Source organism: Pelodiscus sinensis, chromosome 15 (assembly GCF_049634645.1).
Source record: "Pelodiscus sinensis isolate JC-2024 chromosome 15, ASM4963464v1, whole genome shotgun sequence".
Taxonomy (NCBI): domain Eukaryota; kingdom Metazoa; phylum Chordata; order Testudines; family Trionychidae; genus Pelodiscus; species Pelodiscus sinensis.
The window spans coordinates 36,496,592-36,639,354 of NC_134725.1; the positions used below are offsets into that span (position 1 = coordinate 36,496,592).

Genomic DNA, 142,763 nt, shown 5'->3' on the forward strand with positions numbered 1-142,763 from the left:
CATTGCTCCTTGAGTGGCCCAGTGCCCAAAGAAATGATGCCAGTGGAGAGTGCAACCCAGCCAGAGCAGCCAGGGTGCTCCTTTGACGGTCGCCCACCCCGGCCACCTCCTGTGCTCAGAGCAGCGGGTCATTTCCCTGGCGGTGTTGCTGTCCCAGAAGCACAATTTCATAGAATTATAGAACACTAGGACTGGAAGGGATCTCGAGAGGTCATCCAGTCCAGTCCCCTGCCCTCATGGCAGGATGCAGCACTGTCTAGACTATCCCTGGTAGATGTCTGTCTAACCTGCTCTTAAATATCTCCAGTGATAGAAATTCCACAACCTCCTCGGCAATTTATCCCAGTGTTTAACCACTTTGACAGGTAGGAAGTTTTTCTTAATGTCCAACATAAACCTCCCTTGTGAGAATTTCAGCCATTTGCTTCTTGTCCTATCCTCAGAGGCCAAGGAGAACAATTTTCCCCCTCCTCCTTGTGACACATGAAAACTGCTCTCATGTCCTCTCTCAGTCTTCTCTTTTCCAAACTAAACAAGCCCAGTTCCTTCAGTCTTCCCTCATAGCTCATGTTCTCTAGACCTTTCATCATTCTTGTTGATCTTCTCTGGACTGTATCCAATTTCTCCACTTCTTTCTTGAAAAATGACACCCAGAATTGGACATTTCTGCTCATTCTGAGCTGATCTTGTGAGGAGGGGGCTGGGGCTGGCTCCCCAATAGCTACACCTCAGGCCAGTGTCATGCTGTTATGCAGGCGGCTTGTTCTGCAAAGACAGAGGCCCCAAAAACATTCCTGTCTTTTCCACATTTTGGTTCAGCTGCAAGAATATGCATTTGGCCTACGGAGCAGCGGCTGGTGGGGCTGGAGCACTCGGTGTGCAGCTATGAAATTGTCCAGAGAAGAGCGAGGGAAGCCACCTGTCACGGAAGCTGGGGAAACACTCTTTGCTCCTTCGCACTGCAGGATAGAGCATGCCTTGAATTCATCTCCACAGGGAGTGTCACCAGAACCTTGTAACTGTTCAGCCCTCATCTGCTCCCAAAGGAGCACCAGGGGCAGCTTTACGGCACAGTCACAGGGGTATAACGTCAGTGGCTTCAGCAAAGCTCTCATTGATTGGCACTGGTATGAGTGCTAAGGAACTCTGCCACAAAACCACCCCCGTGGCTCTCATCTGCAGTATCAGCAGGATGCAGAGAGAATCCCACCTGGAACCAGCCTATACAAACCACAGTCTCAGAGAGCGGCTGGAAATCTATTATTTAAGGAAGGAAGAAGACGATGTCACTATAACTGCCGGAGAGGGGGACATAACCCTTTGATCCTGTCTAGTGCCTCATATCTGAGCAACTCAGAGCATTCAAAGCATCTTGTGTAGATGGAAAAACCAAAACATCGTGAAGTAACTTGCCTTGGAGCACTGAGTGAGTCAGAGACAGCACTCAGGAGTCCTGGGTCCCAGCTACCGCTCCACTTCCCTTCCCCCATATTGGAACTTCTTCCAGCAGCCTCATTAATAATGCTTTTATTAAGAACATAAGAACAGCCATACTGGGTCAGACCAAAGGTCCATCTAGCCCAGTGTCCTGTCTGCTGTCAGTGGCCAATGCCAGGTGTCCCAGAGGGAGTGAACAGAACAGGGAATCCTCACGTGATCCTTCCCCTGTCATCCATTCCCCTAGCCTCTGACAAACAGAGGCTAGGGGCACCATTCCTACCCATCCTGGCTAATAGCCATTGATGGACCCACACTCCATGAATTTATCTAGGTTTTTTTTTAACTTGTTAAAGTCCCGGTCTTCACAACTTCCTCTAGCAAGGAGTTCCACAGGCCAACTGTGCACCGTGTGAAGAAAAACTTCCTTTTGTTTGTTTTAAACCTGCTACCTACTAATTTCCTTTGGTGTCCCCTGGTTCTGATGCTATGGGAACAAGTAAATAACTTCTCCTTAGTCACTTTTTCCACACCAGCCATGATTTTATAGATCTCTGTCATATCCCCCCTTAGTCTCCTCTTTTCTAAAATGGCCAAATTCACTAGGAGATTGCGCACCAGGGTTGTTTGCCACTGCCCGATCCAGATTCATGGTCAGCAATGTTTGACTGGGACCACACCTGAGCATTGTAGGCAGGTGGGCCCATGCTGTCCAACCCAGAACCCACCCCCTTATGCCTGCAGCCCACACGTAAGCTCCGTTGTACTCCCAGGTCATGAACCAATTATTGACCAATGGGCAAGGGACAGGTTGGGCCATTCCCCAGCATTTTTCCTTCTCTACGAGCCACAATTAAACTGAAGTATCTCAGGGTATGTCTACACTACCCCGCTAGTTCGAACTAGCGGGGTAATGTATGCATACCGAACTTGCTAATGAAGCCCGGGATTTGAATTTCCCGGGCTTCATTAGCATAAAGCCGGCGCCGCCATTTTTAAAAGCCGGCTAGTGCGAACCCCGTGCCGCGCGGCTACACGCGGCACGGGCTAGATAGTTCGAACTACGTAGCCATTCCGAACTATCTGTACTCCTCGTGGAACAGGAGGCACTGTACAGATAGTTCGGAATGGCTACGTAGTTCGAACTATCTAGCCCGTGCCGCGTGTAGCCGCACGGCATGGGGTTCGCACTAGCCGGCTTTTAAAAATGGCGGCGCCGGCTTTATGCTAATGAAGCCCGGGAAATTCAAATCCCGGGCTTCATTAGCAAGTTCGGTATGCATACATTACCCCGCTAGTTCGAACTAGCGGGGTAGTGTAGACATACCCCCAGGGTTTTCCAGAGGAAAGCTGCTTCACTAAGACGTGCCAGACTGCAAGATCTGGAGAAGAAAGCAACTCTTCCCTGGGACTGGAATGTGCCTCCCTTGACAGGGTGTACAAACACCGCACTGGGGCTGCAGGGGTTAAGCCAGGCTAGCAGGATGAGAAGGCCCCCTCCCCGCAGCCCTGCTTGGCGTGCTCCAGATGTCGGTTGCTTATAAAGGCCCATGGAGCGGCTCCGTCCGGGCTGACCACCAACAAGGAAGGAGGGGCCGCAGGAGCTCCTGAAGGAGAAGCACAGGCGCACCCAGATGCCATTGCCAGTCAGCTGGGAACTGCAGCAGAAGCCCTGGGAGTGGGGGAAAGAGACGGAGCAGATGACGAGGGAGAGACGGGTAGGAAGTAGCCCAAGGGGGGGAGTTGTACCCTGGGTGCACGACATGTTTCAGGCAGATTCCTCACCGAGCCAGTGGTGGGCTATTCCACCACTGACAGGGCCTTGGCCGGGGACCCAGAGGAGAGGGTGGGGCCGAGTCCACCTACCCCCTCCTCACCAATTCCACAAGGGGTTCCAGGCTTCCCTGTCCTATTGACTCTGGCTGCTAGGGCACACTGCCCCATGGGAAGGGAACTGAACTAGTGACTCTAGCTGATAGGCCATGCTGCCTTGTGGGAAGGGAGCAGTACTATTGGCTCCAGCTACTAGGTCATGCTGCCCTGTAGGAAGAGATCTGGAATATTGATTTTGAACATTAAGACACTCGTGGGGTTGAGCAGCCAGTGAGGGGCCTCAGAGGACCAACACCCCCTGCACACTCCCCCTGACCTGGAACAACCCCTCCACAAGGTCAAGTGGATTTGGGTGTCCTTGACTCGTTCCTTGTTCTCTCTGAGGAACAACATGTAATACTCAGAGCAGCGTTGTCATCTTCCCTGTGCTTCACAGACATTCACAGCCTGCTCCTTACCACACCCATCAAGCAAATGTTATGGCCTGCTCTAACAGATGAGCAAATGGAGACAGAAAGTATAAGTCATTGACTTAAAATAAGGGTAGGGAAGTGTTTTTCAGTCAGGACCCACTGACGCACAGTTGGGGACCACACAGAAGCAAAACAGACAAAAACCCTTGTTACTCATTTGCTCCCAGTGCTCCCACGGAGGGGGGCAGGGAACCCTTACTCACTTTAACTTGTCTCAGAGGGGTAGTTGTATTAGTCTGTAACTGTAAAAGCAACAAGCTGTCTTGTGGCACTTTAAAGACTAACAAATATATTAAGTCGTAAACTTTCGTGGGCAAAACCCGCTTCATCATATGGTTTGGGGTAGAAATAACAGAATTTGGGGTATATATAACAGCAAAAGCAGTTACCTGTCAGTTGTAGGACCAGTGTTAATTGAGTCAGGCTATACAAGTCCCATTCATAGCTTTTGATGCATAGATGAGACTATCAAAGGCAGAGAAATTGCCTCTGTAATGCATTAACAGTTAAGATCTTTAGTCTAGCTTAAGGTGATAGTATTGGACTTCAGTTGAAGTATCAATACTATCGCCTTAGGCTTGACTAAAGATCTTAACTGGTTACGACACTACAAAGGCAATTTCCCCACCTTTGATATTCGCAACTCCACACCAAATACTGTGAATGAGACTTAATTAGGTGGACTTAATTAGCTTCATTAGCACTGGTCCCACAATTGCTGTTATCTATACCCCGAATTCTGTAGTTTCCAGTGATGAAGTGGGCTCTACCCAGGAAGGCTCATGACCTAATACACTTGTTAGTCTCTAACATTCCACAGGACTGCTCATTATTTTGCTTCAGTCCCACAGCATTGAGAATTGCCATGGGCTGGATCAAATTAAGCTGGGGGCCTATATCTGGCCAACAGCTTGAAGGTTCCCCACCCCCAACTCAAAGCCACACAAAGCAGCAGGGTCAGAGCCAGGCTTAACACAGCCCACTCCTGGCCTTGTGCTTAAGCCACCCCATCCCTGCTGAAACTGCCAACAAGCAGGCCACTCCTGGCCCAGGTCTGGATGGCATAGGAGCCTGTCCACTAGGAAGTGTGTCTATAGACACCACGCAGCCCTTTGAGACAGATGGCCCACTAGTAAAATCACCAGTGTCCTGCCCACAATCCCCGGTGGAGTTGCAATGGCACTTCTGCTGCAGGTGCATCCCAGGGGACATATTCCAATGCTGAGAAGCACACATGCTTCACCCCCTCCCCCTATGTTAAAATATGGCTGTGGCCCCATTGCATTCTTCACTCTAAGCTACTAAGAACATCAGGGGCCCCAGGCATGATTGTTTGCCTTGGACGTAGCAGAGCTGGGACCTAGATATGGCTACAGCCTAAGTCAGACTGAATCACACAACATTGCCATGGAAAAATGAATGAATAGAGACTGAGCATGCATGACCATGGGATAGGGCAATTGTGCATCTGAGGTATAATAAACAACAATAGATGTTAAGACCCATTACAGTCATCTACTCTGACCCTGCCTAACACAGGCCATAGATTTCACCAGGGGAAATCCTTGCACCCACCTAGGCCAAAGGTAAAGACATACTCCATGCAGGTATTGGCAGGTCACATAGAAACACATGCATCTCTCTCTAGAGGCCCCGGAGAAGCTGCTAGAAATGCAGGCCTACAAATGAGAAACAGTCCTCCCAAATCAATAAAGTGCTGACCTTCTCTGAGCATCAGTGTTTATACTGCTGTCATCATGCATCTTTTATACCAAAGCAAGGATGAAAACAGAGTTTCTGTATACAAAAGCCCCAGGGTAAAAGACTTTCTTGCTGGCCTGATAAAATTCACTGACATCCATAAATATTTCAAGGCAACTAGTTTTCATCTCCCCAGTTCAATAACCATAGCTCTTCATGCTGCAGAAAAGTTGGAGAAGATTAGAAAGAAGTTGTCGTTAAGGTACAGCAAATAATTCTGCTTATATCAGACTGGAAAGAGAATATAGGGATTTCTATGGATTATTTGACCCTATCTAGATGAGAAGCTTGTTAGAGTAAAAAATAATATTGTCAAATAACACTGGCCTATTCCTCCCATTCATCTTGTAATGCTATTACCTTGGAGATCTCTTTGAAATGCATAGCTGATTACCATGTGTATACAAGTTAATACTCCAGTGCCTCACAGCTAGGATATGCATCCAGCAAAAGGGCAGCATATAGACACAGACTTGCATCTTGCATGAGACTTCCCACCCGACAAAATGCAACGGGGTGGATTCCACAGTCTTTGCACACACAGGTCACCCTGAATGACTGAGGATTGAAGATTCATGTGTCCTGGTGCAAGAAGGCTACATGAGATTTGCCCTGAGTGGCTACAATAATCACATTGGTGTTAGTGCTTTCAAAATCACCAATCATCCACTTCTGTTTGGGTGCGATTGTGCTTTAAAAACTCAAAGGCTGCGTCTAGACTGGCATGATTTTGCGCAAATACTTTTAACAGAAAAGTTTTTCCGTTAAAAGTATTTGCGCAAGAGAGTGTCAATAATGGCATGTGCCTTTGTGCAAAAGATTTGCTTTTGCGCAAAAGCATCTGTGCCAGTGTAGACGCTCTCTTGAGCAAGAAAGCTCCGATGGCCATTTTAGCCATAGGGCTTTCTTGCGCAAGAAATTAACGTTGCTGTCTACACTGTCCCTCTTGCACAAGAATACTTGCACAAGAGGGCTTATCCCTGAGCGGAAGCGTCAGAATATTTGAGCAAGAACCACTGATTTTGTACATTACAACGTCAGCGTTCTTGCGCAAATACTCGCGGCCAGTGTAGACAGGCGGCAAAATTTTGCACAAAAGCACCTGCTATTGCGCAAAATCTTGCCAATGCAGACACAGCCAAAGATTCTGGCCACAAATGTACACGAACACACAGTCATCTGTGCAGCCATAAATTTACACAGAGCTTTGCACTAAGACATCCAGACTCCAAACAACCTCCAGTCTAAAGCATATGGCCCAATCATTCACTGGGAACACAAGTCCAGGGGTGTCTCTGGATGCCGCTATTCTCCAGAGGGTGTCCAAAGTGCAAAGCCACCCAAGGACTGTGGTTGGACTCCATGATCCCAGAGGAAGACTGAAATCCTGAGCAGAGATATTCCACCTACAGCAGTGCCATTGTCTCTGCTAAGCAGATGTCGTGCTCTGTCACTCTCCCTCCCCTGCAGATGGATACTGAAACTCCATCCCCGTTGCCTTATAAAGGGATGAAAGTCAGAGGATGCTCTATGTTAAATGGGACGAGAGCAAAGGTGGGATTACCCCTTAGGGAGCTGTGCTGTGAGGAGCCCTTAGGGGCTGGCAGAAACTTATGTCACAATGGGAATCAGGGAGTTGGGAGCAGCTTTGACTCATTCTGGGGCCCCTTCACAGTGTCAGGGGCAGTGTCACCAGCAGCTGACACAATTTTCTACACTCTGGGTCCTAGTGGCATCCCCTCACTGTCTGGCACCTGAGGCGGCTGCCTCAGTTTGCCTCAAGGTAAGGCCAGCCCTGGTCAGGAGAAGCCAGCCCATGGCAGCATGTTGTCCAAAGAGGCTACTCATGTCTCCCCTGCTTTAAATCCACAGGGAGGAGGCTGCCTTTTTGAATCACAAACCTAGATCTAAATGTCTCCATCAAAGCCACTTCCACAATTTCCCTGCTGGGCGGGGGGAGGGATGCCTCCCCAGTTACACACTGTCCCTTCCCTTTTCCCCTCTCTCCCCCTGTCCCCCAGTAGAACCACTGAGGGTGCTCAGAACCCTGTGCTTATCCCCACGGCAGCAGGTCTGTGTCTCACCCTGAAGTCTTTGCAGGAAACAGACTTGTCCCTACAGAAAGGGGCAGCCCCTTCACACTGAGAGAAGCACAGAGTTTGCTCCGTTCTGCTGGAGAACTTTTTTCAAGGACACAAGAAGGCATCCATCAATCAGTGGCTTCAGCAGACTGTGTTCTCAAGACATTACGGTCTCATAAATACAGGCAGCCAGCATAATTAGCACTGAATTAGAACGAGGAGAATTTTAATGGAGGTGTCCCCTGCCTGGAGGGCACAGAAACCCCCCAGCCCACACCAAAAACCATTTATTATTGCAAGGCACAGAATAGGGGGTGTGGGGAAGGCTCTGTGATCTGCATCTCAGTGCTAAGGATACCTGCCACTCTCATATCTGGCTAATTTCAGAATCTGTCTAAAACTTGGTATAGCCAGAAAGTATGCAGTATGCAACTTTGGTGCATTCTACTACCACCACCTGCTAGGAAAAGGAAACAAGCCTTTCTACTAAGCCATTTAGATCTTCTAACTCCCTCCGTCAGATAAACGGAGTCTCCTTGTGGCATCAGCATTGAGATATCCACCTGCCCTAGAACCACAGAGTAAAATCCCCCAGGGATGGACTCAACCTCTCACTTTTTAGCTTGGAATGGATTCTATGAACTTTGCAGGATAGATCTGGCTCCCAGCTTCCTGCAGACTCTGTGTGCATGCTGCATGTGCCGGGACACTTTTGGTAATAGTATTAGGAGGCTTGCACCTGGCTCCTCAATGGACCGTCCTCGTTGCAGCATATGAATCTCCTGTTGCGTGGGAGAAGGGTGAGGTCCACTGATGTGTCCTCCCCCAGATTCTGGTGAGCAATTCAGAAAATAGGTGTTAAATGCACACAAGCTATAAAATCTCTTGAATGAAAAATGTTTGGGCTGGCCAGTGCCACCCACCCCCTGCCCTCTGTCTTTCTCTCTCTCAGATACACCATTCTCTGGAGTGAACAATTTTTCATAATCATGGTTGGACGGATATCATTCCATCCATCCACCGCCAAATGCAGCCACTTCTGGGATGGACCAAGCAGCACTATCCAACAGGAGAAGAGCCTATCCAAATGAAACTGCAATAGCTCTTAGGAGGCAAAATTTAATTTCCCACATTATGGAATCCTGTTCATTTGTTTTTAGTAATGGTGCCCAAACCATTGAGTTTATCCATAAGCCTATGGAATTATTGTTGGAAAGAGACTCTTCTTTTGGCCGCAGTGGAACAGGGTTTGAATTTCTTTGCTGGGAATTAGAGAGAAAGGAAAGCCATGAATGAAAAAGGAACCATTGCATTTTATTTATATTTATTTAACAGCTCCTTTTGTACCAATCTCAGCCAACCTGTAATTTACAATAATACATCACATTTTACCGTAAGTAAAACTCTTTGCACCTAGAGTGCAAACCTACAACGAGAAATCACTCACTCCTTCCACAAATTACTCCAGAATGGCACTCTTTTGAGCCTCGCTGTCAAAGGATTTCTGAGCATACACCAAGGAGGTTTTAGCTCAGTAGGCTGGAAGTGAGGCAATGAGTCTAGTGATGGGGGCACAGAGCAGACAGCATTCCATCTGGATACGTCAATTCCAATGCCAATGCCTCTCTGTGTTGGTCCAACAGGCCAGGTTTCCTGGCTGTGGCCAAGAAATACACGGCACTGCTCAAGGAGAGTGGAGGAGAAGTTGGCTTTAAGCCAGCTTTGTGCTCTGTGTCTTAGGCCTTTTGTGTCCATCTCATCTAAATTACAGCAGTCAGAGAGACAGTCAGTTTCTTCCTCTATCCTTGGGGGGATTTTGCCTGGAATTCTGTGTTCAGTTCTGGGCTCCACCTTTCAAGAAAATTATAGCTTGGTGAAAGGTCAAGAACTGGATCACGTGGCTAAGAGATGACTGGAGAGGGAAATGGGTTACATGATCAGATTCTACAATATTCCCAAGCGGCAAACCCCAATGAAGAGGAGGAGTTAATGTCATAATGGAACATTTAGGTGACGACGAGGGAAAGCTTCCCACCACTGAGATGTATTAGGTTGGAGTCTCCCAAAGGACACCTCATTTCTTAGATTGTTTAAAACAATGCCAGGCACAACTCTTGGAAGTCTGTAAGGTGACCTGCCAGGTCTTTTCCATTTCTAATACCTATGAGACAGGAAAGCTAGACAAAGTACAAGGGGCAGGAAATAAAACAGGGGGCTCAGAGGACCAGCATTAATGCGTTATTTAGAGAAAAAAGCAACTCCAGGGAGCAGGGTCAGAATCTGAGTAGAAAATAGTCTCAGAGGAAAATGGAAATGAAGGAGGGGAATTCTGCACAGCCTCAGAAGAGGACAGAAGTGGAAGCAAAAGCCTGATGCAAAAGACAGGAAATGATTTGCGTCCCAATCCAATTTCCTTTGAAGTCAAAGGGAGTTTTCCCTTTGCAACAGGGAATGACTGGAAGCCCTGTATTAGACATCAGGGGGAGAAAGCCACCCTCCCCTACTATGATGCACTATGTGGGTGCTAGTCACTCCCTCTTTTGAGAGAGTGAATGGTGCATAAGCCTTCACACGGGGCAATTTCACCAGAAAATCTAAACTCCCCGAGGAGGTGGTAGCAGTTCCAGACTGTGTTAGCCAGAGCTTTCACAAGGATGATCCAACATGCAGGGGGATCAGACGGTTACATCAAATGGGCTACTCAAGCCGTGCTCTGTACACTCCTCTGAATAATCACAGCACTCTGATACAATATTGTTCCTTCACCACGGTCTGGGATCCAAATGCTCTTTCTCTGAGGAAGTGGGAGGTGAAAGAGTCCAGCTCGGGTAGTTACCTTCACAGGACAGCCAGAACTTGCATTTGGCACCAGGGTGCATGTGTACCTGTTTCACACCCCTAGACACCAATACAAGTAAGCTCTGAATGTCCCACATTGGAAGAACCCTGCTCCCTTTAGACACACCATTTAGAAGCAATTAGGAAGCGTGGGATTTCTGTGACATCATAAGAGGGGTGCCATATTCAGAAGGGAGCACTTTCCAAAGCAGTAAGGAAAGGCAGCACTTGAATGTGAGCTGCCAGGACACAAATGAATGCAGATTCCACAGGGCCATCTAAGAGGTCTATGCCAGCTGCTCTGATTTACTGTTTGTCAGTCAGTGGCAGTGCTCCATGCCAAGAGATACGTGCACCCTTCCCTGACCCAGTTATCCATCAGAGAGCAGCTCGCTTTCAGAGCGGCAGTCCCCCATCACTCACGAATTATAGATATGCTCAGCAGAGTCACAGGGAAATCATTGCTGGTTTGCTGCTTGGGCCTCAGAAATTGAAAAACCAAAAGGAGACTGGCTTGTTTGCTTTAAGTCATGGATTTTTCCTCTTTGCTGAAGTGAGAGCATGTTTATTTTGAGTTCCTCATCCCACTTGAAACTCCCAGTGCTGCAGAGGAAGAAATGACCATATATTTCCATGTCTCTGGTACTAAAAGGGAGTAAATTCAGGCTTTTGATGAAAGAAGAACTCCAAGCAGCCTGGCTTAGTGTAAGGGAAGGAGCAGATTGGACTTGAATAAAGGCTGATGTCCCTCTTTAGAGCCAAAATTTAGGGATTTTTTTTAATTCAAACAGAGATGGATTTACAGATTCTAATGAGTGAAATTCATCTCTGTGGGTTTTAAATGGTGCCTAGGTATATTGGGGTGCATCTACACAGCACCCTAAACTCCAAATAAGATACGTAATTTGAGCTACACAAATTGCATATCTTATCTCAAATCTATTTCGAAATAGGCTATTTTGAAATTTGGCGCGTCTATACAGCACCAGATTTTGAAATAACGTGCTCTTTCGAGCCATCCCTGATCCCTCGTGCAACAAGGTTTACCGGGATGGAGAAACAACACTCCTGTTATTTCGAAATATCAGGCAGCTTGTGAAGATGCGGGGTAGCTATTGCAGGATACCAAAATAGCTGTGCAGTATAGACGTACCCTTGTTGACCCTCTCAACAGGGTGAAAATTTCACTCTGGATTCACAGAAACAGTTAATTCCTTTTTAATGTATCAAATCCAATTAAGCCATCATGTGTTTAATTTAATCATTTCCTCAGTACTGGGAACTCAAACACAACAACCCTTACGCATAGAAACTAGGAAGTGAAAGTGCCTGCAAACAAAAATTTCCCTCTCCAAGGAGCAGAAAATGATAGGGAATAAATGAACACATAGTATAAATGGGGCAAATGTAAGTGGGCACCTCTCAGATCATTTCTCAAGTCAAGGAATTGTTAGAAACAGGGGCGAGGAAAGGACTGCAATCCAATGGCAAGAGTGTACATAATTGCATCTTTTTCTGTTAGATGAAATGAGAACATTTTAAGTGTGTGTGTATCTGTGTGTCATAGGCTCTGCACTGGCTGGCATTTAGAAAGATTCTCCTTTGACCAGTGGCAGGGCCCTATGAGATGAGGTCAAAGTGGGGGGGATGAACAGAAGCAAAGGGAAAGGAAGAAAAGGATATATTAGTGTTTGGATGCATCCCTTCTCAGCAGAGGAGCGGGAGGACAGGAAGAGAAATGCGGGACACGTTACGACTATTTAGACACCGAGATTTACAGTGCTGTGCAAATCCCTTTGCCTTTTGCTCCCATATTGCACCTCAATTCAATTAAATTTAATTGAATTGATTTCTTGGAAGAAGATGCAGCCAAGCAGAGAGTTTATTTACAGCAGAGTATTTCAAACAGCTGCCCTCATAAAAACCAGCAAAGAGAACATGAACGTGATCTAGACAGTGCGTGGTGCAGCGAAAGAACGGCCTAGTTTGTGTTAGAATTGATACCACTTGTTTGCCTTCCACGCCTAGGATTTACCTTCCCGGGCCCCAGGGCATATCCACCAGCCCTTACTAATGCCAGCCCATGCTCCCTGGCATTATTGTGCACTGCTGATTTGCTGCAAGCCCAAACGCTTCTGCCTGGTACATAACTGAGCCCTGCCCAGCTATAAGTGTCTGGCACTGCAAGCTTTGGTCCTTGCCCAGAACTGGGGCCTAGGGAGCTGCATCGCCAGGGTGATGCGAAACGCCCTTCCTGCTGGTGCCGGGAGTCAGGCTGAATTTAACTGGTAGAGAGCAGGGGTCTCTGTATCTCCAGGAAAGACACATGGGCATGGGCACAGCCGGGGCAGGCGTTCCCTCCTCTGCCCTCTCCACCCCAGTGTTCATCACCTCTCACCCGGAGGGGCTGCCTGTGAGGGAACCAGGGGATCCCACCACTGCCACTGGCAGCTCAGTGGGGCTAGAGCAGATTCTGGCCATTTGCTCTGCATGGCTGCTGGCACATCCCTCTGGTGCCATGCGCTGCCCCCATCTGAAGCACCCCTGCAGTCAACGGGAGCTATGGGGGCCTGTGCCTGTGGGCAGCAGCACACAGAGAACCCCTACCCCCCTCACTCCCTGCCTAGGAGCTGCTTCCAAAAGGAGGTGTCCCAGATAAGTGCCACGCCCTAGCCCCTCCAGCCCCTAAGCCCTTAGGCAGGTGGGGTAAAGGGAGTTTGGGTGGGAGAGAGGTGTGGACCCTGGTCATCCCCAGAATTTCGGCAAACATTACACCCCTGCCAGGCCAGCACACAGCAATGAGAGGGCACAAGCCCGTTGGTCCTTCCAGGCCCTGTCCTGCAGGTGCTGAGAGTAACCCATCGTGCAAAGCTCCTTCTTCCACCTTTGGTTCTATTGCAGCTGAGGATCTCAGCACCAGGCAGACTGAAGCCAAGCTCTGCTCTTGACCCTGCTCCCAGGGCAGACAAAGCAGAGCTCCCACGCCCCTGGCACGACTGAGTCCCACAGGGGAATTCATGAAAATGGCCCGATGCCTAGGAGCAATAAACCAGCGCAGCCCCGGAAAGCCTATAATCCACAGCAATGCTTTCTGCTGCTTGTCAGATGGGAAGCCAGTGTATTTTCTGTCCCTGCCTTATTTCTAGCCTACACTGGAAAAGTCCTTCCTACTAAACAATAAGGAGACAGTGGCCTTAAAGCAGAACACCACCCTGCATTCCAGACGGTCTGAAAACCCCTGTTGTTTGGCAGCTAATCGTGGATTTTGATTTCACAGCCCTGAGTTTCAAACACAGAGAGGTCAGGCTCGCTGTAGAGAAAGCAGCAGCGCATTCTGGGCTTTCATCTCTGCCGGACTGACAGGCTAGACGTGCAGGACTCCGGATTCCAAAGCACGCGGTAGAGGCGGGAATTGTGCGCTGTTTGTTATGCCTGCACAGGCGTTGTACGGAGAGGTGTCTCATTTCCACCCTTTTGCCCCTCACATCAGCTCTCCTCAGTTATGGTTTCTTGCTATAATCAAACACAGATCAGACGCTGCAGATGTTTGTGTTCTTGGACTCACTTCCATTCTGCCAAAGCAAGACAGAAGAGCCATGCCGTGCAAGGCTGCTTGAGACCGTGGGATTCCATCCCTCGCTCTGCCACAGACTTTGCTGAATGATAGTGGGCAAGTCATGGCACCTCTCTGTGCCTCAGTTTCCCCCCTGTAAGCTCCTTGGTGAATGATGCCAGAAAAGGTAAATTATTACTTGTTAGTTGTGACAGACCCAGACCAGTTGGCTACAGTAGCTTAATAGAAAGCAAACGTACAGGCCAGTGGATACATGGTTTTATGTTTCATGCATCACCATGCATGCAGGGGACTGGACTTGATGACCTCTCAAGGTTCCTTCTATTATTGTTATTTCTTTTGCACAATATTCAGTCAACCTGTGGAACTACTTGCCAGAGGATTTTGTGAAGACCAAAATTATGACATGGATCAAAAAAGAACTGGAGGATAGATCCATCAATGACTATTAGCCAGCATGGGCAAGGATAGCGTCCCTAGTCTCTGTTTGTCAGGAGTTTGGAATGGGTAACAGGGGAGGTATCACTTGATAGTCCCCTGTTCTGTTCATTCCCTCTGGGACACCTGGTATTGGCCACTGTTGGCAGACAGGATACTGGGCTAGATGGACCTTTGGTCTGACCCAATATGGCCGCTCCTATAGTCTGATGTAGTTCATTGGCAATATTGTTTCTACACATCAGTGATCAAACACGCACACTCACACCTGTGTGGGTGAAGAACTGGATTTGCACTCCTCAGACCTACCCATTATACTTTCAGGGGAAATCCTCATGGGAGACTGCACATTCAAAACCAGGTCCATACAATTGAGGGCCCTTTGAAAACAGCATACAGAATGAAAGACTGGTGCTCTTCTTCCCTACTGTCAAATAAATCAGACTGTGAACTGAGAACAGCTATGTGTGCAGCTTGTCCAGGTAGATTCCAATACGTGTTATCCAGGGACACACCAGCATTTGCTTACAGAGTGAGCTATGCTGTGCATCAGAATGACAGCATCCTGCTGCTTTCAGATTTTATACTGAACACTGTCTGGGCAGAGGAAGTAATTTTATTGTATGGCTGTCCAGCACTTGCCACAGCCCAGCCTGACAGGGGCCGCTCCATGCTCCAGCAGACAAACAAATCCTAATTCCATAAGGTTTCCTATGGTTTGATTGAGATGGTGCTAAACATGCTGGATACTGCAAGAAGCCTACCACTTCAGGGTTCCCCACATTGTGTCATTCGGGATTTCTGTCTCCCACTTCTGTCCCCATTTTTCAGATAAAATGCGTGGTTGCTGTCCCCGTGCCTAGTCACAAGCAGCACCCAGGAGGAGGAAATGAACCAATCATATCATAACCCACTTCTGAAGCCAGTTTTCTTCTTTGAGGAATACCTGCTGCAACACCTACCAGCTTAGAAATACCAGCTGCAAACTTGACGGAAGTTGATCAAAGAGGAGCTCTCTGAAAGCAGCCAGTTGGCGGCTGCTGTTGTATCATTTCAGAGTGCAATGCCAAACATGCTGTCATAAAAAGGCCTAAAGAGGGTTCCATGGTAGAATGCTACTCCAACTGGTCCAACATGAAGGAAGACAAGCACCGAGAACCAGCCGTCATCCTATAAACAAAGGTCTACTTACAAACAGGCTCCCTAGTGCAGGTGTTAAGCCACTTAAGAGACATGGAAAAGGTTTCCTGCAGCAATTGCCCATGCTAGAGAAAAATGGGGAAAATCAACTTTTAGAAACGAAGTGAGAAGCAGATGTGCCGGCAACATTGAGGCAAAACAAGGCTTTTAGAAACCAAATGTGAGCATGGTGCAGATTAGACATTAAAATGAACTCTCTTAATTCCATGCCCTATGCAAATCTTTGCCAGCTGTCAGCTCTGTAATTGTTGGAGACTAGGTGCAAGAACTAAACAAGAACAGAAATGCAGTAAGTACATTTATTACGAGTTTTATAGTCTGGGACTTTAGCAAGCATTCCTGGCCTTTATTCAGACATCCAATGCCAGCAAGACCCTCTTCAATGCATCATGCACAAGCAAAGGAAACACAAGACAGAATGTTACATTATTATTCCCAATATTCAAGGAATCTTAGGTTAGCCATAGTTACTGCATTTCTGCATGATCCCACCTTCCTCACTCTCCCAACTGGCTGAGTGGGTCTCAAAGAGGTCACATTATTCCAAAACAGACCATGAGCCAGAAGGCTAGCACTCAGCATCTCCTAGCACTTCCATAGCAGGCTGTCTGCCAAGGAAACAAAATCCCTGTTTGAGGAAAGCATTCTCTCAATCTGCAACACAGCTAGGACGCTAGTCCACACAGCAAAATGCCATGCACATAACTCATTTCAGGAACCACGCCACATGGAGGGCTAAACAGTATTCTTAGCACTGCAACATGGTGAAGATTCACATGGCTGAGCACCTTGTTAGCTGGGAATGGTGCAGAGCACCCAGTGTTTTTAGCCTATCTGCGAGACCATAGTAAACAGCTGCTGCACTGGGAGGAGAATATAGTAACAGTTCTTCAAAGAAACTCCCAGAGACACATGCACAAACAGTGTGGTGAAAAGATGCACAGAACAAGTTTGCTAGGAAGGAACAAGTGATGATCATAAGACTCCATCAGAGAGATTGGATTCCCTTCCTCTCCCCTACCCCCAAGGAGACAGCAGCATGCAGGGTCATCCTTGAGTGTCAGTGAGCCAGGGCAGATCCCCATCTCCCTCAGAGCAGGCTGAAGGAGGAATGTAACTCAACCGATCCATAACATCATCCTACTGTGAACTGTTAGGTCAGCAGGCAAGGCCTGTGAAGAGGACAGAACCATCCTGGCATGGCACCTAGCCATGCTGCCATCCCAGGAACAAGGGGTATGTCTACACTACCCTCCTAGTTCGAACTAGGAGGGTAATGTATGCATACCGCACTTGCTAATGAAGCCCGGGATTTGAATTTCCCGGGCTTCATTAGCATAAGCGGGGAGCCGCCATTTTTAAATCCCCGCTGCTTCGAACCCCGTGCAGCGCGGCTACATGGGGCTCGAACTAGGTAGTTCGGACTAGGATGCCTATTCCGAACTACCGGTACACCTCGTTTCACGAGGAGTAACGGTAGTTCGGAATAGGAACCTAGTCCGAACTACCTAGTTCGAGCCCCGTGTAGCCGCGCTGCACGGGGTTCGAAGCAGCGGGGATTTAAAAATGGCGGCTCCCCGCTTATGCTAATGAAGCCCGGGAAATTCAAATCCCGGGCTTCATTAGCAAGTGCGGTATGCATACATTACCCCGCTAGTTCGAACTAGCGGGGTAGTGTAGACATACCCAAGGAGAGTAAAGGGCTGCAAGCATGAGGCAATGCACTCAGAAGCTTCCACTCCCTATGTAGTGCTTGTGAAATCTGTCCCAGGTCCCTCAGAGCTAGATGTGGCTGCTAGGGAACCAGTGGAATAGCCTTGTGGGGTGGCTGCTCTCACTGGCCTGAGGTCTGATCTCCATTTAAACAGGACCAACTGTTGAGGTGTGTTGCAACTCATCAGGACCAGTGTAAACAGGTTGTAAAACTGTGTAGCAGAGAAGATAAATCCAGGTGAATATTCCAGCTTTCCAAACTTGAACACCTTCCAGGACCTCTTTTCCCTTTCGAAATTGAAACAGACTGAAAAGTAAAACTGGACTGGATGGATCAAGGTAACATGAGAGCTGATTGGAGGTCATCATACAAACACAATGCTAATCAAACTTTGCCACTGGACAGACTGGACAGTCACTATGCTATGACAAAGGATACATGGATGCAGAACAGACAGAAGAAATGGTAACACACATAAACCTGAAGGGGAAGATTTTAATCTGCTTGGGCACTCAATCATGAATTTAAAAGTAACCATTCTTCTACAGTGGAATTTCACCAGCCAATTACAGAGACAGTCTGCAGAACTGGAATTCATTTACAGATTTGACACTGTTACCCTGGGCTTGAACAAAGACATTAATTGGTTGGCACATTACAAAGCCAATTTCTCCTGCCTTTAATATTTGTGTTTCCACATAAAAAAACATATATGGGACACATCCAGCCCACTTACTTAGCCACATTAACACAGGTCCGACAGTTAACAGGTACTTTTTCTGCTGTTATATATGTATCTTGGTTTCTGTTATTTCCACTCCAATTCATCTGAGGAAGTGAGTTTTACTCACAATAGCTCATGGTTCTTTATATTTTTGTCTCTATGGTGCCACAGGACTGCTCATTGTTTTTAAAGTTACAAACTAACAGAGGGCTAAGAGGGTTTTTTTTACCATTCTGGTGCAACTTTCATCAGAAAAAGCCCATCCTTGCTGGCCCAGCCTCTGCATTCCCAAGACTGCCACTGACTTCATCAAGCTGTGGGGTCATGGCAGAAGGGCAGTCAGTTTTGTGGAGTTTGTATACACAGGACAGGATCCTCACCTTGTACAGATCAGCATCCTTCCATTGACACTGCAGAGCCTCCCCATGCTGCTGGGTTACAGTATATCTGGGTATATGGGATCCCTTATCCACGAGATAACTTTTTCCAAACATCATCAGTGTTTCCTCCACCCACCTCAGCACGAGCAGCACTTATTAGGCTTTAAGTGCCTGAGTGTCCATTTCACCTCCCTGGGATTTTGGCTTTTAAATACCGTGTTTATGGAAGCTTTCCATAGTCAAGCAGCACCCTTGTGGGGCAGGATTAACAAGAGCATTGGCAAGCAGAGACAGGTGACCAAAATATTGAGGAGTCAAGATTCTGAAATGCCAGCGCTTGGGAAAAAAAAGGAATAAGTCCCCATGTATCACACTCAAAACCAACAATAAGCAAGGCCCTGGTGGCTGCTGATTAAAGGGGCTGCAAAACAATTGATAGCGCTCGCTGACACCATGTCTATGATAGTGCAGTGGAGATACACACCAAGAGGGGCTGGGAAAGGTCTTGTTTGCATGGTGTATTGGGGTGGGAAGAGCAGGTAGGGTGTTTACAGGCAGAATGGAGGAATGCACAGGAGCCAAGGGAGGACAGGAGACAGGAAAGTTAGTGGAGTGTAGTGGGCAAGGATTGTTCCAATTTATTATCTGTTGAGGCCTGCAGGATGTTAATAACTGTAGCAACCCCATACTGGGGCTGGGCCAGACCGGGGAGCACGGTGTTTATCCCTATGCTGGGCAGATAGGAGCCATGAAGCTGGCAGTTTCCCATTTCACCATGAAGCCACTTGGTGATGCAGGACACAGCCCAGCCAGAACAGTGACCAGCAGCCAGCTGGCAACTGTTTGGTATGGATAGCTCAGTGGTTTGAGCATGGGCCTGCTAAACCCAGGGTTGTGAGTTTAATCCTTACTGAAGCCATTTGGGGCAAAAATTTGTCAGGGATAGTACTTGGTCCTGCTGTGAAGGCAGGGGACTGGACTCAATGACCTTTCAAGGTCCCTTCCAGTTGTAGGAGATAGGCAATCTCCATTAATTTTTATTCTTTTAATTTAATTTATGGTAGCTGTCCGGGAAGCTTCTCAGGGTGAAGTACTGCAGCAGAGAGCCGTGGGAACCCAGGTGACAGAGCATTGCCCCTCCTCCTGCAGCTGGGCACTCCAGCTAGCCAATGACTCCTTGCTGGAGCACCACACGAGGGAACACCGGCTTATTTTCACCTGTGGGTGCTAGGAGCAACACCCAAAGCCTTTCATCTCCCCCTTATTTTTAATTTAGAGACCCAGTCTGCTGAGCCTATGAATTTGGGACTGACCTTGGACTGTGTGTTTGCTTATTTCCTTTTCTTAGAATAACAGGGAGAGAACCAGGATTGGGGAGTCTGTGTCTCTCCACAGCATCCTTGCTCATTTCTAATTCTCACGGTTGCTATGGGGACGAAGGCTCATACTTCCAACGGCACCATTTCTTTCTATTTTTTTGGTGCTCCAAAAGCCTTTCAGACCCAGCTAGCACCTGCAGACCCCACCTCATTATGCAGCTGTCTTTGTGCTGCCAAACCTAAAAGTTTCCATCATGTCAACTCATCTCTCTCTGTTGCTGGGCCCCCCCGGGTGCCAGAGCACCAGGGATCCAGACCTCCGTGCTACAGGCTCTGTGTGGAAATCTACAACAAGTAGGTCAGAATTTCCAAGTGTGGAGAGGGGGGAAAAAACTCTTTGAAACTGACAGAAGCTTCCCAGCTGGGAAGGACGGGAACAGTTCCTGCTGAATCGGAGAAACAGCCCCTCTGAAACAAAGAAGGTCCCATTCTCAGAATGCCAAAAACCTCCCACAAATTAATAAAATACAAAGCACAGCCTCTGATATTAACCAGAACTAGGAATTACCCACCCTGAGGAGGGATCAGAGTAGGAGGCAGACTGAATCTGCATTAGAGATGGCTCCTTCAGCTCAGTTGTAGGAGCTTTCTGCTCCCATCACCTGGAGATTGGCCAGTATAGACTGAATCTAACTGGTCTGATTCTGATCTCGTACTGGGCTAAAATCAGAAGCATCTCCCTGAAACTCCAAGAAGCTCTACTGGTACACATGCTGTGCAAGTGACAGCTGCCCTAGGCCATACAAAAGCGGTGTTTGGTCCCCCTCCCTGCCTCCGGCTGAAACTGTGTCTGTGCCAAGGACCAAATTAAACCCTGAAGCAAGTAGAGTCAGCTGCATTGTTGTTTGTATTCATGGGGAAAACTGTCAGCCAACATCTGTAGAGCCACCACCTTGTTCTCCTAGGACTCTCTAGTGTTGTGACACCTGCAACATCCTGACAGTTGTCAGTGCATTGGCTGAAGCTAATGCTTCTTGAACAAATATGCCCACTGTACTCAGATCTCATCCTCTCTGCTCTCTGTTCCTTCTTCGCCCTCAGTATGAGCCTGCTCCTGCATGCGCTCTGGGGCAGGGGCTCTTTGATTGGTTTGCACAGCACCTCGCACAGTGAATCTCCAAACCTTGAAGGGCGCCTTTAGCCACTACTGTAATCCCGCAGTGTACCACCCATTTCTTGGTATCCAGAGGAGCCCATCTGCTATACAGGAGACGGTCTCTGCCAAAACAGGCTGGCAGCTCCATGGGTGACAGCCTGCTAATCTTTTTCACCAGCAGCACCAAAACCTCTTTCCTCCATATTAATTCTGTCATGAGCTATCTCTTAACCATGGTCTTCTGATCCATGGGTCTCAGGTGGAATCGTTGTGAATGAATCTCAAGCACTCTGCATTAACAACTAAACCTTCCTAGCTCAGTCAAACTACCACAGTCAGCAATGGAGAGAAAATAAGAGCTTGTAAACCTCTACCTCTACATATCTGTTCATCCCACCAGGTGCAGAAGCAGATTAATTTAGTAGGTGCAGTGGGTGTTCAGCTTTTTGCAGGATCAGACCCCTTGCCAAGGAGATGGGTGAAGGCAATTGCTTCACTTTTATTGACATGCAAATCACCAGCACTAATGGTGGTAACTTACAGGGTTCATATATTTTCAAACAGCCTGGCAGGGAGACACATCAGGGAGGCATATGTGGCAGTCAGTCCAGAATGTCTAGTTATTATACGGTCAGCAACTCTGTGTTCATTTCAAGGGCAGCCCGGAGCCAAACATAGAGGGAAAGTCACTTGGTCGTTTATTCTCTTAAGGCTCATTAGATGCCGTGGCCTCAGTGACCTCGTTTTGTGAGCCACACGAAAGTGATGACAAACGCCCTCGTGGAATGCAGGACAAAAACATTTTGTCATTTTGAGTCAAACCCAGACCTTGTTGGAGAGCCACATAACCATGTCTGAGAAAAAGCCACTTTCTCATCCTGCCAAACTAGCAGAGCTGGGAACCTTTCTGGGCAAAGTGAGTTCTGAATCTGTAACATTTTTCCACTTCAAAACCAGCCTGTTGCTGCATGGAAACAAGGTCTCTCACACTGAAATTGCAGGGGTGGTTCTCCCTACCATGTGGACCCATATTAAAAACACGAAAGCTGCAAAGCTTCATCCTCCTAGGCTTTGAATCAAATTTTCATACTCCTTTGGCAGTATGGGATTGTGAGCTCCCTGATGCCAAGCATGAACAGAGCACCCACACTGCCTTGTAGTTTGAGCTGTACCATGCCAACCCTGCAGAATGCCAGGCCTACGGCCCGAGTCACAGCAGGAATCAAGCACTGACCAGCTGCACTATCAGCATAATCCAGGTTCTACATGCTTTTTGACCAGAGTCTGACCGATTTGTGGGTGAACAGAAGAGGAACTTGGGTTCAAACTTGAGTCAGTTTAATGTGCAATGTAAACCTTTCCTTTGTATCTTACTGTCTTTTGGGCACTTGCCAAACTAGCAGCAGCCTGCAGCCAACTGGCAAACTGGGATGACAGCAAGCCCAGGAAGTAAAGGGAATTTCTTCCTCCCCATATGGACTGTCTGTTCCATTTTCTCAAGCTCCACTGAACTGGATTTGTCCTTACACCAGCAATGGGCTGCATGAGTGACCCTCCATCTAAGTGGGACACAAAAAAATTGTAACCAAGAGAGTCTCGCAGGATAGGGCAATTGTGCTAACTGCGCTTGTGTACCTAGAATTTGTGGAGAGTGCTGACTGAATCATTGTAGCACTTTAATTTAATGCAGAGGGAGCTCTCAACTCTCACATTCAATCTTGTGTGCAATCAGCACATACCTCACTTCACATGTCTTGCTTTAAACGTGTATCACTTTAGTAATACTAGTTGGGGAAAAAAACCTACATGGACAGAAACTAGCAGATGTTGGCAACCCTGTGCATGGGCAACAGTAAACAAAATGTCTTGTAAGTCACACATAGAACCCCATTGGGCTGCAGGTTGCCCACCATTTCCTGAGACTGATATTATAGGGCAGTTTTGTCACTCAGACGTGTTAGGGACTCGCTATATGAAACAAGCCCAGTTTCCTGAAGTTGAAATTGGAAACCACTGAAGATTCTGTGCATGCTTGCTATGATTACACAGCATGGCTTTTGAAGTTTCCTTTTTGTTCATTTATTCCCAGTGTTACAATCCAATCTGCTACAGAACCTTGCTTTGGGCATTTATTAAGAGAGCCAACAAAGACCTCTGTTTCAGTCTCATCCTCATCAGAGCTTTGTTCCCTAGCCACATGTGCATGGATGTGTTTCGCTTTTGTATTTCTTTGGCATTTGTATTGAGAACAACACACAATAGCAAAATTGTTGCTTCCGTTGCATGCCAGGCATGCACTTTTGGTACTAGATGTCTTTGCATTGTATTGTGATTGTCTCCATGTACCACCCCCAGATTTGGCCTCTGCCTTTTATTTACCTTTGTCCTGTCTTGCATACCAAGGTGCTTCACATGTTTCACTGCTTGCTAACGCTTTTATCTGGGAAGTGCCATTTTCACTAGCCTACCAAAGCTTTTTGAGGTCCATTTTCACAAGAACCTTCTTCTGACCTGGTCATCAGCTACACCCCACAGATAATCTGATTTCTTCTTAGTCTGTTTTCTGACCATTCAAAATCATAAGACTTAGATCTGACATGCAGCTCTCTAGTTTTGCAGTCAGCAGTGTCTGAGGTGGCTAGATTCTTGCTGAGAAAATGTGCTTTTTCACCAAATGATATTCTTACATGGATCATCATATTCTGGACAGTTCTGAATGACTTTGCCTGCCAGTTTGCAATTTCTTCACCCCAGCACTGGGATGTATCACAGCCCTTCAAAGGCCTTGATTTCACCCTCTCCAACACTGAGAAATTTGGGGGCATTATTTCCTCCAGTTTTGCAAAGATCGAATTTTCCTTAATACAACGTAATAAATGTATGATACCTAGGAGAGCATGTATGAGATGGCTGCTTTAGTTCCTGACACAGCAGGGGATATGACGATGAATACCATCACAAAATTGATTCTTGTGGCAATCCTATACCAGCTTTTACTTAACAGATACACTTCCAACATAACAATAAAGACAGCCTGTCAGGAAGAGAATTCAAATATGTCCGTTACAAACAGCAGCATCAAGGCAACTTTCAAGCAAATCCAGGCAACTGTCAAGCAATTCTAAGAGTCTCCAAAGCTTTTCTGGTGTTTCTCTCAGCCTTAAACTCTGTTTTTCATGCTGACTGCATCTAAATGCAGAAATATAGACCAAGTCCAGAAGAAAAAAAAATTGCAATATTCTTTACAGGAAGAAAAAAGCAGAATGAATTACTGCCATCTAATGGTTGGAAAGAGCGTTTTCTCCTTTGGATAAACGACAATGATTCTGAGGTAGGGATGAGGAAATAAAATGTTCTGCCATTTAAAACTGTTGCTGACTAATAATATGATCAAGCCTTTACAATTCAGCTAATTGGATATGGTCTTAATACATCTAGCCTATGCATCTGTAATTGTGTAGCTGTCCTGACATGCCTAACAGAGCATTTCTAGGGCAGGGGCACCATGGGAGTCAATGGTGAAATTCAAACCATTCTGAACATTCACACCTGCTTTTGGCTACTTCCTGTCTATAGAGCCTGACTAAAGAGCACTGCAAAGGAAAGTAACCTGTGGGCTGCATAAATGTACAAACATACAGCCCTAGACAATGGAATGTAACATTACAGTAAATGAACTAGCATGTGCATGTATCTATCATGACCCTCTGAATCAATAGTTCAAGTGTCTTAGGCCCTATATTGCTAATGATGATCCTCCTTTAGCTCAAGTCATCATGGCCTGTGCTTCTGGAATTCTTTCATTGCTACCCCTTGTAAAGGTGGAATAATGACAGTATGCAACAGTCCTTAAGCTGTCATGATATGTCATTATACTTGGCATTTATACAGCACTTTATAAACATGGACTCATTAACCCTCACACCACTTCTGAGAGATAGGCTGGTATTTTCATCCATGTTTTACACATATAGCAACTGAGTCACAAAGAATCACTTTTCAAAGGCCAGTGAAGAAGATAACATCAAAGCCACAAATAGATCCCAAGCATGCTTGGCTATGGGTGTTCTGCTCGCATTCCACCTGATCAAATCTAACTGGCTCACCACTGACAGAATATAAATGTGCTTCCTAGCATTTACTTTGGGGCTGTTTGGATTAAAAAACAAAACCACCTGTGTCCTGAGATGCAGTTGTTTTCTATTCCTCAGTAATTCGTTCCCCAGTTAGGTTTGGGTACAGGGGCATCAAGGGCAATGCATTAGGTTTTTGAGGGGTCCGTGAAACATTTTGGCCAAGAATCTATAATACAAAGGCTGTTTTATTGTTCCAAAACATGTTCCTCCACATTTTGTCATGGAGGACACTGACATGTTCACAATTAATAGACTACATGGTAATTTCCTGCTGTAGGGATTGCCTTGGGCTCAGTTTGATGCTAAGCAGTCTCTGAGTTGAGGTGCTGCCACCCTGCCATTAGAGATGCAGGTCTGAATGAGCAGATCAAGCTGCTTTTGTCAATCCCAATAAAACAAAACACACACACACAGCGACATCCCAGTTCAGAGAATAAGGTTACTGCATTTTGTATGTATGATCTAAAATGAACCACAAAGAACTGGGGAGATTCTTCATCCTCCATCCGTGTAATGGCAACACCAGGGAGAGGTCTCTGTCTCCCTTCCCTGGAATCATTCAGGTGATAGCAGCAATCTATCTCTATGCTGCAGCTGCCCAAGCCCAGCCCTATGGAGCAGTGGAGAGCAGCCCAGAATCCAGGTCAGTGTGTGATCTCCTGCTAAGAGCAAAATTTCCTATTAATAACATTTTTACGTAAGTGTCCACCATTTGCTTGGTAATATTTAGGACACAGAAGGCAGCACTGTCGCTCTTCACTCCCCCCACCCCCAACAGCCCCACAAGCTTATTGCCCAAGGAGAAAACACAGCAGTGAATGTCCCTGAAAAAGATTGTGTCTTGGACCATTACTGGGAAAGAGAGTCACAATCCCATCATTTTAGTGGGAGGCAGAAAAGTATGAGTATTGGTAGGGGGCATGGGGAGGGAAGCAAGCTCTGAGGAGAGATTTAAAGTAGAGAGGGGGAGCTCCAAGTACAATAACGTAGAAAGGCTGGATTTATGCTTCAGGACTGACAGAGAATACAGGGCAAAATTATCTTCCTGATTCTGACACTGTAAAAAGTCACACTGTGCCTAAGTTCCCCATGTATAATAAGGGTCAAACAACTCTTCTCTATTGCACCAGGTTTGTTTTGAAGGCAAATGTTTTAATGTTTAAAACTTAAAAAACAACAGATAGACTGGTAGCACTTTAAAGACTAACAGAACATGTAGATGGTATGGTGAGGCAATGTTAATGTTTGTGAGGCAACTAAGTGCTAGTGAGATTGGGAAGGAGAGATCTCCAGTCATAAAGGGCATCAAGGAAAAATGCAAGTGAGACAAGGAAGGATCCAAATGAGAATTGCAGCCTGCTCATTGCCAGCAATTCAAGAATTTTCCTCTGCTTTGATAGGATACTTTGTTCTTATAAAGACCATTATAAAATTATAAGAAAAAAGTGAAGCAGGTGAGCATAATTAACCTCATTTCACAGCTCAGAGTCCAACAGTTATGTAATGTGTTTCTGTTGCATAGATGAGAATAGTGAGTGACCTAGCTTAGTACTTCTTGACTCTTCACTAGTGTTGTATCATAGCCCTCTCTCTCTGCTAGAGTTATAGCAGCAATGGGCTATGTGCATTCTGAGTGCAGAGGACTTGTAGATTCTAAGGCCAAAAGGGATTATTGACCCTTTTGTCTGACTGCCTGGGTAACCCAAACCAAAAACCTGCCTCACAATAATTCCTTGAGCCAATTGTCCCAGTCTTAATTTAAGAGTGTCCAGTGATGAAAAAACCACCATTCACCCTTGGCAAGTTGCTCCATTAGCCTTCATTGCTAACACTTTGTACCTTCTTTCAGCCTTCCTTCAGAGGTCATGTTCTCTAGACCTTTAATCATTCTCGTTGCTCTTCCCTGGACCCTCTCCAATTTCTCCACATTTTCCTTGAAATGCGGTGTCCAGAACTGGACATAATACTCCAACTGAGGCCTAACCAGCGCAGAGTAGAGCGGAAGAATGACTTCTTGTGTCTTGCTCACAACACTCCTGCTAATGCCTCCCAGAATCATGTTTGCTTTTTTTGCAACAGCATCACACTGCTGACTCATTCCGCTTGTGGTCCACTGTAACCCCGAGATCACTTTCTTCCTAGACAATCGCTTCCCATTCTGTATGTGTGAAACTGATTGTTCTTTCCTAAGTGCAGCACTTTGCATTTCTCTTTATTAAACTCAGACCATTTCTCCAATTTGTCCAGATCATTTTGAATGATGACCCTATTCGACAAAGCAATTGCAACCCCCCCCCCCCCAGCTGAAGAGGCCTTGGGCAACAGAAGCTGAGCTCCATCCCACACAGCTCCCAGCACACCCCTGGCACCCCATGGAGAAGATACAGGAATCACCAGGAAAAGAGAAGGACCCAGGTGCTCATCTCCCCCCAGCTTCCCAGCCACAGCGGGACAGGGACCCCGACCCCGACCCCGACCCCGACCCCACCCCCACCCCCACCCCCACCCCCACACCCACTGCCCGCTCTCCAGCTGAGGGCTGGCTGACCCGAGCTTTTAAGCAGAGAAGCGCCCGCCCAGCCTGACCGAGAACTCTGCTCATTGGCTGGTAGCTCTGGGAGTGACGTGACAGTCCCCCTCTCGCTGCTGTCCACGAGCCTCTCCGGCACCGGAGACGTGGAGCTGAACGGGAAACACCGCCGGAAGAGAGGCGGGGCGAAAGGAGAGGGATAGGCCCGATGGCCAATGAGAAAGGGAGGCTGGGGCGGAGCAGCCAATGAGGGTGAGTGGGGGCGGGACGGAACGCCGCTGAGATCAGCCCGGCTGGAGACCCGACAGTAACCGGCGTCTGGGCGGGAGGGGCCGCCAGGTCAGCTGAGCTCTGGGGGCCGCGGGCGGGGCACTCTGAGGGGGGGGGGGGTGTCCCGAGGCTGGCTGGGGGGGGCTCGGGATGGAGCCGGGGGGGGTGTCCCGAGGCTGGCTGGGGGGGGCTCGGGATGGAGCTGGGGGGGGGTGTCCCGAGGCTGGCTGGGGGGGGCTCGGGATGGAGCTGGGGGGGGGTGTCCCGAGGCTGGCTGGGGGGGGCTCGGGATGGAGACGGGGGGGTGTCCCGAGGCTGGCTGGGGGGGGCTCGGGATGGAGCCGGGGGGGGTGGTCCCGAGGCTGGCTGGGGGGGGCTCGGGATGGAGACGGGGGGGGTGTCCCGAGGCTGGCTGGGGGGGGCTCGGGATGGAGACGGGGGGGGTGTCCCGAGGCTGGCTGGGGGGGGCTCGGGATGAAGCCGGGGGGGGTGTCCCGAGGCTGGCTGGGGGGGGCTCGGGATGTTGCCGGGGGAGGTGTCCCGAGGCTGGCTGGGGGGGGCTCGGGATGGAGCTGGGGGGGGGTGTCCCGAGGCTGGCTGGGGGGGGCTCGGGATGAAGCCGGGGGGGGTGTCCCGAGGCTGGCTGGGGGGGGCTCGGGATGAAGCCGGGGGGGGTGTCCCGAGGCTGGCTGGGGGGGCTCGGGATGGAGCCGGGGGGGGGTGTCCCGAGGCTGGCTGGGGGGGGCTCGGGATGTTGCCGGGGGAGGTGTCCCGAGGCTGGCTGGGGGGGGCTCGGGATGAAGCCGGGGGGGGTGTCCCGAGGCTGGCTGGGGGGGGCTCGGGATGGAGCTGGGGGGGGGTGTCCCGAGGCTGGCTGGGGGGGGCTCGGGATGGAGCCGGGGGGGGTGTCCCGAGGCTGGCTGGGGGGGCTCGGGATGGAGACGGGGGGGGTGTCCCGAGGCTGGCTGGGGGGGGCTCGGGATGGAGCCGGGGGGAGGTTGTCCCGAGGCAGGCTAGGAGGGGCCCTGGCATCGCCCAGCTGTGCTGGAGCCATGGGGCAGGGGCTGGTTGTTGGGGCTAAGGCAGAGTCACTGGGAGCTTTGCTGCCCCAGGTGCTGCTCCCCCCCTGCCCACTCGTGCTGGGGACCCGCAGGCAGCCCCTTCCCATGTGCTCTGGGTGTGGACGGGGGGCATTGACCTGGGCACTGCCCCCAGTGCAGCACAGACTCTGCCCCCAGGAGCTTCCAGACAAGAGAGACCAAGGGTGGGATGTGAATCAGCAACACCAGGGCAGGCTGGGGATTTGGCCCAGATAACCCAGCCAGCTCGTGGCAGAGGTGGGAAGAGGTCCCAGACCCATGCCTTAGCTGCTGCATCATGCTGACACAGTTACAAGCCTCCCTGCTAAAGTGCTGTCTGTTCCCAGGTGTGACCCAGGAGAAAGGAGATGCTCCTTGTGTCCATCCCTGAGGCCAGATGAATCTCTTGTCGATGGCAGTGGTGGCGGATCCTGAGCTGAAATGGATGAGTCTATGGCTCCGGGTCCGATGGGCAGCAGTGCTCGTGGTCCTGGTGGGCTCTCTGTTGGTGCTGTTGCTCCCACTGGCTGCAGTAGAAGAACAGTGTCAGGCAGTGCTCAAAGGACTTTCCTTCCTGAAAAATAAATTGGGAACAAGCTATGTAGGGATTACAAGGTACACAGGGCAAACAACTGGACTCAGCGTGACTTCAGGTGGATTAGAGTTGCTGGTGCTGAAACCCAAAGCCTCTCCAGGTGAGAAATGGGCTGTCTGGGAGACTAGGGAAATGTTGTGGGAGCCATGTTGCAGACACAAGTTAGAGAATGACTGTACAATACTCTGCATTTTTACAGCACACTTTTATTCAAGGATCTTCAAGCATTCTGTAAACATTTGGAACCTGCGCCAGACCTCTGCAAGTTAGAGAAGTTGTCCCCATTTTACGTAAGGATTAAACTAAGATCAGACACGTCAATAACAAAGCTGTAAATAAAAGCTAAAAATCCTGATGCAAAGTCCCTAGCTGGATTGATTTGAGCTATGAAAGGAGTGCCTGGTGGTATTCTAATAGCACTGTTTGTCCTTTGAGAGGTTCTTTCCAGATGTTCTTCTGTTCCCAGTAATGTTTCATGACAATCATGTCAGGATCTTGCACACAATGTATTGAACTGATGGAAAGCAGCCTGGATTTTTGGAGCATTTTTCCAAAATTCTGAGATTGATGCATTCAAGAAAGAAGTTAGCACAAATTGTACAACTACATTATTGACTTCTTTAGTCAGAATTTGGTTGTGGTTTTAAAAAATATTCAGAAGAACCACTGCACTTATAGCACTTTAATTTTGGCTACTTCAGAGTGCACTAGGAAGATATTAAATGCTTTATAATAAAAAAAAACAGTGGAAATGTTGCTGCAGACTGATCCCATTATATGCCTTGCATAATTGGCTATATGCATTTTCTAAAGTATCAGCTGTCGGCCATTTCTGAAAACTGGACACTAGGCTAAGTGGACCAGTCATCTTATTGGAATAGCAATACCTGTGCTTGCTTGCTTGCTGTGCTAAGCAGGAAGCCTTCTCCAGAAGCAAGCTGTGTGGGCAAAGCTGGTCCTGATCTACATATACCCTTCTCTTTAAACTAAGGTCGGGGTACTCTGGCAAGGCTTTGCTGGTACCACTGTAGGGCTATGTCTACACTGGCATGATTTTCGGAAATGCTTTTAACGGAAAAGTTTTCTGTTAAAAGCATTTTCGGAAAAGCGCATCTAGCTTGGCAGGACGCTTTTCCGCAAAAGCATTTTTTGGGGAAAAGCGTCCGTGGCCAATCTAGACGCATTTTTCCGCAAAAAAGCCCCGATCGCCATTTTCGCAATCGGGGCTTTTTTGCGGAAAACAAATCTCTGCTGTCTACACTGGCCCTTTTGCACAAAAGTTTTTCAGAAAAAGACTTTTGCCCGAACGGGAGCAGCATAGTATTTCCGCAAAAGCACTGACAATCTTACATGAGATCACCAGTGCTTTTGCAGAAATTCAAGCGGCCAGTGTAGACAGCTGGCAAGTTTTTCCAGAAAAGCGGCTGCTTTTCTGGAAAAAGTGGCCAGTCTAGACACAGCCTAGACACTGGCCAGTCTAGACACAGAGTGTGAATGGAGTTCATACCAGCAGAAGTATTTCTGACAGTATAGCTTGTAGGGATGTAATGGTGTAGTTGATTAACAGATTATAAAAAGGTTATAAGTTAATGTTCTAGACCAGTGTTTCCCAATTTTATGGGGCCACAGAATCCCTAGGATTGCCTTAAAAAAAAAAAAAAAAAAAAAAAGCCCCTGCCTTGTTTCATCAAGAAAAAAAAAGCTCCTCCGCCGCATTTTGTCGAACAAAAAAAGATCAGCCACCACAATTACCACCGCGGCTCTGTCTCTTTAGGAGGGGGCAGGGTATGCTGGCTTTTTGCAGAACCTTTGCTTTCCACGAAGCACCAATTGGAAAACACTGCTCTAGACTACACACATTTTTCCCTCCACCCCTTGCCAGTAAACTTTTTAGCAGGCTGGCCAGCAACCCAGCTCAGTCCCGGCTTGCACTTGGTCCTGGACCTACCCTCGCTGTGGCTCTGCATTTAAAGTGTATTAGGAGCCAGGTGAGCAGGCAGCCCATCTCAGTTCCAGCTCATGCCAGGTCTGGGAGCTCAAACCTCTCCATCCCCATGACAGGGGCTGCCTGGGGACAATAGAATAGTTGACTAACCCATAAAAATTAAATGAGGTTAATCGACTATTCAGTTAACTGATATTTAACATCCCTATTTGTTTGTTCCAGCATACTTGACTCCGAGTGAAAGAAATGATTCCTGCTACTGTGCTGTTTGCTAGTATAACAGCATCTACACTAGAGGCTTTGCTGGCACAACTGTGTTGCCCTGACCAACATAGTTGTGCCAGCAAAAGTTTGTAGGGTGGACCTTGCCTGAGCTTCTGGTATTTGCAACCCAGAGTAAAGGCTAGAACAAATTCTTAATATCACTCCAGGCTTGATTAATATCATTTTAATATTAATTAAAGGAATTCTCTTAGGGCTTTCTGTAGTGCCCATTACTGTAGTGTCTAAGTACTGTTGTTGTGCATTTCAGAAGTCAAATTAGAAGCCAAAGCAGCTTTGAACCAAGCCCTTGAAATGAAGCGTCAGGGAAAGCGTGAGAAAGCCCATAAACTCTTCATGCATGCTCTCAAGATGGATCCAGATTACGTTGATGCTCTGAATGAGTTTGGCATATTTTCTGAAGAGGAAAAAGACATCATTCAAGCAGACTACTTGTACTCCAAAGCATTGACTATTTCTCCTTGTAATGAAAAAGCTCTGATCAATCGGGACAGAACTCTGCCTCTGGTTGAAGAGATAGACCAGAGATACTTTAGCATCATTGACAGCAAAGTTAAAAAAGTGATGTCAATCCCCAAAGGCAATTCAGCCCTGCGGCGAGTGATGGAAGAGTCCTATTACCACCACATTTATCACACTGTTGCCATTGAAGGGAACACATTAACACTTTCTGAAATACGGCACATCATTGAGACCAGATATGCTGTTCCTGGGAAGAGTCTAGTGGAGCAGAATGAAGTCATCGGTATGCATGCTGCAATGAAATATGTGAATACCACGCTGGTATCCAGAATAGGCACTGTAACTATCAGTGACATTTTGGAGATACACAGGAGAGTCCTGGGCTATGTAGACCCAGTGGAAGCTGGGAGGTTTAGGACTACCCAGGTGTTTGTCGGACATCATATCCCACCCCATCCTCAAGATGTTGAAAAACAGATGCAGGAGTTCGTACAGTGGATCAACTCGGAAGATGCCATGAGCTTACACCCTGTGGAATTTGCTGCCTTAGCCCATTATAAACTGGTATATATACACCCATTTGTTGATGGCAATGGAAGGACCTCCCGCTTGCTAATGAATCTCATACTAATGCAGGCAGGCTATCCACCCATCACAATCCGTAAGGAACAAAGGGCAGAGTATTATCATGTATTAGAAGCAGCCAATGAAGGAGATGTAAGACCTTTCATACGCTTCATTGCAAAATGTACTGAGACCACTTTAGATATGCTGCTTATTGCCACAACGGAATATTCGGTGGGTTTACCTGAGGCTGATGGCAGCACTACTAGATACAAGCAAACTATTCCAGTCAAAACGTGAATGGTATGGTGACCCAATGACAAAATGAATGAGGGCTACTCAATATTCCTGTTGAGAAACAGCTCCATAAGAAAAGAAAATCACTCTTAACATTTCATTTATTTTATTTAAAGTTTAATAAATTAATATACTTTATTCATTATCTTTATGCCAAGCTAAACTGTGAAGTGTTGGTGTTTAATGTGCACTATGTCCAGCTTGTGTTACTGAAGGGGAAAGGAGAGAGAAATACAAAGTGAGGCCAATTTAGAAGTATCATCCAAGCCATAGTTATACCTAACTGAATTTCTACAATCCTAGATGGGATGGCTTTCTAAAGCCAACACCTTGTAATTGCCTTGATGCCAAGTCTGTCTTCATTTGTATCTCAAAGGGCAGGCATGAGCATCCTTTCTAAACATCACAAGCTGGGGGGTAGTATTTTGTTTTGCTACCATTGCCTTATTTCACTTTCCAACAAAACCCTTTCTAGTCAGTGTTGTAGCACTTTATTTAGAAGCCTTTTAGAGGGATTATTTTACAATTGTTCAAAAGCTCCAAGTATCCTTTCCTCCTTCATCCCACTGCTATGTGCCATATTGTTCATGTGCAATGAGTAGATTACTTACCAAAACATGTAAAATTAGGGGGTTACTTTTCTTTTTAAAAATTTGTGCAGCCACACTTTCAATGGTTAGTGTTCAGTTCCTTTTCTTTGGTTATGCAGCAATCAAGAAATTTATTTTAAAGTTAGTGTGAGATTGTCCAGGGGAAACTGAACAGACCCTGTCTAAATTTGTCAACTACATTGCAACTTGATTTCTTACACTGTGCATAAAACCCCTCTACTGCCTTCTGCAATTTAGTTAGGACTAGGGGTGTTAAAATGTGTTTTATTAAAGGACAACAGCCTACCTAATGCTGCAAGCAAAAGTTGCAATGCAATAAAAGCGCCTCTTGCAGGGAACACTCCAGTTATGTTTGAAAATAGGTAGCTTGGGTAAAGCAATGGAAAGTAGGATGCAAGCTCCAACCCCATCATTTCAACAGAGAAAATAACAGGTGTGTATACTAGATACTCTATATCCAGCTAGGGCATTTTGAAATGGTGCAAGAGGCTACTAGTCCTGACTGATGGCTTTAACAACGTCTAAATTTCCTGACTGCTATTGCAGGTGAGCTATCAAAGTCATCTCAACAGTATGGAGCGAGCCTCTTTCTGATGCTCTAATTTTCCAAGTACTCAGAAGCACATCAGACAGTTTTCTGCGCTTAGGCTCCAGTAAATCCTAATACTATAGTCTAGTTGTTTGCATAAATGCTTAAGTTGCAGTAATGAAACAATGTCTTAATATACTGCCATGCTCTCTCTGTTGCTTTGGTCAGGTCTACACTATGCAAGAAAGTCAACCTAAAATACACCACTCCATCTACAAGAATAGTGTAGCTTGATTCGATGTACCTTAAATCCAATTTCTTCAGTCTCATCCCTGTGGGAGGTTGAGGGGAAAGATTCTCCCATCCAGTTTCCCTTAATCCTTGTGATGGGAGCACCATCAGTAGTCAATTTAGCAAGTCCTTACTAGACCTGCTAAACTGAACTCCAGAAGAGTAATCACTGGAGTGTCACTGTTGGGGTAAGTGTAGACCTGGCCTTTCATTAAAAAAAAAAAAAGGAGGGGGGGGCCTTTGAAGTTGAGAGAGGACGCACTGTAACAAACTGGAAATATAACAGCCCAATATATCTTAAGTGGATTACCTACAGTAACGTCCTGAGTTTGAGAATTCAATAAGATCTTTCTACTGCTCATTGATATGGATTGGCTATATACGATACTTTTCTGAAGTCACAAGAAGCAGCTTGTAATGTTATGCTGCCCCACCCTCTGACAAATATCACTTAAGGCCTGACACATACCCCATGTAGTAAGTTTCATAATAAAACCAGGAAGGCAATCAAGTATCAAGATATGGTGTTGCCTGTTAGTGTACACTGGTCCATGTTCATGTCATGAATCTTGACTCAATGTACTAGACATTGCTGACTGGGACAAACAACAGGAACTTTTTTAAAAGCATGCTTATTTTTATAGAACAAGATGAGTATATGGATCCTGCACTTTAGCTATTTGTGAAAAATGTTATTTTAGTAACAGATTAATAAAGTATTTTACTATGTAAATCTTTGTTTTGGGATATATCACTTAGGTGTCATTACCTGTTGTTGCATCTTTTTTTCCACAAACGCAGATAGGGATTACTAAACTTAGTTACAGCAAGAATTTCTGGCCAGACTCTGGCTTTTTTTAAATTTAAATTAAATGTAACTAAGTGTAGCTATAATGCGTTGCACTCAAACATTTTTAATTTGCTTCTAGATTCAGAGGTCACATGATGAAAAGTGTATTGTTCCAAGCCTAGGATACATGGATGTTTGCTTCTAGAGCAGTGTGCCTTACCCTTTTTGATACCAGGAACTCTTGCTGTCTTCCTAAACTAGGGAAATCTGGACTGGTATTGGTCCACAAATCAGCTGTTGAGACACACTGTTCTAAAGCACTGAATACAACTCAGGAGATTATACGGAAAACATTATTGTAACACACAAGTTATGATTGACAACTTCTGTTGCAGTTAGTTTTAGGCTACTGAGGTAAATAATTTGATTTAACTTTAAGAAAGCTTAGCACAACTAAAAAAGTACTGAAAATACTGTTTGCTTATAAGAGTGCTACTGTCATGAAACTGACCTCAGCACCTTCTCCCCTATACTCATGTATGTTCTGACATTTGAAACTCCTTCTAGTTTCAGTTGGATAATAGTATTGGTCATTTTCTCTTACAGTAACTTTATACATGACACTGCATGTAACTCAGCTTCTTATTGATCAATGAAGTGGTTTAGAAATTTGTTAAATGAACAGTTCTTGTGAGAAAAGCTAGGTGGTATTGTCACATTGCTACCTTACCATCAGACACCATCAATACATTTTAAAGCAAAGGCACTTAATTTTGGAAGCCCTGAGGGCCACAATGAAACTCTCAGCACATGCCAAAGGCTGCAATTTAAGTGTGGTTTCACATGTATGTAAATATATGCAACTAGCATCTTTCACACTGACGGGCATGAATGCAAAGATTAAGGCAAGACTACACAATATGCAGACCCATTTAAGTCAGTTCCACTGATATTAATAAAATGTAATATTTACCCAATTTCCACCCATATAACAGCACTTTTAGGCTATGTCTACACTGCAGGCTTTTGCTAGCAGAGAGTATGCTAATAAAGTGCTCATTAGCATTTGTCGCACTGTCATTTGCATATTCTCTGCCAATGCTTTTTGCGCAAAAACAAGCAGTGTAGACAGGTCCATTTTGCGCAAAAAACCCTTTTGCACAAGATCCTTATGCCTCAAAAAAGGAGGTATAAGGATCTTGCGCAGAACAGACCCATCTACACTGCTTGTTTTTGCGCAAAAACCTCTTGTGCAAAAAGCCTTGGCAGAGAAGAAGTTACTCACCCTGTGAAGTAACGATTGTTCTTGGAGATGTGCCCCATGGGTGCTCCACTCCTGGTGTTGGGCCCTGTCCCGGCGCCGCAAATCGGACAGCTATCAGAGCCATGATCCAACGGACCGCATGTGTGGCTGCCTCTGGCGGCATTCGCACCTTTAATCTAAGCCCCACTTAGTTCCTCTCACCCGCTATCTGAAATGAGAAAATTCCAGAGCAGGGAGGAGGGCAGGTCGTGGAGCACCCACAGGGCACATCTCGAAGAACAATTGTTACTTCACAGGATGAGTAACTACTACTACTACTACTTCTTCAAGTGGCCCCGTGGGTGCTCCACTCCTGGTGACTTTGGAGCAGTACCCAAATATTTGAGGGCTCCAGAATTAAGGTGTTTGGGTATGAGAGTGTACTGCCGTAGTCACCGAGAAGTAAACAGCAAATTGATTTACTACAGCATGGTGCTTCATAAAGGTAGTATGGGAGGACCACGTTGCTGCCCAGCAAATGTCCCAAAATGGGACACCTCTTACAAAGGCTGTAGTAGTAGCTATTGCTCTGGTGGAATGAGACCTAGGTGGGCACAAAACAGGTTTGTTACGTAAAGAGTAGCAGGTGGTGATGCATGAAACTATCAGTCTTGCAACACGCTGGGACGTTAGGGGATGCCCCTTGGATCAATCTGCTAATGACACTATGAGACGGTCCAATTTTCTAAACTGTTGCGTTCTTTCAATGTAAAAAGCTAGTGCCCTCCTTACGTCCAGCATGTGTAATACTGCATCTTGTCATGAAGCATGAGGCTTGAGATAGAAGCATGGAAGAACAACCATTTCATTGATGTGAAATTCCGAACAGATTTTCGGGATAAACGCCGGATGAGACCTCAGCGTTACCAATTCTTTAGTGAACACTGTATAGGGTGGTGAAGACATGAATGCTGCTAAGGGTTCAAAGGGTGGATGAGTCAAAACCAGGTGAATCCAGAACCAGGTCCAGGTCTCACAAAGGGGGTGGCAGCCGCCGTGGTGGGTTGAAGTTTGAGAGTCCTTTCAGGAACCTTTGTGGTGGGGTGAGCAAACAAGGAGACCCCTCCTCCAGATGGTGAAACGCACTAATCGCCACTAAGCCTCCTTGTGAGTGCACTATCACAAGGCCTGTGTCGTGGAGATGTAGAATATAATCAAGTGTCTGGGATACATTAGTCGTTTGGGGATCCAGATCATTATTGTCATACTAAGCTTTAAATCTGGTCCATTTGGCTAGATATGTTGCTCGTGTGGAATCTTTCCTGCTATGTATTCATACTTGTTTGACTCTGTGTGAGCATGAGTGTTCGGCAGTGTTGAACCAACTAACATCCATGTCGTGAGGTGCAAGGTTTCAGATGACACAGGGAGCTGTTGTCTTGAGTCAATGGGTCCAGAAGAAGAGAAAGGGTGTACGGTGCTCTCAACAGACATCTGATGGAGCACTGAATATCAGAGCTGTCGCGCCCACGCCAGGGCTATAAAGATTACTCGAGCCTTCTCTATGCTGATCTTTTCTAGGATCTTGGGTACTAAGATGATCGGGGGAAACGTGTATAGCAATGATGTTCCCCAGTGACAGAGAAAGGTGTCTCCCAGAAAGTGACGTCCTATTCCCACCCTGGAACAATAGTTGGGGCACTTGGCGTTGAGTGCAGTCGTGAACAGGTCTATCGTAGGAAATCCCCAGCGGGTAAATATACGATGCAGAATGTCTGTGCGAATTTCCCATTCGTGATCGTTGTCGACACCGGTAAATAAGAGGCTGTCAATAGGGTGTTGTTGCAGATACACCAATTCCACAAATGCATTGTTTCCATACAGAGAGATCGGGATCGGGCATCTCCCTGTCTGTTAATGTAGTACATGGTGTCAATGTTGTCCGTGAGGATTCTGGTTGTCGTGTTTCTTATATGGGACTGAAAGTGTTGGCATGTGTGTCGCACTACTCTTAGCTCGAGTACATTGATATGTAACAGCATCTCCTGCATGGACCAGCGACCTTGGACTGTCAGGTTGCCCATATGCGCTTCCCAGTTGGTAAGAGACGCATCCATCATTAGTTGTTTTGACAGTTGCGAGTGATGGAAGGGAATGCCCGCCATAAGGGTGCGTGGCTTGGTCCACCACTGCAGAGCTTGCCACACGTGTGGAGGTACCACTACCATTTTGTGGACGCTGTGTTTTACCAACATATAAACTGTGGCCAACCAATGTTGGAGGCAATGAAAATGCAACCTTGCGTTTTGAACTACAGTGGTTGAAGCAGCCATGTGTCCCATGAGTTGTAAACAAACACGAATGTGAATGGTTGGAGCATGCGTCAGCGTGTGTACAAGATCTTGGATCGCCCCGAAATGTTCGGTTGGTAAGTAGGCGTGTGCTGTCTTTGAATCGAGTCTTGCCCCTATAAATATCAGGTCCTGTATCGGCTCTGGTGAAGACTTTTGCACATTTATGAGGAGACCCAGAGACTCAAAGATCTGGGAAGCTGTTGTTACCATTTGTCATGCCTCTGTGTATGTTTGGCCTCTGATGAGGCAATCGTCCAAATAGGGAAAAATTGACTCCGAATCTGCGCAGGTGGGCAGCCATCACTGCTAAGGTTTTGGTGAAGACCCTGGGTGCACATGCCAAGCTGAAAGGCAGTACCTTGTACTGAAAATGAACTTCCCCTAATTGGAAACGAAGAAAACGCCTGTGTGCCACATGGATTGTGATGTGGAAGTAGGCATCCTACAGGTCGAGGACTGCAAACCAATCTCCCTTGTTCAACAATGGAATGATAGTATTTAAAGTCACCATCTTGAAGCAATGTTTCCAGAGGTAGCGATTTAACTTGCGTAGGTCCAAAATGGGTCTCCAGCCTCCTGTCTTTTTTCGGATGAGGAAGCATCGGGAATAAAATCCTTTTCCCCAAAACTGCCTTGGCATCCAATGGTGAGTAGGCGCTGAACTACTTGTGTCAACAGATGCTTGTGAGAGGGGTCCCTGAAAAGGGCTGGGGTGGATGGAGTAGTTGGAGGAATGGCAAGAAAGGGGATGGAGAGACCAGATAGTACTACTTCTAGTACCCATCTGTCCAAGGTGATCTTGGACCAAGGTAGGTAGTATGGCTTCAGTCGATGGTGAAAGGACTGGATAGAGTTGTGCTGAACATTGAATGTGGGAGTCATGTTTGCATCCTCGACGGGGAAGTCAAATTTGTTGCTTTGTTGAAGGCTGATTGGACAAACGGTTTTGCTGAGGACTCTTGCATTGAGGACACTGCCGGAAGCGCTGGTTACCTGGGCATGTGGTGGTTGTTTATTAAACATGTAGTCATACCTTCTTTGGTAGGTATAATAGCGCTTGCGCCTATAAGGAGGTGTGTACATTCCTAATGTACATAGCGTGGTATAGGAGTCCTTCCCAGAATGAAGAACCTTATCAGTGTTGGCAGCAAACAGTTTGTGTTTGTCAAAAGGTAGGTCTTCAACCTTAATTTGCAGCTCTCGCGGGGTTCCTACAGAGGATAACCAGGAAGACCGTCTCATGGCCATGGATGGCCATCTGCAATGTGGTATTACAGGAGACATAGCCCTCTTGCACTATGACCTTCAATAAAGGTTTCTTGGTATCCGGGCAGGTGTTGCAACAACTCAGCGAATTTTGAATAGCTGTCAAAATTGTGGTTTGAGAGATGGGCCAAGTAGTTTGCAATACGTAATAACAACGAAGCAGAAGAGTAAACTTTTCTACCGAAGACGTCTAATTTCTTATTGTCTTTATCTTGTAATTTATTTTGATATTGAGGCACTTTAGCTCTGTGCTACACAGCGTCAACTACCAGTGAGTTAGGCTGGGGATGATTGAAGAGAAAATCCAAACCTTTGGCGGGCACAAAGTATTTTCAATCAACCTTTTTACTTGTTGGAGCGACCGATGTTGGGGCCTGCCATATTTCATCCACCACTTCCATAATTGCCTCTTCAATAGAGGGGGCAATTTTTGCTCGCTATTGCCGCCGTAGGTTTTTAAAAAGACTGTGTTAATTGGAACATCTGCTAATTGTATGTATCGTGTCTTTGCCACTCTTTTGAACAGGTCCTGGAATTGTTTCAGGTCATCCAGTGGAGGAGTCACCCAGGATCATTGCCTCATCCAGAGAAGAAGAGGAGCAATCAGTTGGGGAAATGCCCTTTTGAGGATCTTCTGTTTCGGACAATTGTCCCTCTTCTGCTTCTGACTGTTCGTGTTCCACGTTGGACTTTTCGATGGAAGAGGCGAATTCAGCTGCTGTGAATTCTCAGGTAAGTATTGCACGCTGGGCGAGCGACAGCTGGAGGATCACCCCCTGTAGGACAGTGAAACGTGATCCCAATGGGAATGGTCTTAGGCAGCCCTATGGTAGTGCCCATAATATCTCAGAGCGTGCTAGAGTATCGGGAAGACCGTGCCCTGCGGATATAGCAGACTCTCCGCAGTGATGATCTAGGTGATCTGTGAGTTGGTGATCGTCTGGGTGAACGAGAATGAGATGGAGAGCGTCGTGTTTCTATGTAGACGGTATCCCTATAGGTGGGTCGCCTATGTGCTTAATAAGTAGGAGAAGTACTGTAATCCTGCTACCGTTGGTGCCTTGGTGGTGAAGGAGACAATCCTGGAGAAAAGGTAGGAGAGGGAGACAATGCCTTAACAGGTCTGAGGAGAATGATTGAAGATGGAAGACAGGGAGCTCCGTCCACGACCAGGGGCGGATGAGAGGAACTGAGCGGGGCTGGACCACGCGCAACAGATCAAAGGCACGAATGCCGCCAGAGGCAACCAAACATGCGTGGTCCGGCGGATCACGGCTCTGATAGCTCTCTGATTCGCGGTGCCAGGATGGGGCGACACCAGGAGCGGAGCACCCATGGGGGCCACTCGAAGAAGAATATGCAAATTACAGCGCAGCAAATGCTACTGAATGCTTCATTAGCATACTCTCTGCTGGCAAAAGCCTGCAGTGTAGACGTAGCCTTACTGTGAAATGACAGTCCATGAATTTAATTACTAAAACACAAATCAACAGAAGACCATTTACTGAATCACCATTGTGGAGTATGTTCCCGGGGAGGCCATGTTCAAAAGGATCCCATTCACAAGCTGCATGATGAGCCCCATATAAACCCAAACCGCACCACAGGCCGCATGTAGTCCATGGGCTGCATGTTGAGTAGCCCTGTTTTAGAGGCAGGTGTCTGAGAGTCTATCTGCAAGTTAGTTTGTTCAAGAACTCCTCTTAAATGGTAATAGTTAGGACCACCCAATTTAGTATGCAGCTTCCTCTTACCTTAACTTAAGGGTCAGGGTTTGGTTGTGGCAGAAAAATAGGATGTGCCTTTGGAAGTCAATTGTTTTTTCCCCTAACATGGAAAAGGAGAGAGCTGACGGGAAGGACGCAGTACTACACTATCACGGCTGGAGGCAGTGAGCATGGGGGACAGCTATGCTGCAGAGTGACCATTGGGGCAGCCGCACCAGAAAGGGAGCAACTAGCTGGGGATGGGGCTCACCCTCTTGCTAGTCACCAGCCCAGGTAAATGACCTCTCTTTCCTAAACTCCTTCTGCTTCTTCCCCTCCCTGAAGTACCACTGGGGCTGGGCAGCATAGCCCTCTCCCAACTGGGTCTCAGCATGGCCATGCCAGCAAGCCAGCACAACTCCCCCCTCCCATCCTGGGTCCAGAATGTAAAAAAAGCATTAAAAATATTAACTGTGCAACCAAGCTAATTTCCATCAGTTACACAGTTAAAGGGGCCCCACAGACTCCCAGCTAAACAGAAACAGATAATCATTAGCTCATAGGTTAACCTCTTGCATCCCTAGCCTGGATCTGGGGAGCACTGCTGAAGCTAGACTCTGCGCTGCTACCACCATCCACCCCCAGGAGGCTGCCGGGTCCCGCAGCGTGGCCACGCCAGTGATGATCTATATGGTCCTCCCCATCCCACCCCCAGCTGGACCCAGACAACACCAAGTAAGTTTTCTAGTATTTAAATAAAAGCAACGGTATTTTTTAAAAAAAACCTTTGAGAATTTTTAGTTTAATAAAGCAGTAACTTGCACTTCACATTGTGTACAAAACAAAATTCAAGAAACTGAAGCCATATAGAAACAAACTGTCAAGACATGAAATCGTCATTTAGCAAACAAAATGTAAAATGGTCCACAGTAGCATTTACAGCTTTTACATGAAACAAAATTACCAGGGCTAATATTGTTGATTCAGCTTAAAAATAAGAGTCTGAATGCCATTTACAAATACACAATATAAAAACAGACCATCTTGAGTGGAACATCAACTGAATATATTTTTATATAATTCCCTCCCCTCCCTTAATACTAAAATAGGCCATTGTGGTGAAGTTACTAGCATCTGCCATATGAACTTTTCAGCAAGGAGGTGTATGGGACAATGACTTTGGAAATAAGTCAGTGTGCGTAAGATGTACTGTATGTTACCACAGAGGCTGCCTGCCTACTATCACCAACTGAACCCATGTGAGACCAGTGTGTCTCTACGATCACAGCATTAAGCTGTCATTCAATTGTCTCATTCTTTAAAAAAGTAAAAACAAAAACCAAAAAACCTCTATAAAACTTCATCTTGTAGCCAATCTGCAAAGTGAAGGTTACCCCCTCGCATTACCCTCAATATGAGGGATCATTTAAAGCCATTTTAGCAAAACAAAAAAACATACCCCTTTGCTCTCAGAGAAAAATAAATGACTAGATTTGTACAGCCCCATTCTGAATCTTGGTGAATGCAACAGTCCAGAGAAGTATTTACACAGGAGTGTGACTGGCTGTTTCTCTTGCTAGCATAAGTAAGGACACAACATGGCTTCCAAAAAGGCATTTCTCATTTTATTCTTGCTCACTTTTCCAGTAACAACCTGGCAAAATCTGCATTCGACATCTTTTTAGGCTCCTCCGTGGATTCAGATGAAGTTGCTGGTGAATTCTGGACCATCCCATTCTCAGTCTTTGTCACAAGATTGCTCTGGCGCTGTAATGCACGAGGCACCATTGCCAGCTGAGTTCTGCCCTTTCCCCGTCTAAAAACACAAAAACATGTTTAAGAATATCAAGGAGTACATTTGTTTGAATCAGAAGAGGAAAAAGACAAAGGTTTGTTCACCACAAGGAACATCCAGTTAGCTACTGTTCCTTTCTCAATTGTTTTACTAAACAGGCAATGCAATGTTGACGGTGCTTTCATTTTGTTGCCCTTCAAAGAGTGAATTATAGTGCTGGCAAAGGCACGATGCCTGACAGCTTGGGAGACAGAAGTCTCCTATTTATCCATTGAACAGTTACACAGCAGTAGCACAGCCTCTCTTTACTAGGCTACATCTAGACTGCAAGCCTCTTTAGAAAAAGAGCATCTAGACTGCAAGCAGTACTTTCGAAAAAGCAAGCCGCTTTTTCGAAAGAAAGCATCCAGGCAGTCTGGACGCTCTCTTTCGAAAAAGCCCTGTTTGCATTCAAGAACGCCTTTTTTCGAAAGAGTACTTTCAAAAAAAGGCATTCTTCCTCGTGAAATGAGGTTTTCCGCCGTCGAAAGAAAAGCCACGTTCTTTCGATTTAATTTCGAAAGAACATGGCTGTAGTCTAGACGCAGGTGATGTTTTTTCGAAAAGAGGCTACTTTTTTCAAAAAAAAAAAACCAAGTCTGGACACAGCCCTAGTGTGCCTGGAATCCTTCTCTGTAAAAACACCTTTCAGACATGAAAGGAGAGCTTGGTCTTTCTACCTATTTCATATTTGGTTGATTATCAAGATCATTCAGGCCAGTTCTGTGCTCAGACATGCCCAGCAGAAATTATCAATGAACAGCTATTGACAATACAGTAAACTTCCGATAATCCGGCACCTTTAGGACCCAGGGGGTGCCGGATTATCAGGTTTGCTGGACTATCGGAAGGGGGGCTATGAGGGGTCTGGGGTGGGGGGGAGGATGCCACCCCCAGACCCCTCATAGCCCCCCCTTCCGATAGTCTGGCTCTGCCCCAAGCATCCTTGATTCAGCCGCTGCTGGTCAGTTTCAGAAGCGGCTGAATCAGGGACACTGGCAGCAGAGCAGCTGGAGTGCTGCCGGGTTGGTCCGGTAGCACCGACCCTTGGCATGGGCGCTCCTTGGCGACTCCTTGGCGCTACTGGACCAACCCAGCAGCACCCCAGCTGCTCTGCCCCAGGTGTCCCCGAGTCAGACGCTGCTGATACTGATCCGCGGCTGACTCCAGGAAGCCCAACCCGAGGCAGAGCTGCTCTGCCCTGGGCTTCCTGGAGTCAGCCACTGGTCTGTTTCAGCACTGGCTGAATCAGGACGCCTGGGGCAGAGCAGCTGGAGTGCTGCCAGGTTGATCCCGTAGCGCTGCCCCTTGGGGCTGCGGGACCAACCCAGCAGCACCCCAGCTGCTCTGCCCCAGGCGTCCCCAAGTCAGCCGCTGCTGAAACTGATCAGGGGCTGATTCCAGGAAGCCGGGGCAGAGCAGCTCTGCCTCGGGCTTCCTGGAGTCAGCCGCTGGTCAGTTTTAGCAGCAGCTGAATCGGGGACAGCTGGGGTGCTGCCAGGTTGGGTCCCGCAGCCCCGAGGGGCAGCGCTCCGGGATCAACCTGGCAGCACTCCAGCTGCTCTGCCCCTGGCTTCCTCGATTCAGCCGCTGGTCAATTTTAGCAGCGGCTGAATTGGGGAAGCTGGGGGCAGAGCAGCTCCAATTGTCTGGCTGCCCGGAGCACTTCCGGGTTCCTGATGGTGCTGGACCATCAGGAGTGCCGGACCATCAGAGTTTTACTGTACTAGCTGTCTAGCAGTGGGAAAGGGTCTACATCACATTGCCACACCTGTGAGTTCACTACTCCCTAAATCAGTGTTTCCCAATTGGTGCTCCGGGGAACCCTGGGGTTCCGCGGAGCAAAACTAGGGGTTCCGCGAGGAGCCGGAGCTCCCCTGCCCCCTCTGAAAAAGAGAGAGAGCGAGCCGGCTAGCCAGCAGAAGCATGGGCGGCGAGTTGTGTGGGCTCGTGGTGCCCATGCTCCAGCAATATTTGGAGCTGGAGCGGGTCCCAACCCCCTCTCCGTGCATCCTCCCACCCCAGCCCCAGAGCGTCTCTCCCCTGTCCCGGACCCGTCCCTGCTATGTGCAACCTTCACTGAGCTCCCCCTTGCTGGCTGCTGCTGCTGCCCTCTGCAGCGTGCTAAAACCAGTGGGTGGGGAGACGCCCAGACGTGACATAACATCACGGCCTGGGATTTTAAACCTGCCGGGCGCTGTATTGCATCGCATGGCTGAGTTGCGGGTTCGCAGTCCGGGGACAGAGCACAGACTCCGGCCCCGCAAAGTGGAATGCAGAAGGTACGGTAGAGGGAGAAGAAAAGGGAGAGGGAGGGAAGGGAAGGGGATTGTGCAGAGGGAAAGGGGAAGGGCTGGGAGAGAAAGGTGCTTGTGCAGAGGCGGAGGGGAAGCGGAAGGCACCAAAGGGACAGAGTAGAGGAGAGACAAATGCCACGGGGCCAAGTGCAGACAATGAGGAAAAAGGCAGGAGGGGAGGTGTCAGTGGGAGAGGGACAGGGTGATGCTGGGAGGGGACAGGGTAAGAGCATTAGGGGCTAGATAGGTATGGGGAGGTGCTGGGAGAAGGCTTGAAAGAAGGGATGGGCATGAGGAAGGCAGGGATGGAGTAAGTCATGTGTGAGGACACAGGGGCATGAAGGGAATGCGGGCAGAGGGTGGTGAGGGGGTGGGCATCAGGGAAAAAGGGGGCAGGGGAAGTGAGGGAAGGGGGAGGCACCAAGAGGGTGCAGGGGTAAGGGAAGGTGCAGGTGCCAAGGGATTCTGGGGGTGAAGCAGAAGGGCAGATACCTGCAGGGGAGGGACCACCATCAGAGGAGAGATGCAGGGCAGGTGTGTAGAGGGAGGGGTAGCTCACCTGATCAAAGTGGGGCTACTGGAGGAGTGGGCACAGGGAGGAGAGAAGGGCTGGTGGAGGGGGGGCAGGTCACAGGAGGGCTGAGGACAGTGAGATGGGCAGGAGTCAGGACAGCAGAGGAGGGTGAGGAGTTGGGGGGCAGCAGGCACCAGGGGAGCTGATGGAGCAAGGGGAGGAGACAGGGCAGCAGAGGGAAAAAGTAGAGGTTTAAATATTTATTAATAACTTGGGTGCCACAGTGGCACATCCAAACAAGCCACATGAACTCAGTACTGGTGCACAACACAAAATTCATTCTGCTCATGTGAGGAAACTCTTAGGCTATGTCTACACTGGTTGTTTCTTGCGCAAGAACATCTTGGGCAAGAGTTCTTGTGCAAGAACACATCCACTCTTCCATGTGCGAGCTGTGCTTTTGCACAAGAGCATCTATGGCAGTGTGGACATTCTCTTGCCCAAGGAAGTGCTGATGGCCATTTTAGTCATAGGGCTTTCTTGCTCAAGAAATTTATGTTGCCTGTCTACACTGGTCTCTTGTGCAAGAATAGTTACACAAAAGGGCTTATTCTTCAGCGGGAGCATCGTAGTTCTTGTGGAAGAAGCCCTGATTTCATACATTAGAATGTCAGTTTACTTGCGCAAGAACACACGGCCAGTGTAGACAGGCAGCAAATTTTTGTGCAAGAGCGGCCGCTTTGGCACAAGATCATGCCAGTGTAGACACAGCCAACAGGAGAGAGGAAGGGAGGAAGGCAGAGGTAGGGAATCAGCACTGGCTCAGCATGTCTGCATGGTTTGGGGGAAGGTGCAGGGTAATTGAGCTCAGCTGGGTTGCAGAGTAGGGAGGTCCGGGGAGCTGGGCTGGGCTGTGGGGTAGGGGATGTGTGTGTGTGTGTATAACTCAGAGCTCAGTTTGGCTGCAGGAGGAGGGAGGTGCCGGAAACTGGGACTAGACTCAAGGGGAGTGAGGGGCAGAGAATCGGCTCTTGGCTCAGCAGTTTTGCGGGGCTTGGAGGAAGTGCAGGGAAACAGGGCTCAGCTGTGCTGTGGGGGAGGCATGCAGGTAACCAGTGCAGGGCTCAGCTGGGCTGAGGTGGATGGGGGAGGGCATACAGAACAGATGGGGGAGGGCAGCTCAGCTGGGCTGTGAGGGGCTGCAGGGAACTGGTGCTGCACTCCCTTGGATTGTGGGGGATGGTTTTGGGGGAGTTACAGGGAACCAGCAGGGGTGGGCAGCTCAGTTGGGTTGCAGGGGATAGAGGTGCAAAGAAGCCTAGTGGGGATGGGGACGGGGGGGGGGGGGGGGGGGGGAGACCAGGAGCCCTGAAATGACCTCCCCTGGACCAAAAATTCCTCATCTGGGACCAGTCAGGTCCAGAGGGTGCCAGATCAGGGAGGTCCAACTCCTAACCTAGTCCGCTCCTTGCACTCTTCCTCATAACCAGACACCCTATCCCTAGCCTACTCCTGCTCCCTCCCCCTGGCCAGACACCCTACATCCAGCCTGCTTCTGCACCCTACCTACCACCCAGACCTTACCCCCTTTCGCCCCCCACCTCCTTCCCAGATCCTCTGCACCCCATCCCTATCCCGCTCCTTGGCAGCCCTGCCATCCACCCTAGCACCTAGCACCACCCTGGCCCCAGCACCTTGCCTCACACCCCAAGACTCAGCACCACCCTGGCCCTGGCCCCAGCACCCTGCCATCCACTCTAGCACCCAGCAGCACCCTGTTCCTTGTCACAGCACCCTGCCAGTCACCCTAGTGCCCAGCAGGACCATGTCCCTGACCCCAGCACCCTGCCACCTGCCTGCCCCAGAACCTTGCCCCAGCACCCCGCCACCTGAGCCAGCATCCTTCCACCCAGCAGCACCCTCTCCCCAGCCCCAGCACCCACTAGCACTCTGTCCCCTACCCCCACCAGCACATCTTGGACCACATTAGTGAGGATTGGGGTTTTTTGGAGGGTTTTTGTTTTGTTTTTTGCATCTCACTTGTGTGACCCTAACTGACTTTTCTGTGGATCAGTGACCTTTGACTCAAAACAGGTTCCTCGCCCCTCTCATAAATAGAGACAATGCTAAAACCTTTTGAGTTTGACATAGTATTTTATTTAAAAATGAAGCCTGACCAACAAGCCCCCAATTGGGATCAAACCCCCATTTCACTGCAGCATCATAACACTCCTGCACCACCTGACCCCAAATCTGAGCCTATCATATACTGGAACCCCTTGTGCTGGGCCTCTTACATCCCCAAACTCCTGCATCCCCACATCCTCAGTCTTCTGCTGCAACACTCCTGCACCATCCACACATGGCAAATCTGTGTCCTGAGCCCATCACACTCACAGCCTTCTTGCCCTGAGTCCCTCACATATCCAGCCCAAACTCCAGCACCCTCACATCCACGAGCCCTGGCTTGCTCAGCACCCCAACCTTCCACCTGAGTCCAACACTCCCCAGCCTGGAGCCCCCTCTCCTGCATCCAAATTCCCTCCCAGAGCTTGTACTTCTCACCCTTTCCCACACCCAAATCCTTCATTCCCACCCCACACCTTACTCTCACTAGGTTGAGACAGGTATAAGGGCTAGGGATAGCAAGTGATGGAGAGGAGGGGAACAAAGCAGATGAGGCCTCACAGAAGGGAGGTGGGGGGGGGTGTCTCGGGGAAGGAATTGGTGGGTCCCTCTTTTCTCCCGCCCCCCCCCTCCTTTTTTTGGGGGGCGGTTAACAAACTTAGGGGTTCCTTGAAATTCTGAAAAGCTGAAAAGGGTTCCTCGGCCAACTAAAATTGGGAAACACTGCCCTAAATCATAAGGCACTTCATTATCCTCATCTGTCCTTGGTGAGATTCCTAGATGGGATGTTAATGCATAACCAATTAACTATTTAACCAATACACTGATGCTTATTGGTTAACGGCATTGGTTACAATCACAGTGCCTCCACAGCAGCAGAGCAGTGAAGTTCCTCCCCAGAAGCCAGGCCCTGCTCTCAGGGAGGCTTCACTGTGGGCTCTGCAATATAAAGTTTAGCCCACAGAAGAACCTGCAGAGTCCGCAGCACAGTAACCATAAAGCTGCCAAGATTTTCAGTGATCTTCAAACTTTTTTCCCCCCTCATGACCCAGTGGAGGAAAATTGTTGATGCCTGTGACCCAGCATAATGATATCTTTTGAGTAGAGTGAGGACTAAGAGGTGGGGCCACGATGGGGTTGGTATGAAGGGGAGGGAGGATTTAGCAGTGCAGCGGGAGTCCTACGGCAAGATTCCTGCCCATCCTGGCACTGGGGCACAGTGTGGTCCGCAGAAGTGACCAGCAGCAGGTCTGGTTCATAAGTACAGGTGCACAAGTCACCCTGCCCACTGCTTTTGCCCACAGGCACCAGTCCCCAGAGCTGATACCCACGGTGAAGACAGTGCAAGGTGGTCCATCCATCCCTGCCTAGGAACTGGATCAGCTGCTGGCCATTTCTGGGGCACAGCAGGGTCTGCAGTACCAAGACAGGGAAGAAGCCCGCCTAGCAACCCTGCTGGTCACCTGGTCATCCTACAACGAGACCCAGTACCTAACACTCTGCAATCCAAGTACTAAGTTGCGACCCTTAGTTTGAAAATCAGTGCTCTATTACATGATTAACATCCCTAGTTTCTAAGTATCCCTGTGTTACAAGCCTGATATTATCTAAGCATCCCCAAGCAATACATGCCAGAAATACTTACGCTCCATACATCTGTCGTGGTACCATAGACTGCAAGCCTCTCCCAGCCTCAGGTTTGTCCGGAAGTTTTCGGAGAGGTGGGTTACTAATTGCCACCTTGATGATGTTTTCCTTAATTGTCATGCCATCCATTTTCAATACAGCCTGCGAGGCTTGAGCTTCATTTTCATACTCTACGTAGGCCAGGCCCTGAACAAAGAAAACCCAGAGACAATTGCATCAGTGTATATTTTCTGCAGGACAGCTTGTGTACAGAGCTGAGGCAAATGTGATGACTGAAGTGACAATGGTAGGTTACTGACATGACATATGGGTGAGATGAAGTCCCACTGTTAGGTGTGCTGAAGAATTAGCAAGGCTCCGCTTTCTAGCCAGCCAACTCCTGTTCATGAGACCTTTCTTAACATACAAAATATAGTTTCAGTTAAGTCACTCAAGCGCTACACCACAGAATGCTGCCTTAGCTGAGACATCACTGCAGAACTCAAGTATCTCAACCAGGCTGAGACCACAAGGTTTGAAAGAATCATCAGATTTACAGGTTAGCCCAGTGAAAGTTAATGAGTCTAAGCTAGGGATGTAAAATCCCAGTTAATTGGTTAATCACTTAAACATTGTTTAACCGGTTAAGCGATTAAAGAGGCAAGGGCAAAAAGGCCATTCTGGCTCTGCTGGGCTTGAGCAACAGCACCACCGCCTCATCCCCCCACCATAGGCAGGGACTGCACCAGCTTGGCCGGAGCAGCCCCTGCCTGTGAGGCACCAGGGCTCGCCAGGCACAGAGGGTGCTCTGGATGACCAGAACAGCCCCGGTCTGTGGCAGGTCCCCCTGCGGGGCTGGAGTACCTGCCTGCCAGCAGCAGGTGGAAAGCTGCTCCAGCCTCCCACCCATTAATGGTTAACTGAAACTAGTAAACATCACCCATTAAGACACATCCCTAGTCCATGCATCTCTATCTAGCAGCTACAAGGACAAGAATCTGCTTAAAACTTATACTTAGAAAATCAGGTCCACTATCTTATGGCACAAGCAGTTACTTTAGTTTCAAGACCAGCCAATTTATTTTAGACAAAACAGTCAACAATGAATGGTAGAAATGGCCTCAAGAGTTGGAGAAATATGTCCCACACACAATATGGGCATATTTTTAAGTCATCAGTAGTCCAAAAACAACAGTTCTCTATGCAGGTTTCACTATATAACTATTGTGTTTTGGACTACTGACAACTTAAAAATATTAAACATGGCTAAGGTGAGACTGCCATACAAGGCAGATTTCTAGCAGCTTGCACTACATAGTATTCCAGTGATACTTGCAGTGATTTCACCAAGTGCAAAGCTACGCCTTTCTGTGTTACCACTGCATCTCAGAGAGACAGTTTCATACAACTCCATAGTTTATGCATGCTTTTAAGCCTTGATACTCTTTGAAGATAGGTCATTCTGGTCCATAAAATATATCCAGTTTTAAATGTGACCTTGTTTAAGCTATGAATGATTAAATAAAGTCTGTAGCTTTTAAAAGCTTTTAAATAGGAATCCCAGCTGAAGCTTTGAACCAAAATCTGTTATAAGATGAGGGGGGCTAATCCTTACTGCCATATCCATTGCTGAAAGCAGTACTAAGATCACTACAAAGAATTAAAAACAATTGAAATAGTTTTAAAAAATGAGTTGTGATTACAGCTGTATTTCCATATTTTTGCATCTGAAGGATATGGTCAGATGAGATCAGTTTAACAAAAACATATTCTTCACAGACTATTAGCACCTATTAACAGGGCTCACCAAACCATGGCGAGCTCTGCTCACCAGCCACGCTGTCCAGCAATCTGCACATGCACAGATCATTCTGCGCATGCGCAGATCACCCGAACCCAGCTCTTCTGGGTTACAATCTACTCGCCAAAGGCAAGCAGATTGTATTATTTGTCAAGCCCTGCCAATTAAATTTGACAGTTCTACAAAACATCTTTTTCTCCCATTTGTAACTGTACTTTCTGTATTTCAACTTAATTTGGGCAAGGATGACTCAGTTTCACTTTCAGGTGCTCATGTTGAAACGGATGAGTTACAGATATCACAAAAGAAAGTACAAATTCAAACAAATCTGGTTTTGGATTCAGAGTTGCATGTGAAAACATTCCGACTCCCTTGTTCAATTTTAAACACAAAACCAATTTTTGGACCCAAAATATCCAGGATTTTCCCTCAGAAATGTCTTTTAAAATTTAGATTAATGCAAATATTAGGATTATCAAGAGCACTGGACACTTACCTTAGGTTTCCCAGCTCGATTAGTCACCAGCCTAATGTCTTTCACATTTCCATGTGCTTTACACACCTCCTCCAGCTCTTCTTTAGTGCAGGAGAATGGCAAACCAGAAATAAATAGTTTATGCTTCTCCAGTGCAGTGCTGTACCTGAACATCTGAGGTAAAAAAGGGACATTAATTCCTGTCCAGTGGCAGACACACAGAAAACTTAAGTCAAACTCAGCCCTTAATTTCAGATCATTAAATATTAGCATGATCCTGGGCTGCTTTGTGATTATAACAGCACTTAACATAATAAGGCTGCTGTCCTGTTTGGAGCTCTTGGGCACTACAACAACTAATAGGTACACACTTCTAAGAATTCACAGTTTGAACTCTAAGCAAGCAAAGGTTTCACCCCAATGAGTCTCTACAAGATTATAAGTCTGCTCCATGTTCAGGAACAATATCACTGTGTCTTTCATTAGGAATGTGAAGGTTAATTGGTTTACCTACGGTAACTGGCTTACCGGTTAACCTGTGGGCGCTGGAACAGCTCGCCACCTGCTACAAGCAGGGGTATGCTCTAGCCCAGCTGTGGACTGGGGCTGCTCCAGTGCAGCCCCTACCTGTGGCAAATCTGAGCCCCCTGCATGCAGGGGCTGCTCCGGCATCTTGGCTGGTGCAGCCCCTCCTTGACGCAGAAGGAAAACAGAGGGTGGCAGCAGCCCAGTTCTATGCCCTGGCAGCCTCCTGGCCCAGCAGTGTGAGAGTAGCCTGCAGGAACTCCAGCCCCAGCCATAGCTGGGCAGTGTCCCAGTCATGCAGAGGTGGCACAGGGCAAATCCAGCCACACAGGGCAGGTAGATGGCCCTGTCCCCAACCACTCCAACTTGGCCAGGCAGGCCAGCAGGACCTTCTCCCTCCTACCATGCTGGAGCAGCAGAGGCAAGGCAGGCAGTTAACTGGTTAAATGTTAAAATTTTCTATATTTAATCAGTTAACTATTTAACTATCACTATTTCTTGATAACCAGCACATTTACCTGGCATTGCTCAAATCCTTAAGGAGGGGCTCAGGGCAGAAGGTGTGGGGTGTGTGTGCAGGAGCCAGGGTTGAGGTGAGGAGGGATTCTTGGGCAGAGGATTGGGTGTATACGTGTACAGGGGCAGGCCAAAGGTCCCATCCCCCAAGATTCACACTAGGGATATTTGCTCTTGCACCCTGCCAGGGACAGGAAGGAGAAGGGCAAAATGCCCAGCTTGTCTGTCCCTTGTGCTCCCCAGCCAGAGCGAGGAACACAGCAAACTGTTCACTTTCCTCATGCTCCCTGACAAAGGGGAACAGCCAGCAATGTCCCTATACAAATCTGGAGGGGGGCTTCAGCCCCTTGCCGCCCTCCCTAAAGGGTACCTGGAGGATAGAGGCTGAAGTCCTGGAAGGGGAGAGCACCCCCAGCCAGCCCCATTCACCTAGCTGGTGAGTCTGTCTTTTCTATATGGTTTATGAGAAGCAATCCCATTCCAGGCATATCCCATTTTCCTGCCACAATCAAACCCTGGCCTTACTTTAAGTACTAATAAGAGGAAGCTGCATGCTGAATTGTGGTCCTAGCTGTTACTGTTTAGGAGGAGTTCTTTAACAAACCAACAGATAAACTCTCTCAAATATATTAAAAAAAAAATCTATTGTATCAAAAGGTGTCACCAACATGCACTAAGAGTAGCTAGCACAGATAATTCTCAAAATAAATACTGGACTGCCGGTATGAAGAGATTAATGGAGGGCTGATTACTTGGAAGAATTACTGAAGAGACTAGACATACTGACAGCTTTCCTATACAATCTCATCCATAAGGTTATTTGCTCAACAATTAAAAAGTACTATACCTTAAAATCTGGATTCCTGTTCTTATCCACACAGGGAGAAACAAACATTGGCCTCCCCTCCACAATACGGCGATCCAATCCCAGAGCCTGCAGAGCTGATTTTTCATCCATAAATTCTACATAGCAATAGCCCCGGAAAGTCCCCCTGTTAGAAAATATGGGGCGGATTTCCACCACTTCCCCACAGCTCTCAAAGAGCTCTTTCAGTTTCACTTCAGGGTCTGCCATGCTATACAAAAGATTGCTGACAAAAACAGTGACATTATCTTTAGAACTGTCATGGAGAACTCTGGGAGCTTCTTTTCGGCTCGCAGCTGCCTTTTCCTTTTGTTTAGAGGAAGCATTTGGTCTCACAGGTGTACTTCTTCCAAACAGGCCAGTTTCTACTTCCATGTCTTCCGCCTCTTCTTCAGCAAGCGCACTGTCCCCATCACCCTTGTATCTCTTATTGGGCTGCACTGCTGTTCAGTGAAACAAAAGCTTTAAATGATGTAGATATTCTAGCAAACAGTAGGGTTTTATTCACATCTATATTAAGTGAAAGACTGCCTTCCTCTAACAGCCTGATCCAGGAAAGTGCTCAGCACCTGGAACTGCAGATGCAAAGTAAGATTCTAAGACAAAGGAAGAGCAGTTCTCCTTTTACAGCTGGAGAGATAACCTCATGGGTAAGACAGCGAAGGCTTTAAAGGGACACAGGGTTACCAGGCAAATTTTTCCTTTCTATCTCGTTGTACACATTGTAATTCTATGAACGAGCATGTGTTTTTACCTCCAAAAACAAGTGGGTCACAGCATTCTTTTAAAAAATGAGCAATTTTTGGAACCACCCTGTAATGCTGTGTGTGTGCATGTTCCTCTTTATGGAGGACATTCCACAAGAAACCTTTTTTCAACATTCTGAGACGCTATAAATATAGGAAAATGTAGATTTTTTTTAAAGTAAGTGTGAGGAGACACACACAGAGTCAGGAGAAAAAAAACGGAGAGATTTCAGATAACTGCAGCTTAGATAATTTGTATTTACATTCAAAATCATAATTGTCAGCCAGGAAACTTTCCTAGTAAGTGCTCTTTTAAAAAATATTTTGATTATTAAGGTAAGTGTTCACTCACTACTAGCTCATTCCATGATCACTGACAACCAAAAAATGAAACAGAAGTAGTTTCATGACTGACAAGTGGAGATAAATTAAGATCTTTTTAGAACACAGCTTTCAAAGAACCCCAACACCACCACTTCCTTGACCCATGCTAATTGCAGAGATGCAACTAAAATTCTTGTTGTCATATGTGACGAAAAATGTTAAGGTACAGTTTATACCTTCCTCCTCTTGCCCCCAGTCTCCCTCCTCATCATCTTCGACTTTGCGTTTGTCTCCAGGTTTCATTTTTTTAGCCTTTTTTGAAGCTTTTTTCTCCGCCCGAGCCTGCTTTCGTTGTTCAGCTTTTTCTTCTTCCTGCTTCGCAAAAGCCGCTTCCTTCTCAGCAGCCTGGAAACATTTAGGAGATTTGTAAATCAAATCGTGAGTATATTTTTTCTAAAGCACTTCTTTTTTGCTGCATGTATCTATAGCAATAAGAAACAGTCTTCTACTAAGCTTCTACCATGCCCAAGTAGGAGGGTCACTTAAAAGATACTTCTTAAGTGGATATTTCTATCATTTTAATTGCTATGTTGATACTTGTGAAGAGGTAAAATTAACTAGATGTCCAGTGCAGGAAAAACTAGCCCTATCAATACAAAGAAATTAGCAGTTTAAGTCTTAAACATATCTCAACATTATTTATGGGGTTCGACAGGACATGTTTAAACCAAAACAGTCCTGTAAAGATGACTCTGGAATAACAGTTTCCTATTGATTTCTCAGATAGTTCATATAAAAATACTGACCTTTACTCTTTGTTCATTAACTCGAGCTAGTCTATTTTCTGTTTTTTGTACAGCAGCATCCCAGTCTTCTAAAGTGCCTGTAGGATACAAAAAGTTTTAATCCTCTCTCTTTTTTTTTTTTTTTTTTTTTAGAACAAGCACATTTATGAAAAGTAAGAATGAAACTTTTATGAAAGTCCCCTCAATATTACCTATCATTAGATACAGTGCAAAAACAAAATCCAAATCTACCTAGCACTTTTTAAAAGAATTAGAACAAAAATCAAACACAATGGAAGCCTTTTATAGAGTGTGATGCAAAGTGCACTGAAGTCAACTGAAGGAATCCCATTAACTTCCATGGCTTGTGGATCAGCCCCCGAGTAAAAAAATTTCCTGCCCAGAACTTCACTCAAAGTAAAGGTTTCTTTCTAAAGTTGAAAAGTTTGAAACAAATGCTCTGCAAATCAGAACAGTTCAGGGCTGCAATTTCCACAGAGGCATAGCTTCATTAGCATACAGTTTACTACACAGGAGCTCCACTGGGCAATAACTCTGGACTTAATAAACCAAGAAAGTGACACGATAGAGGATTGTAGAAGTTACCTTCTATCCTCTCTAGCGTTAGCAGCACCTCACAGACATGCTCTGGATAATCACTTGTGCACTGCACAGCTCGATGCAAGGCCTTTCTACAATGCTGGGTATCTCCATGGGCCCTGAGAATTGGGGAAATACAACAATAAGGAGCCACTTCTCAAAGCAGTCATCCTAAAATGCTTTCACTCCTAGATAACCTGCATAATTTATTGTTCTAAAACTTTCCCTGGAAGACCTCCAAGGCACTTAGACCTAAAATAAATGTGTCCCAGTGAACCACATTAGATCCACCTTGCAAATGGAGAAACTGAGGCAGAAATTAAATCATTGCACCCTTACCGTTCCAAGTTATAGTATTCTAACCACATATTGGCATATTTGGCATTCCCTTTAGTCATTATGTTGTCCCAGAGTTCTCTGGCCTTCTGCATGTTGTTACACAGGCGAGCCTAAAAAGGCAACATAAAAAAATTAAATAGAGGTTCATCCACAAACAGAGGATGCCAGAAAGACACATTTATCACTGTGGAAACCTTTTGAGAGGCACTTAAGATACTTCAGAGTAAATTACTGCTACTGAAAGCAAACAGTTAGAGCTGTTCTTATCCCACTATTGGCCTTTGGTTGCTAGGCATAGCTAGCTTTATACATTATATAAGATCTTATTTACATACTTCTGAACATCTTTCATTATTTTTAAAGGAGTTCAGTCATAAATAAAATCATTTGAAATGAAACATGAAAACATCTTACTTCAAACAGAGCTTCAGGGGGTAGCCGAGTTAGTCTGTATAGAAAAAAACAACAAATGGTCTGGTCATCTGAAGAAGTAGGCTATGCCCACGAAAGCTCATGATACCATCTACATGTTGTGTTAGTCTATAAAGTGCTACCAGACCATTTGTTGTTGTTTTTTCCAAATAGAGCATATGTTGTATCTCATAAATATGAATGGGAAAGTTTCAAAGCCAATACAATTAAAATGTACTTCATTAGCACCTTTAATTTGAGGAAAGTGCATTATGTTTATAATATTATGTAAGTTAGGCATATATCTCCTTTTATAGGTGGAAAAAATGAAAGAGATAGGTGACTTATTCAATGTTGCATAAGCAATGTGGCAAAGCAAGGAACAGAAATCAGGAGTCTTGTTCCTAACCTAAATCACACTGCTGCCTGCTTAGGGACTTTGAACTCTTCCCTTCAGGTACACCATGAGTGGTTCATCAGTTTGGAGGGGTTGTAGTGAAACAGGGAGAAAGCCTCAGCTATCCCGATCTCTGACACCAGGGGCCAAGTGACACAAAGAAAGGAGGACGTACACCTCTCTAAGCAGATTTCTAAAAAGGGAATTTCCCCTAGCAACACAATTTAAACACAACAGATTGATGAAAATATTACCTCAATTCTTGCCCAGTTCTGCATTATAGAGCAGGATGGATCCCCACTTTCACTAAAACCTGCAGATTAAAAAAAAAAAAGCAGAGTTGTTTGACACATTTAAAAGCAAAGTACAGGCAGTCCCTGAGTTACGCAGACCCGACTTACATCAGATCTGCAGTTACAAATGGGGTTTGCTCCGCGTCTCCCTGGTCTGCTGGAGACCAGCAGACCAGGGAGACGGGGAGCAAAGCCTCGGAGGACGCCGGCAGCGTGCTCCGCAGCTTTGCTCTGGACGCCTGCGGTACAGCAGCTGGGGCGCTGCCGGTTGGTCCTGTAGCACCGCTCTGGGCGCTACTGGACCAACCCGGCAGCACCCCAGCTGCTCTGCCCCAGGCATCCTGATTCAGCCACTGCTGGTCAGTTTTAGCAGCAGCTGAATCAGGACGCCTGAGGCAGAGCAGCTTGGGTGCTGCTGGGCTGGTCCAGTAGCGCCGAGGAGCGGTGCTACTGGAGCAACCCAGCAGCACCCAAGCTGCTCTGCCCCAGACGTCCCCAAGTCAGCCGCTGCTGAAACTGACCAGCGCTGACTACAGGAAGCCCGAGGCAGAGTTGCTGTGCCCTGGGCTTCCTGGAATCAGCCGCTGATCAGTTTCAGCAGCAGCTGACTTGGGGACGCCTGGGGTTCTTAAGTTGAATCTGTATGTAAGAACTGGCATCCAGATTCAGCCTGTTGAAACTGATCAGCGGCTGATTCCAGGAAGCCCGGGGCAGAGCAACTCTGCCCCGGGCTTCCTGTAGTCAGCCGCTGGTCAGTTTCAGCAGCGGCTGAATCTGGACGCCAGTTCCTACTTACATACAGATTCAACTTAAGAACAAACCTACAGTCCCTATCTTGTACATAACCCGGGGACTGCCTGTATTGGTAATACTACAGTAAGACTTGCATTCTAGATTTACTGTATTTGTGGCCCAACCTAACAAAGACATAATAGAAAATAAGCCATACTAGAATGAAAAGAATGAAAATATTTCAAAGCTCTGACTTACGTTCTTCCACTTCTTGTTTTAAATATTCCACTGCACGTGCAAATGCAGACCTCAACTCTTCAAGTTCTTTACTTGAGTCTTTAGAAAAACAAAGAGAAATATCTCTGTACCTGAGAGTAATGATTTCCATTTCTTTTAGCCTATCGTGGTTTCTTCACTAAAAGTCTAGCTCAAAGAAGAAATCCACTTTCATCAATAGAAATGTTTTCAAAAAGCATTTTTCACTTCAGCAGAAGTTATTGCATATGGAGGTTAAAAAGACAAATAAGAGCCATATGAGACCAGAAACAGAGGGTGAATTTTTGGACAAAGCACTCTATTCTCCAACTAGAAACTGATATAGAGAATTGTATAAGATATGTTTTAATAAATACCAAATGATTATTTCCTCCACAATGACATCTTAAAAACAATTATTAGAGGCTCTTAAAGAAGAGTACATTGTCATTTCTAAGGGCTCCCCAGAGCAAAAAATTTAAGGTGAGTTATTCTTATAAGTTTATATATAGTTACCTTGTGTAAAATCCACCCTTCTTCTTAGATAATCAAGATATGCCTGCCAGATCTCTACATAATCTGTAGCCTGAATAAAACCAGCATTCAAAGCCTTTTCAAAGTTTTCTAGGGTGCAAAATAAAAGAAGACATGTATTTGCTTTTGTTCCTTTTGCCAATAACTGGAGTTAGTAGACTGAGGGATAGGAGAGGCTATTTCTATGGTTTTATGAATCAAAAGTTATACTTCAAAAAGCTAAATGATGCAGTGTAACATGTATATACTATATTCTGATTAGTAAATGAGTATGAAATCTGCAAATGTGTTTCAATTCAGTAATGTGCTATAGAGTTATAAAGAGACCTCTGCTTAAATATGAAGTTGTTCCAGAAAAACTACTGTAAAATAGTTTCACAGCATTTCCATTAATCCAGCCTAAGGTTAGAGAGAATTCATAACAGGTTCCTATTCGTTGTGGAATATCATTCACATTACCATTCATCAACAAGAAAACATCCTGGGGTTCAGACACTTTGGAAGCTTGCTATGGACTCAGTCAATAACTAATGACAGCAGAATTTCCTTACCAGAAACAATCTGATGATCAACTTTGTGCCTCTCCATTGCTAAAAGGTAACGATTCCACAGCCCAACAGTCCAGGGACAATTCCTAACAGCTCGATCATGTGCTGAGAGTACCAATTCTTTCACTTTCAACTGCCGGTCCTAAAATAATCACACAATCAATTAAAGGATGCATAACAGTCCTCTCAGACAACCCTCATCCCAGATGATATAATATTACCAAAAAAATGCTGTCTTCTAAAAAAATTTTGACTTCACATAAAAGTTTGAGAATTGTACTTTCAAGCTGACCGCCTCAAAGGGAGAGATGCTATGTGACAGCATAACAGAGTATCACATTACTCCCCCTTTCAATGAACACAATCCATGACCAGTCAAACAACTCATTCTGCTATGCTACTCGATTTAATGAGACAGAATAAAAGCATTGAATGAATCCCCACTAACCTTAGTCATTTAAAGTGCAAGCAAGAAAAAATAATTTAGCATCAGAGTGTGAGATGGCCCCTTTTAGAGAACTTGGTAATGGTACCACCTTGCAAACTTGATGTCATCTAGGAGGTCATGTAGACTAGGAAGCAATTCCATGTGGATACATATTCACTGCAAAATTAACTGGGACTCTTATTTGGGTGTTACCTCTAACTGCCGTCCCATCCATATACGAAACACATTGGGATGGACCAGATGACAATACTCAGTGTACCTATTCTGATCAATGTCAAAGTGACTTTGTGTTTCTATAAATGCATTTCTGAGAGAAGGGAAATGAACACTGATGAAAACTATGCTGACACAGCTTAAGGTGACCAGATAGCAAATGTGAAAAATCAGAACAAGGGTGAGAGGTAATAAGTGCCTTTAAAAGGCAAAGCCCCAAATACTGGGACCTGTGGTCCCCCGTGATAGTGTCTGGTTAGCTGGATTGACAGTTTACGTGAAAGTGTGGAAACACAGGCAGAATCCAACACTGAGTCCAAGGAGATACAGCTGCACAATAGGGTAAATGTAATATTATTTTCCTTACCAGATATTGATTGTACCGTGCCCAGAGATCTGGCACAAGGCAGTTCTCAGCGAGGGCACGCTCATAAATTAACTGAATGCGAGCTGGATCTCCTGCTTTCATTTCAAAGTCAATATAGGCTTGATATTCTGCTAGTTTTGGTGTCTCAGCAACCAGCTAGAACACAAACAGGAGTACAAAGACAAAAGAGTTATACTTTGTCAGGAAGATAAGCAAATCAACCTTGAATCAGAACAGCATTTTACAGACCAAGAGCAATAATCTGAAGCACAAAATTTTAGCCTTAAACAAATCAGCAGATCTAGGAGAATCCTAAGCAGTGGATCTGGATTCAGGCCTTTTGATTTTCACTGACTTCTGAATACAGATCAGATGGGTTCAAATATACACTTCTACCCCTACCAGGCCAGAATGTCTGGAAGATCTTGAAAATGGTTCTAATGGGTGCCATAAGAATATTACACAGTGATTCTTGATGCAGGCCTCTCTGCCTATGCAGCACTATTTCAAGCTGCTATAAAATTCTCAAAACTGTCTGTAATAATACAGACAATGGGAAAGTTTCCTTTATGTTGCTTAATGCTGAAAAGGAGTTTCAAAGTCACTAGTTTACTTCTGTGGTTATTTAGGAAAAATAAGTTGTTTAGTTTCATAACACGTTTAAAATAGTTACCAGAGCCTCTTCATACGGCTTACACTTTTCCATCTGTTGCAGTGCTTTCTTGTAGTTCTTTATGACTACTTCCAGCACAGGATCCTCCGACCATTCTTCATATTCAGCGTATGTGACTTCCATGTCTATTAATATAGACAAAGAACCAAATTGACAGAAACAATTATTTTACTAAGTAATATGAACATCATGAGTTATACATCATGAGTTTTCATGTTGTCCTGTCTGTAAACCCTGATTGAGATGGAATATAGCTTGACCACTTGGTTAAAGGGCTGGAGTAACAGTTTCTACATACGATAATCCAATTCAAACTCAAGACAGACTATTACAAATGGATGGTTTTGGACAGAAACACGGCAGAATAACTCCAAGGCTTTAGGAAGAGAATGAACAAGCCAAACTGTTTTCATGTACAAGTCAAAAAAAGGGAGAGAAGTGTGTTTATTTGGGCTTGGTTAGACTCTTAGAAGGGGACAGACAGGGTACCAAGTGAAAGCATGATGGAGCTGGTACCCTGACTGCACATTAGGGGAAACACCAAAAGCTAAGATAAAGCAGAAACTAGGATATTTTCCTACCATCAACTTAGGTTCATAACTGCTCAGGAATTTTTCAACACAATGTTTATTGAACATGTCCAAATTTGGCAGAACAGGGGCCTGAACACAAGTTTCCCACATTCCAGGTGTGCACCCTATAATCAGCTAGTTTGGGGTACAGTCTTTTTTTATTTTTTATATTTTCCTGAAAAAAAATTATAAAGGTCTCAGTTTCAAGCCGATAGGGAATGGAAAAAAATGGTTGTAACCTCAAAAGCTTTAGAAGGACGAGAAAACTGTTTCCCACCTGGATCTACTCTTGTACCATGCCTATCCCCATGGCACCTTTATGGCTTACTGTCTTCTGTTTAAAAAGCTCCTCGTTTAAATTGTAAGACATGTTCTATCAAAGTATGTAAGGCTATGTCTACACTACCACCCTAGTTCGAACTAGGGTGGTTAATGTAGTCATATGAACTTGCAAATGAAGCCCGGGATTTGAATTTCCCGGGCTTCATTTGCATGTTGCCGGGCGCCGCCATTTTTAAATGTCCGCTAGTTCGGACTCCGTGCCCGCAGCTACATGCGGCACAAACTAGATAGTTCAGAATAGGAAGTCTAGTCCGAACTATCTAGTTCGTGCCACGTGTTGCTGCGGGCACGGAGTCCGAACTAGCGGACATTTAAAAATGGCGGCGCCCGGCAACATGCAAACGAAGCCCGGGAAATTCAAATCCCGGGCTTCATTTGCAAGTTCGTATGACAACATTAACCACCCTAGTTCGAACTAGGGTGGTAGTGTAGACATACCCTTAGTACTTAAAAGGGTTTTTTGGCAATATCTATTTCCTTGAATGTTACAAAATTCAGGTAGGAATTAGAAAGTCAAATATTTCCCAACAAAGCAGGGGCACAGAAAGTCTTTGAAACACTCAGAATGACACATCCATGACTTTAAGGACACACAAACCTTGTACAAGCATTTTCTGAGGCATGACCAAAAGGAGAACTCAGCGGCATAACCACTGCACCACTGAAAGGAGAACCTGTAGCCTTACCCAGGCAGCCTTCCCACGTACAGGGGTTCTTACCTAGCAGCGGGATTCCCAGCTGGCGCCTAAACAGTGTGTGAATCTTCTCAAGCTGTGCACAGAGTGTCTGCTGCTGTTCAGGGGAGGGAATACTGCCAGCAGCTGGCTACAAAGAAAAATATACTCAGCATTACCCAACTCCCTTGGGGCCTGGGTTGATAAACAATAAACCCAAGTGCAATTTGAATAATAGACCTGAGATCCAAATAACAATCTTTAAAAAGCATACGTGGTAAACAAGCATCTTGTGTAATAGAACTGTACAAGCTCACAACAGAAAGCTGCTCAGCCGGAGGTCAGAGGCATGCAAGAAGCATTTCTTTCCAAGAACTAAGATGCACATTTGTAAATTATGTTTACGATCACAACAAGTAATTCCCAGTTTATTACAGCACTTGCTGAAAACAGGGACATAAGATAATGGCAATGCACAAGCCCAATGTCAGTAACTGCAAGACAGTTTCTAACTTGACTTAATAAACTCTTGACGTTCATGCACCTTGTGTGTCCTCTAGAACATCTAGATATCCTGACCACTTTGACTGAAGACTAGATCATTAATATCAAAATCTCTGATTACCCCTATTAAAATAGCTATTAGCTTTCTGAGAGCAGCTCTTTCAATATTTTGTAAACTACCAAGAAACAGGACTGCTGACTATGCTGCTATTATGTTTGTAGGCTTTGTTCTTGCTTAATTCAAACAGAATATACACCTTGGAAACTGTCTGGCATGCAAACATTCATTCACACAGAAGAGAAAAATGAATGAATTCTTAAGGTAGCAAGTTCTCAAAGGCAGAAAACAAATAAAGGTAAATTATGTTGATAAATATTTACTGAGAAAAAATAAGTGTTTGAAAATGATTTTTTTTTTAAATTTAAAGCTATTTTTCTGAGTGCCAAGCCAATGGAAAAGAAGGAAGAATTCTAATATCTGCACTAAGGTTCCTCCCTGTGCACACCATAAATGACACCACCTTCTTAATGTTAATAACCACTGCAGCAGAGCAGATGCATTGATTTTTGAAAAGCCTACTGACACCACTATTTCCTCGCACTCAAGAGAACAGAAAGTTCTGGATTATACCTGTACTGTTTCCAAGATGGCATTTTCAAACTCCCGGTAAGCTTCCCAGATTGCTGCTCCTTTTGTCACATGTAAGCCAACAGCAGTCAGTGCTCTTTCAAAAATTGAGCGAACTTTCTCAATCCCGCCTTCTTGACCAATGCCACCAATCGAATACTGAGCATACTCGAGCCAGATTTCAGGACCTAAACAAAAGTAATCAGAAACAATGAAGTAAAGTCTTCTCCCAGGAAAGAAACTTTCCCTTCAACTTCCCAAATCATCTAGGGATACAACGTATACAAAGTAGGGATGTTAAATTTTGATTAATCAGCTAATGAAGTAGTCAACGGAATTTCCATTGACTACTTGATTAGTCAATAAGGGGTGGAGTGTGATATTCGCTATCCCAGCTGTGCCTCTGCCTGTTAAATGTAGTAAGCCCACGGCTCTTAATACATTTAAAAGGCAGAGGCACAGCAAGGAATCCAGGGTGAGTGGGGACTGCTTGACTCCCCCCTCACCCTGGTTTCCTACTGTGCCACCTCTGCCTTTGTCTTGCTAAATTTCAAAGGAAAATGCACAGCAGTCGGACCAGTGTGAGCAGGGACTGCTATAGTTCCCACTCACTTCTGCCTCCCCTGCCATCCCTGCCCCCCGACAATGCTGGGGGGAACCAGCTTTTAAGCAAGCTCCCCCATAGCTCTGGGTCCTGCTCCCCTCACCTTGCTGCCTCTAAGGTAACCTAAGTAAATATTTATTAAACAGTAAAAGGAAACAAAAGAGGTTTTACATGGTCAATGCAGAGTAACACACATGCATGCAAATTCCAATCTGATGTTTCAAAAGGTAAGAAAAGAGGAGACTAATAGGGGATATGCTAGAGGTCTATAAAATCATGACGGGTGTGGAAAAAGTGAATAAGGAAAAGTTATTTACTTATTCCCACAACACAAGAACTAAGGGTCACCAAATGAAATGAATAGGCAGCAGATTTAAAACAAACAAAAAGGAAGTTTTTCTTCACTCAGTGCACAGTCAGCCTGTGGAATTCCTTGCCATAGGATGTGGTGAAGAGTAGGACTTTAACATGGTTCAAAAAAGAGCTAGACAGATTCATGGAGGTTAGGTCCATCAATGGCTTTTGGCTAGAATGGGTAGGAATGGTGTCCCTAGCCTCTCTGTCTGGAAATGGATGACAGGAGAGGGATTATGTGATGATTACCTGTTGTGTTCCTTCTCTCTGGCGCATGTGGTATTGGCCACTGTCGGCAGACAGGATACTGGGCTATATGGACTCTTGGTCTGACCCAGAAGGCCATTCTGTAGCAGGGAGGCGGGAAGCAACTAGTTGACTAGTTTCTTACATCCCTAATATAAAGCACCTAATACACTTTCCTAGCATACTACTCTTCCACAGAAAATAACATTTTTTCATGCTGAACTCTGGACCCTGTACAATTTGATAAGGTTATTATCCTGGTAGATGGGGAGCAACAATAGGAACAGCAGGGATGTGAAAGTGTGAGCTCATTGATTAATGTTCAGTTACACACAGGCTCCAGATATTCGTGCTCCAGCTCCTGGGGAGCCACCGGCTCTCTCCCTCCTGCCCCTGCACTGCTACTGCCTCTGTATCAGCAACTACACAGTTACTTAATTGAACACATTAATATACCTAATTTTTGTAAGACTTTTGATACAGTGTCACGTCGGCCTCAAACAAATTTGGGATGTGATCTAAATCAGTGTTTCTCAACCAGTGGTACGAGTACCGTTGGGGTACTTGAGAGAAGACTGCGGGATATGTCAACACAACTGAAATTTGGAGAACATTGAATTTTTGTTTTCAGTTTTACAGCATTTTATTATTTTTGTACTTTTTACATCCAAAAATTTCATCGCCAGCTATGATTATGTTGTTTAAGCAAATGTGTTGCAATGGTAGAAAAAAAATTGTGTCGCTGAAAACTGTAGGTACTGGGGGTACTTTTTTTTTTTAAGGGTACTTTATTTAAAAAGTTTGAGAAACACTGATCTAGATTAAATTACTATAGGGCAGGAACATAACCGGTCAAAAGTTAGGATGAAGAGGTGCGTAATTTGCTAATCGTATAATCGATAGAATTTGTATCAAGTACATGATAAGCCAATAAGGAAAGGTGCTCAGTCCTGGATCACGCCAGATCCAGGAGCTATCCCCCACTGCAGCTCTGCAGTTTAAATGTAGTAAGAGCCAGGTCACAGGGCTGGCCGCAAGGTTCCCAGGTACAGAGAATGAAGGATACTAGTTCATCATATACCTTAAAAAAGCACTCACTCAAAATCCAAATTGTAATCCACTCTCCAGTTACCCTGCAATCTCAACTACCTCCGGCTTCCCATGATTAACAATCTTCGACCTGACTTATCAACGGACATCTTTAAATGCCAGCCATATTAACTATTACATTCACATCTTTCAACAAATAGTGGGTGGGCATGGATTTTTTACATTTCTGTGCATGGAGTTCCACATTATAGTTTCACTGATGTGTGTAAGTGAGGTATGTTATTAGACTGAAAAGGGTGGATGCACAATTTTTTCATGGGATTGAAAATCCATTTTCCAACCTGCTCTAGTCTGTAATGTTTATAAAAGCTCCAGACTATTAATACCTGTCTGTGTCCTGCAGGAACAGCACAAATAAGCAAGAAAGGACAAAAAAATGGCAGTAAAACTGCAAGGTAGAGCTAGAGAGCAGGGCTGAGCACCAGACCTCCAATGTTACACCACAGACCACAACAAAACCCAATTAGCCTTTCATCTCCTAAATTCCATGTCCCATGCCCCCACTTGTCATTCCAAATTACAAAACCTGCATGCTATCCTTTCCTGAAGTTTTGCATTTTTTTTAATTGCTCTAAATCAAACTATTGCAAAAATTCAGGGAAAACTAAAAATAATGGTCTGTTGGCAATGGGGATAAGAAAAGCTGAGTGAGCAGTTCCATCACTTTTATTCTATATCAATTCCCTGGGTGGTCAGAGAATAATTCCTTTTGTACATGATTTTTAGAAGTTCAAGAGTGGCTTTGAAGAATTAACAAATAGCTACTACTGACTAGGGATGTAAGCGACCAGTCAACTATGCCATAAGCATGCGCTTATCAAGTATCTGAGTAGTGACTCTACCAGTCGCTTTCCTCCCAACCACCTTGCTTCCTCTACCAGAGGAACAAGGAGTGGGGGGGGGGGGGGGTCAGTGCTGCGGGAAGCTAGCTTTAAAGCCGGTTCCCTGGAACCATCAGGGACAAAAAGGACAGAGAGGCAGAGGTGTAGCGGTGGACCAGGTATGAGCCAGGAATCAGCTGTCCCAGCTCACACCCGGTCCCAGACACTGCACCTCTGCTTTTCAAAATGTATTAAGAGCTGCTAAGCTCTTAATATGTTTAAAAGGTAGAGCCACAGCAGGGTTAGCTCCTGGGGCCGGGAACTAACCCCATTGTAGCTCTGCAGTTTACCCCCTTATTGACTGCCTGAGTAGTTGATGGAAATTCCATTGACTAACTGATTACCTGATTGCATACAAATTTAACATCCCTACTACTGACACATCAATAATATCTGCCAATTCATTTCACAGCTAGCTCCACCACTATAATACATGAAGCAAACCTGACTGTTCAGCCTAATAATTAGGTACTTAGCAGCAGCCATTGCTTGATGAATAGGTGTGAACAAGTACCAGATATTTGTCTCTCTTTTAATGAAAGTCCCAGCGGCCCAGTGCTGTGAAATGTGGGTTAGCTTGAGTATTTAAGTAGGTAGGTTAATAAAGGATTATGTCTTTTTTGTAATTAATAGCAACTCACTCTTAAAAAGCTTTTACAGACTGTGGACATAATAGAAACACATGAAAGAGAGCAGGAACTAAAAAATAAGGTCTACAGAAAAATGCAAGGTACTGAAAATAAGCCTTTTAAAAACACTTTCTAAAAACAAGAACAGAAGAATTAATTATAGGATACAGGATTCAATATCTGTAAGGACAGACTCCTCATCAGGTAACAGCAAGATACAAAGCCAGGAAATGTAGTGTTAATCAGCTGCTCTCCACTGAAATCAATGAAATGATACAATAGAGCTGAATCCTTCAACAACTTCTCTCCAATTTGCATAAATTTCAAATCTCCATCTAAGTATCATCAACAGATTGTGAGTTATTACTTTTAAAACAGCTATTCTTTACCGCACAGATCCAAAACAAATTTGGGGGAGTATTTTTCACAGTATTAACCATAAGAAAGCAGTGAAGAAGAATGCAAAACTACAAATGTTTATTTTGCAGGGGATCTTTGCAACTTACAGATATAGTCTTTCACAGCTCTCTCAAACAGCTCATAAACCTTCTCACGATCAGTGTTTTCAGAAGCCATCCTTATCTCATCCTTCAACCAATCTAGCCAAATTTCTGAAAAAGAACAGGAACTTCAGAGGTACATTACCAAGAATATTCAAAAGAATCCAAAAGATAAGAAATTAGTTTAACTTGGCATCACTACATAGCATAGTTTGAAAATGTGGTTATTTTTTGTAACACTTTTTTGAACTTTTACAGTTAGCTATAACAAATTTTACTAAAGCTTTGGCCAGTTTTTACAATCCTACCACCAAATATTTAAGTAAATATCTATCTATTTGTAAAGGTAGAGCATTACCATGATGCTTATATGATAAATGTCAGTTCAATTCCCAGGGAACAATGGCCCATAGCACAAGTGATTACTAGCACAATTTGTACCCTTCTAGATACACAGCAGATGCCAATCACTGAACAGCCACAAAGGCGGTTCTCTCACCCTCTTTCTGGGAAGAGGCCCTTCCATGTCAGGTCAAGGCACGTCTGCCAGGCTGTACAGGGAAGTTTGCCCAGATGCTGTCTGTCCCGTCAATAAAAAAAAAATTAGGCTAATAGGCTATTTGTAACTTTCAACAGCATCCTTTTACAACATACAGTAAACCTCCGATAATCCGGCACCTTTAGGACCCACGGGGTGCCGGATTATCAAATATGCCGGACTATCAGAAGGGGGGGGCTATGAGGGGTCTGGGGTGGGGTGGGGAGATGCTACCCCAGACCCTCTCATAGCCCTCCCTTCTGTTAGTCCGGCTCTGCCCCAGGAGCCCCTGATTCAGCCGCTGCTGGTCAGTTTCAGCAGCGGCTGAATCGGGGACGCCTGCAGCAGAGCAGCTGGAGTGCTGCCGGGTTGGTCCGGTAGCGCCGACCCTTGGCGCCGCGAGACCAACCCGTCAGTACCCCAACTGCTCTTGGGGACGCCTGGGGCAGAGCAGCTGGGGTGCTGACGGGTTGGTCCCACAGCGCCGCTCCTCGGCACTACTGGACCAACCCGGCAGCACCCCAGCTTCTCTGCCCCAGGTGTCCCCAAGTCAGCCGCTGCAGAAACTGATCAGCGGCTGACACCAGAAAGCCAGAGGCAGAGCTGCTCTGCCCCGGGCTTCCTGGAGTCAGCCCTGGTCAGTTTCAGCAGTGGCTGAATCAGGACGCCTGGGACAGAGCAGCTGGGGCGCTGCTGGGTTGGTCTGGTAGCGCCAAACCTCGGCGCTGTGGGGACCAACCCAGCAGCACCCCAGCTGCTCTGTCCTAGGTGTACCCAAGTCAGCTGCTGCTGAAACTGACCAGTGGCTGATTCCAGGAAGCTGGGACGGAGCAGCTCTGTCTCGGGCTTCCTGGAGTCAGCCGCTGGGTTGGTCCCGCAGCCCCGAGGGGCAGTGCTACTGGACCTACCCGGCAGCACTCCAGCTGTTCTGCCCCCTGCTTCCCGGATTCAGCGCTGATCAGTTTTAGCAGCGGCTGAATTGGGGAAGCTGGGGGCAGAGCAGCTCCAATGGTCCGGCTACCCAGAGCATTTCCGGGTTCCTGATGGTGCCGGACCATCAGGAGTGCCAGACCGTCAGATGCCGGACCATCAGAGTTTTACTGTATTATGAAATATTAACCTTTTGGCAGGAATTTGTATGCTCAACACTGGACTTCATCATCAGAAGCATCCACTAACTACAATCCCCAAAAATGTCTGATTTGTACTTCCATGTTAAAATTCAACACCACTATTTTACAAAATGTTCAATTTAGCTGCTAAAAACAGTGGGAGGAGCTTACAGAAGGATAACCAGTGTGAACTAAAGTAATCCTGTACCTTCAGTCAGGGGAAAGAGTTCACTCATCTTCTGGCGGGCTCTTCTAAGCTTTACCAGCTCTCCTTCCTGGCGAAGCAGTTTTATTAGGTCCAAGTGACAGTTATAGTCAAATGCATTGATGGAAAGCTTTAAAAAGGAGATGAAGAAATGTAAGAGAGTATATCCAGCAATTGGTTACTAGGGTAGAACTTCAGAGTTCTATTTTGGACTGTGCCATCAATTCCTTCAGTGTCTCAGGTAATGGCTACACTATAGAGCTTACAGCAGTGCAACTGTAAGCTCTCTAGTGGAGCTGCTCTCAGTGGACTGGAGAGAGCTCTCCAATTAATCCACCCCAACAAGTGGCAGCTGGAGAAGATCTCTTAACAACATAGAGCAGTTCACAATGGTTCTTATGTTGGCGTAATTTACATTGCTCAGGGAGTGGTTTGTTCACACCCCGAGCAACATAAAATACACCAGTCAAAGTGCTAGTGTAGACCTACCCCCAGACTGCTCAATGTGAAGTGAAAATAATACACGCCTTTCACCAGTCTGCATAAAGGTTGTGCAATGTTTCATTGTTTTCAAAGCCCACTGAGGGTACAAAATGAAAGATTCTATTTTGGCAGGTGACTGAACTGAGCCCTTGGAGCTAGAAGCCACTGTTTAATAATGTGGATCCTCAGGTGATAAGCATAATAAGCAGGTGCCTAAATCTCACTAAGCAGTTGTGCACATTTGTCTAATCATCATTTTAGTGGTAAAACTGATGGTTTGTATCCAAATTGCAGTAGATCCCACTTTTCAATAACACTGTACAAAAACGGAGAATTTGCTCCAGTAAACTAATATAAATATCCAAAAAATGTTAGCTTCCCATCTAATAACTGGAAATAGCAAACATAAGCAGTTCTCAAGATAAAATAGTAGTTTCTGAGATGTGAAAAGATCGAAGTTCTTTTCTAATTAAGGTTCTGCCTCCCTATTCTCAATGTACGTCAAGCTCAGAAAAACATTTGTTACTGCATGGTCCACCTTGCAGTTCATTTCAACAACAGACACGCATGCTTTCCAATTATATTAGTCCTCAAGAAGTTCTATTCCTGGTTGCAACCATCAATTATTTCAGTAATCAGTGCATAGAGAAAACCCTCTGAAGTTAGCACTATTCCAGTTTGCCATAGCAATTAAAACACCAAAGAATTACACAACAGAACTATTTCATAAAGATATAACATTTTCATAATTACCATGCTGAAATTAAAAGCGAAGAGCACATTTCTGTAGAAATTCTGAAAGTGTCTCCAACTGAAAGGGTTGTGTACCAAGACAGCTAAAAAAGGTACATATTTCAATTCTCGAACAGAAACCACACATAGTTTATGAATAGTATAATGTACATACATTACACATGATTATGAAACTTTGAATTTGTTAGCAATATTAGGGTTTAACTGATTAACTGTTTAACCAATCAGCTGATGCTTATCAGTTAATGGTACAGATTACACTCAACCAATTCCAGGGGGAGGTGGTTTCACTGCAGTAGGGAAGAGAAGTTTCCTTCCCAGGGAGGACAAGCAGCTCTCTTCCTCCTCCCAAGCGAGGTAGGCAGCTTCACTGAAGGCTCTACAGTACTGCTGAACCAGTAGCACATGTAGCCACTAAGATTTTTAGCAGTTTCACAGTTACCCTATTACACGATTTTTAACATCCCTTGTTCCACTGTGTGTTCAAAGAATTTGAGACTATAAACAAACAGAAAGGATTTCTTGATATTTTACAACAGACAGCAGAATTATACAATCCTGGATTAACACTACAGAATGAATGGGTGTGAATTCCCCACACCTAAAAGTTCACCCATCTATACTATCACATGTTCCTTATTCTCTTTAATCCACTAGTTCCAAAAATCTCTCCCTTTCTTCACATGTTAATTGTGCTCCAACATTTAATGGGGGGGCCACGATACAGACTCCATCACCTATTGATTCCTTTGCTCTATCAATATTAATGATGTGTACGGCCCTAGCCCCCACAAAATGCAACTCTGCTTCCTGTGCACACACAGACAATCCCTGGCCTATAGCTCCTAACAGATGAAGGCAAGCAGCGATAAGCAAGGGCAGAGAAGGATTCTGTTCTTCTGTGCACCCTACAGAAAGCGTGGGGGCTCCTGCTGAGCAGTGACTAGCCCCCAGTCTGGATGCTCACACCCCCCAAGGATGAGGGCCCGATGCTCTGGCCTGGGCGCTACTCGCAGAGCCCCCAGGGCGGCGCTTCCCTCCTGCACACCCCGAGCCGCAGCCGCGGAGCCGCCTCCCCCTCCCCGCGCGCTGCGGGGACCGAACCGAGGGTGACCCCGCCGGCCGAGGCAGGGCTGAGGGCGGCTCCACGCGCGAGGCAACGGGCTTCGCGGGCGCACCCGGCTCGCGCCCCGCCCCCTCCCCCCGCGTGCCCACGAGCACCGGGCCGCGATCCCCACCTGCTCCTCCAGCCGCTGGATCTCGGCTTCGTTCTCCTTCTCCTCGTCCTCGCCATCCGCCGACGAGCCCGAGTCGCTCTCGTCCCCGCCCTGCTCCTCCGGCCGCCGCTCTTCCTCCGCCGCCGCCGCTACTGCCGCCGTCTCTTCGGGCCCGGCTGCCGCCGCCTCCGCCATCTTGTGCAGCTACGCGCTGCGCACTGCCTGCCGACCTCGGCCAAGCCGCGGGGCTGCCGCTGGCGCGCCTGACTCGCCCGTCCCCGCGCAGATGCTGAACGCACCCCCGACAAGAAGATTGAAGGCCCGGGTGGAGCTCGCTGTACTCAGCTCTGCAGCAACGGCTGTTTCCGATTAGGGAGTCACGGCCTTCTCGTGATGGATTCTTACAGGCACCTGCGTGGGCTGCTGAGGTCCTCCTGGGCATGTCGGGGCCCTGAAGGAGGTCCCCCTGGCCAGGGCTTGTCGGTAGGGGAAGGACCCAGGCTTGGCCGCCATATTGTGTGTGGCAACTCTTCTGTACGCAGGCTCAAAGGCTTGCTTGGGCTTTGAGCACCTCTGTCCATAGCAAAATGGCTCGGGTCTTGTTGCTGCGTCCCCGCTCATCCTCCCACAACCATAGCAGGATGAGAGCCATTGTAATAACTGGACATTCAGTACACGATGTACGTGTATCATGGATGGTGCAGGGGCTAGTGCATAAGAAATTAAATATTCTCGTCTTTATAAAGTTCCCGTAGCTGCATCACTAGAGAATGGGATATGGCATGGGAATTAAATATGGTGAAATGTATTTGCAAAGTCCACCCCTCCATCCCTCTTACCTCTTTCTGGTGACCTTGCACAAGAAATTAAAACAGATATTTGCAAAACTCCCTCTGACCTGTCCAACCTCAGTGTTCAGGATGCTGTCTAAATATTTGATAAAACTGTAAAGCATCCTAAGGCAGCAAGGTCTGGAAATATGCAAATGGGAATATGAATAAAAAAACTTGCACCTCTTCTCTCCCCCCCCCCCCCCCCCCATTAGAACTCATTCCCTCAGAAGCCAAATGAGAAACCAAGTACTGATCACAACAGAGCAAGACTATTATTAGCTCTCTGGTCTGGAATCCTGACTAGCTAATTGTCAAACTACAACACTGTATAGGACAAATTCAGGCTTTGGATAAACTGCCTGGCTACGTCTAGACTGGCATGATTTTCCGGAAATGTTTTTAACAGAAAAGTTTTCCGTTAAAAGCATTTTCGGCACAGAGCGTCTAGATTGGCACGGACACTTTTCCGCAAAAGCACTTTTTGCGGAAAAGCGTCCGTGGCCAATCTAGACACACTTTTCTGCAAAAAAGCCCCAATCATCATTTTCGCGATCAGGGCTTTTTTGCGCAAAACAAATCTCAGCTGTCTACACTGGCCCTTTTGTGCAAAAGTTTTGCACAAAAGGGACTTTTGCCCGAATGGGAGCAGCATAGTATTTCCGCAAAAAACGCTGATTTCTTACAGTAGGAAATCAGTGCTTTTGCGGAAATTCAAGCGGCCAGTGTAGACAGCAGGCAAGTTTTTCCAGAAAAGCAACTGATTTTCCAGAAAAACTGGCCAGTCTAGACACAGCCCGAGAGTGGATCATCTGTCAGCCAGCTGTTAGGTGAGTCCTGTAAATGGTTCTGAACATGGTGCAAAACACAGTTGGCTTTAGAGATGTAAGTGACTAGCCTAAGCAACTAGTCAACTATTAGGTGGAAGGGAGCAGGAGCCTGTGCTGGGAAGAACCAATTAGGTTCCCACCACCATGTCTCCACTGTGGGATGGAAACAGAAGCATACCAGTTCCCACTCCTGGCACTTCTGCTTTTGAAATGTACAAGAGTCCTTTTTTGAACCCTGATCTTCACAATTTGCTCTAGCAAGGAGTTCCACTGATTGCAATAAGCCTGGAAGGCATAAACACATATCTCAGTGGGCTGGGTCTTCCCCGCTTGGATGGCTTGTTGCTCCCCTAGGCAAGTGGGTGTGTGCACAATGTGCACCGGGCCCAGGCACAGAACAGCTGTTGGTTAAGCCTGGGTTGGTTTCTGCCGGGCAATACTCGGGTTCATCCAGACCCGGCTATTGGCTCGCTCAGGCCTGGGCAGCTCTCCCGGGGCAGCGATGCCGAGCAGGCGTGGAGGGTCCATTTCCCAAGCGCAGAGCAAAAGGATGCAAAGCGCCGTAAACATGTCCTGGGGGCGCGCCCTGCTGCACGCGGCGCTGCGCGGCCCCCGCCGGCACCAGCAGACACGTGACCGGCCGGGTTGGATACCACAGGGGGGAGGGGCCGGACACGCGCCTTCTAGCTGCTGCTCTTTGAGCCCCGCAAGTCACTGCCCTTTGCCCCTCGCGAGGGGGCGGGGCCAGGACACGTGCGGGTCACGTGGGGGGCGTGACGCGACGCGCTCCTAACAGTGCGCGGGGACAGGGCGGGACATCTCGCGCTGCCCGCTGCCGAGAGAAGATGGCGGCGCTGAGGCTGACGGGGGGCTGGGCTGCCGCTGCGCTGCTGAGACCCGGGCCCGGGGGGTTGGCAGGCCCCGCCGCGGGGTATCACAAGAAGGTCAGTGAGGGGGCCGGGAGCAGCACTGGGGGCGGGGGGGGCCTTGTAGGCGAGATGTGAGTCCTTAGGGGCGGGGCGTGAGGGGGCAAGAGGCTGACAGCAGCGATGGGGGCGGGGGGGAGTAGAGAGGGGGGAGGGGAGTAGAGAGGGATGGGGGCGGGGGGGAGTAGAGAGGGGGGAGGGGAGTAGAGAGGGGTGGGGGCAGCATTGGGGGCGGGGGAGTAGAGAGGGGGGAGGGGTGGGGGCAGCATTGGGGGCGGGGGAGTAGAGAGGGGGGAGGGGTGGGGGCAGCATTGGGGGCGGGGGAGTAGAGGGGGGAGGGGTGGGGGCAGCATTGGGGGCGGGGGAGTAGAGGGGGGGAGGGGTGGGGGCAGCATTGGGGCAGGGGGGAGTAGAGAGGGGGAGGGGTGGGGGCAGCATTGGGGGCGGGGGGGAGTAGAGAGGGGGAGGGGTGGGGGCAGCATTGGGGGCGGGGGGGAGTAGAGAGGGGGGAGGGGTGGGGGCAGCATTGGGGGCGGGGGGGAGTAGAGAGGGGGGAGGGGTGGGGGCAGCATTGGGGGCGGGGGGGAGTAGAGAGGGGGGAGGGGTGGGGGCAGCATTGGGGGCGGGGGGAGTAGACAGGGGGGAGGGGTGGGGCAGCATTGGGGGCGGGGGGGAGTAGAGAGGGGGAGGGGTGGGGGCAGCATTGGGGGCGGGGGGGAGTAGAGAGGGGGGAGGGGTGGGGGCAGCATTGGGGCAGGAGGTTGTTGGTTGTGAGATCAGCATGGAGGGGAGGTAGAGCAGAGAGGGATTGGGAGGAAAGAACTTGGCAGGGGTGAAGAAGAGGATGGGATCCTGGGAGTTGTGTGGGAAACTTGGGACTGGGAAAGGAGAAGGAGGTCTGGCTATTGTGGGACTAGGGGGCTTATGGACTCCCATGCCCTTGAAGCTGGGGCAGCGTTGGGGAGGTTCTCAGCCGTGCCATGCACTGGGCTTTCTTGCAGTATGTTTTAAACTGCACAGACGTTGTGAGCGCTTTCCTAGACAGGGACTGTAGATACCATAATCCTTGCCAATAAAATTCCCTTTTAGGTAGTGGATCACTACGAAAATCCTAGAAACGTGGGCTCCCTTGATAAGAGTGCAAAGAACGTTGGCACTGGATTAGTGGGTGCCCCTGCCTGTGGAGATGTGATGAAATTACAGGTGAGTTATCAAATAACAAACATGATTATTTCTGTGTTCACTGAGAGATCTCTAGTATATTGAATATTATGAACTGACCACGCTGGTTATGTTGACAATCATATAAGCTGTTTGCCAGAAAAAAAGAGAGGACATGCAAGTAACTTTACAAAATGAAAAGTTACAGAATATGAACATATTAGTCTTAAATGAGAACTGCCTTCACATGAAACTTCTGGTGGATAATTCTGATTTAATGGTATTACAGGTGGTAAAATAAAAAATATAAAAGAGCCTCTATTTCATTTATATATCTGATTGTTTCCCATACATTGTCATGTTATCCACTGTTAAAATGTTCTGGTGAAAATCAACAAGAATATCAGGAGGATTTAGAGGCAGGTGTCAGCTCTGAAGACTACATTTAACTCACCTTTTGAAACAAAAGTAGACCTTAAGTGGATGATGTCCATTAAAGTCTACTTGTAACTGCTGTCTTAAACCACTAGTAAAATGACTTTCCGTTTCTAGAACTAAAATGTAAATGTTTTACAGTATTCCTTGCCTTACTCTTAGGTCCTATTCTGCTACCATGGATACCAATGTGAAGGATACTTTGCCTTGATTTCTGTGAATAGGTTGAAATCAAATCATTATCAAGCTGAGTCCTCTTCAGTTATAGTACCACAAGAATGTTATGTAACCAAATATATAACACAAATATTATATACCAAATCAATGTCATTGGAATTCTTGCAGGTTGAAGTAGATAAAAATGGAAAAATTGTTGATGCAAGATTCAAAACATTTGGCTGTGGATCAGCAATTGCCTCAAGCTCATTGGCCACAGAATGGATTAAAGGAAAAACGGTAAAACTGACTTCACATCTGTGAAAGAGCATATTACACAAAAACTAGCAGCATAAATCGCTATTAATGCTACACCATTCATTATTAGAGGCTATATGTGGAACCATGAGAAGCATAGTATGAAGTTTCCGTTTTACCTAGTGTGAATTTTTTCTACAATGAAGCAGGTTAAAAATATTTCATCCCTGTCAATGAAATGTGATCTAGTTTACTAATCTTAATTTCCATTTCTAGAAAAGCAGACCTTACTTTGATAGCTTAATTTTCAAAGTGGCTTTGGCCTACATAGCCAGAAATAATTTATGCATATTTTCCTGACAGAGGATATTGTGAAGACCAAGTCTTTAACAGGGTTCAAAAAAGAACTAGTTAAATTCATGGAGGATATATCCCTCAATATTTATTAGCCAGGATAGGTAGGAAGGGTGTCCCTAGCCTTTGTTTGTCAGAAGCTGTTCATATGAAAATTTTTTGCTTACGTCTGGTATCTTGGGATGGAAGGAGAATGGGAAAGATGTTGATAGGGTGGTCAGAGCAATTTGTTTATACACAACCCTTTTAAAATGCTTTTGCACTATCAGTAAGCATACCAAAATAATTCTTTGTATGTTTCTCTCACAACCCCATCCTGAAGGTTAGTCCTCAAAACACGTCTTTCACAAATCTGTGGCTCAAGATGACCACCTCAGGTGATTGATGACTAGCAGCCATAATCCTGTATTAATAGGTTTATAAATTTCAGGTTGACGAAGCCTTGAAGATCAGAAATACTGATATTGCTAGAGAACTCTGTCTTCCTCCAGTTAAACTCCACTGTTCTAGTAAGTTTGAGTTAAATGCAGCTTGTTTAAACACCGAACTGTCTTAATTTTTAGAACCTATATTGTCTAACCTAACCCAGAAACAACATAGTATAACTTACTGTAGTTTGACTCTACAATTCTTACTGAGGATTCTAGGTATTTGCAAAAGACATCAGTCAACAGGATGTCATTAGTGTTACCCACCTTTTGAGTCTGCCATAAATTCTCATGAATTAAATGCATAGCCCTAGTGATCTCTTTTAAGGTGACCTTCAAAAGAAACAAACAGGGTTTGGCTATTTTGGAACATATGATGAAGGCCTGAAAGACTTTGTTATATTTTTGTTAGAAGCCAGATCTTTCATCTAAGAGTCACCACTGACTCGAGAATTAGTGGTGTGACATCAAAGAGTCAAAAAAGGAAAGCTGAGCATTTAATCAGAAGGAAAGTCTTGTCTGACCAGTTTACCTTTCTCCAGAACATTAGTCAAGATTCAGTATCCCTTCTCCCTCAATGTAAATGTGAATTCAGACATAAATGACAATGAGAGCTGAAGTTCCTGGTGCTGGTAAGGTGAAGTAGCAACCCCCACTTAAAGAAAAATCCTCACTAATAAATGCCAAAAAATGACATAGGCCCCATTTTTAAATCTTTGTGGGCTCCCTTAAAAGGAATGTAACATATATTAAGGGTGTTGAATAAGATAGATTTCAATTAATTCCTGAGAGAAAATTAAGAGCATTCCCTCAACTAAGGAACAGGGCAGGCTTTGCTGTTGAAACACTCCTTGTGTGTATTAGTCGTAACCTGCAAAAAACACTAGCCTTCTCTTTTTCTATCAGTGTCTCTGCTGCATAGTACTATAGATACTCAATACAAACACAAATGCCTGTTTTTGCTGTTGTTGTTTAAGGTGGATCATTTTTACTCCCTATTTACAAACAGGGTTCTAAACACTTTTTTTTTTTTTACTTTTCAGTGCTTGCTGAAGATGCAATCAAGGCTGCTCTGGCAGATTACAAGTTGAAACAAGATCCTAAGAAAGAGTTGGAGAAGAAAGCAGCCAATACTTAAAACTAATGTTTGAGACTGTAGAGCTTGCTCTCATTCCACTTAAATCTACAGTGCAATTACTTTAGATGTTAGACATGAGAACCAGTGCAGTACTAAAAAAAGCTGTATAATACGCACATAAGATACGCACAATGTTTCACTGTTTCATGTGTATTAAACCACTGATGTGGTGCTCAAATTACTGGAATGTTTGAGCTTATTTCAGCACAGACTACTGGTCTATTCTGACTTCATATTATGTGTACGGATATGGGTGGCAGTTAGTTCTGGAGTGACAGTTGAGTTTTCAGCAAAGAAAATCCTGGTGTTTCAAATGTTAGAAGGTCTGAAATCCATAGACTAGCTGTACAGTTTTGTATAGTAAAAGGTAATATTGGAAAGTGTTCTGCCTTAGTCTGAATGTCTTATCCATGAAATTGCAGATCAGTTTTATTGCATATGCTGTACATAATTTATTAAACAATCTATGGCAATTCCTATTGGGTATAATTGTGTTAAGAACATAAGAATGGCCATACTGGGTCAGACCAAAGATCCATCCAGCCTGGTATCCTGTCTGCCGACAGTGGCCAATACCAGGTGCCCCAGAGTGAGTGAATCGAACAGGTAATGATCAAGCGATATTTCCCCTGCCATCCATTTCCACCCTCTGGCAAACAGAAGCTAGGGACACCATTCCTTACCTATCCTGGCTAATAGCCATTAATGGACTTAAATTCATGGAGGTTATCTAGTTCTCTTTTAAATCATGTTATAGTCCTAGCCTTCACAACCTCTTCAGGCAAGGAGTTCCACAGGTTGACTGTGCGCTGTCTGAAGAACTTCCTTTTATTTGTTTTAAACCTGCTGCCCATTAGAGGCCACCAAATGAAACTAGTTCTTATACTATGGGAACAAGTAAACAACATTTCCTTATTTACTCTCTCCATACCACTCATGATTTTATATACCTCTATCACATCCCCCCCTTAGTCTCCTATTTTCCAACCTGAAAAGTCCTAGTCTCTTTAATCTCTCCTCATATTGGACCCATTCGAAACCCCTAATCATTTTAATTGCCCTCCTCTGAACTTTTTCTAATGCCAGTATATCTTTTTTGAGATGAGACCACACCTCTATTCAGTATTCAAGGTGTGGGTGTACTGTGGATTTATATAAGGGCAATAAGATATTTTGTCTTATTCCCTGTCCCTTTTTTAATGATTCCTAACATTCTGTTTTGCTTTTTCAACTGCCACTGCATGCTGCATGGATGTCTTCAGAGAACTATCCACGATGACTCCCAAGATCTCTTTCCCAATTAGTTGTAGCTAAATTAACCCCCATCATATTGTTTGTATAGTTGGGGTTATTTTTTCCAATGTACATTACTTTACTTTTATCCACATTCAATTTCATTTGTCATTTTGTTGCCCAATCAGTTAGTTTGAACTTTTGGAAGTTCTTCAGTCTGCTTTGGTCTTAACTACCTTGAGCAGTTTAGTATTGTCTGCAAATTTTGCCACCTCACTTTGTCCAGATCATTTATGAAAAAGTTGAATAGGATTGGTCCTAGGATTGACCCTTGGGGAACACCTGTAGCTACCCCCCTCTCCATTCTGAAAATTTACCCTTTATTCCTACCCTTTGTTTCCTGTCTTTTAACCAGTTCTCAGTCCATGAAAGGATCTTCCTTCTTATCCCATGACAACTTAACTTACGTAAGAGCCTTTGGTGAGGGACCTTGTCAAAGACTTTCTGGAAATCTAAGTTCACTGTATCTGCTGGATTCCCCTTGTCCACATGTTTGTTGACCCCTTCAAAGAACTCTAGGATATAAGTAAGACATGATTTCCCTTTACAGAAACCATGTTGATTTTTGCCCAACAAATTATGTTCTACATGTCTTGAAAATTTTATTCTTTACTATTGTCTCAACTAATTTGCCTGGTACTGATGTTAGACTTACCGGTCTGTAATTGCTGGGATCACCTCTAGAGCCCTTTTTAAATATTAGTGCTACATTAGCTATCTACCAGTCATTGGGTTCAGAAGCTGTTTTAAAGGATAAAGGTTACAAACCATAGTTAATAGTTCCGCAATTTCACTTTTGAGGTCTTTCAGAACTCTTGGGTGAATGCCATCTGGTCCTGGTGACTTGTTAGTCAAGTTTATCAATTAATTCCAAAACCTCCTTTAATGACACTTCAATCTGTGATAATTCCTCAGATTTGCCACCTACAAAGGATGGGTCAGATTTGGGAATCTTCCTAACATCCTCAGACATGAAGACTCAAGCAAATAATTCATTTAGTTTCTCCGCAATGACTTTATCATCTTTTTAAGTGTTCCTTTTGTATCTCGATCGTCCAGGGTCCCCACTTCCTGCTTCTGATGTACTTAAACATTTTATTACCTTTTTGAGTTTTTGGCTAGCTGTTCTTCAAACTCCTTTTTGGCTTTTCTTATTACATTTTTACACTTAATTTGGCAGTGTTTATGCTCCTTTCTATTTTCCTCACTAGGATTGGACTTCCACTTTTAAAAAGGTGCCTTTTTATCTCTCACTGCTACAGGTTTTTAAGCCATGGTGGCTCTTTTTTAGTTTTTACTGTTTTTTAATTTGGGGGTATACATTTAAGTTGGGCCTCTATTATGGTGCCTTTGAAAAATGTCCATGCAGCTTGCAGGGATTTTACTTGAATCACAGTACCTTTTAATTTCTGTTTAACTAACCTCCTCGCTTTTGCATAGTTCCCCTTTCTGAAATTAAATGCCGCAGTGTTGGGCTGCTGAGGTGTTTTTCCCACCACAGGAATATTAAATGTTGTTATATTATGGTCACTATTTCCCAGCAGTCCTGTTATAGTTACCCCTTGGACCAGATCCTGTGCTCCACTCAGGACTAAATTGAGATTTGCCTCTCCCCTTGTGGGTTCCTGTACCAGCTGCTCTAAGAAGCAGTCATTTAAGGTATTGAGAAATTTTGTCTCTGCATTTCACCCTGAGGTGAAATGTACCCAGTTAATATGGGGATAGTTAAAATCCCCTACTATTATTTCTTTATTTTGATAGCCTCTCTAATCTCCCTTAACATTTCATAATCACTATTACTGTCCTGGTCAGGTGATTGATAATAAATCCCTGTGGTTATATTCTTATTAGATCATGGAATCACTATCCATAGAGATTGTATGGAACACGTTGATTCATTTAAGATTTTTACTTCATTTGATTCTATATTTTCTTTCACATATAGTGCCACTCTTTCCCCACACGCCACCCTCCTGCACAACCTGTTCTGTCCTTCCGATATATTTTGTACCCTGGTATGATTGTGTCCCATTGATTGTCCTCACTCCACCAGGTTTCTGTGATGCCTATTATATCAATATCCTTTAACACAAGGCACTCTAGTTCACCCATCTTATTATTTAGATTTCTAGCATTTGTGTACAAGCACTTTAAAAATTTGTCACTATTTATTTGTCTGCCCTTTTCTAATGTGTCATTCTTTTTTGTGATTGTTTCTCGTCTGATCTGGCACATACTTTCTCCTTTTCCATCCTCTCCTCCTGACTAAAACCTAGAGAATCTCTATCAATAGACTTTCCTCTAAGAGAAGTCTCTGTCCGATCCATGTGCTCCTCTGCACCAATCAGCTTTCTCCCATCTCTCAGTTTAAAAACTGCTCTGCAACTTTTTAAATATTAAGTGCCAACAGTCTGGATCCACTTTGGTTTAGGTGGAGTCCATCCTTCCTATATAGGCTCCCCCTATCCCAAAAGTTTCTGCAGTTCCTTATAAATCTAAACTCCTCCTCCCTACACCATCATATCATCCACATATTGAGACTCTGAAGCACTACCTGGCCCTGTGCATGGAACTGAAAGCATTTCTGAGAGTGCCACCATAGAGGTCCTGGATTTCAGTCTCTTTCCTAGCAGCCTAAATTTGGCCTCCAGGATGTCTCTTTTACCCTTCCGTATGTCATTGGTACCTACATGTACCATCACCACTGGCTCTTCCTCAGCACTACACATAAGTTTATCTAGAATATGCCTTGAGAGATCTGCAACCTTCATACCAGACAGGCAAGTCACCATACGGTTCTCCCGGTCATCACAAACCCAGATATCTATGTTTCTAATGATCGAATCTCCAGTTACTAACACTTGCCTCTTCCTAATGACTGGAGTTCCCTCCCCCAGAGAGGTAACCTGAGTGTGAGAGGATACCCCCAACATCATCTGGAAGAAGGGTCCCAACAATAGAAGGTTTCCTTCTGCTCCCGTTGACTGCTCTCCTTCCCTGAGCCTTTCATCCTCCTTAACAGCGCAGAGGCTGTCTGACTAGAGGTGGGACAATTCTATAATGTCCCGGAAAGCCTCAACATACCTCTCTGCCTCCCTTAGCTCCTCCAGTTCAGCCACTCTGGCCTCCAAAGCCCGTATGCAGTCTCTGAGGGTCAGGGGCTCCTTGCAGTGAGTGCACACATATGCCACCCGCCCATAGGGCAGGTAATCATACATGCTACACTGAGTGCAATAAACAGAATAGCCCCCACTCTGCTGCTGGGCTTCTGCCCACATTCTCTCCTACAGATACCTAGGTAATTGATAGGGTTTTTATTTAAATCAGGAAGTTTTGATTATAGTTGAGTTTAAAGGTTTTAAAGATGGGGAGTGTACCTCACCCCCTTCCTAACTCCCTCTTAAAACTCCCTGTTTGAGGCCCCTGGTGTCAAAGCGTCCTGGTTGCTGACTCACTGCTTTATAAAGCCCTGGCCTTCTTGATAGCCTCACCCCCTGATTAAGGCTCAACCAATGAACAGAAGTTTCTAGATTTCAAACCTTGTTTAGAAGCTCACAGCTTCCATCTGCTGGCCACCGCGCACACTCCTTCAAACAAACAAACAAAGACAGATAGACACTAGCTCAGCACACAGCAAGAAACCCACAAAAACACACACTATAGACAGCCATTTCCCTCAAGGATCCCATATTTGCTCTTCCTTCACCTGGAGAACTCCCCCTCGAAACTCCATTTCACTTTCTGGGTGGTAGTAATATCTGTCTATACTCCAGTTTGATTCCTAGCATTTCAAAACTGAGGAAATATCTGTTTACAGCAGGGGTGATCCACTAGGGTTCCATAGGTGGCTTGCACACCCCTGTATGCTCCCCTCTTCCCCACACCTCTCACACCTTTGGGCACTGAAGCCTTGCATTTCCTCCTATCCCCCTTCCTACCTAGCATATTCAGAGCACCATGAATCCGCTGATTAAGGCTCCAGCCCGGCTTCTTCCCCCCTACCTCAATCCCCAGCTGTAATGCTGTGAATTGGCTGTTTGTGGCTGTTTCATCTCTGGTAGAGAGGGGAAGAGTGGGTCTAACCCATGAAAGCTCATCACCTAATAAACCATCTTGTTAGTCTTTAAAGTGCTGCATAGTCCTGTCTTTTGTTTCAGCTAGCACATCATAGGCATGGGGGAATGTAGCAGAGAGGGGGTGCACAGGATTCAAGTGGAACCCCAGTGAGATGTGGGCTGCAGGTTGCACACCACTGGAATCATGTGGCCCACTGAGATGGAGGACCACTTGTGGCCCACTCAGTAGTCTTGGTTGTCAGTCTCTGGTGTAGAGGCTACTTTAAAATGATCTCTCTTCATCCTGTGGCATTTAAAATCATCTCTCTTCATCCTGTGGCATTTAACAACCCAAAACTGAATTGAAAGAACAGGTAATGGCCACAAGAAGGCAGTACGTTCATAAAGCTGTTAAGAATAGGCAGGCATGATAAACTGATGTGCTAGTTCAGATACTACTTTTGCCATCAGTGTATTCCGTAATTTAAACAACGGGTACTAGATGTGAAGGGGGCTATGAACACATTTAAGAGGTGGAGTCTATCAAATATTTGGGTCCCTCCTATTAACATAGATTCCCTACCGAGTTTAAATGAGACATTCTTCTTTGGGATGACAGAACTGCTGTTTCTAGCCTGTAACCCTAATTTAAAATGTAGAGAATAAACAGAACTCTCCATATGATTCCTATTCCCTATCATTAAAATTATCAAAGACCTTGATAAAGTCTAATGGAAACTGACAGGTTTCATAAACAGGGTACTACAACAGACTTCAAGAAAACACTTAACTACCTATGACTTTCATAGATTATGACTTGAAACAAATAGAAATCTAGCCACCTTTTGCACCTTCTTGGATGATGTGCTGATGTTCGAAAAAAAATCCAGTTTATAAAGGCTTGATTTGTGTTAGATCTGTGATGAGTGTCTCCTGTTGGTATCAGAGGCCACAGTAGAATATCTTTAGTTTTTGTACAAACTGGGCTTGTATGCAGTAAGTTTGTTAATGCTGGTTTTTATGCTGCATACAGGAAGAGATTTTTCATTAATTGCAAGAGTCATTGGTTTGGGACTCAGGGCCCCATTTTGCTAGGCCGTATACAAACTTTGTCTCTGCACCAAAGCATATACTTTGGGGAAAACAAGCAGTAAGACCATATTGATCAACATGATATGAACTTGAAGTGATACCAATGAGTTGCTGAAGGATTTCTAAATAGACGACATGGCTAAGGAGGGAGTTAAATAAAAAGGTACTCGTGTGGAGACATAGAAGGAGCTATTCCCAAACACGGACCAATTTGGAAGAAAGTATGAAGGTCCTTTTTTGAAAAACTTAAATGAGTGGGCAATAGAGACAGTTACTGATGTTTTGATAGCAAAATGGTTGGGGCAGGATGGGATATTGTAATAGTGCACAGGAGGCAATGGGAAGATTCCTAGAAGCTCAGCAGCGGCTTGAGAGAATGATCTTGTGCAGTGTATAAAATAGCTCTATATTGTTTAGTCTCCATAAAATGGAGAGTCTCTCTAAAATAACCTCACTGACAAAGATGCATTTTAAAAAAAAAATGTTTTTAAGTTAAGGTTACCTATAGAATATTAATTCACCCCCTGTATCCATTACAGTCTAATTGCATCATTGCTCAAGTCTAAGGCAGCTTACATTGGATACTCAAAATTAGCATATTTTCTTACTTTACTCTTTGTTCCTTTGTTCCCTTTCTAAAAATGGAGCAATGCTCCCTCTAACAGAGTTGTGAAAACAAATGCATATTTGCAAAGCACTCACATACCACTGATAAGGATGTAGGAAAGCCTTTGACAAAATTAATTCTGTCCAGAGCAGGGTTTGAACAGTAAGTAGTAAAGCACCCTGGAAAAAAAATACTGAATAAATGCCTATTAAATGATTGCCATCCATTGGATGAGGCAGTGGTCTTATGGGGGAAAATAATTGTGTGATCAAGTAATTCAATGTATCAGTGCATCTGCACAAGGAAATTGAATTAAAGATGCACAGGCTCTGCAGCAGCACACACTGCAGAGAGCTTGGGAACTGGAACTCCCAGACTTAGCAGCCTGTATGATGAACTCTCCTACTTTATGGGGAAGAGGCAAGACAGCTCCTGCCCTCTGCAGGCTCCCCAGAACTCTGGACTGACAGATGGAGCCAGGAAATGGGCCCGCCTAGTTCGGAGATTTCAGGTTCCCTGACTGGCCAGCCCACCTAGCAAACAGGCAGGCAAGTCACATGGCATGAAATTTTTCCAGAAATAACTCTTTGGGTTGTTTTCTTTCTTTCTTTCTTTCTTTCTTTCTTTCTTTCTTTCTTTCTTTCTTTCTTTCTTTCTTTCTTTCTTTCTTTCTTTCTTTCTTTCTTTCTTTCTTTCTTTCTTTCTTTCTTTCTTTCTCTGCAGAAAATGTCTCTAGCTTTTCATTCAAATCTAGAAATTAAAAATGTTTCACAGGAAGGAAATTTGGGTTTGCTCCCACCTTAACCAGGAAAATTAAAAACATGTATTAATAAATCCTTGTTTGATGAGGCTTTGCTTCATGAGTTTTGAGTATTGGAGCCTGGCATTATTCTAGCCACTTTGGCTGTGTCCAGACTCCATGCCTCCGTCGACGGAGGCATGTAGATTAGCCAGCTCGGAAGAGGGAAATGAAGCCGCGATTAAAATAATCGCGGCTTCATTTAAATTTAAATGGCTGCCCCGATCTGCCGATCAGCTGTTTGTCGGCAGATCGGGAGAGTCTGGACGCGATGCCCCGACAAAGAAGCCTTTCTTCATCGACACAGGTAAACCTGGTTTCACGAGGCTTACCTGTGTCGATGAAGAAAGGCTTCTTTGTCGGGGCATCGCGTCCAGACTCTCCCGATCTGCCGACAAACAGCTGATCGGCAGATCGGGGCAGCCATTTAAATTTAAATGAAGCCGCGATTATTTTAATCGCGGCTTCATTTCCCTCTTCCGAGCTGGCTAATCTACATGCCTCCGTCGACGGAGGCATGGAGTCTGGACACAGCCTTTGTAAGCCTTATTTAAGCCAGGAACACTTTGCACATAGACAGCATTATATCAAGGAGTAAGGTGGCCTTTAGTATCAAATATTACACGTCTCCTACTTTGTTTTATGAAAGGAACGGGTCACTAGGCTGTTTCTTCTCCAGTCTAATGCAGAAGCAGCTTGGAATGAGTGACAGGAGATGGATCACTTGATGGTTATTTGTTCTGTTCATTTTCTCTGGTGCACCTGGCTTTGGTCACGATCGGCAGACAGAACACTGGGATAGATGAACCTGTGGTCTGGCTGTTCTTATAGCTCATTAGTCTGGCAGGGGCTGAGGCTGTTCGGGGGTAAAACCAGATAAAGCCTCTGGGGGTATGTCTACGCTATAAAGTTTTGTCAGAAAAATGGCCGTTTTTCCAACAAAAGCTGAGTTATGTCCACACTGCAATTGCATTCTTTCATAAGTAAATAAAAAGAACAGAGGGCTTTTTGAGCAATTGGTAATCCTCATGCTATGAGGAAGAAGCCTTTTTGCAAAAGAGCTCTTTTTTTGGTCTTTGTAAGTAAGAAATTGGTAAGTAAGAAAAAGTAAGAAATTGTGGACGGGGAAGAGGTTTTCTTTTGCAGAATAAGAGGCCTGCAGGGAAAAGCACAAGTGCCCTGGTGGCCACTCCATCCAAAGTAATCACAACTCTATAGTTCCTGTCTCCTGGCCCCTCTTAAAGCTACAGGCACCTGGCACAAACCTTGTGGCAGGAAGCCGGCTTCAGAGCAGAACCTGACCACGCGGCTCTCCCTGCAAGAGACCTGTCCGCACTTCAAGCCCCTCACAATCCTCCTGACCCTCGCCAGGAGCGGCCCCAGGGATCCCAGGACCGGCCCAGGGACGAAGAGACGCACCCCATCCTGGTCAGGCGAGAGATCCAGTACCTCCTCAAGCGAGGAGGAAACATTACAGGATCCTCAGGCCAGGCGTCGCAACGCCAACATGTATGGCCAGCTGGCCACGTCCCTAGCGGAGCAGAGACTCCCACCCTGTTCAGAGTAAGGTGAAAGAGTTCCACCAGGGATATGCAGAATAGTACTAGAGATGCAGCCGTGTTAGTCTGGTGTAGCTGAAACAAAAGACAGGACTAGGTAGCATTTTAAAGACTAACAAGATGGTTTATTAGGTGATGAGCTTTCGTGGGCCAGACTAAAATTTTGATCTGAGGAAGTGGGTCTGGTCCACGAAAGCTCATCACCTAATAAACCATCTTGTTAGTCTTTAAAGTGCTGCATTGTCCTGTTTTTTGTTTCAACCAGGGATATGTCTGAGCTACAGAGCGCAGCTCAGGGGCAGCACCTCACGCCTGCCCCGATTACCAGGAACTGCACCAGATCCTGCAGGGTGGAGAAACATCTTTCCCACCCATTCTGGTGGACTCCGGGGTCCAGACCCCCATCATCGTCTGGCCGGGGGGGAGTGTTGCGCAGGATGCTGCCCCCTCAGCCTACGGACAAGCAGCAAATGGAAGTGTCTGGCCACAGTAGGATTCCCTCATGGGTGGCAGAGGAGCTGGGAGCAGCCTGGGCCTCTCTGGGGTCCACACACAGGTGCGGGTCGCTGGGCTGTGTGTGGGAGCAGCTGCTGCCTCGCACCTGCAGGCATGGCTGTGTGCAGCACTCCTCGGTCTGTGTGGGGTCGTGCCTGCGCAATGTGGCTAGCCTGCTTCCAGCCTGGGCACACCTCCCTGGTGGCGGGACATGTGTGGCCTCCCCTGGGCCTGGGAGCAGGAACCCAGGCATGTTCAGGGGCTGCCTGCTGCTTCCACGTGCCGCACAGTAACGCAGCACATGGTTGCACGTGCACAGACCCCAGCACAACGTCCAGCCTGAGCATCCCGCACAACACTCCCCTCCCTAAACCAACCCCCTCCCCCATTGCAGGGACTGCAGCCCGAGAGTGCCTTACCTCCATGAGGAGGGCCCCGATGGTGGACTTCCCCACGCCAAACCAGTTGCCCACCGACCGGTAGCTGTCACAAGTGACAAGCTTCCAGAGGCGATGGCGACCCACTTTTCCAAAGGGATGGCGGGCCACAGGTGGGTGTTGCATCTCCAAAGGGCGGGGGCAAGCCAGGCACCCAGCTACATCAGTGGTGCTGGAATAATTTTTAGAGTGGGTACGTGGACAGCAGAAGCTATGCATGTGGGCTTTTGTTATTGCTTCAAGCCAGGTGTGTGTGTGGGGGGGGAATCACCCTCAGCTCCTCGAGGTCCAGAACCTCTACCAGCTATGCCCTGGCTGGGCTGCATTAGGGTGTGCACTAGGGTCCCTCTCACCTGTTGTATATCCACATGGCTCAGTACCTGGCCGCAGACAGCTCTCCCATGGCCTGTCCTTTCAGGGGACAGGTCCTGCCACAGTCTTTTAAGCTGCAAACGTGCCCCATGTACTACTTAAACAGCCTGGCCTCCTGGCTCCGGCCTCTGCCTTCTTCTTGGTGCGGTGGTTTACAGCACATGGCCGAAGAGAGCTGTAACCAGTGGAGTGCCATGGCAAACACTTCCACACAGCTTCCCAAGTCTCACTTTTCCTGGCCTCCCTATGAAATAAGCATATGGGAATTATTTGGCAGGATTTCAGGTGGGGGTGTACAGTATTGGCAGCCTCACCCATTCAAAAACCACACATCATCCTAAATCCATGAGACTGGCTGTAAAATCAAATTTTAAAAAATGCTAGGTTGAGTATGCGTTTTGCTTATTTAGCCCCCCACTGCCCACCCACCACCGCAGTAAGTGTGGCTGCCAATCTGTATTGATAATGCTCCCAAACACATGGGGAAAGATTAATTTGGCCCCAGCTTGAGAAGCTGCCTGCTGCTGCCTGACAGCACGATGTTCCCTCTAATCTTTTCCACCCATGTGCAGAATAAATTTGTATATGCACCGAGGCAAGTGCAGATGAGCACCATCAGTAGAAGCGCAACCCTAGCTGGGCAGCATTGGAACCTCTCCTGAGCAGCCGCACAAGCGCCCAGCTCACAGGAAACCCTGGGCATGGAGTGTCCGCTTCTCCCCAAAATTCCACTTATGTGCCCCTGCCCTCACTTCTGCCCATCTCCCAGCTCAGCAAATAATTCTCTTAATACCAGCTCTCCCTTCCACAGCTCACACATCAGTTGTCCCCCCCCCACTCACAGCCCACTGCATCAATTCTGCCCCTTTGGTTACTCCATCACTTCTGCCTGGTCTCCAGAACCCAATAGATCAATTCTCCCCCCAAAGATCAATAATATCTTCACCCCCCGTCAGCATTTAACATTTGCCCCCAGATTCCACATCAGTTCTGCCACCACATCTGCCTCCTTCAGGCCCCAACATTAATTCTGCCCCAAGTCACATCAGTTTGCCTCTACAAACTGCCCTACATCAGTGTGCCTTTTCTCCAGATCTGCCACCTGCCTGTCCCTCCAGCCCCCAGTATCACTCCTGCCCTCTCCTCCAAAAAGTACACGGTGGTGATGTCCTAAACTAGTCTAGGGAGCAGCACTTTCCTCAGCCCAGCTGAGCAGCATTAAAAACCGAATGGGGCTGATGTCCAAGGCTTAAATCCTGAAGATGCCAACCCATGCTCTGGGAGAGACCAGATCTCTTCACCCCATCCCAGACCCTTGAGGAACCAATCCGGTCTGTAGGGCACCCTATGTTGGCAGCACAACTGGCCCAGCCCGTTGATAACAGCAGGCTGTGATGCTCCAGCAGGGGACTGGAATTACAACATGCGGGCTTCACCCTCAGACCCGTGTAAGTGCAGCTGGAAGCCAGCACATGGGCATCTTCGGGCCCCTTCATGCCATTGACTGAGGCTGCTGGAATGGGGCTAAAACAAATCCCTCTCTCCCGCTACTGCAGTCACTGTACTGACACCCCGAAGGTATTTCCCCAACCACTTGTCCCTGTGTACGTTTCCCAGTGATCTTAACAGGTCAGTTCGGTGCAGGCTTGGGGAACAGGATGGGCAGAAAGCCAATGCAGCACTCTCAGCCCAGTACCATTGCTACGGGTTCTTGCCCTTCTCAGGCTCAGCTGGTCCTTGCCCTCCCCTTCACGGGTGTGTGTGACAACACTCCCGAAGTTATGATGGCCCATTGCGAGCACTCTCAGCCCCGTCTGTCTATACCCCTGGCCAGCAACTCATTCTGCTCCCAATTTCCTTCTTGCCCTCCACCTCTGTTTCTCCTCCACCTCTTAAGGTGCGTTCCCCTCCTCCCCACCTTTCTACAATGAGTGTGGCAAGGTCACCGGAAAAAAACAGAGGAAACATCCGGTCCCCATTGTCCACAGGCAGGGCAGAGCTCAATTGGCAACTGCTCTGATTGGCTGCTCTTGTGGAGGGGGCAGGACATTGGGAAACACAGAGGATCAAAGGAGGCTGAACCACCAGCCTGCATCACAAGACTGGCACAGAAATGGTGAGAGCTGACAGTAGGCATTGTGGGATTTGCAGTACTGTAAAAACCTCATGACATAATTCATACTTGATAAAACAATAATAATACAAACTAGCAAAGGTCAATCCCTTTCAGGAAATAAACCCACAAAAGTAAAGACATTCTGAGCTGAAAGTCTCTGCAGCCTCCAGACCTCGGGCGTGGAGAAGGAAGCATGATGTGTTTCCAGAGATCCTGCATCTGAACATTTTTCTCCTCTTCACTCACTGGAAAGTCCTGGGATAGGCCAAGCCTCTTCTAATTGAGGAAGCACAAGCTTTGGCCAAAAGGAGTCACTCACTGCTCCCTGCACCTTCCGTCCTGTGGCATTCACTATGCTGCTCCTATAGTGCATCTAGTTCAGGGTGACTGGCAGAAGGGGCTGGGCATGGGATCTGAACACACTTCTGAAAGGGGGCAGGTGTCTCTTTGCCACTCTTCCGCTGTGGTGTCTGCCATACACAACATTTCCCCCAATCGTTGGAGGATTCCGGTGGCCAGCATAGCAGTGATGTAGCTAGCACTGTAACAGTGATGTAGTCCTGGGAATTCTTCTTCCTGAGTTTCTGTCCTGACAGTTTCCTAAAGGTCTAGCAAAGGCTGCAAACACCCTGCTGAGAGCTCCATTACCCACCCTGAAAGGGCCTCTCCTTCCTCTGTTTCAGTTATTATGAAGGTGCATCATTTTGACTCTGACTCCATAGTTAGGGTGGTCTAAAAGAGAGATTAAATTCTTGCTTCTCTCTGGCAGTGAGAGGACACTGGTGTGGAATTTCATACCAGGTTCATTTTTGTGCCCTTTGGATTTTCTGTGGAGTTTTCAGTTTGGTTTCCCTTCATTCATTTTTAAAGAAAGTCTTTGAAACTGGTCCCTGGATCAGATTTTTGCTTTGTAGCCTGACTTTTCATTGTTGACTACAATTGCTTTAAAGAATTTCCTCTCTCTGAACAAACTTTACCGGAGAGGTGGATCCTGAGTAGTCTTGTTTCCACTACGGGATTTAGGGTAATTTTTAGCCACAATCCATGTTATAACTGAAAGCATATGCCCTGTCGTACAAACCAGAATTGATAGGTTTCTATCCCTCAGGTTTGCACACACAGGGCATATGCTTTCAGGTTTTTTGTGGTTTTTTTTTTTTTTCAGATTTTGCATAAATTTGAGTGATGCATCAAGCTAGAATACATCAAGCCCACACAGGCCTCTGGGGTAACAGGGAAACTACCAGTTGGGAGAAGAGAAAGACTTTATGGGGACAGAGGCCTGTGAGACTTGGTGGATCCTCTGTAGGTTTGGATAATCACACAAGCTCTGAATCTCCTGGGAGTTATATGGAACCTGGTTATGAAGACAGGGTTTTGGATGCTAGTTTTACATGCAGCGTGCCTGTGCTGGCACCAGAATTTTATATTAGTCCCCTTTATGTCTCAGGTCAGAAGAGTCACCCATGCTTTGGGTATGTATGCGGTTATGGTACAAGCCAGCTGACCTGCTACTACACCCACTATGCCCTCACACCCACCGCCCAAGCTTGTGGCTTAGAATTTTTCCATTTCCTTCTGTGGGAGCAGGAGAAGGCCCTCACTGAAGGCCAGTGCTGCATGCATTATAAGGAGATGCAAGATGCAAGGGCACTACAAGATATTATAGAGAAATTAGGCCATGTCTCAATGCTTTTACAAAGCCCTCCACTTACAAGGCAGGGGAAATGCGCATAAATATCAAGCAAAGATCGTTAATCTGTATCCCAGTACACATAAATCTTACCAAAAAGCTGAGTGCAGCTGTGTTGCCTTTTCCCAGACTTTGTTTATAGGCTGTATCCATTAGCAAAGATTTCATCTACCACTTCCGCTCTGTGTCATCAAAGCCATGAGCTGATACACAGAACTGAACTAGCATTCCGTACTGCCAGATTGCCTCGTGGTAACTGTTAATTAAAAAAAAAAAGCAATCAAGGCATTTTATGTGCAAAGGACTGCTGGGTTTCTTTGCAATTTATCCGGTCCCCCTTGCTGTGTCATCAGCCTTTGATCATTTCTACAGGATCAACCACCATGTGCTGGAGGTTTGCGCTGGACACAAGTTCCAACCTTTTCCTTCCCTCTCTCTCAAGTATTGCCTGGTAGCCTTTGGTCCTGGGGTGTGGTTTTAGACGATGAAGGATTCAAATTGCTTCAAGCCATCTTTTCCCTCTCTGATCTTAAAGACATAGTAGAAAATCTCACCCCCGGATCTTAACTTTGGGAGTGTGAACCCACAGAGGGTCACCATGTGTCCAGGGGGGTGGGGGTCACAGCCCAAATCTCCCCTCCTCCAGACAAAAACAAAAATCAGCCAGTGACTAACACTCAAGACCTCCCTTTCCCTCCTACCGCCCCCCCCCCCCCCACACACACACCTAATACTCCCTCAGGCCTAACTCCCAGTATCCTGCTGGCCTCTCCCCAAATCCAGCAGCCATTACACGTTCAAAAATAAAAATGTGCAAAGGGTTATAGGCTATGAGTGCAAATTCATACAAAGAATTGTGGGAGGCAGCACTGTAGCTAGGTATTTTTGTGTCTGGGGCAATATGTTTATTATGTGCCCTCTCTTCTTAGGTTAGCATGCACCACATTCTTTACTTTTGCAACTTATTATTTTTACTCATTGCATCTTCGCGCCTCTGATTTTGATGCACACAGGGCATGCGCCTCTCTTGCGCTGCCCTTCTAATGGCCCTGGTGGGAGTAGGATAATTATGTCACTAAACACCAGGCTTTGGGCTCCCGGAGGGATAAGTCTGAGAGCTCCCCATAGCATAGGAGGCGCTACCCTATATGAACACCAGCAGTGCATTGAGAGGCGCAAGACCCATTGCAGAAGTGAGAGTCAAAAGGCGGGAGAGAACTCGGTGTTTAAGCAAAAGCCTTGGAATAAAACCAAGCGAATGTAAAGAGATGAGAAAAGTAGGTCAGGAGAACACGTTTGGGGAAGTGGCCTTGTTCTGTTTTCTTTGGCAGGACACAAAGGTGGCATATGAAGAGCATTCTGACTATTAGCAATTTAATTGTATTGCAGCTGTTTAGTAAAGCAACCACAATTTGCTTCAAATAGGTTCCCGGTGTTAGAGGGAGAGTGGGAAAGGTTTGTACCACCCAGGAAGGGAAAGTTTTTATACCACGCATCAAAAAGTCATGTCATCTCACCTTGAACGGAGATTCTGAGTTGCTATTTCAAGCCAGCAAGGAGGAGAAATTGAAAACATACATGAATGTCCTCACAAACTTACTTAGCCACACATGTGCACCCATGCATGCACACCCTCACATATGAGGATATATATACAACCCACAAGGCAGCATGAACACCCCAAATACATACTCATATTCATCCTGCTGCTACACACGGCCCCCATCCCACACTCTCCTAACAATGGGCCAAAGAGGTGAGCTTTCTGAGTTGTGCAACAACTTGGTTAAGACTCTAGGCAGGTTTAGTTTAGCCAAACCAGTGAAGTCCATCTTAAAGAAGCTATTTTTTTGCAGAGATAAAAGGATATTTCCAAAACATCCCCTTCTTCGTAAAATTTTACTTTTATCCCCCTACTACTTTTGTGCTTTCCCATGTGACAAAGAGTGCAGTTGCCATCAACCTACACATACACACACATGCATGCTCACATGTGATTTGGATGGAACAGGAGCCAAACTTTGCTGGGCTCCCTCTGCGGGGCTCAGGTGTGGTTTCTGTTCTTGTTTCAGCTCCTGTTAGCCCTCATTTCACAGTCCAAAGGCCTCGACCAGCTCCATTGATGTTTTATTTGCATTCATTATTGCCCTCTTCTGAAGACCATATCAATTAGAGGTAGAAAAGGCTTATTCCATCCCTTCTAGCCCACATCCTGGAGAGAGGGTGAGACTCAGGATGTTTCTTGCTTTAAGCATTGGTGCTCCCTATCGTTGGCACTTGAGAAAGGACCCACAGTTCAGAAGGCCTGATCTCTGTGGAGTTTATCCTGATCTTTTCATGCCAGGGTTGGTTCATTTCATCCTACTCCTGCTAGTGGTGCATCTTCCCTCTGTGATTTACACTGTGCTCCAGTTGGCAGGATACGCCAACCCACTCCAAACTGTGTATTTTGAATCCAGCGCCAGACACCTTTAGTCTCACTGCAGAGAGGCACATCGACAAAGAAAGCCCCGCTCCTGATACCCCCCGCAAGCCGCAAAAGGGCTTTGCAGGGTTTTGCTCTCTGCCGGTAGAATGCTTGCCCCTGGGATGGAGGCGAAAGCCCAAATCCCCTAACCAAGGAGCCTAAAAAGCTCTGAAGATCTAGGCCTGAACCCTTACTGTCCAGTCCCGCAAGGCTCCCCCATGTGGAGCTCACTGCAGGTTCAGGGCACTGGTTCATCCTTCCCGGTATGGTTGTGGCAGAACTGTAGATGGAGGAAGCTGTGGTTGTGAGCAGAGAGGGCAACCGGACCACTGAGGTCTCTGAGGAACACAGTGCAATGCAGAGGGCTACTCTCTGCTCTCAGGTATACTGCTGTGAATCCCCCCTACTAGAGAAGCCAGTGAGCTGATGTGGGGGTGGGGGGAGGGAGGAGTCACACCAAGGAAACAGAGCCGAACATTGCCCAAAATCTGGAGAGTAGAAAAAGAGCCGAAACAGAAATCCATCTGAAAACCTCTCTTCCTGGGAAGAGGCCTACCTTACTGCAGTGACTAATGGCGCGCCAGCGGAGAACCAAGCAGGTCAGGGTAAATGCACAGGAAATCAGCTGTTCCCACTCTGCTCTTTCCTAGGGCCAGAGCTATGTCAGCTATTTCCTGTTTTAATCCCAGGGGAGAAATACATTGACGGCAGCTTTTTCCAGACATGGCATTGAGACTTCTGCTTAAACCTCAGAAAGTCGCCATTAAAATTGTTTGTTTCTATTGAGCCCGTCTAGGAGACGTGGACAGATAACAAATCACAAGGAAGGGGTGGAGTGGCAGTTAGTAGGCAGGTTGCCTGATGTGGTTTTTATGCAACATATGCACTAAATCTTGAGCCTTGCTCACAGTTGGGAGCTGAAACACTAGTAAACAAAACTGCAGGCATTAGTTAAGAACTGGCAGACTCATAGCTGGAAACCAACCCACCCACCCACTCCTGTACATTAGTTTTGTTCGAAATAGGTAAGAGTCTTATCAGAACACTTATGAGTGTTTCATTTCTTTGAAAGGCTGGTAAATTGCTGTGTGTCTTAATATCACTTGTAATATCTTTGTTCCATGCTATAAAATAAATGCTGGTTTTGATTTATAACTGAAATTGTTTGTTCTACAATTGTGAACCCAGGCATGGGAATTTTCCCTTTTCTTCCATTCAAGAGGACTACCAAAAATTAAATGAGCCATTATAAAACAAAAGCTTTGTTTATTGCCTCATCCACCCAGGGGGGATTAGTACACACAGAGGGCCTTGTCCTATCCCTTTGAATGCTGGAAGAGGGACATAAAAAGTTAAAATGAAGACTGTTCATATCTATGCTGTCTGAAGTCATGGGGCCACAGATAGTAAACTAAAACAGTGCTCCCTAGGGTTACCTGAGGGTCCGACCTGAAAGACGTTTTGAATTGACAGATTATCATGTCTGTCATCTTTAGTTATTCATTGGTGTGTGATTGCTTGCTTTAACCTGTGTTTTTTTTAAAAAAAACAACACACACACACCCTCTTGCTTTTTTCCTAGTTAGTAAATGTTTAGATAACACCTGTAGCCAGTCCTATCTTTGGTGTAAGATCTAGGGTACCAGTTGACCTGGGTAAGTGAATGATTTCCTGGGACTGGAAGCAATCTGAATACATTGTGATTTTTGGTGTAAGTGTGCATTTGTCACTAAGTCTAGCGTGCCCGGCTGGCCAGATAACCAGATTCTCCAGTCTATGACTCCATGGGAACTCCTGGAACCCTATTTGGAACTGACTTGATGAAGTCTAATTACAGTAATTCCTCATTTAACATGTGCCCGCTTAACATGTTTTTGCAATAGCACAATTTTTTTTTAAGGGAATGTTTTTTGAATTACACGACCATCCCCAGAATAACATGATTTCCCCAGCCGGCCAATTGCCGGTGGCTGCGCGGGGCTTCCCCCGCCTCCCTGCAAAGCAGCGGAGGGTTCGCTGCTCACCGTGCCGTTCCCTGCTGACTCCCCTTTGCCAGACTCAGTTCGGGTCCCAGCAGACCCGTCACAGGGGCATACTCCCAACCCAATCTCCCTCCCCTCTTCTTCCCTCTCCTTCCCCAAAGGGAAACACCTCCCCTCCCTGCTCTAACCCAGTCCTCTTTCTCCCCCAACCTTATATCCCAGTCCCAACAGACACCACTGCTTAAAACACAACCCCCACCTATTCCATTATTTTCAATGGGAAAATTGACCCCGCATAACACGATCATCTTCTGAAACATATCTATAGTGTTAAATGACGAAATCCTGTACAGGACATACACCAGTTTGGGGTGTCTGCCCTGTTTTGGACAGTCTACCGAGCTCAGCACTCATGGTTGTGAACCAGTCCAGTCAGCTTGACAGGGGCTTCAAGGCAGCTCCATAAAACAAGTTTACAACACCACAATTAAAAAGCCATCCTCCTCATTTTCATGGCCATGGAAACACAAAACACATCTGCATAGAAACAATTTTTATTAATAATTTGGGTGGAAAAGGGAGGTAAGAAAAACATCCTGAAATAATTGCAAACAGGAATTTTCTTTAAGAAATCAGTGGAATGTTGGCATAAAATTTAACAGGTAACTTATTAGATTTCTCTTTCTCCTCCCTGTCCATTCCCTAGTATCTTTAGTCAAGTTGTTATGGTTGTAATTTTTTAATGGAAACCCTGAGTAAAATATATGTTTGTGGGTCATAGTAACCTCTGTAAGGAACAGTTAATCAGTGGATATAAAGAAGCTTACTCTTTTTAAATCAATAATTATTATTATACACTGAAACAAAGTATGGAGGCCAAAGAAAACAACTGTAAAACTCTATCAGTTGTGGAAAGCTACAAAGAGATACATGTTCTTTCTTATAGTCCTTTGAAGATCAGGATATTTGGGGGAAAAAATCACAGAAGGTCATAAATATCAGTAATACAATGCCAGACAAAAAGTCTGAGGTTATATTTAAAAGCAAGATTCTTCGCACTAGATGGAATTACATGGTCCAGCTGCCCATTATATAAAGCACCCTTCCCTGCCCCCCCTTCAGACCATTTGAGAGGGTGAGGTCCAAAAAGCCCATCTAGAGTCGCTCACTCCACATACAGAATTTCTTTTATACCAAAAGTCCTCCATCAAATAGTATAAAAATGAATCAGAAAAATAACATTTGCAAGAAAGCCCAGCAACAGCTTATATTACAGAGAACAAAGACTTGCCTGGAAATTCTTCTGTCACTATATGTTGACCCTAATAATGAATAAAGGCCCTAGATTTCCCACCAAGTAGAGTTCAAATCCTTAGATGCTCACACAGTTTTTAATTCAGGCAAAACGTTCATTGATTTCCCCTAGATACCTAGGTATGAACCCGCAGAAGTGGTGCCATATAAATGACTGGTCCTACTCTATATAATTAAAGGCCACAATTCAAGACAGGCTTATGCCCCAAAATTTCATTCCAGATCCTGAAAGTTAGGTCATGGACTCTGACCGTATCCATCCCTAACCACTATATATGGATTGACTGTAAGTGAGAGCCACTAAGCAATTACACAGTAACTGAATGGTCTGCTAATGCAAAATAGTGTACTAAATTGAATAAGTTTTGATATTAGAGTTGGGCACCATGCCTGGTACAATGACAGAGGTATCTATTGTGCCCACTGAATATAAAAATAGCCCATTGCATGTTGAATCAGTTTCCAAATCAATGACGCAGTCAGCTGATGAATGGTGATTGTTCAGGAATGCAGGTTTGTTTTTCCAGCGCCCGAGTTCCTATGTTAGACACCTGCAGCACTGGTATCAGGACCCACTGCAACAGACACATCTTGTTTCTCCCCTTCAGTGGCTTGCACAGCAGGATCGTCAGCCCCAGGGCATTCTTTGGGCTCCTCTGGCGATGATGCATTCACTTGCTGCACAAGCTGAACTTCCTCAGTGGAGGCAAGTTCTTCTCCTTTGACCTCCATTTCCACAGCGCAACTTGGAGCCGGCATCTCTTTTGCTGGGTCAGCTTTCTCCTGTTCTTTAGGAATGCACTCAGCTGTGTGTTTGCCTTGCTCCTCTTCATCCCCTTCCTCCTGTTCTTTGGGGGCCTTTTCCTCGACTTTGCTCCCATCCCCATTTGCCATAGAGATCTTAGCTGGGGATTTCAAGTTCTGAGCAGCAGCTAAAATGTCTGCTTGTAGCTGTTTGGATGAATCCACGGGTTCCTCTGGGTGGGTCTCAGGAGCCTTTTCAGGAACTTCGTTGAAAGCTTTGGCACCCCCTGACCTGTCATTCTGGTCCACGTACTTCTTCTTAGGAAAAGATGATGGGTAATAGGCTGAGGCCTTGTGTGTCTGCCTGACAATGACGGCTGCACATAGAATGAAGAACAGCAGAAAAACTAGGGACCCTACCACAATGATTAGCAGCATGTACTCTTTGAAGATATTCACAACCCTGTCCAAGATGCTGATTGATGTTGAGGTGCCGTTGACAGCAACAGTCTCGGATGTAGGACTCACCCCCAAATTCACACTGATGGAAGGGAAGATGGAGGCAGCACCTGGATTGTCTCCACTCCCACTGTTGTCCTCCAGGACAGCCTGGAGGTGCGCTGAGCGTGTGGTGCACAGAGGTACCAGCAGGAAAAGGAGCCCACAGACTGTAGTTGGAGAAGCCATTTCTCACATAGGAACCTGCCACAAACAGAACAAAAATGGGGGACAGGTTAATATCCATCCTGGGCAACATCCCAGGGCCTGGTCTGGGGTGCATGGGAATTGTGACTATGGCAAGGTGCCTGCTTCTGAGTCAGAGAATGAAGGATGTGATTCAGCAGGCAGCTTCACTTGTCATGTCCCTGATTTTGAAGTTTGACTTGTGTAGCAACCCTCACTGCTTCTCAACCACCATTTTGGTGCATTAATTTCCTAGATAGATCTTAATGCTTTAATGGCAGGAGGGGGTGGGTAGTTTGAGGAATGGGCACAGTGGGTCCATCTTATGCAGCTAGAATATGGTGGGGTTTTATTTTGGGACATGGTTCTTTAAAAGAAAGCGGTCACCCTTAAAACTGGGAGGGCTTCCAGTCCAAAGAGAAATTACAGCCACCGCCCAATTTCAGAGACTTTCTATTACACATGTATTATTACAAAAAAACAAACAAAACCCCACCCAGAAAACTCAAAGGATATAAAACAAATCCAGAGTGAAATTTCAGATGGACTGGCCTTCAGCTTTTGGAGAGAAACAGGAATTTATGCTCCCTCAACAACCCACTTTAAAATGTTGCCTTTTCTCTGCTATTTATTATAGAGGTGCTGGAGTTAGTGTGGGTATGGGGAGGGAAGGAGATCTCAGGACGTTATTGTTTTAAACATCAGCAGGAAATGGTGAGGATGTGGGATGCAAAGGAAGAAACTGTACTTTCTGGAGCACTCTCTCTTAGCTGGACTTTGATCAGCCCTGAGGACAGTGTTCCCTCTAATTTCAGTCATGTGTGGAATAAATATTGTTTTGTGCACTGTGATTTCTACAGATGTGCACCATCAATGGAAACACGTGCTGCTGGCTATGGGCATGCTGCAAGTCAGCAGGGAGACATTTAACTCTCTCTTGGGTGGCCTCACAAAAGGCCCACGGTACTCAACACCTGCTGAGCCTGCATGTAATTGTCATGATCTGGAAGAGAGCCCATGGCTACTGCTGATATTCCAGCAGTGCCCCTATGAACTCTGCACCCCTATGCCAGAGGGTTTGTGTATTCTTCATGTTGCATGTCCTGCCCTTAGGAAATTGCCAATGATGAAGGGCCAATACTGCATATGATAGATGCCACTGCAGAGCAGTGGCAAGGGGGACACCTGTCCCTCACTAGAATGGAATTCAGATCCCATGCCCAGTCTCTTCGGTAGGGTGAGGACTGCGAGGACCTACCCTGCCCTTGCAAATGTGAATTTCCACTCAGAGGCAGGTGGATGTTCATGCAGAGAATCCCACACACCTCCTACCCAACAAGCTCCAAATCCCCACACTCCGTTTTGCTTCTTTTTTTCTCCCCCTCCATACAGAGAACACCTGGGGCCTGTTATCAGAAGTGCAGCTCAGAGGTGTCTCTGAGGGAGCACCACGTGAGCCTGTAACTTTAAAGAGAATGACCAGTCCTGCGGCACCTTAGAGACTAACAAATATATAGAGGATCATGAGCTTTCATGGGCAAAACCCACTTTTACAAATCAGCTCCAATTTTCACCTCCAAGAAAGCAGAGCTGGGCTTCAACCCCTCAGCCCATTTACCTGGTACTTTCCTAGCCAACCCACTGGCTACCAACAGCATTCAGCCAGAGGAAACATGTCCCCGTCCGGAGATGCAGCATCACCAACCAAACCCAAGGAGTCTCACGATGGAGCATCATTAACTCCTCCCTGAGTGGCCTGCCACTTTTTTTTTAGCCCTGTGGACCCCTGCTAGGAGGAAGCCAGCTAGTAAAGAGGCTGCACAGGTTAGTAGCAGTTTGACGCAAGACCTCCAAACACATTGGATCTTGTTTCCTTGACAAAGTCCCTGTTCTGGAGGGGACATGTTTTTGCTTCTGTTTCTCAAGCTCACCTTTCAGGAGGGGAATGGCTGTCTGGATGGGAGGGGGAGACTGTGCAGCTGTCACAAGACGCTGGAAAGCTTTGTGTGTTCTAGCAGCTATAAAGATATTTCTGGTGGAAACCAGGCCTGGTAATAAATTACTTGAAGCGCCAGGCAGCCTGGGCATATCTTATAATAGAAAGTGTGTTTGCAAAAGATAACACACCAGCACACCCCAAGAAACTGATAAATAATTCCCACGCGCTTATTTTATGCGGAAGAAGCATATGCTGCAATCCCCTGTCAGTTACAGTTCTTCCTAGCCATATGCTGCAAACGTCTTTACCAAGCAGAAGCCAGACTGTTTAAATAGCTGGTGCGTTAGCAGCCTGAGGGACTCTGGAGACCCCCTGAAAGAAATGGGCCCTGGGAGAGCTGTCAGTGGCCAGGCGCTGGCCATGTTAGGAGCTTGCACTATGTGGAAGTATGCCTGGATGGGAGGGGCCTCAATGCACACCCATCTGGCCATGATTTTAGCCCACAGTCCCTTTAATTAAAACCTCGGCAGCAGCAGGCCATGGCCCTACAGATATAGTGTCTTGAAGGCCTTGATAAGGGATCTATTATCAAGAACCTCCAGGCACTAGGCTAAAGTGCTTGACTAGTTGCCCATAAAATTGAGCAGAACATATGCTTGGTCCTAACAGCAGCTGGTGGCACTGAGGAACAGCATTTATTACCCACCCTAGAAGTCACAAAGTGGTCCTGAAAAAGTGGGGGAGTGTATCTTACTGTGGGAGCAGCATGGCACCCTATGGTGACCCAGCTCAGTAAAAAACACCCTTTTTATTTCCAGATCTGCAACCCCATATGAACTCCCGTCTCCTCCCCCACTTCACACAAGCACGCACACCTTGCTGCAGGACTCTCTCAACGGCCACGTTTCAGTAACCACATCCAAGATTCACAATGTGATGCTTGCACAGAATTGGCTGGTCACATCAATCATCCAATATCTGGGGCCACAGCAAACGTCAATGACTAATAATGTATTTGATTATAAGCTCCAGTGTTCATGCAGCCCTGGCTGGCTCAAATCTTTCACTCAGGAAACACAAACACTACCATGTGATTTACGAGGGTATCCAACATAGCGTAAGCTATACGTTGTGAATATTTGCAAGGCACTGCAGAAGAACTGCTTGCTTTGGCCTACCAGAGAGCCAATGGTTCATTTAAGAGCTGCAAAGGGGATATTTTGATGTATTTCACAGACAGTTTCAGATTCTGCCACTGGGACTTGTCACTGACTAGCACTTTGTTTGGTGAGATGCTCAACAGGGAGGGACTTTCACATAGGAATTTATGAATATATTCAAATCACTACAAGAATTTTGCAGTTGGTTCACCTATCATATTGGTTAGAGGATACTAACCCTATAAGATCCTATCCATCTCCACAGAAACCCATCTGAGCTAGCCACTAAAGACTAGTGAAATGTTATTCAATAAACCCAAATGGAGTGAAAAAATAGAGTGTGTTTTTTTAATTAATGTTGAAGAGAGAATTGCATGTAAAATATAAATTGTCTAGCAAGAACCCAACAGGAAGGAGGCATCATCATACTCAGAACAGGCACAGTAGCTACTGAGCAGCCCTTTTAAAAAGCATAATGGCCTTGGTCTCCAAAATAACGCAAGCAGATTGATTATTGGCACTGTGTTATTTGCTATGTTTCATTTCTTAAAGAAAAAAAAACCGAACTTTGATTTCATTTTTGGGTTTGCAAAGAAGTAGCATGAAGCGCAACATTCCATGTGGTTTACACTGGCATACTCAGAAAACCAGATGAAAAGCAGATGAAGTGATTTTTCCCCTAAGTTTAAGTGTTATTTATAAATGCCCTGCTGGGGTAGGAGTGCTGAATGCCAAGATTCTGGTGCAAGCGAAATTAGTTTGGCTGATTAACAAATTCCTGACAACTGAGGTTGACAGTGGAAACTTTGACACAGCCTTAACTACAGACGGGCAAACGTGCAGCTCCATTGATCCATTCCTTCCTTTGTTTACCGATTGTTAGAGCCACGTGTGTAGCTAGCACGATGGCAAGAGGCCTGTCAGCCTCCTGCACGGTTAGAAATCGATTCTGAACTCCCCATGAATATTATTGCTGTGACTAGCCCCAGAATGGCTCCACTCGAAGAACATGCAGAGCGTAGGGTCCGCTCAAGCAAGCAGCAGGGCAAATTTCTGCTCATTCAAGTTTGCAAGGTGACAAGTCAGGACAGCACTTAAACATCTGCTGAAGTCCAGACCTATTCAGGAAAACACTTAACCAGGTGCTTAACTTTAGCCTGCACTTAAATCCCATTGAATTAAATTGTGCTATATTGAATAGGGATGTTTTCCTGACCTGGGGCCACTAGGAGCTAACGGGAGAGCCAGTAGCTCCTTTCACATGTTCTATAATTTATAACATTTTACACAGCTTGGTAGGAGGAACAGATTTCAGTGCTGTGGCAGGAAGAAGCAGACTGAGGAATGGAGAGCAGGGGCTTCTCAAGGTAAGATTACACCTCTCTGGATTACTGCCCCAGTAGCATCACTTGATTGCAGATTGAGAGCAGGAGCCCAATCCACAGCAATTCAGGGTTTGGAGTGTGGCGCTCTGCAAGTCTGGAAAGCACAAGAACGGGGAGGAAACCCCAAAGCAATAATTTTAAGTGGAGGGTAACATTGGTGCTGGAAGATGTGGGCTGCACATCTGAGTCTGGTCAGTTTCTGATAAGTCACTGCTGGAAAGATCACAGATGGCTCCCTCCTTTGCCGAAACTCCAGGCCTCAAAAAGAGAGAAGAAACTTTCAGCTCTATTGGTGGCAAACCAGAGGAGGAGGGAAGGTTTCAGGTACCTCCTCCCCGATCTGCTCTATTCAAATGGGTTGCAATGTGTCTGCATTGTGTGTAGAAGTGATGCTACAGGGGCAGGCTGGCACAGAGTACTGGGAAGGGGACCCGGAGTATGTCCTGGTTTTCACAGCCTCCTCTGATAAGGAGTTCCACAGGTTGACTTCACACTGCCTGTTCTAAGCTTGCTACCTATTCATTTCATTTGGTGACCCCTAGTTCTTTTGCTATGGGAATGAGTAAATAATGTTTCCTTACTCATTTTCTCCACATCAGTCATGATTTTATAGACCTCTATCATATCTCCCCTTACTCTCCTCTTTTTGAAGCTGAAGAGTCCCAGTCTTTTGAAGGGAACTTGGAGATCTGGAATAGCTAAATTTTCACATGAGCTGACTCAAGGACCAGGGCACACAATTACCTCAGCCCTAGGAATAGCTACACAAAACCAGCTGACTGATTAGCTCAGGGAAGGGATTCCCCTCCATTGTTTCAGCTCCTTTGTTTTATCTTCCCCCTTCTTTTTGCTGGGATGGATTTAACTTGAGACCAGGCTAATCTAGACAGACTCAACATGCTCCAAGCCACACCGGGACCTTGCTATGTTCTCACTGCCATACACTCCTGATCTGCGTGGCTCTCCTGGGTGTAACCCAGTATCCTCAGGGTTGAGTCAGCCTGCCCAGCCTCTGGTCCTTGCTCTACTCTTACCACTGAGCGCTGTAGAAGGAAGCGATATGTTGAGCTCACCTCTCTAGCCAGCTCAGTAAACATGCTCTGGGAAAGAACAGCCCAGTGGTTAGAGGGCTGGTCCAAGGCACAAGGATTCATTTAATTTCTCAGCTCTACTTTCTGCCACTTTAGGCAAATCAATTCATTGCTCTCCTGCCTCAGTTTCCCACTCTGTAAACAGAGCTAGTGTCCTCTCCCACCAGGGTGCTAGGAGGCTAAAGATCTGGTTGGGGGGGGAGGGGTCAGAGAAATAAAAGAAGTGAGACCCTTGCTTTGCTGTCATATTTGCGCATCTCTGCACAGTACGGGCTATGAAGAACAGTCACACAGTTACCCTGGAACACATCCATGCTTCAGGGAGGAGCAACAGCTGACTTCCTTGCTTTTCTTGTCCCAGAAATCAGTTACCAGGGAACTCCTGGGGCCCAGCTGCACTCAGGTCCCAGCGTGCTCATCCCCAGGCTCAATGTCCCCCTCCATTCTTCTTTAAAAAAACAAAAACCCGGATGTTAAAAAAGCCTATTTTTGAACAAATTAAAAGGAAAAAAAAACCTTCCGAAAACATCCCATCTAAGCTCTAGTTCCCATTCTAACTCCCTGGCTCCCTGAAATCTGGTTCCCGTTTCAACACAGAGCCAATGACCAGCGTCCAGCAGTGAAAGTAACCTTATATTTCTTACAGGTTCTGTCCTATTAACAAGCGGCTGCCTGCCAGCTCTTTAAATAGCCCCCTGCTGGCTTTTGCCACAGCTCAGCCAGCTTTTGCCAGAGCTGTGCTCCAGGGTACACCTGCTTACCGTCACCTCTGCTAGCATCTCTCCTCTCCCCCACACTGCTGGCTCCCATTCTGTGCAAAGAGGCTTTGCAGCTTGCCAGACATGTGCTGTGGTGGTCACCCAGGGGCATCCTTCAAATCAGCTCAGACCGCACGTTAGCCCCAAATCCCCATTTCTCGCAGTCCCAGAGGAGCCAGGGTTTTGGTTTGAAGGCCAGAGAGTATGGCAACCAGAGGAGCCAGCAGCTGCTCTCCGGGGTCCTAGAGTCTTTACCTGCTATTCCTTTCATTCTTTTGTCAAAGGTGTTCATTTTAGGAACACTTGTTTTGTAGCGGTTGCCTTTTCCCCAGTCCCACCTTCTCCAGGAGCTGGGCTGTGATCTGCAACTCCACAGCAACAAAAGTCACAGGCTTGACCCACTCGGAGAAACAAGGGGGCTAACTCCTCAGTGACTATGAACACTCAGCATTACCCAGCCCCTGAGCAAAACGGAATTAAAGAACTCCTGCGATTCTGTGAATGAGCTGGGGCTCCAGATCAAAATGATAACACACACACGTGAAGGAGCTTCCGAGCTGGAGCTAGACTTTATGGCTTGCCCCACTACCACAGCGATACTCTGCTCCACAACTCACAAGCCAAAATCCCGCACCAGGAGTCAGGCCAAACTCCCACTGGACTTCACCAGGAGGCTGCAGCAAGTTAACCCGGCAGCAGCATGGATGCCTGGATGTGGCTGAGGCTGTAAGCAGGCTGGTGAGGCCCAGATTTTGCTCAGCTGAAGTCTGCACTGTTCCGTGGGTCAGTGCTGGCCGCCCCTCCGAAGGGGTCTTCGGTAGCCCAGCGAGATGGCTGCACAAGAGACGGTTACTTTTCTGGACCTCCTGGTTTCAATAAAATCAAGACCCTGTCTAGTAGCTTTGAGCAACAAGTTGCAGCCACTGAAGCTTAATGAAAAGAGAAAGCCCCATTCCCCCTTCCCTTGCCACCTTTTAAAAGGCATCAGACTCTGTTGAACAGTTAGCCATGGGCAGCTTGAGCAAAAAGCTTCAAATGTTCCCTCCATTCTCCTGACACTCCAAAACCTGCCTGCATCCAAATTACTCCCTGTGAGGCAGGTCAGTTCTCCCCATCCGTCGTCCCCTAGCACAAGCTGTTTCGCCCACGTGCTGCTGACCACAAGGAAGTGTGGAGACATGGAATGCCAACATTTTGCACATCCAAAGCCAGAGTACATTCCCTCCCCCACCCTCTTGTGTAAATCCCCAGCATGTTGGGCCCCCAATGCCAGTTCAATCGCACCCTGTACATCTCCAACCCCTCCCCACTTCCTGTCATATTCACTTCCAAATGCTTCCCAGAACCATGATGTATCCCTCCAAAATTTTCCTCTGAATCCTCAGCACTTTTCTCCCCCAAAATGCCTGCTTAAAGCCACAGCAGTGGGTGTACTTGTAAAGCAAAGGAAGCCAATCAAATGCAATTTTTCTCTTTTTGGCAAACCCTTCTCCTCCCCTCCCCCCCCCAGAGCCCACTGATGTTTGCTCCCTCACACGAATGTATTTCTGGCCTCTCGCCCTCTCTCTCTCTCGCACACACATGCACCCTGCTTTGCCCAGGCAAGCTCACTCAGCTTGCTTCAGAGGCACTTCAGAACTTCTTGCAAGCATTCAGGGCTAACTCCCTGGCTCCCTTTATCTCTCCGTAAAAGCAACTCCAAGATGAAATTTTTATTCCAAAACTGAACTCCACCAGCCCGCCCGTCCAGCTGAGTACTCTCAACTCGGATCACAAAAGAGCATGCAACCTTAACAGCAACACACTGGGAGGGAAAATACCTATATGGCAAAGACACAAACAATAAAGCCACACAAGCACTGGGTTGCAGTGCAAGCTGCAGTGAGGAGTTTGAAAAAGTAGAAGAAAAGGTTGCGGGGAAAAAGAAAGGGGGGTTCCTCCAATGCAATTTTCTTGCAGATTAAATATTGTAAAGCACAGGGAAGGAGCTGAAAGATGGGGAAGTTGCATGTACTCACCAGCTTAACGTCTCCCAACACCCTCCTGCCAGAGAGGCCTGTCTACAGGGCTAGAGAGAATGAATGCAAAGTTTGCTTGTCCCGCACTCCTAGCTCCTTGCCTAGTTTCCTCTGGCTCCTTGGGACTGTATCTCTGAGCCCAGCCTGGAGTCCTCCTCCTCCTCCTCCTCCGCAGCCTTGAGCTCACTGGCTAGGATTGCTGCAGAGCAGCTTGTTTTCATTAAGGCTGGTTTCATGTGGGGATGGGGAGGGAGAGAAGAGGGGGCAGGGAGACCCTCAGTGTCTCCCCCGCCCGCTGGCAGCTCCCACCAAGCTTGGGAAGCCCGGAGTTTTCACTCCCACATCTGTGGGAGAGGCGGGGGGAGAAACAGAGAAGCAGGCAGGGCAAGGATCTTGTTCTTTACTGCAGAGATTTGTCACAGGCAAAGCCCCAGTCCCATCCATCTGCAGCTCCAGACCAGGCCAGCTGGGGAAAGTTTTGTCTTTAATTTCTTCCAGCAAATCTCTCTTGCTCTGAGGTCCCCTTCCTTGCCCACTATCCTGTAACAGGAATCAAACACTGTTTCAGAGCTCTATCCTGGAACTGCTGTAGGAGGGGAGCAGAGTTCTAACAAAGGCTTAAGTGTGTGTGTGGTGGGGATATACAACCCTGGACTGACTTACCTGGTCACCACACACCACTGTTCTGCACCTTGACCATGCAGCTCTAGCCAGAACACCTGCAATCACAGCAGACACCTGTGGCATCTTAAATGTAGCTGGTATCATGAGCTTTTGTGGGCACCATGCACCTTTTCAAATGAGATGCACTTGAGTGGAGGAAAAAAGGGGACCTTCAGAATAAGAAGGGAGAGGACGGAAAAAATTGCTTGTCAATTGTAGTGCCAGTGCTAATGAGGCTAATTGAGTGGGTTGGAAGCGTCCCATACTTAGCTTTTGATGTCAATGGGGTGTTGTATGTAAGGTTTCCTTATACAGGCAGTCCCCGGGTTACGTCGGACCGACTTACGTCGGACCCCTAGTTACAAACCGGGGGGGCGCTTCCCCCCAGCAGACCATGGAGACGCGGAGCTAGTCCCCCCACCCCCCCAGCAGACCAGGGAGACGCGGAGCGGCTTTTCTCACCACGGAAGACGTGGGCGGCGGGACCGCCAAGACGCGCCACGGTCCTGCCGCCCGCGTCCTTCGCGGCGAGAAAAGCTGCTCCGCGTCTCCCTGGTCTGCTGGGGGGGCGCAGCTAGTACGCCCCCCCCCCCCCCCCAGCAGACCAGGCTTTTCTCGCCGATGCCTGGGGTAGAGCAGCCGAGGTGCGGCGCTACTGGACCAACCCAGCAGCACCCCAGCTGCCCTGCCCCAGGCATGTCCAATTCAGCCGCTGCTGGTCAGTTTCAACAGCGGCTGAATCTGGACGCCAGTTCCGACTTACATACAAATTCAACTTAAGAACAAACCTACAGTCCCTATCGTGTATGTAACCTGGGGACTGCCTGTATTACAGATCACAGTGAAGCTCATGTCATCTTAAGGAATGGGTTTTGCTCATGGAAGCTCTTGATACTATATATATAGAGAAAGAGAGATTTGTTAGTCTCTCGGGGTATGTCTACACTAGAATGTTAGTTCGAACTAACGGTCGTTAGTTCGAACTAACATTCATAGGCGCTACACTAGCGCTCCGCTAGTTCGAATTTGAATCGAACTAGCGGAGCGCTTAGTTCGAACTAGGAAAACCTCATTTTACGAGGCTTAAGCCTAGTTCGAACTTACTAGTTCGAATTAAGGGGTGTGTAGCCCCTTAATTTGAACTAGTGGGAGGCTAGCCCTCCCCAGGTTTCCCTGGTGGCCACTCTGGCCAACACCAGGGAAACTCTATGCCCCCCTCCCGGCCCCGGACCCCTTAAAGGGGCACGGGCTGGCTACAGTGCCCGTGCCAGGTGCAAGCCTGCCAGCACCCAGCCGGCAGACCCTGCACCTGGCACGGCACAGAGCCACCCACCCGATGACCCCCAGCCCACCCCCTCTTCCCGGGACCAGGCTGGCGGCTCCCGGGAGCTTGCCCTGGACCACAAGAGGCGGGCACCTTCCTGGGCTAGTGCAGACATCGTGGACCTCGTCCACGATCTCTGCACTAGGCACAGGAAAGTGGCCGTCTAGGGCAGGAGAGCTGCCAGCCTGGCCACCCAGGAGCAGGTGTGCATGAAAATCAAGGGGGTCCACTGAGACCCCCGACCCTGAGCCCTGAGCTTACAATGGCCATACTGGGTCAGACCAAAGGTCCATCTAGCCCAGTAGCCTGTCTGCCGACAGCGGCCAACCCGAGGGACCCTGGAGGGGATGGACCGAAGACAGTGACCAAGCCATTTGTCTCGTGCCATCCCTCTCCAGCCTTCCACAAACTTTGGGCAGGGACACCACTCCTACCCCCTGGCTAAGACTACTCCATGGACCCAACCTCCATGACTTGATCTCACTTCCCTTTAAACTCTGTTCTAGTTGTAGCCTTCACTGCCTCCTGCAGCAAGGAGTTCCACAGGTTAACTATTTGCTTTCTGAAGAAGAACAACTTTCTCTTACTAGTTTGAAACCTGCTACCCATTCCTTTCCTTTGGTGTCCTCTAGTCCTTCTTTATGGGAACTCATGAAGAACTTTTCTGAATGCACCCTCTCCACCCAACCCCTGCTTTTGGAGACCCCTATCCTGTCCCCCCTCCGTCTCCTCTTTTCTAAGCTGAACAGTCCCAGTCTCTGTAGCCTCTCTTCATATGGGACCTGTTCCCAACCCCTGATCATGTTAGTTGCCCACCCCTCTCTCAGCCTTTCTCTTCCCCTCTCCCACCTCCTTTTCCCAGTCTCCCCCAGTTTTGTTCAATAAAGACAGAGTCAATGTTGGAAGAAACGTTATCTTTATTTTGTACATCAATAAGAAGGGGGGCTAGGGAGGGGTAAGTGGAAGGAGGTGAGGGAGGAATGGGGTACGAGCCCCCGATGGGGAGGACTGGGCTGGCTCTGCGGGCTTCTGGGGGTGGAAGCTCTCCTGCAGTCCCCCGATTGCCCCCTCTTCCCAGATGGCAGCCTGTGGCAAGTGCAGCCGGGCTGATGGCCGAGTGGTGTGATGTGCCCAGTGTGGGCACTCCGGGCAATCCAAGCCAGGACTGGTTTTCAAGTGGGGCACCCCTTAGAACTGTCTGTCCGGGGTGGGGGTCGGGACCCTTTAAGCGCAGCCCTCGGCTAGCCTGAGACAGCATCTCCACGCTCTAAGTCCTCCTCTGATGCCCTGCCGGCACTGCTTCCGGCCATCCTTAAGCCCTGTTCAGAGTCCACTCAATGTGGACTTGCTAGTTCGAATTAGCAAAACGCTAATTCGAACTAGTTTTTAGTTCTAGACGCGTTAGTTCGAATTAGCTTAGTTCGAATTAACTAATTCGAACTAAGTTAGTTCGAACTAGCGCTGTAGTGTAGACATACCCTAAGGTACTACAGAACTAGTCATTTTTAAAGTTACAGACTAACTCAGCAACCCCTCTGAAAGTTTTAAATACTCCCAGGAAAGCCAAGGGCATTAGGAGAACTGCCTATGGATTCCTAGCTACAAAGAGATCTGAGTGGTAGGGAATGTGCCTGGCTCCCATGTGGCCAGATGTTCCTGAGCCCTAGTGTCAGGACGGGGAGGAACCCCCCTAAGATAGTGCTGAGTGGAGGTTCTTTTCAGAAGGGGGAAGAGGAACGGGATTTACTGTCTATCTACCTAGCCCCTGAAGCACCTGTGTGGCCCCATGCAGCAGATGCATCTCTGGGACTGATCGCACTGCAATCAAGGCCTGGACAGCTTCCCTCTTCATGCACGTTTGCTCTGTCTCTGGGGTGCCAGTGCAGCCTTCAGCTGAGCAAAATCTGGGCCTCGCCAGTCTGCTTACAGTCTCAGCCACATCCAGGCATCCATGGTGCTGCCGGGTTAACTTGCACCTGCCTGATTCTTTGCACCCTCTCCAGTCTTCCTCCCTGTACAGGACTCCCCCACTCCATTCCTGGGATGCTTCCCCACATCTGTCCCCGCCAACCTTCGGCTCCGCTCTCCTCTCCCAAGTCGAGGCTCTGGCCTCCTCTGGGGCCTGCGACTCCACTCCAAGCCTGATCTGGTGAGTCTGACGGGCTCAGGTCAACTGGGGGGGGGGGGGGGCGGAGGGCCAACCTCTGAAAGGGCCCCCTCAAGCTCTTGCTAAAATCAATGGAAGTTCACTAGCGTGAGGCTCCTCCAGATCTGGCCCCTCATGAAGCCCCTTTCTGCTGGTCCTTTGCTGGTAAAACCACAACTTACCACAGACCGAAGGGAGGTCAGGCATCCGGCTTGAGCACTGAGGCTGGATTGGGTCCAAAATTCCAGAAGTCAAAGGTTGGCCTTTGACCTACTTGCTCGGGACTGCTTCCAGCCAGTCCGTCTCTCTTGCTTTCCACTTCCCTCTTGTTGCTGGACTTGCCACTCCCCTGTGGACGAGTTTAGCCTCAAGCCACTGACGGCGTTCAGCAAAGTGTATCTCCAGTTAGCTCAGTGATGTCCCGGAGGCCACCCAGGTTGTTCCCAAGGGCAACAGCACTGAATAGAACATGGGGGAGGATGGGGGGGAATTGCGCTCATGGGCCAGATTTGCAATCTCCAGAGATTTGCCTGGAACACAAAGGAGAAACAGAGAGTTAATTACTTTCTACATAGGCCTTACCCCAAGGCAGGGCCAAGGGAGCTCCATGAAACTCCCAATAGGGAGAAGCGTCTTGTATTCTGCCAGAAGCACTGCTGGAAAAGTCACTCCTGGCACATGCAGCAGGATACCATTTAACAGGCTTTGAACTCCTTATCTCCAGGAGGCCATTTTTGAAACACTCAAGCTCTGTCCTAAACATACATTTCTCTCCCGCATCAGCCGAACGCACCGAGATGCTCATGGAAAGGTGGATGCAGAAATGGCTATCTATGGGGCCTGATCCTCTTCCCATTCACATCACTGGAGAAACTGGCATAGATTAGGGCCCATATTATGCAGACCAAAGAGATTTTCCCCATCACCCATCTGTGGCTTGCTCCGCAGCTAATCCAAGCTGGGCAGTGCCTGTATTCATTGTTGGGCTAAAAACCCACTTGGTTTTACCCCAAGCACAGTGTGCTTACACATGGTGCAAACTCAGTTAAAGAAGCCTTTGATTTATTAGAAATTGGAGTGTCCACAGTCCTGTTTTAGAGCTTATCTGGGCAGATGGCCTAAGAGCTTTGAACAGGCGGCTGTGTTGTGAAGGCACACATAGGCCTTCGGGCTGAGGTTAGAGAGCCCTAAATAAAAAAGCCAAAATAGTAATCAACCCTGGGGTGTATAAATACTACATGTAACCTAAGCAACATTCCATCTACAGGCGAAGGGACTCTTCAGCTATGTCTAGACGACAGAATTTTCTCAGAAAAACGGCCATTTTTCCCACAAAACGTGAGTTACGTCCACACTGCAAATGCATTCTTTCGACAGTAAATCGAAAGAACAGAGGGCTTTTTGCACAATTGATAATCCTTATTCAATGAGGAAGAAGCCTTTTCGCGAAAGAGCTTTTCTACAAAAAGGCATGTATGGATGGGGAAGAGGGTTTTTTTGCGCAAGAAGAGGCCTCCAGGGAAAAGCACAGGTGCCCTGGTGGACACTCCATTCAAGCTAATCACAACTGTGTACTTCCTGTCTCCTGGCCCCTCTTAAAGCTGCAGGCACCCTGGAGAAGCCTTGTGGCAGGAAGTCGGACAGACAGCAGCATTTCACCATGTGGCTCTCCCTGCTACAGCCATGTCCACCCCTGAAGCCCCCCGTGACCCTCCTGGCCCTCTCAGGGAGCAGCCCCAGGGGTCCCAGGACCCACCCAGGGGGACCAAGAGGCACATCCTGTCCTGGACAGGCCCGGAGATCGTGTTCCTCCTCGAGCTGTGGGACGAAGAGGAGACTTTACAAGATCCCTGGGCCAAGTGGCAGAATGCTGAAATTTATGGCCAGATGGCCACCTCCCCAGCAAAGCACGGACACCCAGCCTGGACCACGGAAAAGGTCCAGAGTCAAGTAAAAGAGTTCTGCCAGGGATATGTCGAGGCAGGCACACAGGGGGTCGGAGGGGAGTGTTGCGTGGGATGCTCGGGCTGCACATCATGCTGTGGTCTGTGCCCATGCAACCATGTGCTGTGTTACTGTGCAGCACGTGGAAGCATGAGGCAGCCCCTGAGCATGCTCAGGATCCTGCTCCCAGGCTCAGGGGAGTCCACACATGTCCTGCCACCAGTGGCGGGGGGGGGGGGGGCAGAAGGCACCCAGGCTGGAAGCAGGCTAGCCAAAAGGATGCAGGCACGACCCCACACAGACAGAGCTGTGCCGCACACAGCGCATGGGCATGTCTGCACACGCAAGGCAGCAGCTGCTCCCACACACAGCCCAGCGACCCGCACCTGTGTGTGGACCCCAGGGAGGCCCAGGCTGCTCCCAGCTCCTCTGCCACCCATGAGGGGATCCTATTGTGTCTGGACACGTCCCTTAGCTGCTTGTCCGTGGGCAAGAGTGGGTGGGCTGGGGAGCAGGCAGCACGGTCCTCTGGGCACGTCGGGGCCCCTGTGAGACAGGGCCTTGTACCCAGGTCATCCCCTTCCTCTGGGCCGAGGAAGGGGATGACTTGGGTGCAAGCCCATGTGTCGCTGCTCACAGATGAGGGCACGGCCTCAGGGACAGTATCTGCAGGGATGACTGACCACCTCTCCCTCTGTGTGTTCTCCACAGCCAGACCAGCTGGGACTGAGGGCTGAGCCACACCACTGCAGCCACCGTCCAGAGCCAGGGGGACCTGCAGGCACACCAGGGCGCAGGAAGAGCTGATACAGGACAAACACCAGACCCGGGCACACAAGGTCTGCACCAACCTGGAGTGGCAGGAGCATGCATGGGACCAACTAATGCAGCAGTGTGACACCATGTGTGGCCTGGTGGCACACCCGCCTGAGGCCGCTGCTCCTGGCTTCCAGCCTCCTGCCCCCCCTGCTATGCCCATTCCCCCTCCACCTGCCCCCCGCCATGCCTCTGCTCCCTCCCTAGGTAATGGACATGCCTCCTCCCCTAGCAATGCCCATGCCCCCTCCCCAAATGATGCCCAGGGCCACCTGTCCCCCTGCCAACGATGACCCCGCTCCAGCCCCCCCATCCCTCCTCCTGTGCTCCCAGACCCTCACAACCCCGACGAGGTCCCCGCACCTGAGGGGGCACCTTAAGCCGCCCCCTCCCACTCCCAGTTGTGAGACTCCCTCCCCCTGCCCATCTTTTCCCAATGTTTCATTGATACAGAGTTCATGTTTTATAAAACCAAACAGGGCCTACCAGATGTGTACCCCAGCCTGTGGGCCTGTCATGACCGGCATCTGCCTCCCACCCTGGGAGAAAGGCCTCCCCCTTCCTCTCCACAATATTGTGGAGGACGCAACATGCTGGTGAGGAGGCACGGGAAACATTCCTAGAGGCAGCCAAATGTGCATTCCACCCAGATCCTGGCTCGGTTCAGGTGGGCATTGAATTGCTCCCTGCTGGGATCCTGGTGGCCAGTGTATAGGTTCATTAACCACAGCATGAGGGGATATGCTGCATCCCCCACTATGCACAGTGAAATGTGCACGTCCCCGACTGCAAAGCCCCGACAGGGAAAGAATGTGCCCGTCTCTAGCTTCCTGTACAGGCTTGAGTTCCAAAAGACTTGGGCACCATGTGCCCTGCCTGACCACCCGACAAAAATGTCCTTAAATTGTCCCTGGTGTCCCAGGGCCTGCAGGACAACGGAAAAGTAGCCCTTTCGGTTAATATGTTGGGCCGCTCGCTGGTCCAGTGCTCGGATGGGGATGTGGGTCCCATCTGTTGCTCCCCCGCAGTTCGGGAACCCGGGCTGGCAAATCCAGCCATGGTCGTGTCTAGGTCTCCCAAACGGATGGCCCTCTGCAGCAGGAGGGAGTTGATGGCCCTCACCGCCTGCAGAAGGAGACAAAGAAACACACAACACAGAGAATGAGAGAGGGGAGTGCCCGAGCCCTTGTAAGGTCCCCTCCCTGCTCCTCTCCCCTGCCCCCCCAAACACCCCAGGAGCCACCTCCTAAGAAGCTACCCGTCCCCAGCAGCAGGGGTCTGTGAGGGAGATGGCACAAGCCTCCAAGGATGGGGCTTTCCCCCACCCCCATGCCACCCTTACAGTCCACAGCCCCGCTCCCCTGAGGATCCCCCTAATCGAACACTCTGCCCCCTCCCCCATTGCAGGGACTGCAGCCCGAGAGTGCCTTACCTCCATGAGGAGGGCCCCAACGGTGGACTTCCCCACCCCAAACCAGTTGCCCACCGACCGGTAGCTGTCTGGGGTGGTGAGCTTCCAGAGGGCGATGGTGACCTGTTTCTCCAGGAGGATGGCAGACCACAGGTGGGTGTCGCGTCTCCGGAGAGCGGGAGTGAGCCAGGAACACAGCTCTAAAAAAGTGGCCTTCCGCATGCGGCAGATGATGAGCTCCTGCTGGTCATCCCACTGCTCCAGGATCAACCAGTTCCACCATTCTGAACCAGTGTCAAGCCTCCAGAAACACCTCTCCACTGTGGGGTGCGGTTGCCAGAGTGGAGCAGCTGCAGTAATGGAGAGGGACCCCAGAATGAGCTTGGGATCCATGTCCTGAAGGAGCAGGAAGGCAGCAGACACGAAGTGCTGCAAAAACTGCAGCATGGCCGTGTGGGGCCATCTCATACCCAGGGGCAGCTCCGGCTCCAGGGCACAGACAGGAAAAAGCTGCGGCATCCAAAAAAGAAGAGGGCAACCACAGCAGGCACTGCTAAAGCTTTGCTGTCCCTCAAAGAGGTAGCAAGCACGCAGCAGCAGCAGAGAAACGGCTGTCCAGGGGGTTCCCTTTAAACGCGTGTCTCTGCAAGGCTCCAGCACCAGCACTCGGAAGCAACTGGTGACCTCAAGCCCCAGCTGAAGTGACACTGGGTGGCCTTTGATGCGAGAGAGCGTCCAATGAGTGTGGACAATGCACTTTTGCAAAAGCACATTGCTTTTTTGATGCACTTTTGTGTGTGGACGCTCTCTTGCGCAAGAAGTTTTTTTTGGAAGCTCTCTTCTGAAAAAAGCTTTTTGCAAAAGAAGCCTTCAGTGTAGATGTAGCTTTCTATTGTAAGGCTCAGACGCTGCCCTGGTTGCTCTGGATTTTAACAATAGGTTCTTAATAATGCTACACTTTTCCCCAAACCATACAATAACATTACAAGGAACTATGTATTTTTTAATTGTCCCGTGCAACTAGCGAGATTTGCTTAGGATACATGTTAATCCCATCAAGACGCTATTTTGATGTTGATCCCATCAAGATGGTATTTTATTTCTGAACTTTTCTCCCAACATTTTTTTTAAATAACCCTCTAAAATGCTCATGGATAAACCTTTCATTAATTCCCCTTTTCTTTTCCCAAAGCAATGGAGTGAACATGCTGCCTTGAAGGGATCTAGGTTGTGAGAACATTGCACCTGGGACTTTTATTGTACTGCTAGGATGACTGGAGATGGAAATATGAGCCCTGTAAACTCTGACCCTCCCTCCTGGAATTTTTGCAGTGCTATACTGTGTCCCAGGGTAATTCAAAAGAAAGCCGTCAGGTCTCAGATTTCACCCATGTTGCCAAACTGAATCAAATTCATTTCTTTCTGAAATAATTAGTGTATTGTCCAATTATTGCATCCAGCCACATAATTCACCCCAGCTGCCAGGAACACTCTTCTGTGCGTCAAATAACTGGGCCAGACCCTTCCAGGAAAACAGAGAAGGAGAAAGTAAGATCTGTGGAGAGTTTTCCATTGCTCTGAACTAATTTGGCAGGGTTCCAAAGACCCTGCTTCCAGAAATGTATTGTTAGGAATTCACTGCTCTAGCACTGCTGGGATAGAACGGGGAAATCAGCCGACTTGGCTTTCTGTAGTAGCCAGTATGATGTAGCATCCGTGGTGGAGCTTGGCTCGAACTCCAGAGATACTTGGCATTGATGGGAGATTTTCTGTGCATCCTGTGTCCAGGCTGGGCTGCCTGGGTACCTCTGTGATAGCACCCACTGAGATCAATCCCTGTAGCACCACGTGGACAGATGGTACCATTCAGGTCCCTTGGGTCTGGTTCATGATGAATGAGAACAGGTTCTGTGGTTTGGTCCATCTGGGCTACAGTTTTCCAGATGGTAGAGATGTTTCTGGTGAGCCTAATTTGTGAGCTTGTTTAAACACACACACACACAACTCAGGAACAGGAAACCTCAGCCTGTAAAAGGGCCATTGCTGAAGAGGATCTCTCTCCCTTGCTTCTCGCTGGAGGATCTAGGCGCATGGAGCAGAGCTGGGTACAAGCCTCCCTGAAACATCCTGGAATGACACAATGCTCCCATCACAGCCCATGTGAACAGGATCACCTGTTTCAGTTTGGCGAATGTTGCAATCCCTAGTGGGCAGAGAGGGAAGGTCTGTCTTGTGGTTAAGGCATGGCCTGAGACTCAAGATGCCTTGTGTCAGGTCCCAGTTCTGCTACGGCTCTACCATGGTATTTGGGGGGAGCCGTATCATTGCTCCCTGCCTCAGTTTCCCCACTTATAACACCACGTATCACACTGGGACAAAAATAGTTTCCCCACCTATAACAAAAATAAATATCTCTTTCACAGAAGCATTGCAAAATTTATTTCTGAGTTCTAAAGTGCTGTGAAAAGCACTACATATTTTTAATGTGCTCTCCCAGTTGTGGTCTGCTGAACCATTAGCCTTTCTCCAGTCAAGTCATCCTTAAGAGTCACCTCTGTCTTGAGGCCCACAATAGGTGACTCAGTAATGATCTGGATTGATAGAGAGTAACAGAGAGAGAGAGAGAGAGAATCATGAGCTGTAGTGGGCATAGCCCATTTCATCACGAGACGATCTTGCTACTATATAAATATATATATTTGTTAGTCTCTAAGGTGCCACAGGACTACATGTTGTTTTTAAAATTACAGACTTACATGGCCATCCGTCTGAATTGATGGAGTATGGCTCCTCCAAAATACATTGAGTAACGGCACAGTCTTATTTTTGAAAGCCATGTTCCCCTCTCCCAGTCATATTTTAATTTCAAGCATCCTTTGTTGTTGGTTTGCAGCCTCAGGTTCTTAGCACACTCATGACAGTGTCATCTTCTGATTCCAATCCAATCTGTTTCTAGCTGCTTAGAAATAACCCACTGAGCCCTTTATGCCACAGGGAGGACGTGGCTTGCATCATGCATGGCAGAGGCTAGGAGTCCAACTTGACAGTTCCACAGATGTCACAGGCAAAAAGCTCCCACCAACTGGAGAGGCTGGGGTGTTGAGCCATAATTTTGCTACAGTCTGAACAGCAAAGCTTTTCACTGCAGAATGGTCTCACCCTCCTTTCCTCCTCGGCTCTTTGGTAGTCTGAAGTTTGTCCTCTTTGCTTGCCAATAACACAAGTTTTTCTAGGCATTCGATCTAGAATTAAACTAGGTTACAATGGAGAACTAACTGACAATCCCTTTCTGAAAGCAGCCAGAGCCAAGGGTGAAATTTGAGCAGTTTACATTGCAGAAACAATTTGGTTCCAGATCTGTGGATCAAATTAATCAGTGACGGAATTAAGTGGCTAACTCTATGTATTCAAAAGAGGACTGGGCTGTTAACATTCTAAATACAAGAAGCTATCACTCCTCTGCAGAGGGGGAATTCTAAAGCAGTTCTCAACCCAACAAGGGGAATTCTCCCTGGCTTTTGGAACAGGGATCGTTCTGTGGCTCCTCTTTAGTTTCCCAAGTTTAAAGCTGCCTTTGCCAGCTGCTGTGATACCGAAAAAACTTTAGACTTCAGAGGCTGGGATTAAGGATTTATTTGTACTGGCAGAGCTAAACTTTTTTTAAGATTGTGGTGTTGCTTTCAGTGGAAGTGAAGTGACCCCAGATCCATTCTACAGCATTGAAAAACTCTGGTCCTAAAGGAGCAAGCCAAAGGGACCTCTAGTCATAGATAAGTATGGTGGGCTTTAAAATCACAGGCTGGTCACTAGAGCATATTAGTCTTTACCTTCCAAGTGGCATGTTTTGCTGTCTGAACACCATAGCTCTGCAGCAGTGGAATGTTCACATGCTCTCCAGGCTGAGCAATGTGTTTCAGTAGCTGAATTTTCATCTGCTATTCCTAAGATTCATTTTTCAGCAGTCACAGGATCTGTGTCATACACCTGATTTATACTTGTTTCCATAACCCACTGATTACACTACTTATTTCCCCTCCTGATCTGTTCTCTTTGCTAGTCCCCACTTTGACAAAGGTGCTTTCATAATCAACCTCCACACATCCATGCATGGGATTTGGAGCTGACGTTTATAAAGCCAGATTTCCCTGCATTTAACACCTCATTTACATCAAAAGGTAAGTATGGAACCCTTCTGGCCCACTCAATTAGTCTCTTTAGCATTGACAGGTACATTTTTTCCCCTTCTTTTTCAGATATAAATTCCGGGTTCCTGTTTTTCCACTCCAGCTCATCTGAAGAAGTGGGTTTTGCCCACGAAAGTTTATGATACTACATATTTTTCTGTTAGTCTTTAAGGTACCACAGGACTACTCATTGTTTATTAACACTTGAAAAGCAGGAGCTGGCTTTATCTCAGGATTCGAGGCATAATTTTTCCTTTCTGCAAAAAATTGAGTTGGTTTTAAATTGACCGGCACTGTAGCATGGATATAAATTTGGCTTCGCTTTCTTGGTTTTACCATGATCACAGAACAAGGGAAACAAGTGCGGGAAGTCCACAAATTCCTGCTTAGTGGAGTTACATGTTCATCTGTTTGAGAAGCTGCAGATGTTGCAAGTTAAGTTGCAGTTTCACTATTTAGGGTGTATGCCCTGGTCAAAATCCTCAGATCCTTTCTCAGACACACTACCATGGTGTGATGATGCCATTTCTCCATTAAGTTGCAGATATTCCAGTTCTTGTTGGTCATTCTGGTGCGGGCAATGTTTGGGGTTTAAAAAGAGAGAAACGGCTTGACCAACGGAGTGTATCAAAATGAAGCACCGCAGATCAGTCACTGAAGCTTAATATGCTGGGTACTGTTTCAGCCACTAAAAACGAAGCCCTCATTGTTTATTAAGGGAGCACTGCATACTTTGGCAATTGCATTGCAAATCAGTTATAAACTCTCTGCCCCAGATCATCAAACCATATGTCTGGAGCAGTTAAATATACAGTGGAGCCATCAAAGCACTATAGAGTTTACACATCTCCTAGTGCTATGGCACATGGATGAGAAACTGATCCAGGTGTGAGTGAAGAATAATCACTTATTTCTGCTGAGCCTGTCCTGTTCCACCCACCCATCTTCTCTTCTCACAGTGAAAGAGGGTCTCCTTGCCTCAGGCCGGCAGGTGGCTCTCATGTGGCTCAGCCCACAACTTCTTTCTATACTCCCCACCTTAGCTCACCTTGAAGGGCGGTCCCTTGGAATTTTCATGCAGAAGCTTAGCTGAAGCAACTCAGTGGACATCGCATCAGGCCTCAGGCCACCACAGAGATGTCTTCTAGGGCCCTATTCCACCTGCTATGACACGAGGCATAACCACGGACACCAAAATACCAGACATCAGTTTATTTTCCTGGTCTCTTCCCTAGGAATCCAGACCTTTTACAATAGGAAGGGAATGGGACGTGTCTGGTAAAGGACAAATAAACATCTTCAGACAAGCAAGACATGTTCCATCCCTCCCAAAAAAGAAAGCAGGGAGACAAGCAAGATTGATTGGTGGTGGGAGGGTCTCAATCTATCACCAGAAGAGCCTGCATTTGAAACTCCCTATATCAGAGTATCTTAAACTTTTTAAGACTGAGGAACACCAAACAATATTTTTTTTATGAGGAACACCAAGGATTTTTTGTTGAGAAAAAAAAAAAGAGTTGGGGGAAAGTTATTGAAGGAAAAAAAAGGTTGCCTGCCTCTTTAAGGGTGTCCATTTTGAATTCTGTTGTTCACACACAGTTTAAGAAACACTGCCCTATACAGATGCCCCCGAATATTAGAGGGTTTGGACGCAGCACAAAGCTCTGGCTCTGAATGTTTGGGCTCATTTTAGATTAGCACTAATTGGCCCAGGAGGGAGTTGACTCAGAGGCCGAGGGATTGCTTGCGGGCTAGGGATGTTAGAGATCAGGTAATTGAACAGTCATGTAATTGCACAAAATATTGTCAGTTACACAACTACTCGATAGTCCCTGGGAGCAGGGCCAGCAGCCAGTGCCCTCCTGCTCCCATTCCGGGGGAGCCCCCCGTCACTCCGTTCTGCTGCCTCTAACTTAGTCCGTGAGGGAAGCCAATTTAAAAACCAGCTCCTGCCATGGACCAGCTGCCTGCCAGCCCGTGCTGCTGCCTCTGATACATGGAGGGGCCCAGGCTCGCCATGGTGGTGCAGGCCAGGGAGAAGAGGCATGTATGAAGAAGCTCATTGGGCTGCTGCAGCTCTGTCCACAGTCAGGCGATTCCAGCCCCTAGGGCCCTGTCCCTACCACTAAAGTCATTTCTTTCCCAGCCTTTAATAAAGAGAAGCTGTATGGGAAGCTGAAAGGCCATTTCAGCGTAGTGCCAGCCGGGCCAGATGCTCAGCCGGCCATATTGATGCCACCGTAAATCAGCCAAACCACAAGCCCAAAGAATGCTGGGAAGCCGGGCCACAGAACACGACAGCGGGAAATCTCCGCCTGCTTCTTCCTCCCCACCAGTGAGAGCTACAAACACTCCCAGACTGCGACAGTTCCACTCACATGGCTCTTTGTCGGGCCAGGTGCGACTCCTCCCCCCACTCAAGTCAAAAACGTTTTTATGCAAGGCATGTCCCAAATCACTGACTCCCCTCAACCTCCGCTCCTAGTTTTCTTTCCCTTTAAAATAAAAAACAGTGTTTGTTCCCCAGGGCTTTTGCATGGATTTCCTTGCCTGATGCTCAAGGGAATGTCAGCTCTGTTCTGGGTCTCGCTGGCCCACGTCACAGGGGGCTGGCATTAGACACACACAGCAGAGTCACAGGGCAATTGTAAAGGGGAAGTCCTGAGTCTTTTTGCAGCATGTACTGCAGGGGCCTCGACACAGTCCTGTTAATTATTTCCAGGAGAACTTCTCCAAAAGATGCCCCATGGAGGATACACATCGATGAAGGTGACATTGCATCCAACTCCCCCGTCTGCCACCTGGGGGACAGAGATGTTTGCCATGGCTCACTTGCTCCGTGGATTTGGCTCAGAACCTTACCAGTATGGCTCACTATAGGTCACGGAACAGGGCTAACACCACTGGCCCAGCTGCCAGGAGCCAGTGAGGTCTCTGCTGGGCTGTAGAGCCCATGTATGGAATGAGCACTAAACAGACACCTGGTACAGAGAAGAAAATATTCCTCTTCTGTGGCATGTTTCATCAGTAGCTCTCAGCGTGCTTTACACAGGAGCTCAGCAGCAGCATCACCACATGACCAAGAGCAGGCAGAGATTTGCCCAAAATCACTCCAAATGACACCGGAGTTTCCGTGCAGGCCAACACCGCACTGAGAGGATGCTGGGGCTGGAGCTGTGACATGAAGTTGCTCCACAGAGCCCTTTGGCTCATCATCCATTCGTTTCATTTACCCACGTCCCTAAGCAAAGGTGATGGTAAGCAGGTGTGCCCCAGTGCACAGCTCTGGCAAGACCCGGCTGAGCTGTGGCACAAGCCAGCAGGGAGCTACAAGAGCTGGCAGGGAGCTGGGTTACAATAGGACAGGACCTGTCAGAAATTTTAAGTTACTTTCCCTGCTGCCTCTAAGTCACTCCCTCTCCCCCGCTCTGCATCTGGAAGCAGATCCCAGGAGCCGTGCTTTGATTCTGCGGCATCTGGCCGAGGGCCCGTCTGACTGGTAGCCCCTGTCAGCCATTTGTGACAGGCGGGGCATGACCTGAACAGCAGTCCTGCTGAAGCCACATATTAGGATGCCGTTTTAGCTTGCGGGATGGGGCGGCTCCATGTTCTGATGCTGGGCAGCGCTGGCTGCTCTGTGCCTGCTTTGTAATTTAGCCCAGATGAATGTGGGTGCCTCAACTCTACTGTGCAATTTTACAAATGCTAGCCCCTCTCTGCTTCTCAGTGGCTTTTCACAGGGGATGTTTGCTGGCACAACTCACTGCAGAGCTCCGTGGAGAGCTGGTGTGTGCTGTACTGTACCATTGCCTGATGCATAGCATAAAGAGAGTTTGTATGGGTATGTAAATATATGCATGCACATGTGCTTACACACACACATAGGACTAATTCCTATCACCTTCCCATTCCTGTCCCATTATTAATTGCCACTGCTCCCATACATGTCTGTTCTTTCACTCCTGCATTTTATATCCTGCGTTCCTTCAGCTCTAGCACGGTGTTGGACATAGCCCTTAAATTATGAGGAGGGAAGATGCGTTTCTTCCTTTGCTGTGTGTTTGCAAAGTGACCTGCCTATCCCTGGCACTAGCAACATAATAAACTAGCTGCTTATGTGACACATCCTCATGTCCCTGCACATAGACCTGTGTTAGGAAGGACTTGGTAGCAGTGAAGGCCAGTGGGAAAAGGCCCACTCAAAGGCTATGTCTAGACTGCAGAGTTTTTCCGGGATACCAGAAGTATCCTGGAAAAATTCTGCCGCGTCCAGGAAACGTGTTGCTTTTTTCAGAACTGTTTCTGAAAAAGCAGGAGTGTTTTTTGGAAGCCCTGTATGGGCCAAATGTCAGAAAAGCCTCCTCCGAAAAAACAAACGGAAGAAGATACACAAATTGCGGGTCTGGAAAAAAAAAAAACCCTTAGGCAGCATGGGCTGTTTGCTACAGGCCTCAAACTGACATTTCTGTGGAAGCTAAAGTTTCAAAAAGCTTCTGATTATTAACAAAGCCCACAGCCCAGCCAATGCTAACAAACGTGCAGCACAGACAGTAAGTGAGCTCCCTAGAGCCAGCATCGTTAAGCTTTTGGATTCTTCTCTCAGGCGCCTTGACCTGGCAAGCAACACAGGCGCTATGAACTGCGCCAAATAGGATGGTGCCAAGCTTCTAAACACAGACTCTCATTTCAAAGGCCAAGGGGGCTCATAAAAGCATGTCATTATCCAGGCTTCTTGCCCCTTTCTCCATCCCTGCAAGGCCCCACTGAGCATGTAAAGGCCCAAAGGATGGGCACAAGCAGCTGCAGGCCATCAGGCCAGGAAGCTGCAGATGACATTGGTTTGATTTGCATAAACCTCTGTCTTCCCTTGCCTGAGCTGGGATCTGCATTTTGCAAGTGACTCATATTCTGTGGCATCAGGGAGATGCCAACAGCATTTGATGGGAAGGGGGGATGTCTGAGAGTTACAAAACTAGCCTCCGAGTGCAGCACAGCTAGGTGCTCTCATTACCTGAAGCTGGGAAATTGCATGTACTTGTGGTATAAATACACATGTAGGGTCAGACCTTTCCCTGTGCTCAGCACAGGGCAACACATGTTTATTATGTGGCCTTTGTCTTCCACAAGCTCTGTGCATCAGTGTCCCTCCCTGTGAAATGGGGAGAAAAAACACTTATCCCCCCCTCCCCACAGCCATGGAATCTTAGAAACCCTTCTCCTTCTGAAGGGGGCTCTGAGGACTAGTACAGAAGTAGCTCTGCCTGCCAGAGCAGGGAGTTATGTGCTGGTGTCTCCTTTGCTAGCAGTGGCAAAGGTCAGGTTTGGAGGAGAGCAAGTCTCACCTTGTCCCGTCCTTTCCCCTTTCTTGCAGAATTTCTTGGACTCTTTTCAGCACTCAAAGCCCAGACTCTCCTTTCCCAAGTGCATGGGCTGAAAGGAAAAGCTAAGCAGCTACTCAGAAACTTCCTATCTGGGGGATAAACACCACGCACAAAAAGCCATGCAGAGGGCAAAGGGGGCTGTTGCCAAGGGTGGGGCAATTTGCAAGGGCCCAGAGGTCCCGGCTGCTGCTGTGGCAGCTCTGCCTTCTCTGGGGCACAGGAAAGCCTCTCTTGATCTGTCCCAGGCAGGGCTAAGCTTATGCCGAAATCACTTGGTTTAATCTGTGAGGCGCTGTGGGATCCTTGCTGCCTTTGGATTAAGAGATGCTGCTGCATCTTTTCCCCAGCAGGCAGGTTGGGTCTGGGGAAGGGGAGGGAGAAGCCCTAGACAAGTGAGGGGGGTAGGGGCCCCACTGATTTATTTCGTCCCCGGAATTGTTATTGGTGGGCATGGGATCAGCAGTTCCGGTCCAAAACCAGACACTTTCCCCCGCAATCCCGCCCTGCCAGCCCCTGCACAGCCCATGGGGCAGCAGACAAGCCAGCATGTCCAGCTCCTGGTGTTAGGAGTTGCTGGGCGGGAGATCCAGGTACTGCACCCCCCATCCCGTCTACAGACACAGCTCCCATTGGCTGGGGCAGGCAGGGGAGAACTACTCCCGGGAAGCGCCGCAAGCAGGGGTGGCCGGTGATTCAGCCACTGGGGGAGGCCAGTTTCTGCCTCCGTCCTTCACAGCCACCATCCCCGCAGCGCCTGAGTGGCGCAGTCACCGCACCGCCAGCCCCAGTTCTCCAAGCGATGCAGTGGGGGCAGGGAGTGTGGGAGGCCTGAGGTTGGGGCTGGTCATCATGGAGCTAGAGCAGGGGTGTCCTGGGGCCAAGGAGTCCGGGGGGAGGGGAGGCAGTGGGGGGAAGAAGAGGGGTCCTTCTTTCTGCCCAGTAACTCCCCCAGGGCTTCCTGGGGTGGGGAGCAGAGGGGGTTGGAGGGGAGGGGGTTGAATAGGAAGTGGGGGCTGGGCCATGCCTGGTTATCTGGGGAGGCACAATCCCCCCACACTTTCCCTGGGCTGAGCTTTAGATGTCCAGTGCAGCCCAACCACCTGCATTCTCCATCTCTGGGGTGCTATTCCCTGGGACAGGGCTGTGGAGCAGGAGGGCTGGGGGGAGGTGAGGGAAGGAGGGCAGGGAGGCTGGTGGAGGAGCAGGCAGACTTAGTGGCTGGAGCTGCAGGCGGGGGATGGAGGGACAAAGGATTGGAGTAGGGAGCCCCAGGGGCTGGGAGATCGGGTTTGACAGGGCTGGGAGGCAGAGCAGGTTTCGGGGAGGGGGGTGGATTGGGTCAGGCGGGGCTGGGAGATGGAGCAGGGGTCCAGGGGGAATGGGGCCAATGGGGCTGGGTGGCACCAGGAGGGGGCTGGGGGACTGGGATCGGGGCTGGTGGCCCTTGGCACTGCTATAGCTGGAGTGCCAAATTGAATGGTGCCGTACGCAGCTGCATGTGTGGTATGTGCCTAAGGACAGCCCTGGGCCCTCCATACAGTTACTGAACCCAATAAGGCCTTTGGGCCAAAACTGAACTGAACTCAAGCACTGAGCAAGCTCACCCCATCCCACCCTACCCCCACCCTCCTCACTGCATCTCTCCCTACCCCCCGTCTCCCTCTCTACATCCTTCCCCATCTCCCCAACCCCACCCTATCCCCCTCACTGCATCTCTCCCTACCCCCCATCTCCCTCTCTACATCCTTCCCCATCTCCCCAACCCCACCCTATCCCCCTCACTGCATCTCTCCTCATCCCACCTCCCAACCCCCATCCCATCCTCCATCACTGCATCCCTCCCAGCCCACTCCCATCTCCCTCACTGTGTTCCTCCCCCTCCCATCGCATCCTTGCCCTCCCACCTCCCTCACTACATCCTTCTCAATCCCCCTCAACCCCACCCTATCCCCCTCAGTGCTTCTCTCCCTCCTCCCCCCCAGCACTCGGAGCAGGGGTTACGCAGACCTGGAACTCCTGGGTGCTGGCAATGGGGCCACAGACCACGTGCTGTGGACTGAGCCCCATCAAAGGAGGAGGACAAGAAGGGGGCTGGGCAGCTGCAGGGGAGGAGAGGGAGAGCTGCCTGCTGAGCGCTCACATGGTGCTAGTTCAGGGGTGGGCCAACTTTAGGCCTGAGGGCCACACCAGGTACCGACACTGATTGGAGGGCCAGGTAGGGAAGGCTGCACCTCGCCAAAGAGCCAGGCAATGGTCTGGTCCCCCCGTCAGACTTCCCACCCCCTGAATCCTGGAACCCCACCTTCTATCAACCCTGGCACACGGCCCTGTCCCCCCACTCTCCCAGCAAGCCCATCAGCAGCAGCTGACCTTCCATGAGGGTGAGTGCTGCTGCATGGCTCTGCTGAGGAGGTGGGGGGATTACAATTCTTAGTGCACAGCCACACGGGCACGCACCATAGACAATGACTACTCAACACATGGCCCACATACGGCCCGCAGCCTGTTTATTTGCAGTCTGTGGTGCAGTTTGGCAGGGCTCAACCCGCAGCCCACAGGTGGGAGCCAAAACAGAAAAGTTGTCAGTATAATGGTCTCCTGTTGAGATGCGTTTTAGTAGTTCAATTCCTGGACTGTGATTGCTCATTGAAAGTGAGGTGTCCTCTCACGTGGAGTCATTGTAGATGATGAGATGGTGCAGTGGGACGGCAGCTTTCCATGTTAACCCAGCAACACAGGCTCGGAAGGCGGCTGTTTCTCCTCACACTTTCCCATTCTCCACATGATTGTCTGAATTTTTGATCTGGCCTCAGTCCAAGTTTTCCCTTGCAACCATTTAAATCAGTGATGGGCAACCTAGGCTAGTGAGTGGGGCTCATGAGAGTCCCTTCTTCATCTCAAAGGGCCACAAAATTGTCATAACTAAGCCGGTCTCCGGGGATCGGGTGGTTCTGTTAACTGTGCCGGCATACTTAGAAATTGGAGCGCGTGCGGATGAAACCATAGCAGCGCTGTGAATGGATACAGAGGGAGCTCATTGTTGTGTGCAACCAGCCTGCACCTCACTTAAGGTGCTCTTGTTTTACGTGCATGTCACTTTTGTAATGTTAGTAGGGAAAATACTACACAGATGAAAACCAGCATAATCTGGCAACCCTTTGTCTGGGCAACAGTAAACAAAATGTCTGGCAGGCCACACATAGACCACTGATGGGCTGCAGGTTGCCCACCACAGACTTAAATCCTACTTTTTATACTTTAATTAAAACACTTCTCTTTATTATCAAGCCCACTGTCTTTCATTGATAGAGAAAGCAAACATTTTATGAGCTTCTTCTGTATACAACTTTTACACAAGGTAAGATGGATTTATTTGGGGGTTTGGACCTTTGTGGGGGTTGGTTTCCTGGATGCTGAGCTCTTATAGCTGAAATCTTCCCAAAGATGAACTGGTTAAGCGTCCATGTGGCTCTGCTGGGGGGTAGTAACACCAACTCTGTGCCTTGGCTGGGGGAACCCAGAGTATCTGGCCCGGCAGGACAGGGTGGCAGGGCCCACCAGAGGGCAAGAAAGTAGACATCAGTGGCTTGGTATGCACACTGGGACACAGCCCCAAGGGGATTTCTGTGATCCGTCCTATCACACAGGAGTGCATTAGGGGACACTTGCTCTGGAAGGGGGTCAGGACTGAGGGCAGGGCCGGACTAAGGGGTGGTCTAGCGGGGCAGCTGCCTAGGGCACCAACCTATGGGGGCACCTGATAGCAGCTGTAAGGGGTGCACAGCATCCCTTGTAGCTGCCATCAGGTGCCTCACCTGGCTCCCGCAGCGCCGGTCCCCCCCATCCCAGCAGTGCTGGCCAGCAGCACCTTTCCCTCCATGGCCACCGGGCCCTGCATGACCAGGCGCGGGCTGCATGCCAGCAGTGGTGGCTGGGCCGGGCTGGGCAGCGTATGTGCCATGCGCCCCAGGGGCGGGCCCTGGGCTGTGCGCCAGCAGCCATGGCTGGGCCGGGCAGCACATGCGCCCTGCGCCCTGGGGGTGGGCCCGCACACCAGGGGCGGCGCTGCGCGCCCGGGACCAGGCTGCCAAATAGCTTGGGCCGGTCCTGACTGAGGGGCACCTGGAAGCCCCAGGCCCATTGAATCTCTGGGAGCCAGGGCAGTTGCTCTTTTGCCCTTTTCTCTCAGCAGCCCTGGATCCACCTGAAGGCTCGGTGATCTCAGTGGGGCTCTCAGTCCATTGTGAAGCTATAAAGACCCTTGGGCCAGGTGCCTGTGAGAGCCAAGTGACAGATCAGCGAGTGAGGAGCCCACTGAACCTCCCCGCAGAGCTGTGGTGCTATCCTGCTGCGGGCTCAGGGAAAGAGGAAAATAAAGACAAGACCTCACTTCTTAACCGGGCCGAAGGTTTTTCCTACGTATAAGTGGCATGGGCCCACCACAGCCAATACAGGCTGTCCTTGCTATCAGTCCAAGATACGTTCTAAAAAACTCAGACTTATTGTGAAACAACTGAAAGCGGAGAATTCTTTTTCCCACAGCTGACTTCCATTTGCACAAATTGTTTCGTTTTATTTTGTTTTGTTTTTTGCGCGACGTAAGGGCGGGGAATGGGAGGACTCATAATGCATCAGTTCCTACAAGCGTTAACGACTTTAGTGCGGAACATAGGTATACCGGGGCATCTTATAGCGGGGACACCCTATACATCAGGGCCTGAGCCTGCCAGCCCCAGCCCTAACGCAGGAGCTGCTCCAGAGGCCAACTCTGGGAATGGGTTGTGGGGAAGCAGCTCTAACACGTTCACCAGCATACACAGTGAATCCAATGCAGACCAGAGGGACACTAGAACACAAGCATGGCCAGACCGGGTCAGACCAAAAGTCCATCTACCCCAGTATCCTGTCTTCTGACTGGCCAATGCCAGGTGCCCCAGAGGGAATGAAGAGAACCAGGAATCATCAAGTGACTCATCCTTATTGCCTGGTCCCAGCTTCTGGCAAACAAGAGAGCAGGGAGACGCCAGCACTCATGAAATCTCTGGTGCACAAAGGCACAGACATAGCCCTGGGCAGGCAAGAGTGGAGGGAACATGCTCTTTGGCCGCAAGGAGCATGGGGACCTTGGATTGTTGGAGGGAGAAGAAAAGAGCCAAAAGAAACACGGAAGCCCCAGTGTGTGTCTTTGTGGAGCAGAATTGGACACCCCAAATAAAAACACGAGGCGTTGGCTCAGCCTTTCCCAGATTTGTATAAGGAATGTGCAGCTGATAGAAAGCCCAGAGCTCCATCTCACCACAAACCCCACACACTTGGAGTCAGTCTCCTTTGCTGTTTAAGGGCACCCTGTGGCATCTCTTCTCTGCTGGCAGAAAGAGAAAGCTACAAACAGCTATCAGGGAGCAGTATTGTGGGGGAAAGGGGACAGGAAGAAGTGGGGAGATCTCAGAAAGCTGGTTTCAGGAAGGAGAGGGGAAGGCTGAGGATATTGAGGCAGGATTATTTCATGGAAAATTGAATTAATAATAATTAATTAATTATTATAAGTATTCATATACAATGAGCCAAATATACAGGTTGGACTTCCCTAGTCTGGCATCCTGGGGACCTGGCTGGTCTTGGGTGAGGGATTTTTCCAGATCAGGGGTGGTCATTTCAGGCTCCCTCCTGGCCTCTCCCCTGCACCAATTTTGCTCCACTGGGCTTCCTGGCTTCCCCCACTGCCCAGCTGAGCCACATACCAGCTCCCTGCCCCTCCCCAGCCCTGCTCTTGGTGCCTTCCCCTCACCCCCCATAGCCCAGCCTCGCCTCGCACCAGCTTCCTGTCTCCCCCCTGCCCCCTTCACAGCCCGGCTGAGCCATGTGCTGGGCCAAACCCCCTTCCAGCTTCACACCAGCACCCTCTGATCCTGAAACATCCATGCTCATGCCAGTCCACAGATATTGCCAGACCACAGAATCCTGGATTTTAGAGGTGCAACTTGTATTTATTGTATTGATTACATTCTGTGTTAGCATATATTGTATTAACTTCAATAATACAAGGATTATTTATTATATTTTAAACCTAAATTATCTCCAGAACATTTTGCAGGGGAGGCAGCAGTTAGTAAAAATCAAAAGTTCAACCCAACTAGGATTTTTTTAAATGTGTATATTTTAAAATTCTCCTGAATGTGAGGCTTATCTCACAAGTTTGATGGCCTGGCTCACCATTTTTGTACTCTTTGGCAATAGCAGAGAGAAGACAGTGGGCACTAGAGTGGGATTGGAAGGGAACAAAATGACTAGAAGTGAAAAAGAAAAAGGCGCAGATACATTTAGCCGCTAACTCCCATTGAAATCAAGGAGGGTTAGGTATCTAAAATTCTGTGAGGAGCTGTTGTGACATGACCAAGCTGTTTGGCAGTGTGATTTCTAGTGAAAGTGGTGTCATTTGTTGTTCAGATAATTCAACACTTCACTGCATTAGTTCAGGCGAACAGTAACCATTACAGAGCCTTGAAAAAGTGCTTTGTACAAATGTTGTTCCTGGTTTCTGTGCTGATTATTAAATGATCCTTCTCAAGGTATTTGAATCCTGCACATTACCTATGAGTCACGGAGTGTAAAATAAAGTTATTTGCTGCATGGTGAATTTTCTACTTTATTTGCTTGGCAGGAGCCAGCATGTTCAGGGGATTAGATTAGCTGCAGACTGACAGAACTGGCAGTGGGAAGGGAGAAGACAGATCTTTAGCGGTAGTGATTGTTGCTTGTTTGCTTGTGCCCTCCCTGGCAGGAATGCAGCTGTGAACAGGAGTGGGTGAGTTAGAAGCCTGGGGGGCAGACAGAGCTTTGAGCATCACAGTGACACCCTCTAGTTCCTCCGGGCAGAGGTGCTGGTAACTGGCAGCTTTGCTTTTTTAATGCCCTGAGTATTCAGTGCAGCCACTGCTGTGCCTGGAACATGAGCGTCCTTTTTCTGTCTCCCCTCTGTCCAAAGCACCACAGACAGGAACGTGGCTCCTCCCTTTCACAGGTCCATATTCTGGCCACAGGCTGAAACAAAACCTTTATCTACTGCAAAGTGCTGAAGGTGATGCATGGGTATGAGCTCTTCTTCAGTTTATTACAAACCTGGCCTTCCTCCATTTCTCAGTTCAGAAAATAGGTACCTTGCCGGGGGAACTTTGCTTGCTTGCTACCTTTGTCAATATAAATCACTATAACGCAGCTGCCATTTAGGAATTTGATTATTTTGCCAGTTTTTCAGACAGGTTCAACAGACTGCTGCGGTATTTGGAACAACAACAACAACAAAGAACTGGTAAAGTCAAGTGCTGGCTACCTGACTGTGTGGCCCATGCTGCAGGAGTTGGAATTTCACCATCACTTTCTCAGGAAGTTGTGCATCTAAATTCTGCCTCAATCTTAGTGTGCATATTTAATTCATATAAGTGAGCAGGGGGGAAACAACAGCACTGCAGAACTTACAGGTCTCCAGGTAATCTTAGGCGAGGGGACAGTGTTCCCTGCAAGCTGCGCGCTTGGGTGGCCACCCAGGAGTGAGTCCAATGCCGCCCAGCTGATTAGCAGAGCACCCACAGCTGACAGCTGGGTTACTACTGGTGGTGCACATCTGCACATGCTTCAGTGCATAAAACAAAAATTATTCCACACATGGATGGAAAAAGATTAGAGGGAGCACTGGTGCGGGTGCTTCTGTGTAAAATCATCAGAGCATTAGAAGGTCTCCTTGCTCGCCAGCTTCAGGGGAGGGGAAGGTGAAGAACACATCTAGAACAGACCTGCTCTTCCCAGTGACCAACAGCCTTGCTACATGGCCTCCCAGCCCTGTTCTGGAGAACACCCCTGTGCCCTGCCCAGCCATGTTCATGACACACGCAGGCCTAAACATTACTTCACATTGTATCCGCGCCTCTCCGGGTGCTCCTGTGTTCTTGGCTTGGCGAGAGGCAGATTCAGCGCCTGTGTGAGGAGAAAGCCAGTCAGCCTGCAAATTGGATGCCTCTTCTGGGCCATCTCTCCAAGCCAGGCAAGTGCCCGAGACGCGCACGTCTGCGTTATTCCTGTGTGAGGACGAAGGGATTGCACCCAAAGTTGGGCTCCAGTGTTAGCTGCCTGTTTAACGAGCAGCAATAAAGTGCATTCAGACAGAACTGCGGAGCATTGTGCGTACACGGCACACCGATACATACTGCTGCTGGTCACGTGGATTAAGCAACAACCCGATGAGTGGGGCTCAACACAACATGGCTCCTGAAAGGAACAGCCTCGCCAGGCTCCTGGGCAAGAGGGGGGCAGCTCCACGCTTGCCCCCAGGATGGGGCTTCAGGAAGAAGGAATAGGTCTGGAGGCAGCTGGCCATCGATGCCACTGGGGCTATGATACCCCTTCCGACCCATGCCCTGCCATGCCCCCACCTAGCTCTTAGAGCCACCCGGCCTGCACTGTGCAGTGCTCCGGCAGCAATTTAAAGCGCCCAGAGCTCCTGAATTGCCGGGCCCCAGGGCAATTGCCTCCTTTGCTCTTTTCCGCCCCCCTGCGCCACCCATTAGTGGGCTTGAATGTGACGGTCTCTGAACAGAGAGAGAATACTGCTGGGTAATCGCTGCTCAGAATCATAGAATCATAGAATACGAGGACTGGAAGGGACCTCGAGAGTCATTGAGTCCAGTCCCCTTGGCAGGACCAAATACTGTCTAGACCATCCCTGATAGACATTTATGACTGATAGAATGACTGGCAGTGAGCCCAGGATACCAGCATACAGAGCCCTCGCCAACCGGCTTCTGCCAGCTGTGACTCTTCCTGCTCCAGAGGCTGGAGCAAAATTCGCTCAGTGCCTGTCCCAAAGAGAGGGTGGCCACACCAGAAAAATCTCTGAGTTGGCAATTTCAGCTGAGAAGTCTAGAGAGTAAGCTGCCCTCTGAGAGCTCTGCATAGCCCCTCTGGGCCAGGGACAAGGTACGTTACATTTGTCCCATACTTCATAATCCAATGGAGCCAGGCAGGAGTGAGGTCTCAGGATTAGAGCTGAGCTCTGGGATTCAAGGATCTTGGGGTTTATCCTAACCCTAGGAAGGAGTGCAGGGTTCTTGGCGCCTCTGAGTCAGGATCCTTCTTTCCATCTCAGCTCCCAGCAAGGAGCAATGTGGTTCTGAACCAGGCCACGGGGCTGGCATTCTTGGCCCTGCAGCTGACACACTGGGTGACTGCTGGGAAAGCAAAGTCAGTTCAGTGATGTTCCGAAGGCCCCTGCGGGGAGGCCTGGTGGGCTGCAGGAGGTAGCTGGAGGCCCAGCATGGGAGCTGGGGCTTGCATCATGCTGGGCAGCAGAGCAGAATCAGAACTCTGCCACCGTGAAGCCACTCTTCCCACCCCACCCCAACTTGAATCTGCCCTCTGCACGTGGCCGCGCTCTCGACTGATACACTGGTTTGCTTACACTAATTCATCCTGGCTCACAGGTGCAAGGAGGTGGGTATATTGCTGGGCACCATCCTGTAGCTTCAAGGGGAGAGCTAGCTCAGTGGTTTGAGCAGTGGCCTGCTAAACCCAGAGTTGTGAGTTCAATCCTTGCAGAGGCCATTTAGGGATCTGGGGCAAATATTTGTCAGGGATGGTACTTGGTCCTGCTGTGAAGGCAGGGGACTGGACTCAGTAACCTTTGGTCCCTTCTAGCTCTAGGAGATAGGCAATCTCCATTAATTTTATTTTAAGCAGCCCCCAGCCAGGAAGGAATCTGCCAAGCACGCTGTAGCTGGAGGGGAGGATGGGAGATATTGCTGGGGGCCCAGGAGTTACTTGGCTGTAGCACTCTGGGCCTTTGTTATCGCAACTTCTGCAGTAGGACTGAGCTCACCACCAGTTACCCAAACATCAAACAATTCATTAGCTGGATTGGCCAGAAACAAGAGCACGGCTGCAGCTCAGTCCTTTAGAGCAGCCGGCCAAGGGGCCAGAGCAGCAGTGACCCCCCAGAAGCCTTCTCCTCTGGCAGTGGGTAAAAATCAGCTGCAGACGTTGAACAGACACTCCGGTCAGCTCCGCACCCCAGGAAACCTCAGTCAGTGGACGCTGTGGGTCTTCCCTGTGCCGCCCTCTCGGGGCCAGAGGTAGCCATAGGGCGGGATCACACAGCTGCCAGGTGGGCTTTTGCATCAGGCTCTCCTGAGCCCTTGCTGGGCCGGACCTGGCTCACCACAAGGCAAGAGGGGGGCTCCCTCAGTACACATTCCCGGCCGGCTTCAGAATAGCCCGAACTCAGGGAGCGATCGGTCACAGCTGGGAGACTGGCCTGCCTGTGTGGGTGCTGAACCCCTTGGCCCTAATGTTGGCCCGGCGCCGGGGCTGGGCCCAGCACTCCCTTCAGCCCTGGGAGTGAGGGAGGCCAATGGGAGTGGAAGGGGGACTTAGCCAAGAGCCTGATGTTGTGCTGACTGGGTTCAGGCATATGTCCGCCTGTGCTCTCAGCAGCCTCCCTGAGCTGGGGGGTGGCACAGGCTGGGCTGTTCCAGGACACTGCCCAGCCGCCCTGAGGGCTTTCCATAAACAGCACCGGGACTGCCCGTTGCTAATCAGACCAGCTGTCAGGTTTTGTGGGGGTTTCTTTCTCACCAGCCCCTGCTCCCCCAGGGGGCTTCACACGGGGGCTGGGTTTCCTGCAGCTTCTTCAGTCTGATTCTCTGCCAGAGACTCACTTCGCAGGACCATGGCTCTCTACAGGCCCCTGCCAGCAGGAAAGCCAAGGCCCGAGGCCCTGCTAGGAGAGCCAGCGCTGTTCTGGCACTGCCATGGGGCAGACCTTGAAACTCCAGCAGCAGCTCTGCCTCAGAATCGGGCCCTTTGTTTTTAAAAACCGCACCAGCAACCCTGGTAGGTTCTCTCAGCCCAAGCCAACAGGCTGTATCAGGGCCATGGGACATGAGGAGGCCGCTGCTTCGCTTCATCGCTTTAGGGAGAGGGCGACTTCAACGCTGTGCCATGGCAAGACCCAGGTCCAACTTTGTGGGGCTGGAACTAACCCAGCCCTCAGAGACCGGGCAGGCGTGTGCGTGCCAGGGAGTGGAGGGAGCCCCCTGGCAGGTTGCTGGCACCCAAGAGCAGAGCTGAGTGCAGGGTCTGGATGCCATAGCCCCCAGACCTCGCTTTGCAACCAAGGCTGGTATCAGCAAAGCCAGTTACCAGCACCTCTGCCCGGAGGAACTAGAGGGTGTCACTGTGATGCTCAAAGCTCTGTCTGCCCCCCAGGCTTCTAACTCACCCACTCCTGTTCACAGCTGCATTCCTGCCAGGGAGGCAAGACCCACCTTGAAGTTTATTCTGTAAAGGCAATTCCTTGCCCAGCTGGTGGCCTCATGGACAGAGCCCCAAAAGACAGCAACCAAACCAGCAGCAGTGACAGCTGGATTGGAACTCCCTAGAGCCACCTGGGCAACTTCTCTGGAGAAGAGCTGTGTGCAAATGCCTCCATAAACTGCTCTCCACCCCATGATCCACAGACCATTTATTGCATCATGGAAGGAACTTCTGAGGGGGTCCTTAACGCTTGGCAGGCACATGTGACTGTATTGTCCAGTCCTTTTAAAATTCCAAGTAGAGTATTTGAATTCAAAGAATCAACATGTGGCCCAGCTTTGCAAATTAAGAAATTATTGCACCGGACAGAGAAAATCCAACATTACATGAATAATTAAGACCTCCAGGATAAAAGAGACAATGGCAAATTAAAGAGGCCTAAGCAAAGATGGGGTATGAGTAAGAGCTAAACCCAAAAGACAGGGGCAGAGAATTCAGCACCCTTTCTAAATGGGCAAAGACTCCAAGAAGAAGGGGCAGAAAATGAAGCAAAGGGCATTTGAAATCTCTCCACAGAAGAGTTTTCACAGACAATAGTCTTGTAAAGTAGGAGCTACCTCTTAAAGCTGAGTTATTTGGAATGACAGAACTTGATGGGAACTAACAAGTGTTGCTGAGATTTATTAAGAAGGATTTTCCCCATTACATTCCAATGACTTCCAAACAAACAGAGAACTAAGTCTTCCGGAATATCCAATGAGGTTCCAGTATCTGCCAGACCTGTTACAGTGGGAAAGGAGAATACAGCATTTACCAACCATGGAAATTTATTTTCAAAAGGGTGCAAATTCTTTTTACAAATATTCTGTATCAAAAAAAATTTTTCTTGCATCATGAGGCAAAATCTTTAGCTGGCAAGAAACAGCAGCATTCCCGTCTATCTTTGGAAAATGGGCTTTCTTTAACATGTGTTGTATTTCATGGGGTTAGGAAATTATAGTACAGGCCTTTTAAACAAATTCTAAAAGAAGAAACACTAAGCGCCAGCTTGAGTAGCAGCAGTCCCTCTGATGTGTGTCTCAGCTGAGTACACTTTAATTATGGAAACATGGCCAAATTAGAACCCATAAATACACTGTGCCAAGCAGGGTGGATGGTACTCATACAGTATAATAACTAGCAGGAGCTTTCATTAGGGAACCACAGACTTCTCATGTGGCCAGAAAGGTCTAGGTGTTGAAGAAAGGTTTTTTTTTAAAAAGATCTTGTAAATGAAAGAGAGTTCTTGTTTAAAAAAAAAAAAAAAAAAAAAAACCTAGGACATTTGGTGAAGATGGAGGTAATATAAATTAATAATAGATGCCCAAATGGGTGCTCTTGGGGTCCAGAGGAGGTTTAGGATGGAAATCAGAATTTATTCCATATCAGGGATAAAAGGTCCATATTCAATAGCAACAAAAGTCTCATGAACTGATCTTGTGAGATTTCTGCCCCGAGTGGTAGAAGTCTCCTGAGCTGAGACCTCTGCTGTCTTGCGTCCAAATTGCATGAGAACAAGTCCCATGAGCTCTCAGCTGGTTCTGCATCTTAGCTGGAAAATAGCCCCTTCCCGGCAGGGGTCTGACCCTGACTAGAACCATTGGGGCAGCTTTGGCTCTGGGGGGTTGACATCAGGTAGACAGGAAGTGGTTTGATTTCCAGATTTTGGTGCCATCTGCATTAGTTCTCCATGGAATCAATACTCCATGGTCCTTAATATACCCAGGGGACTAGAACACTGTGCATAGAAAAGCCCACACAGGGTATGTCTAGACTACATGGCTCCATCGACAGAGCCATGTAAATGAGTTTACTAGACATAGGATAATGAAGCGGCAATTTAAATAATCGCTGCTTGATTTACATCAAAATGGCTGCCACGCTGTGCCAATCAGCTGTTTGGCGGCACAGCGGGGCAGGCTGGCCGCACCGCGGTTGACAAGGGAAGCCTTTGTCGACCGCTCCGGTATGCCTTGTGAAATGAGGTTTACTGGAGCGATACCCCAGTTAATAGGATTACTCTGGTAATGGTCCTCAGCTTTGTTCTCCAACAGACTAATAGTGGCTGTCAGCCAATGAGGGTACATATGTTTGCATATATAAATAAAACCCTCCTTTTTTTTTCTTCCCCCCCTCTCCCTTCTTCCCAATTTATTTTGGGTCTGCACATCTTAAATTCAAAACTCCAGTCATCTGAAGAAGTGGGCTGTGTCCACGAAAGCTCACGATGCCATCTACATGTTTTGTCAGTCTACAAAGTGCTACCAGACCAGTTTTTGTTATTTAAGTTTATCCTGTAAAGGCTAACTCAGCTATCCCCTGAAGCTTTGGAATCAGACAGCTCAACATGTCGATTGCTCATTTGTGCATTAACTGGGTATGGGAACGACCCATTACAACCTCAGCAGCTACAGCATTCTTCCCTACGGCATACACCTCGCTGCCTGCTCTGGGCCAGAGTCAAAGGACTCAAGCTAGTCCACCATTTCCTTTGTTCACCTGGAGCCTGAAATACAGTATGCCTCTTCTTAGGGATGCACATAAATACCCACATCACACCTATGCCAGGAACACCACCAATGGGCAGTGCTCCCTCTATAATTTTTTCTTCCATGCGTGCGTGGAATAAATTTTGTTTTATGCACCAAGGTATATGCAGATGTGCACCACCAATAGAAACACATGCTGCCAGCTAGGGGTGCTCTGCTAATCTGCTGGGCAGCATCTGAATCTTTCCTGAGTGGCCACCCAAGCACACAGCATAAACAGTTGCAACACCAATCTGAAAAAAATGTGAAGAGAATCCATGATGATTTCATATAAAACAGACAGCAAAGCTGTCATCCGTGTGGTCCCAGGGGAAGAACTCACAACCCACTGCTCCCAAATCACTGAACTCTGCCACATGAGCAAAAGGAGAAGGAGCAAGACTCCAGCCTTAGGAGGACAGGGGTGTTACAAACTGATCTATGCCTGAGCTGATTTTACTTACATTCTCTCTCAGTGGGAACGAGATATGCAGATAAGCGTGACTTTAGGAAAGGGCTGTATGGTTACCAAGAGGAGCTGGGGGTTGCATCTTACAAAAAGGGCAGAGATGGCAGGTTGCAGAACAGACTTCTCTATTTCCAGGTACCAAAATGTTTTGGAACTAGTTCCTCCCCCTACCTCCCCACAAAGCTGCACAGATCAGCCCCCTTCCTCTTCCTCCGAGGGAGGAAGTCACTATGGCCAACATCTGGCTCACCTCTGGTCTTCCTTTAATTTGCCAAGTGAGAGCATTACTGAAGGCTAAGTCCTGCATGGAAAAATCAGAGTCTGCAGATTGTTAAAGACCTAGGGCTTCCACTAAGGCGCTCAAAGTTCTCATTTCCTGTGGCCACAGGCTAACCATTTGCTGACTCATTTGTAAACATTTACATTCAACAGGGAGAGCAAGGTTTATTAGCCTCAGATGGAAAATATTTGAAACCGAGTATGAATGTAAACACCCAGACTTC

At 47.5% G+C, this 142,763-nt stretch overlaps 4 protein-coding genes across 6 annotated transcripts; 2 read left to right on the top strand and 2 right to left on the bottom strand.

The window, feature by feature from the left end:
• The first annotated feature begins 27,850 nt into the window (after window positions 1-27,850).
• FICD (FIC domain protein adenylyltransferase) lies at window positions 27,851-35,252 on the top strand. 2 transcript variants are annotated; one of them, XM_075898773.1, is made up of 3 exons: window positions 27,851-27,933; window positions 29,291-29,638; window positions 32,016-35,252. In XM_075898773.1, exons 2-3 carry the CDS (start codon window positions 29,341-29,343, stop codon window positions 33,089-33,091), a joined length of 1,374 nt encoding a protein of 457 aa, XP_075754888.1. In that variant the 5' UTR covers window positions 27,851-27,933; window positions 29,291-29,340; the 3' UTR covers window positions 33,092-35,252. The 2 variants fall into 2 exon arrangements, with proteins under 2 accessions (XP_075754888.1, XP_025046367.1); XM_025190582.2 differs by lacking the exon at window positions 27,851-27,933 and adding an exon at window positions 28,877-29,201.
• Window positions 35,253-42,660: 7,408 nt separating this feature from the next.
• Window positions 42,661-74,190, bottom strand: SART3 (spliceosome associated factor 3, U4/U6 recycling protein). 2 transcript variants are annotated; one of them, XM_075898772.1, is made up of 19 exons: window positions 73,497-74,190; window positions 71,026-71,152; window positions 69,174-69,278; window positions 64,847-65,031; window positions 63,757-63,862; window positions 62,124-62,248; window positions 61,451-61,606; window positions 60,426-60,564; window positions 59,857-59,964; window positions 59,344-59,421; window positions 58,315-58,373; window positions 57,253-57,362; window positions 56,920-57,032; window positions 56,335-56,411; window positions 55,765-55,933; window positions 54,441-54,898; window positions 52,574-52,726; window positions 50,296-50,483; window positions 42,661-43,694 (listed from the first exon to the last, which is right to left on the bottom strand). In XM_075898772.1, the coding sequence occupies exons 1-19, from the start codon at window positions 73,668-73,670 to the stop codon at window positions 43,514-43,516; spliced, it is 2,811 nt and encodes a 936-aa protein (XP_075754887.1). In that variant the 5' UTR covers window positions 73,671-74,190; the 3' UTR covers window positions 42,661-43,513. The 2 variants fall into 2 exon arrangements, with proteins under 2 accessions (XP_075754887.1, XP_075754886.1); XM_075898771.1 differs by having other exon boundaries at window positions 54,441-54,901; window positions 73,497-74,180.
• Window positions 74,191-75,921: 1,731 nt separating this feature from the next.
• On the top strand, window positions 75,922-80,466 carry ISCU (iron-sulfur cluster assembly enzyme). Its single transcript, XM_075898774.1, has 5 exons — window positions 75,922-76,079; window positions 77,151-77,264; window positions 78,003-78,113; window positions 78,856-78,934; window positions 79,897-80,466. The coding sequence occupies exons 1-5, from the start codon at window positions 75,981-75,983 to the stop codon at window positions 79,989-79,991; spliced, it is 498 nt and encodes a 165-aa protein (XP_075754889.1). The 5' UTR covers window positions 75,922-75,980; the 3' UTR covers window positions 79,992-80,466.
• A 19,030-nt stretch (window positions 80,467-99,496) lies between these two features.
• Window positions 99,497-110,391, bottom strand: TMEM119 (transmembrane protein 119). The gene is made up of 2 exons (XM_075898775.1): window positions 110,052-110,391; window positions 99,497-101,718 (listed from the first exon to the last, which is right to left on the bottom strand). The coding sequence occupies exon 2, from the start codon at window positions 101,701-101,703 to the stop codon at window positions 100,816-100,818; it is 888 nt and encodes a 295-aa protein (XP_075754890.1). The 5' UTR covers window positions 101,704-101,718; window positions 110,052-110,391; the 3' UTR covers window positions 99,497-100,815.
• Between the last annotated feature and the right edge of the window lie 32,372 nt (window positions 110,392-142,763).

Bases quoted from the DNA above. Each gene is read 5' to 3' on its own strand.
- FICD (XM_075898773.1), top strand. From the start codon at position 29,341: ATGAATCTCTTGTCGATGGCAGTGGTGGCGGATCCTGAGCTGAAATGG. The intron at 29,639-32,015 runs GTGAGAAATGGG...TGTGCATTTCAG, and splicing joins GAAACCCAAAGCCTCTCCAG to AAGTCAAATTAGAAGCCAAA.
- SART3 (XM_075898771.1), bottom strand. From the start codon at position 73,670: ATGGCGGAGGCGGCGGCAGCCGGGCCCGAAGAGACGGCGGCAGTAGCG. The intron at 57,033-57,252 runs GTAAGGGTGCAA...CCCAATTCTCAG, and splicing joins GAATACTATAACTTGGAACG to GGCCCATGGAGATACCCAGC. The intron at 54,902-55,764 runs GTATAAACTGTA...TTCACTGAACAG, and splicing joins CTGGGGGCAAGAGGAGGAAG to CAGTGCAGCCCAATAAGAGA.
- ISCU (XM_075898774.1), top strand. From the start codon at position 75,981: ATGGCGGCGCTGAGGCTGACGGGGGGCTGGGCTGCCGCTGCGCTGCTG. The intron at 78,114-78,855 runs GTAAAACTGACT...TATAAATTTCAG, and splicing joins AATGGATTAAAGGAAAAACG to GTTGACGAAGCCTTGAAGAT. The intron at 78,935-79,896 runs GTAAGTTTGAGT...TTTACTTTTCAG, and splicing joins AGTTAAACTCCACTGTTCTA to TGCTTGCTGAAGATGCAATC.
- TMEM119 (XM_075898775.1), bottom strand. From the start codon at position 101,703: ATGGCTTCTCCAACTACAGTCTGTGGGCTCCTTTTCCTGCTGGTACCT.